The sequence below is a fragment of the Panthera uncia genome, assembly GCF_023721935.1.
Source record: "Panthera uncia isolate 11264 chromosome B2 unlocalized genomic scaffold, Puncia_PCG_1.0 HiC_scaffold_24, whole genome shotgun sequence".
In the NCBI taxonomy this organism is placed as follows: Eukaryota; Metazoa; Chordata; class Mammalia; order Carnivora; family Felidae; genus Panthera; species Panthera uncia.
In genome coordinates, this window is record NW_026057580.1 from 63,859,665 (window position 1) to 64,003,843 (window position 144,179).

Consider the following 144,179-nt stretch of genomic DNA (forward strand, 5'->3'; position numbering starts at 1 on the left):
GCTGATGTCCCTCTCAGGAAATGAATGAGTCGATAACCTCTGACACCAGTGACCAGTCCAGTGAACCCTACCTTAATTCCACTAATACTGGAGGCCGCCAATCAGGCAAGACTGTGAATCTCATAACCCTACCATTCAGTGTAGTTCAGTTATGGTATTTCACACTTTTAGTATATATTTATATATTGATAGTTTTGAGTTACATCAAATTTAAGCATAAACAAGAACTCAGAATCCACCTATATGTTGTTTCTGATTTTCTAATTAAACTATTTTCTAATTAAAAATAAACAACAGATAAAATATTGTTTACCATAAATGTGTGTTGGTGACAAAACCAAACTATACTGCTGTGAATTTTATAATTACTTTCATATAAATAATAACACCTCCCTTCAATTTACATGAGTACTTTTTTAGATTATTTTTCTGTTACCAGATGTTGATTTTTAAAAGTAATTCTTTTGTTCAAAATATAACAAAACATAACTTATTTTAAATTTTATCTATTTCCTATTATGTGAAATGTTTCCCCTGAAATGCCATCATTAAAGTTACTTCATTATAGGTCAGTGTAATCAGTTGATTTCTACTATTAAAATAGTGCCTAAAAATGTTTTGTTAGCAAATAATTTTTTTTGAGAGCTTGGAGCTTTTGTTACTCTTGCAAAATCATTTGGATTTTTACAGTTTTGCTTTCTTCCCCAACCAACTGGAAGGTGGTTATTCTCCCCAAAGTAAATAAAATGAGAAAGCTTTGCCTCCTTTTCTGAGAAACAACAAAAGAAATAAACACGAAAAATCTTTCCAAATTGATCAATCTTGATTGATGCCTTTTACCACAAACAGCTGAAAAGAACATATTTACACACACCCGTTTATTTGTTCTGCACTAATTAGAATTTATATTTAGTTGTTTACTATGGGGAGGAGGTGTAAAGATAGGTGCATTCTGTGGATTTTCAAAGCTTTTAGATTCAGAATCCCCACATGTTAGTTTGTGTGAAACAGTATTAGAGTTAGAGGAGTGTGGGCATGTTTGGAGATCTGGGAGGGGGATTGCGGGTAAGGTGGGGGAGGGTCAACCCGGTAGCTTTGCCGAAGGGAAGTGGTATCTGTACAGTTTCTCCGTAAACTGCTTGTTTAAGAAAATGGGGGGTGGGGTGGGGGAAAGAGTGGTGGTGCATTTTAATGTTTCAGAGACGGGGTATGTTTTGTATTTTAAAGGAAGTAAGGCATTTCTAGTGGATCTATAATATTTACTGTAGTATTCGATGAGGGCGGTGATATTGGCGTCAGCGTCCAGTCATCAACAATCGTTTGAATCAATTTGAAAGGTAAAGGGTAAGCGTTTTGAAACTGGGGCCGGCCAGAGAAGGGATGGAAGGAGCCTAATCCGTTATTAAATTTTCGCTTCTTCGACTCTTCTGTCCATTGGCGGTGGACTTTTTAAATGTCAGGGTCCAATCAGTATGATACGAATTTACCTTTCCTACTCCACTTGTCCCCTTTCTTCTCCCCTCCCCCCCCCCTGCCCCCCTTTTTTCCCCCCCCCCCCCCCCCCTTCTCTGGCTCTGCTGCAGCCTGTGCTGGCGCTCCCCTCCCCCTCCCTGCCCTACGTCGTCTTGCTCTTGGGGAACAATCGCCACTGATTGAGGTTCACTCTATGTTAGGCTGGAAAACTGGGCTGTTATTTAGGAAGTCATTAATCACATCTCCTCCCCCGGAAAGAGATGGCGGAGAAACCTGTGAAGTACAATTCCCCGTTCAAAATGTTCCGAGATGATGAACCAAAACATAAATTGAGTACATGAACGTGCTAGCGATTTTTCCAGCAAGATCTAATTTTAAATCTAAAAAAATTTCGGGGCACGATCAGGGAAATGTGTGCTTTGGTCTTATTGTAGGTGTATGTTACTATTATCTCAAGTTTCATGGAGATGTAATTAGGTTTAATTAGGTCCTTTGTAAATTACACATTTTCCTCTCAGAATTGAGTTAAATATGAATTTCTTTGCCCCAAGCAGGTTGACTGTTACGGAGCAGCTGACTTCTTAGGGGAGAAACAGCGTAACATTGGTTGCTTTATTTAGAGGGCTTTTTCCCCCTAAATGAGATTATTTAGACAGGCTTGTGTGTAAGGCACGCGTGTGCACATATATGACCGTGCCGTTTTTTCTAAATCGACGATTCACAAGGACCCTCCATTGTGTCTAAGTAAAAGCACGAAATCAGCATTCTGATTTATCGCAAAGAAGCGTCCCAAATTGTCTTTAAGATAACATGTTTGAGTTTTTCATGTTCATTCATAAATTATTTTGATGTCAGCATAGATGAAATGGCGATTGGTTATCTCTTCCTCTTGCCAGCCCCTTAAGGATCCGAGGTGAAATTAGTAGCAAGAAAGCATGTAATTGACAAAGTCACGTGGCTCAGGGGGCCAGAAACTGGAGAGAGAAGAGAAAAAAATCAAAAGAGGGAAAGCACATTAGACCATGCGAGCTAAATTTGTGATCGCACAAAATCAAGATGTTAGATTGATTCAGAAGATCACTCCGTTCCAAAGGGAAAGTTTTCATCTCACGAGTTTGGAGCAGAGGGCCCGTGGGGCAACATGGCCGAAGGTTAATTTTCTTTTCTATTGTTTTACTGTGATTTTCTCTCTTCCTTTCTCTCCCCCCCTCCCCCTTTCCCACCCTTCTTTGCCCGTCCTCCGTTCCCCTTTTACCCCAATACTGGGCATTACCCCCACTCCCCATCGCGCAATGGGGCTTTCTGCAACCTATTGTTATAGATCTCCAAAAATGTTTTGTACCGCCCACACTGATTCACAACTTGAAAAGCTTTCAGGGGGCTATTGTTTGAATTGTTTGAGTGTGATTAAGCGCAGTTTCAGTTAGTGAGCCCGAGAAAACTTTTATACACCTGCCCCCTCCCCCATTCCACCCCAACTTTAATTGAAAGTTATTGGGGGGAGGGGAATGCACATTGCAAATAACCCTGGATTCACTGCCGCTGCATGTGTATTAACTAGCTCTAACCATCTTCACGATTTCTCTTTTCTCCTCGTGCCCGCCGGAGAGAATAGTTACGCCGAAATTTTCTTTTTGTAAATGGGACGAGTGTTAAATCAGCAATATGCACGTAAAGTATCGCATGCTGTAATAGTAATATGTGGCCGAAAAAAATGGAGTTAAATGAAAAAGTACACGTATGTACAGAAAAGTGGAAGTTGATGTGATCGATAGAGCAGTGTGGCTCCCTCCTCCCCCGCTTCCCCTTTTAACCCTTTCATTTTAAATATTTTCTGTAGAAGAAAAGAATCAACCTTTATTGGAGTTTCTTTCTGTTTCCTTCCCCCACCCCCCACCCCCAAGCAGTTTTTTTCTCTTTCAACTAACAGTTTGGGAATACAGACTAACTGACTTTTTTTTGTCCTGTTCTACTCAGGCGGGGCAGGCAAAGGTGGTGGTGAAGGGCCCGGGAAGCTGCCGGAGCAGGCAGAGGAGGAATCCCAGGTTTTGCACGGAACTGGCCACTGTAAGTGGTTCAATGTGCGAATGGGATTTGGATTCATCTCCATGATAAACCGAGAGGGAAGCCCCTTGGATATTCCAGTCGATGTGTTTGTGCACCAAGTAAGCCAAACTTTTTCCCCCTCTTCTCCTTTTACCATGTGCAGGATTTGGTCAGTAGTTTTGTCAGTGGTCATACGCTGAAAGACAAAATCTTCCTTGCAGTCAGGAGTTAATCCGGTATGTGTATGGACCCCTTACTGGGTATCTTTTCCTGAACAGAAAATGAAATCTTTGAAATTTCACTGCTTGGCTGCTGGTTGACTTTATTAGCAAGTTCTCCTCTTCATTCGACAGCGAAATTGCTGTAGTGTAGCTTCCGGTGTTATCGGTTACAATATACTTCGTCGTCTGTGCCTAGTGAATGAATGGGGAAATGAATGAAGAAACAGGGATCACTTAAGTTTAAAAAAGCAAACAAACAAACTTTTGCTATTGTAGGACACCTTTTAGACATCTTTAGTCACACCAGCTTCCCCTATTATATTTCTGCCTCCCTGGTAGTCGTTTGTAGGTTTAAATAAAAATAATTTGATTTCACAGTAAAATAAGATAGAACACTATTGGTCTACCATGGATTTGATGAAATGCCCAAGGATAGGTTGGTTGGTAGTCAGACATTTAGAAATGTGCTCCCTTTTAGGGCATAGGTCCAAGGAGACTGTCTCTTTAAGAAACTGAACTCAAAAAAGCATGTGGCCAGCTGTGGCTCTAGCTTGTGTGTCTAAAATGTGCTAGTCTGCCACTTTGGGTAAATTTCCACCATTGCTTATATTGTGTTGTAATTTTTTTAAGATGCTTAAATACCAAACAGAATGTCATTGCTTATCATTTTCAAAAATTTACCCAGAAACAAGTAAATTAATACCTCTTCCATTTTTACTCCTCTCTATTGCTTAATCTCATCTTAGTAAAAAAAAAAAATATATTTATAATTTGCAGGTTTGATTATTGCATTGAAAGAAGTTAATTCTCTGTAATGAATCCTTAGGAGTAAAGGGATTTAAGACCAAAGAGGTTTGTTTTGGCTTGACATTTAAGTATTAAAAATTGAATGAATGGCATTCAGTACCACAGGTTGCCTGACAGATACATGGAGAGAATAGTATACTTGCATGAAAATTATATATTTTATTTGATACTGTATTGCACCTTCCTGGTAATATTTACAACTTCCTTTATCCCCAAGGAATATCCTCTTAAAATTAAGTATATAAACAATAGAAACATATGAAACCATTCTGTTTTGATCTGTTGTCCTGTGGTGGTTGGTAGCTTCCTGACCTTGCTGCGTGGTGTATGTTTTCCTTTCCTAAAGGCCTGGCCATCATTATTGGCTGTTTACATGTGGAAGGATCAGCATAATCTGTGAATTGAAACAGGGTTTAAATATGTAAATAGAAGTCCATAGACAGGCTACTGGATTTTATGCCTCCTACTTTATATTGTAAAATGAACCTACATTTTCAGCTTTTTCCCTCCCTAGACTGAATGACTTGAAATCATTGACAAATTCATTTTCTCTCAGGCTCTGGCTTTCCCCACTTTGAACCTTCTTTAGGTTGTTAAATTGTTCTTTACGATCTCATAAATTTGTTTTATAGATGAATGAAAAAAATAGCCCTTTTCTTCTTTGATCACACCTTGTTATAATTTGGTTTTCTATGTTTTCCTTTTAATACTTTCAAATGCTAGACATTTTATTAACCAATATTAATGTTGAGAACCACAAGACATCCAAATTTAAGGTATTTAAGGATTATATGTTGGTAAACATATGTATGTCCACTGAATTATGAAATACCCTATTGTGGGAAAAGTTTTATTTATAGATTGTAAACAGTTTCTAGAGTACAACTATAGATTATTAACATTCAATTGCTTTAATCCTCTGTTACAAGTCATGTATTTACTTAAAAACGTATTAAAATGGGGAGATAAAATGTATTTTTCAGAAGGATCTATCTAGATACATTCTTGGGAAAAAGTATGTAAAAAAGTTGATAAAACTTAAGTATTAGCATTTTTGTGATGTAAAAAAAGAGCAGTGATGTTCTTTAAATTTGAAATTAGAAAGTGATACTTTAGGGAGTTTTTTTGATGGCTACAGTATTCGTTTTTTGAAATATGTTTCACTTTTTTACTAGGGAAAATTATTGCTTTATTTTTTTCTTCTTGATTTTAGGCTTTGGGAGGAATTTCTGTCTTCTATTGGGACTTACACAAATTTCATATAAATCATATGAATAATTGTTCTGAAAAAGGCAGAATCCTACAGATTGTAGCCAGGCAATTTCAAGTAACAATTAGATGGTCATAAATGATCTGTGCAGGTATCTTGTCAGCATCACTTACACAATCAGGTTGCAATTCAGGACCATTTTACAAGAGTTTTTAAAATACTTTTAAAATCATTCTTTTATTGCCATTTTTACTGTATGAGAATTTTTGAAAGCATACCACATTAATGTATCATTCAAATTAATTTTTTCCCTGTTATGTCTATGTGCTATTTTGTTATAAAAGAATAAGCATTGTAGATAATTAGGAATTTTAAATGTTTAACTGTACAATATCATTATTTTAAATACATGCAATTTCTTTTTGAGTATTCAGAAGTACACGTGTCATTGGATTTTTTTAAGTATTATGAAACATTTTTAATAGTATATATTTGGGGAAATGAAAAAATAATTTTAGTTTAATATAATATTTAAAAATTTATGCCAAGGCTCCCAGGATTTTTTTCTCTTGAAAAGATATTAACTACAGATACTTCAATAATAAATAAATATATAAAAAACATACAATTAAATAGGAATAGCAAAAAAATCCTGACTGCAAAGAACTGCACATCAAAAACAATTTAGTTGCTATGAAATGAAGAGAAGATATACGTATATATTGTTCAGTTGCTATGAAATGAAGATATGCATGTGTACTTTTAAAATAGAGCTGTACATTCTTACATAATTCTACTTACAGTATGTTTGCAAGAATACAGTCAAACTTTCTTCTAGTCTCTGTAATGTCACCAACTTCTCAAAAATAAACATATGACTTAGCTAATGTACCTTCCCTGTCCTTAATTGTTGATAAATGCAGTGAGGACTCTGCTGTTTGAGGATGGTGTGTGACCATTGGTGGTTTAAAATGTCAGTCTTATTTGACTTCCTAATACTGTGATTTAAATGGTCATATGATTATGGATTGGTAATAATTATATGTATTCTGACACATTAATATGGAAACCTGATAGTGTTTAATAATATTTGTAAAAACTTACAAGAATGTGTAAATATTTTGTGAATTTCCTTAGAGCTTATTGCTTTCGAGTTGTTCCTTAAAATATTTAATGTTTAAAATTTGACAGTTTTCATGATGACTTATTTGTAATTAGGGTATATTTGTAGGAATTTCTTAGTTTAGAATCCAGTGCAAAACACAGAGATTAGTCTTTCAATTGAAGTAAGAATATGCATACATGGTTAATACAGATTTGTAAGTCTAGGTTACTAGTAAAGTGATGTCATCAATGTACAGTTAGTGTGTAAGTGTTAATAATTAATAACTTCTATTAGTTTATTATTAACAGTTAAAAAATTGCATCCACAGATTGTGGGATAACATGTTTAAATTACTTGGAAAGTTCTCTTGTAACTTTTTGAAATATTATAAACTTTGATAGGACTTAAATATTTGATAATATTTTATATAAGTCACATGATAATTAAAAGGAGATCCTTTTGGAGAGGGGCAGTGTTACCCAGTAACTACCTGTTGATGTTTATTATCATTTACGTTTTCTTTACATAAATTTTGATACTTATTTCCAAATAAATATTCTCTCTCTCAATGAGATAAACTTTATTTTGTTCAGGGGAGGGATAGAATCCGTTCTCCTTACTGCCCTCTCTTCAGCTCACTTGCATAATATTTTCTTTGTTTGTTAGTTATATATTTGGAATTCTTTGCCATCAATTATGGTATACAGAATTTTTAACATAAATGTATTTCATCTATTTCACTACTTATGTAAGAATTTCTTCTCAAAGGGAGTAATTTCAAAATGACTAATTCACCTACCATTACTTGATAGGCTTAAATACTTATTAATAATTTGGTTGGAATTCTTAATTTACCTTTCAAATATGTTGATATTTTCATCTTATGCTCTTTATTTCTGGTTTGTAGTTTGATCTTAATGGAAAACACAATTGTCCATATTACGGCGATTTTATATATTTTATGTTCCTTTTATTACTTTGTTCAGAAAACATCTCAAAGTAATGGAAACAGAAGAAATAAGAATAATTACTGTAACAGATAAATTTAAAGCATTTTTATTAATAGTATAGGGTATAAAAACATTTGGAGATTAACAGTTTTTAAATATATGAACATTTGAAATATATGCAGTTCAGTTGATGAAGAATAGAGTTCATGTCTCAGTGATTAATTAATTATACAATTTATGAAAACATTTACTCCAGTGTGTTCATGTTTAAGGATTTTTCGTAGTATTTCATCACCAACTTATTAGTCATCTTTGTTTTTATCGTAGTTTGGCATGAAAACATTTTTCACATGTAGAATAGATGTGATTATTATTATTCTCGGGACTCTTGAAAATGTCAGTTTCAAAAATTATTTAGACAAAATAAAATCCTGGAAATTAAAAAAATATCATATAACAGAGCTCATTTGTTAGCGAGTTATGTATAATTTCATATTTGAAAATGGTTCCTAATGCTACCAGGTTTTCAAGATGATTTGCCCAATTTGGAAGAATCCCAAATGAAATAAAGCTATTTAATCATAAAATCATATTTGAAGTCATTTAAATCCAAATTTTATGACTTTTATTGTCTTTACAGATATTGGATACTTCTGATTTTCAAATGCTGGTCCATTTTCAAGACCCTTTTTTGTTTACTTCTAAAAAGATACTTTTATTCTAATTCAGTTTAAACATGAAGTATGAATTGGGAACATTTAAGACAGTCTTCATGTTAAATAGTATTGATGAATATCAACTATACTTCAATAAAAATGAGTAAAGATCATTGTTGTCTTAGATATTTTCCTCATTTTTGATTCTTCTTTTTTAAAAGACTTCACAAAAAATGAAGGCAATAAATCAAAGGATTGTTTTTTAAACAAATACGTAAGAGAGAAACAACTTACTTGTGGCATGACAACTTTAACCTACCTTTAACTGATCTTAGAATGCTTGGTTTTCATAAAAAGTTAACAACTTCTTTTTTGCCTGCATTCAACATGGTAGATAAAAAGTGAGTTTATTGTTGTAAATTTTGTTGTTTTGGGGCAGCAAGGAACCCTTATTATTTAAATTTGCCAGAATTCTTTCTGTTCAGAAATTACATAGATACTGCAGATGGTTTTTTTGTTTATCTTAACTGAGTAGTTCTTTTGGTATTGTGATTAACCTAAAAGTTTGGAGTTAAAAATATGGTGTGCTGTGTTTTTATTTCTAATCCAAGTATAACCTAAGCAAATAAAGTGAGGATATTTCTGATTAGTTAAACTGGAAATGTATTACTTTAAGGTATGATATTCTTTGGACTTGATTTGGAACTACATGTGAAATAAAATACTTTCTTATTATCAGTTCTTTATATCTTGAGATATTTCTCACTGAATTTTAAGTAACAAGAAATTCAGTATATAGTTCAGTATATAGTTATTATAGGTTATGGCATTGTAACATAAACAGTCCATAGAAACATAAATGGTTTACATTTTTCTCTAAAATAATTTGATTATAACATCTTCTGATATTGAAAAGTTCACAGTAATATATTTAAGAAAGTACATTGCGGATCAGTAAGGTACATTTAAAAATTGTCTTTTAATGAGTGCTTCTATTAAAAGAGTAATGAAAATATTTGTTATATTGCATTTTGATACATCAAGATTAATCTTACTTTCCATCTAGCAACAAATTGGAAAATTATCTGAAGATTACAGCCTCCTGCCCAGTATCTAAATATTTGACTGTTTGGAGATGCTGTCTAGCATAAGACTCATAGATTTAGTCTTATCTTTCTTTCCACAATCAGTGGCAAATTGGAGTAATTAATACCTAACTTTTCAGGATGTTGTGAAGTATAGAGATACTGTCATATAATTTGCCTGGCAAGTGTGTTTAACAAACTAAACTGTAAACAAGTCCTTGTCACAACAAAATCACAGATAGGTTATTTTCAGTGGCATATATTCATAGTAGAAAATTAAGTTGGTACCTTCTTTTATGTGCTCTCTTTAAAATTGGGCAAAATGTGTTGTATAATGTTAATAGCTTAATCTCCATTGCAGTGAACTACAAAGCATTTTATTATAATTTTATGGCATAAAATATTGTGTAATATTGTTGAAAATACCAGGATATAAATTGAGATGTGGGAATGACTTGGTTACATAGATTGTTTTAATAGTTTTATCATGAGATTTTTACCTGAGTATTTAGTTGTACATATCCAGTTGTGTATTCTTCAGTGTAAGCTGAGGGAAAAAATACTGTTTTAAGTAGACCTGCTGCAATAATTTAATACTTTTTGCTCTAATACTAATTATTTAGTCCTTGTGAGGTACTGTACAGTGGCAGAGCTTCTAGTCAAAAAGATCACTGTTGAAATCCCAGTTTATTGTTTGTAGGGAAAGTGAGTAACCTTGTCAGTGTCTCAGGGTCCTGTAAAGGGAGGGGACAAAGCGGTGACCACTTTAGTATAGGGTTATTATGAGGATTAAATGTTATTACACATGTAGAGCATTTAACACTGAGCCTGGCAGAGAGTAAAGGCTCAGTGATGTTTGTTGTACATAGTTAGCATTTCTAAGAAGAGGTAGTGTGGTAGAGTAAGGGATAAAGCATCAGAAACGAAGGTTTAGATCTGGCTCTGCCACTTGGTGGTTTTCTTACTTCTGACTAGTCACTTCCTCTGAGCTTCAGTGTTCCCATGGGTGAAATGTGTTCAATAATATTTTTTCTCCCTATTTTTGTGGGTTAGGGTAAGGGTTCATTGAGGTAGTACACATGAAAATAATTTAAGAATTGTAACAGTAGCGGGTTTTCGTTTTAATCTTTATTTTGAGCACTGCATTTTTACTTATACCCTCATCACAAAAATTATCAGAATTTTTGAAAGGTAATAAGCTCATGTCATTTATTTTTTTGCCTTGTCTGCTTATTGAAGTATAATATATAGAATAAAATTCACCAAATTTAAGTATACAGTTAGATGAGTTTTGACAAATTATGTAACCACCACCACAGTCATTTCATCACCCCAAAAAGTTCCCTTGTGTCCATTTGTAGTCACCCTGGAAGACAAGAGGTTCAGTTATTCTATATGATTATTGATAGGTCATAGTAACTGGTTAACTCACCTGGCTCTTTTTGTTACCTTAGACCTAAGCTACAATTCAGTTATCAAATACAGTCTGAACTTATCTGAATTATGCAAATTACCTTTCTACTAGTAGTTTCTGTGTTTGTGAAAGTGAGATTAATTAGTATGCATTTCACTGATCTTCAGTCTTAATTTCATTTATCCTTGTGGTACTTTTTTATGCAGCAGAAACTCATTGTTTACCTAAAGAGCATAATTAGGTTTATTGATACTCATATTTCTTTTCAGAAATTTAATGAATTTATATCTCAACTGAGTAAACATTCTTAGAGGTGTAAATTGACAAGATGGTTTATTGTATAAAAGTACAGACTTGTAAGAAAACGGTTACTCTAGAAAGTTCCTGGCTCGATGTCTATTCAGCTACTTTGTTATCGATCACATAGTAGGTGTAAAGCACTGTTGGATGATAGATTTGCGAGTTCTGCTCTCCAGGGGCACCTGGGTGGCTCAGTCAGTTAAACTTCCAACTCTTGATTTTGGTTCAGGTCATGACCTCACAGTTTCTAGAGTTGGAGCCCCACGCTGGGGCTCTGCACTGACAGTGTGGATCTTCCTTGGGACTCTGACTCTCCCTCTCTCTCTGCCCTTCCCATGCTCACACTGTCTCTGTCTCTCAAAATAAATAAATAAACTTAAAAAAAAAAAAAGAGTTCTGCTCTCCAGTTTGCTATATATTCTTTTTATTTTCTTCTTCGCAGAATCTTTAATATGATCTTTCCAATTCTCATTCTTTTTATATGAGGTACAAAAGCAGTGGATCATTTTTTTCCATTGACTATTCACTTTCTTTTTATAAATCTAGTTACACAATGTCTGTCCATTTAATTTGGGGGAAAACTCTGATAAAACAATAAATGTTACTTTTCAGATTTTGAGCTAAATACAGCGATTTTTCATGTCTTAAAATACATAGTTTTCAGATTTCATATGTAAAAACTATCTTTACCAATGCTTAGAATCATTTCATTGTGCTTTTAATAATACACTTAACTTTTACCAGCTGCTTTACCCTTTTGTTATAACAGTCTACTTTTTTTTTTTAAAAAGCCCACTTTCATTTATTACTTTGTTAATCTTAAAGTTGTCATTTATTTCAAAGTCTTTTAAGTGTAATTTGCTAATAACCTTAAGATTTTTATTAAGTTTTATTGTGCTATGTATGTAAAATTCAAATTAATTTTACTCCGGCCACGATTTCTTCATGACTGTTTATTTCCTTAAGCTTTGTGAACAGTTGCGTAGGCCATTAATGATAGTAGCTAGAATGTTCCCAGATACTATATGCTTAAATTCTGTTATCTTAACATTTTCTTCATTCAGTTGAATTCTTTATCCTTAGTTCAGTCTGTAACAGAAGTCTGACAACACAGGTTGTATCTATTGCTTTAAATACTTAGTGAATCAGTGATATATTGTGGAGCTTGGAATGAATTCTATCAACTGTTTTTCCAAAGTAGGATTCTAATAATACATCAATTTGCTTATAGTATGGAAACGCTTATATTTGGAGACTAATTCCACCTTCAACAACATCCTTAAATAGATTAAATGACATTAGAAACACATACCTAACACAGTTCTATGTAAGCCATACATTTACAAAGATAAATGAATAAATTTTTTCAATTTTAACAAGTGAAAAAAAAAACCTTCTCTTTTTAGGACTGGTTAAACTATGAGTCAGAAATTTAATCAGAGTATTGAGTTCATTTATTTAACTCTCTAATTAAAATTTTTAGTTGAATACTAAATCTAAGGACAGTTGGACTTGCACGTTTGTCCCTTTCACTGTTTCCTCCCCCATGCCATTGAAGGATTTTGAATGGTGAGGAATTTGCGCCCTTTGGCTCAGGTTGCAGACCCACTTGATCAAGCCAGAGAAGCTGGGGTCAGAACTATTCATTGCTTATCTTTTCCTTGGGCCACTTGTAAATCCTGCCTTTCTGCTCTGTAAAAAATCTCTTTCTATCAGACTTATAATAAAGCCTGGAGTTTAAAAATGGGCATAATAGTTGATGCTTGATTGTGACTCTACGTGGGTTGATTTCACTAATTTAGAAGTTTTTCACTGCATTGCAGCTTATTTGGTGTGTATAATGTTATTTAAATATATGTTCTTTCATAAGATATTGTAAAAGCACGCCGTCAGGAACGAGTGTGATGATATGATATTCCATCAGGTTGAGATTTTATGCCTTTGAAATGTAGTGATTATCTTTAAGTAAATTGAATTAGTTAATTTCAATCAGATCTATTAAAAAAAATCCCAAAATATTTATTTTGTTTTCATGTGCCTAATTTCTAGCATTTATACTGACATTTAAAACTTGCTCGAATCAACTATAGTACAAGTTTGTTAACTTTATCAATAATGGTGTGAAGACTTTAAATATAGAGTCAGGTTTAAACAAACACAAAACACTTTGTTCTTATCTCAGCATCCCTTAAAAGTATACAGCTCTAGTTCAGGACCTCAGGACCACCCATCACCCTGGACATTGGATACTCCTATTTATTCAAGAAGCTTGCGAAGTATCTGTGTGCCAGTGGGGGGATGGTGTGTGTATCTGTGTAGGGAATCACAGTTAGGTGATTTTACCCCAACAAAAGCAGCAACATTGTTTATAAACTGAATTATGTCCCTGTAGAATTTTCTAGTTGTGGAAACTAAGTTACATTAAGTGCCTGTTATTTTCTGTAAGCTTTGGTTGCAATTTTCACATTTTTGATGCTTTCAGAAGGTTAAAGTGGGCCCCCATTAAGATTAACCTCAATCCATTACAGCTTTTTGGCTTGCAGGCCCCACCCATTGGCCTTGGATAGCTAATACCAAGCTTTTGTTTCTTCCTGTAGAAAGGAAAGGAAAGAAAACTGTTCTTTCTCTTTCATTGTGTAAGTCATGTGACTTCCCTTTTGGTTAGTTACAGATAGGATGGAAGTGAATCTCAAAATGAATAAGATATCAAAAGTTTTATGTTTGGATGAAATATTTGTTGAAATATTATTGAATTCATGTGTTTTATGCATTAAAATATTTGTTTTTGAACAGCTATACCTCATTTGACGTTCATGCTGCTGTTTTTTTTAGGAAGCCAAAAAAAGATATTAAATAGATTTTTAAAATAATACTCATCTTTTTATCTACATTGTGGTAGTTTCTTAGTGTACTTATTTTTCTGTTATCTTTTGGCATCATTTGGGGTTTCTGAATTGTAGCTTATCCTCAGAACTCACAGTGTAAAGAAAACAGGGGTGGTGTTTGGGATGATTTATCAAGGAAAAATTGCTGGTAGGAAAAGAAGAAAGAAATGTGTTATAGGACTGCATGTAAATGTAAGAAGAAATGAATTGTATATATTTTCTCTTGTTCCTCTTCCATTTAATCTCTTGCTAATAATAAGCAGTATAGCTGGCTGTTTGGGAGAAAATGCTATCGAGCTCTTAGGCTATTAATATCAACAGACAAATGTTTTACTATGAAGTTAGATAATATGAGGATAAATGTTGACATTTAGTTCTAATTTGGTGATTTAGTCATGATGTTATGATTTAGTATGGAACATTAAATAGTTAATCTTTAAAGTTATTTTTGTTTGTCCTTAAACTTTTTAAATATTTAAATTATCTTTTAGTAAATAGTATAGCTGCCACCAAATAATAAGTAAAATGTTGGAGACAATGGTAGTTTTAAGAGTATCATCTCAAAGATTTTTAAAATATAGTGTTCTTTGGCACATATTTCTAAGCACGTTAATACTTTTAAAAGACTTTTGAGAAGAATACTATTTTAAAATCTAGGATGTGTTTTTATTTAAAATATTTTATTTCAATAAAATGTTCCAGACTGTCCTTCCATAAAAAAAGCATTGTTTCTTACATTTTTATAGTGTCATAGATCTTAAAGGACAGTGATATTTAATCCAATGATTCTGTTATCAATCCAGGATGACTTGGTTAATTAGATTTGAAAATATGAAAAATTTGTAGAGATATAGAAAATCCTCTTAAGTTTCTATTAATAATGGTAGGTTATCAGCTTTTCAATAACAGGGATCTGGTATGAAGTCTGTAATTAATGTGTTGGTCCATGCTTTAGTGACATTAAAATTTATAGCAAGTGATTTATTTTGCATGTGTTTTGCAATTGAATATTTCAGTTTCTGCCTAATTAATTCATGTAAATATTTATTGACATTTTATTTAATGTTTCAACTGTCACTACAATTTTGCTTTGGGGAAAAGTTTAGGGTGCCTTTCTATCTGTGATCTTCCCTCATTTACATTTGGGTAGCAAGCTATTCATAAAACACCAAGGCTATTATTAAGTGTTTAAATCTAGTATTGATATTTATTGTTGAAATAATCCATTTAGTGTCTTAGTGACACTGTAAGTTTAAAATAAAAAATAAACAAAACCTATGTTTAAAAAATTGCTACTGGGGTTTTTTTTTTGTGTGTACTACATGCTTCCCCCTCCCCAAACAAAATTTGGTATTAGAAGGCAAAAAGTTGAGCATTTTCCTTTTATAACTTTCTGGGTTTTTTTCTGCAATAATTTTTTTTTAACTTGTACAGAGAAAAGTAACTTTTAAAATGATTTTATATGGCGTTAAGTGACTTCATGTTTGTTCAAAATAAAGCTCATTTGTGGGATTAATGCCATTTGGGGTATTGTTACTTGTTTTCATGTGGGTTACTGTGACCATATGATTCTGGATTTTCTTTCTCTGAAAATAAACTTCATAGGGCCAAGTAAATATGGGCATTTGTTTCAGTACATATTCTTTATCTTAGTGTTGGGTATTTATTTTTGGAAAGACATTTAGATTTTTTTAAATGTTAACAAATGATGTTTGGGAAATGGTCTTGTTAGGTATTGACCACTTTTCCATCCTTTCTGCCTTCACTTTTAAAAGTATCTGGTCACTATTAAACCATTAATCTGTATAAAAGTAATTCAGAATTTCTCGTGATATTTAGTGTTTGATATATATTCAATTACCCAAATTTACAGAATCCAAATGATTTTTGGAAAATCTCATAAAACATAGGAAAATGTTTTCAGAGTGAGATTTTAGTACAATAGAGTTCATTATTTTGACTTATTTTTAAAAATTTTAGCTGTAAATTGAGAAAAGAAATTACTGAAGTTATTAAAGCACTGTGTTGTTCCCAAATTATTCTCTGCCCTAACACATCATTTGATCTGCCACTAGGAATTATGAAGGCCCTAAGTGGACTCTCTTTAGTCTCCTTCCCTTGTTTTTCCCCCCTCCCCCTCCTCTCGCCTATTCGGGAAGGAAGCCTGAGGCCCTAGCTCTTAGAGATACCAGGAAAAAGCAATCACTCAGCACAAAGTGTCTGTCTTTAGCAGAAGTATCATCCCTTGGAGAGGAGAATGGTTGAGAAAAGGTTAATTATAGATAATAAGAGGTTTTTCAAATTTATTCCAAGTCAATTTAAAATTTGGTTTTGGTACAGATGGATATTACTGTAGTTACTCAAAAGGAAGTCTACTTTGTCTGTTTAGGCATTAGCAAAGTCTAACCTAGTCCACTTTTCTGTCTTTAGCCTTGGTTAAATCCTTTATACTTTATCCAGTGGCTATTGCCAGTAATTTTCCTAACACTGAGGAGGATGGGTTATAAACAAAAGCAATGGATGGTTAGGCAATATTAACATTTCTAAACAGTTAATGATATTTGTAGTATTTTCCTAAATTTCCAAAGAAAGTGTACATGAAATGTTTTACTCTACGTCACTTGTCATCTGAAGATAATATTTTTTGTGTGTAACATACTTTTGCCTAGAGGAAGACTTTTGAATCCACAAACTGAATCATAAAATAAGCTAACAGTGAAAATAAATTGATACTGACAGATCTAGAAGTGTTGTAATTATTTCCTTAGGTTGTTCACAAAACTCTTTTTTTCCCAAGGGGAGTAAAAAATGCAGTCAGTGGGGTAAACACTATAAACTGTAAGATTGCTGAAGGGCCCAAGTTTCTTCCATTGTACTATAGGTATTTCTGCTAGCACGTCTCCATCTTACAGGGTAATCCCTTACTTAGCTCCACATGCATTTAAGTCTCTTCTCCTTGTTGACCCTGGTTTGAAAAACTTAAGCAGAATGGTAATGGAATCTCACAATTAGCCTAATGAGGATTTTAGAAGTCATAATTTAGGGATCCCTGGCTGACTCAATCAGAGGAGCCTGCAACTCTGAATCTCGGGGCCATGAGTTCGAGCCCCGCATTGGGTGTAGACATTGCTGAAATAAATAAGTACGTAAAAAAAAACCAACTCGGGGCGCCTGGGTGGCGCAGTCGGTTAAGCGTCCGACTTCAGCCAGGTCACGATCTCGCGGTCCGTGAGTTCGAGCCCCGCGTCAGGCTCTGGGCTGATGGCTCGGAGCCTGGAGCCTGTTTCCGATTCTGTGTTTCCCTCTCTCTCTGCCCCTCCCCCGTTCATGCTCTGTCTCTCTCTGTCCCAAAAATAAATTAAAAACGTTGAAAAAAAAAAAATTTAAAAAAAACCAACTCATAATTTGTATCAATAGACAATAAAAGTAAATATTACATAATACATAGTTTTTAAGGAATGAACCAAAGATAATTTGAAAATTTTAAATATTATGTACTTAAAGTGCAAATACAAAAATATAATAGCAAGTTATGTAAGGTAATATAAAAATGGTAACTTTAAGCAATCTTTTGGATAGAATAACTTTAAAAATACAGTTAGAATGCACTTACATATTTCTTTCCATTGGTCTAACCCTTCTCCAGATAAACAGACATTTATGTTTGTTTTGTTTTGTTTTTTAGCTGCTTGATATTACTGATAAATTCCCACTACCATATGCCTGGGGATAGACTACACCATTTGCCACCATTTGATCCTATGTCCCAGTCATCCCAAACCACTGGTATGCACCAGTGCTCCCCTCAACCCAGGCTTCTGTTCTGTCAACACAAGAATACTATAGCAATGCTGGTAATCATACCTCAGTAACAATGGCACAGAATGGTAACAGTAGTTATCATGTAACTTGTATAGAGTGCTTGCATGTGCCAAGTACTGTACTAAGCATTTTGTATCCATTAAATTTTGACTCTGAAAAAAGAGTTACTATTAATTGTCTCATTTTTACAGATGAAGAAATGATCTTAGAATGGCAGATAGCCTAATTTCATGCAGTTGAACCAGCAGTATGATTCCTAGAGCAGTGCTCTTAAATCTCTGGGTTCCAACAACATTTTGTGTCTGCTTAAATTTTATATTAATGTGCTTTTTTTTATTTATTTAAAAAAAAATTTTTTTTTTCAACGTTTTTTATTTATTTTTGGGACAGAGAGAGACAGAGCATGAACGGGGGAGGGGCAGAGAGAGAGGGAGACACAGAATCGGAAACAGGCTCCAGGCTCCGAGCCATCAGCCCAGAGCCTGACGCGGGGCTCGAACTCACGGACCGCAAGATCGTGACCTGGCTGAAGTCGGACGCTTAACCGACTGCGCCACCCAGGCGCCCCTGTGCTTTTTTTTAAAAAGTTTATTCATTTTTTGAAAGAGAGAGAGCAAGCAGGAGAGGGCAGAGAGAGAGAAAGAGAGAGAGAGAGACAGAAAATCCCAAGCAGGCTCCACGCCATCAGCACAGAGCCCAAGGTGGAGCTCAAACTCATGAACTGTGAGATCATGACCTCAGCCAGTGTGTGATCAGGCAGTTGTCCTTCCCCGGTCAGAGCTGTTTGTGAATTTCTTTAAAGTCCTCATTCTCTGAAGCTTCATTGGCTGTTTGTTTTCTGAATAAACTTTAGACTTTTTAGCCAGGCCTCCAAGGTCTTCATGATCTGATTGATTCTACTTACAAATTTTTCTAATCATACTTCTTATTTAAATTGTCTGATTTGCCAGTTAGAATCTGTCACTGTAAACATACCCTGCATTTCTTTATCTTTTCCCCTTTGCGCAGATAATACTGTCTTTTCCCTAAATTCCTCCTGCATTTGCTTTAGGAAAGCCTGACCATCTTTCAGATTCCAGCCCCAGATTCAGGTCCTTCTGTCCTGAGGCCTTTCCTTATTCTAGCTAGTATTGCTGAGTTCCTTATAAACTCCAAAACTCTTTATAAATAATGGGGTCACTTGCACTGATGATCTTCTGTTATATATTCTCCTACTAAATTGTAAGTTCTAAGTGTTCTAAGTGGAATTGTTTTACCAAATTTTGTATTCCCTACAATACATAGGTGCATGCTTTTCATATAATTATTACTCAAAAAAATTTCTTGAGTAATGAAAACACATTACATTAGGGACATCTTCCTCCCGTCTTCCATTGGATAAGAAGATATGGTTTATTAAAAAAAAAAAAAAAAGTGGTTTGGCTTATAGGGAACTAGCTGAATTCATATTGTCTGAAAGAGATATGCAAGCTCACCTCATTTGAAAGAAAACCTAGTGTTCAATTTATTGTCAGTTTGCTTTTTATGTCACTCATGTGTTGGTTCTATGCTGAGTTATATATGGTAAATGCAGAACACTTTTGGGTTTCGCCATTCCAGCCTTTAGCAGAAAAGATGGTGGCTTCTGTGCTATATTTATTACCATAGTTTATTGCTAAGTCTATAAAGTGTGTGCAGTTTATTGGAGGGGAAGGACTAACCTAATTCTCTTCTTAAGTCCAGAGAACACTGACTTGGATATTCAATAAATGTTTTAAGTGGCAATATCATTAGGGAGATGAAATGATACGAAATGCAAATCGTGGAGACCTTGGAGTGACATAGACCTGGGTTTGAATCCCAGCTCCCGTTCTGGCCAGCTGTTTGAATTTTCTCACATTACCTTACCTCAGATTTCCTATCTATAAAAATCAGGTAGCAGTACTAATTTTATAGCGTTGCAAGACTCTGAGTTAGTGTATTCTAAGTGTCTAGTCTCATGCCTGAAAGGAGAATAATCGGTATCCTGACTGTTCTCTTTTTGTCTTTGTTTCTTAACTTTTTATTTGTTGGTGTGTTTTTTTAACTTATAAAATTGTGTGTGTATGTATATATATATGTGTGTATATATATGCACATATATATATACATATATATACATACACACACATACATACATATATATATATACACACACACGTATATGTATATATATATTCTGATATAATGCAGAAAAGGATATCTAGTATAAAGGGATGGCAGGGCCCAAACTTAGCAAATAAATGAGACTAACCACACACTATGAAACTTAATGGAGAAAAGTATAGTTATCTATATCTTAGTTAATAACAGAAGTAAAAAGTATAATGAATGCAAGTCAGTTCCTCAAGTGCAGGATGGGGCTAATCTCTCTTGCTATCTGCTTGTGTGAAAAAGATCTATGGTTTTTGTTGTGGAAACGGTTGGTTGCATAGCCAGCAGCAGTTCCTTCCTTTCTTCTGAATCTTTTGTTCACATATTCACCTCTATCTTTCTGTGTCCCTGGGAAAGATGACTCCATCTCTAAGGTAGCTCTTATCAGTCTAAGCACTTGGCATCCTCCTCTAAACTGTTTCAAGTCCAGGAGCAGAGATGAGACCTAACTTGGCTTCTTCAGTCAGGAGAGGAGCAGTTACTTACATTTTACAATTAAAAGACTTACTGTTCTTTTATTTCTATGACTCTGCCTTCTCTCTGCCTCTGTTCTTTTCCCTTGTGTGGAACTTGACCCGTTCCATTTCCTTTTATAGGTACTGAGTTCCGATCTGGAGGACATGCCTCTCACCCTTTCCCATCTCCCACTTTCCACCAAATTGGGTTACTCAGATATGAGAATTTGGTGTCATTTCTAACTCATGATTCTTCTTTATCCTTCATGTCCAGTCAGTAATTTTTAAAATAATCTTAAAATGCCACACAACTTCCTGTCATCTATATTTGAGATCTCGATCAGAGTCTTGATAAGGCTGCTCTTGTGTTCCTACCTAGAAGAACATGGACCTGAACATTAGGCAAATCAGATAAAGAAGCGTTGGCATTAAAGGCAGGCATCTGAAATGACTTGATGTTAGGATCTTCCACTGGTGAGCTTCTGCAGGTAGATCAGTCCTCAAAGGGAATCTAGTGGTAGGCAGTCTAATCAAGACTTAGCTCCATCAGTTTATTCAACAAAATTATTGAATACCTCATATGTGAGCTACAGCAGTGAGCAAACCAAAATGAAAATACCTGCCCTGACACCAGCTCCCACTCCCCCCTCTCTTTTCTATCTTCTATCTCACTGTAAAAAATAGGAACACAGACTAACCACATCAGGTACAAAATCCAGCATCTTCAACTTTTAAAAAATCTCACGGTAATATTTAGACTCTGGAAATCAATTTCAGGAAAACTGGAACATAAGGAAAAAAGTAAAAGAATGTGTTTTGTTTGGGGGGAAAGAGAAAAGAAAATCAATGAGATAAGTCTAAGTCTGAATTCTAGAACATTCTAAAAATTATATTCTGGGGTACATATAGTGGTATTTTTGAGGAGATACAGAGGTTAATGATCCATAGCAGAATTTCTCAACCTCGACACATTGGGTCAGGTTGGACCTTTTGGACCAGATAATTCTTTGCTGTGAGGGGCTATCCTATGCTCTGTAGGACAGGTAGCAATATCCTTGACCTCAACCCACTAGATGCCAGCAGCACACTTCCCCAGTAGCGACAACCAGAAATGTGTACAACATTGCTGCATGGCCCCTGGAGGGCAAAATTACCCCATTTAACGACCTCTAATTTAACAACTTTGATAAGTGCTTTATCAAATATATAGTGCTTCATAATTAATATCTTACCATCTTTTCTTAAACAGAAATATAGTCCAAAATTATTTTAGAAAGCCTGGACGTTTGGGATGAGAAATTACCACCAAGTTCATATTTAAGTAACATAATGGACTAAAAGCTAATTTTGAAACATTTTAACCTTTTAAGTTTTAGAATGTTAATGTATTGCATTGTTCTGATTATTGATGTAGTACATATTGAGTATAGGAAATTTAGAAAAAGAAGAATATAAAGACAGTAATAAAAGTCACTTATTTCTGCTTAACTTTTAGTTTTTTAACTTTAATTCTTTTTTACTCTTTTTTCCCCTTTTTGTACCTTAAATTCTAGTTTTGAATCATTTACTTTTTTATGCTCTTTGTCTAAAAGTTTTTTTCAAAAAGGGAAAATAATTTTCAATTCCCTTTGTCAAATTATTGCCAGTTATAAATTAGAGGAGTTTAAAACTAATAATAGGAAAAATAGGGATTTACAAATTAATTTGGAAATTGAGAAAAGAAAGTATAAACCTATAACACTATGCATTTGAGTGACAGATTCTAAATAATATTTATTGATGAAGTGTAAATTTTTGGAAATAAGAGTAAACCTAACAATTTACATTATTTCTTACTTTTTTTTTTTATTTTTTTATTTTTTTTTTATTTTTTAATATATGAAATTTACTGTCAAATTGGTTTCCATACAACACCCAGTGCTCATCCCAAACATTATTTCTTACTTTAATTCACTCATAATTTCACAAATCTGAATATGTGATTTTTAAAATTTTTTAAAATTTAAATCCTTTGGAAAGTTTTGTCATTTGGGAAAAGTTAGGGAAAACAATAACAATTACATTAATATGTTTTCCTTTTTTTTCTTAATTAAAAAAATATTTATTCATGAGCGAGCGAGCGAGAGAGGCAGAGCACAAGCAGGGGACAGGCAGAGAGAGAGGGAGATACATAATCTGAAACAGGCTCCAGGCTCTGAGCTGTCAGCACAGAGCCCGACCTGGGGCTTGAACTCATGAACCATGAGATCATGACCTGAGCTGAAATTGGATGCTTAACTGACTGAGCCACCCAGGCACCCTTGTTTTTATTTTCTTGTGCAAAATATAGAAAGGATTGGTAGGTGTTTTTATTTCGTTTAACATTTTAGGTCATCATTAAATCTTCAGCTAGTTTTTCAGTTTTATAGGCAAATTAATATTTTTTTTTACCTGATATGGAATTTAGTTCTGCTAACTATATTTAGAGATGATCTTTACTTCTAAAATATATTACTTAAAATTACTTATAGTTGTATTAAATTTAATAAAATGCCATGAAATAATTGTTACTATAATTTATAGATTTATGCAAGTTTTGATGAGTCTGTATGTATGAGCAGAGCATATCAACTGTCTTGTCTGTGCCATTTGCAGTTGAGAGAAGGTGAAGTTTTATTTCTTTCAAAAAGGAAGATGTTTGGCCACATAGCAAGGAGGGAAAGCATTCTGGGCAGGGAAAATGCAGGTGTTAAATGGGAGAAACAGCCCTTTGAGTTTAAAAATTTCATATGGCAGGGAGTTCCCAGGAGCCCCCCTCAACCTTAAATTCCCAAATTGGTTTCAGAGATGCACGAATGTGTATATTCCTTTTTATGCACAGGTCATATGCTGACCTAAATTTAAGTGGCAAGTATGCTTTAGGTTCTTTCTTTCTTTATAGAAAATAAAAAACCTTTCTTAAAGGAAAAATTTTCATTTAATACGAAAGGAAACGGCCTTTATACCCCCTTTAAATGTTTTCTCAAGAGTGATTGACTCATTATCTGGTCATCTGCGTGCTTACTAGTTGTCACCCATGTGTGTTCTCTCTACACAGAAAGTAATTTCCTGTACTCAAGTACAGACTTGAGTGAGTCTATACTCAAGACTGCACTAACCTTTTGTATCATGTCCACTTAAACTGTTGACCATCCTACTCATTTTCTCAACACAGCCACAACGAACAGACATCCCTAATCTGATATGCATTGTAGTCCTGCCATATATTAAAAGGTATACCTGTTGCTATCATTTTCTGTTACATATTCCATGTTACAGATTTTCTCTTGTCTCCTGGGTGCTTAGCCCATTCTTAAGATAATGCTAATTAGAATTGAGGTTGGACACCACAAGAGGTTCTGAAACATCTTATTTTAGCTAGCAGAAATACAGCATCACAAAGGATGCAGACATATCCTTCCACACTATAAACTCACCTCTGCCTGTTTCCTTTGTGTTATTTTTTATCTTTTCTAAAACACTGCTATTTTTAAGATCTTGCACTCATTTTGCTCCTCTTTCCACTGTATGTGTGTGTATTTTTTTTCTTCTCTTTTTCAACTTCCACCCCCACTCTCTCTTCCCAGTGTAAAGAGCTTCTGTAGGAAATTGACAATCAGTGTCTTTCTGCTTCAGAGTCTTTAACAAGTGGAGCTGGCTGTTAAGAGAAATTGACCAGGTTCCTGTGATCCTTGTCTGTTTCTCTGATTAATCCATTTTTCTTTACTGGAGAAGCTGCTTTTAACAAAAGAAAAAGAGCTTGAAATTTCAATCGTTTGCCCATTGCTGCCTAGCTTACATATGCTCTTCTTTCTCTGTCACTTTGTTTTTGTTATAAACTCTTAATTCTTGGCTTTCAGTTACCTCATTTGTAATGGACAATGAAGAGCTAATTTCACATAGTTCATATATCCTCAATAATCCTTACTAATTCCAATATGTGCACAATTTAATTTATAAAGCTGGTTCCTATTCAAAAGACAATAACTACAAATCTTATGAGTGCATTTCTTTCCTAGCTCTTGTTGACTTTCCTACAAAAACCAATGCCAAGCAATTCCAAAATGCTTAAAAGGAAATCATGCTATCATAGAATGAAATACAGTGAAATCCAGAAAAAACAGGGAGAGTGACTATAATGCTCTTTTAATAGGGATATTTCTTTAAGCATGTCAAGTACTATTATATTAAGAAACAGAATTAAAAGAATGTGTCTTCAAGTCATGGACAAGTTTGAGCAGCCAAGTTAGCCTGAAAATAAGGTTATAAGATCTAATGAGAAAATTAACAAAGTGGACAAAATGTATTTGGAATATCCCTTAGGTATTATGTGAAGGTGTTTGCACATAGTGATACTAGATAATAGGATTATCATAGGAAGGAGTTAATTTGAATGGCCTTAGGTTCACTGGTGAGATTGAATGATGGCTAATGCCCCAAAGCATATTTTGCAAATAAGTTGTTCGATGGTGTATTAGTAAGTGTTCCTTGAACAGAAAAAAAAAGTCCTTCAGTAAGTTTGAAACATTCTTGATTATACGAATACAGCCTGTTTCTTCATTTAAGATATGATTTTCAATGCCTTATTATACAGTAGTATGCCATCAGTCTCATGGGACGTGGTTCCATGGGGACAAGCTCTGAGAAACTCTTGGCTGATGGCCAGCAATCTGTGTATTGATCAATATTAACATCTTTACTCTTTAGCTCATAATTTATCATTATGTTAAAAGAGATTAAAGATCTTTTAAACATCTGCTAAACATTTTTAGTAATATATTTTTATTTTATAAAACCAAAGACAAATAATATTCAAGACATCTAGTAAAGCAGGAGGTGGGTGGTTGTGGTTCATCATTATATAAAAAATAACAGATGAGTTATAATCAGGGAAGTATTTAGAAAACATCAACCACGCATCTGGGCAATTTAGAGGAAGCGGAAGATAGCTCAAAATTGGTAAATGGTGGTTGTGGTGGTATTGGGAAGCTGAAATTTGGCCAGGGTAGATTCTGTGTCAGATGGAAAAGAAAGAAATTAGTGATACACAGTAGCCTTTTAGGGGGCAGCTTCTGGGAATAGCCTCTGGCCTCTGGTATGTGGCTGGGTTTTTTTTGTTGTTTGTTTTTGTTTTCTTGTTTTTTCTTGTTTTTTGTTTTTGTTGTGTTTGAGTAGCAGCCGAGTTTGCTTGCAGGTAGCTTACCCCAGTTACCCAGCAGGACAATGTCAAGTGTAATTTCCTGGCAAATGTTGGAGGCCTAGAGTGGTGGTTACAAGCTTTTTTTTTTTTTTTTTTTTAATTTTTAAAATTTCTGATATGCTGCAGATATTTTCCTCAGGTTACATACTTGTTGTGGTCCAGTAACGAATAGCTTACGGACAGTACTGCTCTTTTGACCACACCAACACTGTTATTAGATTATCACCACTTTTACCCTGCTCTCAACTTGAAAATGTCTCACTGCTTACAACTACCTAAAATTCTTCCTACTGAGGACGTAGTCTTTTATTCTACAAGTAGAGAAAAAAGTTATTTAAAAGTATAAATGCTGTTCCTGTATCAGTGATTGTAATTTTGGTAATTTGTGGACCAGCAAACATTTCAAAAAATGTGGGTGATTTGGTAAATGTTCAGTGATTAGCTTTCTAAAAATCATCCTGTGTGTGTTATGCATTTTACTGACATAAAGGATTTAGATAACAATTTATGAATGATAACACATATACAATGTTCTTTATTATAAATTCCATGCAGTCACTTGTTTCTCACAGAATGCTTTTATTGATTATTTTTCCAGAACTCTTATGTGTGTAGACAAACTCTGATTGCAATTGATGAACAAGTGTAGTTTTTATATGAATGTTAAAGGAGTAACAACACACAAGTTAAACGACAAAGGTGTATGTCAGAACTATTATAAGCGACTTCTTTGCTGAATTGTATTACAGTTTTTGAACACCGTTAAGAGATCTCCTCAGTTTTTATGATATTTACAATGAAACAGCTATAGACCTAATATACTGTTACGTTTTATCTGCATTTATTAACAGTTTCTTCATCACTTTCCTAAGTACCTAGACAGTCAATGAAATAAAAAATAAATCTCTGGTTTGTAGCGTTTGCCGATTTCCGTGGTGTAATTACTTACACCGTGGCTAGTTTCAAGCTATCAGTGTGATGTCAGTGAGTGTGAAGTTAGGAAGAAATGTACACTGACACACCATTATGGAGTAATTCCACTGTGCAGATTGAATAAATGTAAATAACCTCAGGGTAATATAAAATGTGGCAAAATATTTAGGAAGTAATGAGTTTTCAGTTTGTTACTATTTTCATATAATTGTATATTTTTACAATTTAAATTTTTTAATGTTTATTTTTGAGAGAGTGCAAGCAGGGAGGGGCAGAGAGAGAGGAGGAGGGAGGATCTCAAGTGGGCACTGCACAGACAACAGCAAGCCCAATACCAGGCTTGAACTCACAGTGAGAGCACCACCTGAGCCAAAGTCAGATACTCAACCAACTGAGCCACCCAGGTGCCCCTACAACTTAATATTTAATAATGGCTGTTTTTAACAGCTATCTCCTGGAATTCTTAACAAATTTAACAGTCTGTTCTCTTGGGCTGTACAAGCCAGCCTCAGCACACTGCTGTGTTGCCCGTTTTGCCATGGAAAGACATTTATTTGTAATTACTAATCATCTGTGTTATCTATTTAAAGAACAGACTCTTTTTTTAAGTTTATTTATTTTGTGTGAGAGAGAGAGGAGGAGGAGGGCGAGAGCACAAACAGGGGAGGGGTAGAGAGGGACGTAGAGAGGGAATCCCAAGCAGGCTTCTTGCTGTCAGCGCAGAACCCGAAGTGAGGCTCCATCTCGTGAACCATGAGATCATGACCTGAGCTGAAATCAAGGGTCAGACACTTAACCAACTGACCCATTCAGGTGCCCCAATGGGATGTCATCTATCTCTGAATAAAAAAACCCCTAAGGAAGACAACTTTCAAGCAATACCATTGTTCTTATTTTTTACATTTCTGTAATGTAGTGTTTTATAAAATGTCATTTGAGTTCCTACACATCGGTTTGGACACCACTGTCCTCTGAGTAGTGTAGTAACATGCAAATGAAACTAATTTTCATTTAGTGAATAAGTACCAGTGATCACTAGGATACTTTTGTGTTTTGTAGAAATAGTAGGTTAGTGTTAGTCTTGAGGACTTTATTTTTATTTTTAAAATTTTTAACGTTCATTTATTTTTGAGAGAAAGAGACAGAGCATGAGGAGGAGAGGGACAGAGAGAGAGGGAGACACAGAATCAGAAGCAGGCTCCAGGCTCTGAGCTGTCAGCACCAAGCCCAATGCAGGGTTTCAACCCACAAACTGCAAGATCATGACCTGAGCTGAAGTTGGTCACTCAACCGACTTCAGAGCCACCCAGGCACCCCTGTATTTAATTCTTAAATCCAAGTAGTAATTAGTAAAATAAACTAAAGAGACAACTTATTTTGAACATTACCTAAATGTTGGTTAAGAAGATAAGTGCAAAGATACCTAAACATTACCTAAAAATGAAATACCTAATACAAATGTACAAATGTAAAGCCTTCTGCCAGAACAGTCCAACTAATGTTTACTCAAGAAGAGGGAGTTTCATCAAGGTAGAGGGAAAAGCTTGAAACTCAGTAAATAAAAATTCTTTATTGAAAAACCTGGCTTATGAAGGAAACAGTTAAACAAAAATTTATGGCAAAATTGACTGCGTCCTTGATAATGCAAATATGAACAAAAATGTATGAAAATCGGCCTATGGTTGAATTATGGTATGGCCATTCAATGGAACCATTCATCTAATACTTACTGGACATCTACTATGTGCCAGACATTTTGCTTAGCGCTAAATAGAATAATAGCCATAAAAAAGTCCTTTGAAGCATAACTAATGACATCATTATGGGATGTTAAGTGCTATAAAACTTAATTTATTAAATATGATACTAGTTTCGTTACTGATACGGTAAGTTTTAATTTTTTCTGTTTTTTTCTTAATCATGATTAGAAAAAAGCTGAACACCTTCCTTTCTTAGCTACTCCCAATATTTACACTGTAGTGATCTATAAAACATTGCTGAGTTAATTTCACAGTGTTACATGTATGTTATGACTTGACATGTATTTATAAATTATATTGACAATATTTTTAATATGTTAAACTGCTGTAGGTTATAATGGTGTAATCTATAGCATAGAATATTTTTCTGATGCTCAGGTTACATGATACTATGTTTTTTCTAAATTATTCAGAGAACAACTCTTTGAAAAAAAAATGAAAGGAGGAAAATGTCCTTTTATTCAGAAGTGAGAGCAAAATTACATATTGTGGTTGTTTTGGAGAGAGTAAAGGCCTGTTATTTAGGTGGAAGAAGTGGAGGGCACAGGAAAGGCACGTCACACTTAGCAAGTGTCTAATAAGGGTCAGATACTGTATAACACAAGTTTGTTATTCTGTTTCACTTCATCTTTATGTTCATCTGGATTAGATATTATTTCATTTTAAAATGACAAGATTGGGGGCATCTGGGTGGCTCAGTCGTTGGGCATCCAACTTCGGCTCAGGTCATCATCTAACAGTTCATGAGTTTGAGCCCCACGTCAGGCTCTGTGCTGACAGCTCAGAGCCTGGAGCCTGCTTCGGATTGTGCGTCTCCCTCTCTCTCTGTGCCTCCCCCTCTCACATTGTCTCTCAAAAATAAATAAATATTTTTATTTTTATTTTTTTTATTTATTTTTTTTAACATTTATTTATTTTTGAGACAGAGAGAGACAGAGCATGAGAGAGAGAGGGAGACACAGAATCAGAAGCAGGCTCCAGGCTCTGAGCCATCAGCCCAGAGCCCGACGCGGGGCTCGAACTCATGGACTGTGAGATCGTGACCTGAGCTGAAGTCGGACGCTCAACCGACTGAGCCACCCAGGCGCCCCTAAATAAATATTTTTAAAAAATTAAAATGAGAAGATTGAAGCTCAGAAGGTTAAATAAATTTGACCGAAGTCAGAACTAGTAATTGCCAGAGCTCGTATTCTCATCTGTGATAGCAGAGCCTTTCCAATTGAATTTTTATTTAAAAAAAAAAAATTTTTTTTAACGTTTATTTATTTTTGAGACAGAGAAAGACAGAGCATGAACGGGGGAGGGTCAGAGAGAGGGAGACACAGAATCCAAAACAGGCTCCAGGCTCTGAGCTGTCAGCACAGAGCCCGACGCAGGGCTTGAACTCACGGACTGCGAGATCATGACCTGAGCCAAAGTCAGCCGCTTAACCGACTGAGCCACCCAGGCGCCCCTCCAATTGAATTTTTAGTGGGTGAAGGGAAGTTTAATTGTATGCTTTTAATAGTTGTATAGTTTCAATGGTAGTACTTAAAAGGTCTTTTTTATAACCAAAGTACCTACCCACCCAACATCTGAGGTTGGTATAATAGTGGGAGTAGAAAAGGAAAAGAACTTTACAAAATAACATAGACTTATAATCAAAGAAGATCAACAACTCATTAAGGTGCTAAAACTAGATGTTTTAGAGTATGCATTGTGTTGTGTTTCTACAAAGAAATATTTAGTGCTATGCTGTCCAGTATGGTAACTACTCATAAAGTATAGCTCTTTAAATTAATTAAAATTGAAAATGTAGTTTCTCTACTACAATAGACATATTGCAAATGCTCAGTAGCTACATGTGGTTGGACGCTATCTTAATTGAGCAGTATAGATATAGAACATTTCCATTATCATGGAAGGTCTGTTGGACAGTGCTAACTTAGTTTCTTCATTTTTATTTTATAAGAAATAATTTCAGTTTGGTAGTTGTGAGCTTAATTTTTACTTTAAGAAATTTTTACCTGAGGTCGCCTGGCTGGCTCAGTCAGAAGAGTGTACAACTCTTGATCTCAGGATCATGAGTTTGAACCATACATTGTGTAGAAATTACTAAAAAATAAATAAATAAACTTTAAAAAATATAAAATTTTACCTTTCTAATGAGTGTAGTCACACTATAGTTTCCCCATTTATATGGATTAAAAGTAAATTAGGAATTAATTAAAACATTGTTTATTATTTTTACTACTTCAAACTTGATTTTTGCAGTTAATATTTTAAGATTATGTTATTGTATATAGGTGCAATTTCCATATTCATATATGGATATTCATGTATCCATAATGATGTCGTGTGACATTCCATTATATGAGTATGCTGTATTCTTTTTTTTTTTTTAATGTTTATTTATTTTTGAGAGAGAGAGAGACACAGTGTGAGCCAGGGAGGGGCAGAGAGAGACGGAGACACAGAATCTGAAGGAGGCTCCAGGCTCCGAGCTGTCAGCACAGAGCCCGACGTGGGGCTCTAACCCACGAACCCTGAGATAATGACCTGAGCCGAAGTCAGATGCTCAACCGACTGAGCCACCCAGGCACCCCTGAATATGCTGTATTCTATTATTAATTAATTTTTCTTTCTTTCTTTTTTTTTCAAATGTTTATTTTTGAGAGAGAGCATGAGCGGGGGAGGGGCAAAGAGAGAGGAAACAGGATCTGAAGTGCACTCTGGGCTGACAGCAAAGAGCCTGATGTGGGACTCAAACTCATAAACCGAGAGATCATGACTGAGCCAAAGTTGGATGTTGAACCAACTGAGCCACCCCGGTGCCCCAGTCAAGTGATTTTTCAATGTGTTTGCTATTGTAAACAATGTTGCACTGACTTCTCTTACAAGATTTTAAAGTACACATATGCAAGAGTTTTTCTAGAGGACATAAGCTAGAAATAGAATTTTTGAGTCAGAAGACATGTACTTTCAACTTTAAGAAATGCTAAGTTATTTTCTACACTGGTTATATCAGTTTGTATGTACTCTGAGATTATAAAGCCGTGTTTTTTTGTTTTGTTTTTAAAGCTTTAACGTATTTTCTTCCAGTTTAAGTCCCTGATTTTATGTGTTTACATTAGCATTATGAAGACTACTTTTACTATTGAGTAAGTAGTCATTGTTTAAGTTGTTTATATCAGGATTTAAAAGGTAGGATCTTAAATCTTATTTCTTGTGAGCATTAGCATAAATAGCAATTCTGAAAGCAATAAACTGATCAGTTTGAAAAGTTACTCTTTCTTGTAGGATTTTACAAAGAAGTTTTTGTCATTAAAAACTATACCCGTGCTTAACAGAACACTTTTTGTTTTTAACCTTACTTTTAGGTGAAGATTGGTGGCAAAATAAAATTTTTCTTTTGCTGTGAATTAGCAAATCAGTTATTTAACTTGTTTACTTAGTTCTGTTTTGTGCCAGGCATAGTGTTAGTTACTTTGGATACAGAGTTGTATGATGTCATGGGCTGTGTCTTCAAGGACCTTGCAGCTCAGAATAGGAGAAAAAATTTAAATACAGAAGTATATTAAAATGATGTAGATGCTGTCAGGGAATCTTGTACATTGGAATCAGGAGAATATGCTTGACTTGTCAAAGTGTTAGAAATATTTTATATGAGGTGAATATTAAGCTGAGCCTAATGAGAGAAGAGTGTTTGTCAGACATCTAGAGGAAGTGATTCTCAACAGAGGGAGCATTATACCCAAAGCCTGGCATTTTTTAAGACACTTCAGATCATTGAGTATGACTGAAGGGTGAGGTGGGGGAGAGGCTGAAGGTTTGGCCTTGAACATAGTGATGATGGGGAGCCACTGAAGAATTTTAATGGATTTTAAGTCATTGAAGGATTTAAAGCAGGGAACTAACTTGAGCAGATTTTTTACTCTAGATGGTTTCTGCTGCAGTGTTATATTGAGGATGTATTTGACACAGGTGAAAGAACAGCAGTTCTGGAGAGGTGAGGAGGGTCTTCACTAAGATAATAATACTAGATATAAACTGGAAGATGAGAGATGTTAAGAAAAACATCAGAAATGTTCAAAACTTGGTAAACTGTTAGTTGTGGAAGATGAGAGGAGGAAGTATGTGAATTGCTACTAGATTTCTAACCTGGGTGCTTGAGTGGTTGGGAGAGACACAAGGATGGAAGTTATAGCAAGAGAAGGACTGTTGAGTTTTGGGGGGCAAGATACTGAGTTTTGTTTTAGAAAGGGGGAACGTGAGGGCCCTGTGACCATCCAGTTCGATATTCATGTGAGTTTTAGAAGTCTGGATTATAGTTATAGACTTAGATAGAAGTCATCAGATGTATGTGGTTGTGAAAGTGAGGTTGGAGACCATCATAAAGAAGGAAATAAGGGGGCACCTGGGTGGCTCAGTCAGTTAAGTGTCCTACTTCAGCTCAGGTCACGATCTCATGATTCGTGGGTTCAAGCCCCACATCGGGCTCTGTGCTGACAGCTCAGAGCCTGGAGCCTACTTCAAATTCTGTTTCCCTCTTTCTCTGCCCCTCCCCTGCTCACACTCTGTCTTTCAACATAAATAAACATTAAAAAAATATCAGGGTGCCTGGGTGGCTCAGTTGGTTAAGACTCTGAGTTCGGCTCAGGTAATTATCTCACAGTTTGTGAGTTTGAGCCCCGCATTGGGCTCTGTGCTGGCAGCTCAGAGCCTGGAGCCTGCTTCAGATTCTCTGTCTCTCTCACTCTCTGTCTCTGCCCCTCCCCTGCTCACACTCTTGTCTCACCCTCTCTCTCAAAAATAAAAATAAAACATTAAAAAAAAATGTTAAAAAAAGAAGGAAATAAGTGTTGAAAAAGATCCAGGAACAGAATTTGGAAAATACTAGTAAATAAAAGGAATTAGTGACAATCTGCAGCCTTCTTTATAGTGATAAAAAGATATAAATATTTGGATCCACAGGAACTTACCATTTTTTTATTATTGAAGTAGATTTGACAAAAGTGTTTTATTAGTTTCAGTTGTACAATAAAATGATTCAAAAATCTTATACATTATTCAGTGCTCATCACAATGACTGTACTCTTAAGGAACTTACCTTTTTTATGAAATTAAGGAGTAAATGTATATATACTTGTGATGGAAAAATTAACTTACTAACATTAAGTTATTAAGTTAATTAACATAAGTTAAATGCATGAAATGTAATATGAACTGTAGGAGTATATGCTTAAGCTAAAAATAGCTTGGTGTTAGATCATAAAAAGAGACTTTTTAGATACGTGTTTTGAGGGGCGCCTGGGTAGCTCGGTCGGTTCAGCATCTAACTCTTGATCTCAGCTCAGGTCATGATCTCAAGGTTTGTTGGTTTGAGCCCCATGTTGGGCTCTGGGCTGGTAGCACCAAGCCTGCTTGGGATTTTGTCTCTCTCTCTCTTTCTCAAAATAAATTAATATACCTTTAAAAAAAGATATGTGTTTTGAATAAGATTGAAATAAAAATGAAACCACTGTAAGAGCTAATAGTACTATTAATAATAAACATATGTACAAAATGGCATCAGGAACATACCTGAACCAAACAAAATTGGGTTTATTAACTTTTGGCACTGGGGACATGGCACATGTGGAACCTTGAAGCATCTCAGTGAGAATGTGTTAGGACTTCCAGGACTTGGGTTTATGTTAAATGATTTGGGGAAGGTCACAAAAGCAGGGGCTTGCGCTATCAAAAAGCAGGAGTAATTCTGTGATTGGGTATCTCAATAATTCTTATCTAGAAGGCAGGAAGAACATAGTGGGGCTAAAACTAGAATTGGTAAGGAAGTAAACGTATTAGCCAGAAAAGGGGAGTATTTGACCATTTCTTGGTTTGGGCAGTGCTGTTTTTGTCTCTGTTCAGATAAAGTCAGAGTGGCCTTGTATGATGTTGGGTTCTCTGAAATTGTTTATGTTCCAAATATAAGTTATGTTATGAACACCCTGGCATAGCTCTGAGTGCCAAGTCAACTCCCAGCAACAGAATACCTGACTGATAGTGAGGGACCAACCCCTGGTTGTCAGGAGCTACTTTTCACTTTTCGTAGTCTGTAACAGCAGTAAGAGAATTCAGCGAAGCCTTCGTGGCAGAGACAACTGTTGGGTGTTGTTAGGAGGTGACCTAGTAAGTTTGTAGTTGGGATACAATAAGGAAGGTAATTAAGGGAGCTTGGGAAGGGTGGAAACGTAAAGAGAGACAAACCTGGTGAATGGTTTCTACATGATCAACTTTGCATATAGTTTAGGTAGATTCCTGACCCAGATTATGGTATGATGAAATTAGTGTTTGTAGACAATACAATCGCCTTTTAAAATTATTAAATATCTAAAAATGATTTTTTTAATTCTTAAATTTTTTTTAAATTTTAATTAAGCTCAGCGCCTAACATGGGTCTCAAACTCCTGACCATAAGATTAAAATTCATGTGTTCTACCACCTGAACCATCCAGCCACCTCTCTAAAAATGGTTTTATTGTATTTTATTTTTAATGATTATTTATTTATTTTGAGAGAGAGAAAGAGCTCAAGCAGGGGAGGGGGAGAGGGAGAGGGAGAGGGAGAGAGAGAATCCCAAGTAGGCTCTGCACTGTCAGCACAGAGCCTAATGCGGGGCTGGAACCCACAAACCATGAGATCATGACCTGAGCCGAAACCAAGAGTCAGATGCTTGACTGACGGAGCCACTCAGGCACCCCGAAAAATAATTTTAATGAACATTTTAACTTGCCTATAACTCAGAATAACTATTTTCCTTAAAAGTACTTGTCCATATACTTTTTACATTGTTATAATTACTTTTTTTTATATTCTGAACTTAAAAAAATATTTTCTTAATATACCATCATACACTTTAGTCTGTGTTTTTACCTTGTTTGAAGAGGATCATTTCAATAGTCTTTGAGGCCATCCATTTTCTCAGAAAGGGAAAAGCAGTAATATATATAGGAAATAACAGACATTTGGGAGAAAAAGTTAACAAGCATCTGTTACTGATGAAAATGAGTAAAGGAAGAGAAGAATAAAAAATTTTGAATCCCTGAAACTGACAAAATCAAACTATATCTATGTGCATAGGTTCTCAGTTGGATGATGTATTATAATAAAATAACAAAAGTTTGTAACGCCCACCAACACTATTTCTACAAGATATCCTGAAAGTTGCAAAATATACCTGATTGTTAAAATGACAAGGTATTTTTAGGTTGAAAGTTTTGACATGTGTTGACAGTGCTAGAAAATGAGGCATGCCTGGCTGGCTCAGTCACTAGAGCATGCAACTCTTGATCTTGGGGTTGTAATTTTGAGCCCCATGTTGGGTGTAGAGATTACTTAAAAAGAAAATCTTAGAAGAGTTAAAAAAAAAAAAAAAGAAGAGAATGAGGGTAGAATTTGCTAGTGGTAAGATGTTCATGCTCATACGGAAATCAGAATTTATAATCTGGATACGGCTGGCTTCACATCCTCTAAAAATTAGTCTGAATTAGAGAAGGCTGATACTTCTGGGTTTAAGATGCCTGGCATCCCCATTAGTGCTGGTGTTGCATCAGAAGGACCACTAGCCTTTCATCCTTAATTTATTCCCTTGTGCCTATTTGATAAGGTTGTCTTCTTTAAATGCTTTTGAAAATACTGTCTTATTTATACACCATAATAAACTAAGAAGAGAAAGGTTCTATTATTGGAGAAGCCTGATGGTTGAAAGATTTTTTAAACCTTTTATACTGTAAAATTTAAGTATCTTTATTATCCACTAAATTTGTTTAACCACATATAGAATAGTTTTAGGTATAATTTATAATATAAGTCAAATCATACTATAACAGAATATTAAAATTAATATAACTAATTCATAGCCTGTGATTTTAAGAAATGTTTCATGTTATAAAACTCCATAAAAAAAAACACCTAGAAATGCTTGAAGTTCATTGCAGTGGACTTTAAACTAACATATAATTGAAATCCTAAGAGTACTTTTCAGTCTTAAAGCATAAAGTGCAGCTAAAAAAGAGATGTAAAATTCATCAACATTTTATCATTTTATTTAGATTTTTCGATGTTAAATTTTAACCGGGAACATAATTAATAATGAACATAAACCCAAATAATTTATCTTAAGATGCTTTACTTTTTCTAAATTTATTGTGAGCATAATAGCTTAATTAACTTAAAATATAGATAATAATAAAGTTATTATTTGTGACTTAAAAATTTTTGACCTTCACCATTTACATTTTACTGCTTTTTTCTATCCAGACTTACACCAGCTGTGTCATGTTTCAACTACATGTATAAAAAATTAATTTGTTCTTGCTTGTTCATTTCCTCTTAGAATCCAATATCATTAATCATTACTGATGTTGACACTTAAAGTCAATTTTATATATAGATTACCTATTACTTATAAAAGTAATGATGGTTATTTAATGAGTGAAATCTTTTATTCCAAATATATTTTAATTTTATGAAGTACAGTTTATTTACTACACATCAGAGTTTCAGATATTTAAGTAAAGTGAGTATAGTATGTATAAATTAAATATGTACAGATGTTTTCATATTAACTATTTGTATCATTAATCAGGCTTAAATCACTTATAAAAACTTGTTAGGAAATTGGAAGGCATAGTGCAAAGTAAGAAAATTATTTAAAATGCATAGACAAAAGGTTAATGTCCTTGCAGCATAAAGATGTCTTGTGAATTAGTAAGAAAAACAAGCATCTTTGTTGAAAATGGGCAAAGGACAGGAACATAGAAATTCACAAAATTATAAATACAGAAATTAAAGAAATAGAACTTTAAAGCAGTTTAAAGCAAGTTATTATTAATATTATTTTAATAATAATACCTGATGTTGTGGAAGTTGCAGAGAAATAGTCTCCGCTGGCAGAGATATATACTGATACAAGTTTCTACAATATAATTTGGCAATACACGTCAAAAGCCTGTAAATAGAGATGGATACACACAAAGATTTTTATCATAGCACTTTTTGTAAAACCAAACAATTGGAAACAACTAAATGTTTATCATTAAGTGATTAGTTAAATTATAAACATCCATGTAGTGTTGCCAATTTTTTTTAAGTGATGTTTTTAAACTTAGATTGTTAAACTGTATTCAGAAGTATCCTTGATTTCCTTGGAATTTCTTTGAGGACCACTGGGAGAGGAGGAGGCTGAGCATAGCTCCATTCTGCTCAACCAGAGCAGCTTTGTATCGTTTTTTTAATATAGAAGTTTCAAATGAGAGTTTGCCTGGAGAAAAGGGTAGGAGGTGGTACAGTTGGCTGCTAAAAACAGCCTTAACGTGTTCAGTACAATGGCAAACAGTGCAATGGCAGTTATCTTGCCAAATGAAAAATAGTAGAGTATAAAATAATGGGTATAGTTGGGTCCCAATGTTTAAGAAAAATTATATCTCCATCATCTATGCATATGTGAAAAATGGAAGTTTATGATAATAATTGCAGCAAAATTGTAAAAAAAAAAATAGCAACAGTGATAGTTTTCAGGTGATTTTTACCCTCGGTTTTGTTTTGTTTTTTCTTTATTTTTATTTTAGAACAAGATTATGAGGAGCAGGGGAAAGGGACAGAGGGAGAGAGAGAAAGAGAGAGAATCCTAAGCAGGTTTTCCTCCTAAGCAGGCCCCCCACTCAAGGTGGAGCCCGACTTGGGGCTCAATTCCACAACCCTGGGATCTTGACCTGAGCCAAAATCAAGAGTCGACCGCTCAAAGGATTGAGCCAGCCAGGCGCCTCTGCTTTGTTTTGTTTTTTAACTTCCTGTATTTCTTTTTTTTTTTTTTTTTATGTTTATTTTGAGAAAGAGAGAGTGTGTGCAAGTGTACGGGAGCAAAGGAGAGGCAAAGAGAGAGAAGGAGAAAGAGAGAATACCAAACAGGCTCTGCACTGTCAGCACAGAGCTTGACACAGGGCTCCGTCTCACAAACCTGGGCCGAAATCAAGAGTCAGACACTTAAGCAGCTGAACCACCCCAGCGCCCCTTATTTTCTTTTTAAAACATATTTGCAACAAGTAGTTGTTATTATAAGTTAAATTGTGATTCAGGATCCCAGGGTGGGGATCATCAGGTACCCTGGGAGAAGGGTGGAGGACAAGGAGAGATGGGGTAGAGCCAGTTCACACCTTCCTAGCAAGTGTGCCTTCTGCTGAGAGGTCATCCTAGGCTGACACCTAGAATATGGGGCAGAGGGACTTGCATACATGGTGGTACCATTCACACATGGAGACATCACCCCCTTTAGCAACCATTGTATTTTCACAGTGGTGGAAGTCCACAAAGTTCTGCCAGCAGTTCCTGGTCTGGTTCTGGTTGGGGAGGCACCTGTCTAAAAGGGTCAGTCTGGTACTTCTTGATGTCTTCTGCCATGGTGCTGACTCCTGGAGACACCACTGAAACAGCTCACAGCTCAATATCTACCCTCTGTTTTGCTTATTTGTATTTCATAAAATGTACAGGTGCTGTGTGTGATGAGGTAGGAGAAAAGCAATAGTCACTACTTATAAATATTTTTATTTTATTTTTTAAAGTTTATTTTGAGAGAGAAAAAACGTGAGTGGGAAAGGGATAGAGAGAGAGAGAGGGAGAGGGAGAGAGAGAGAGAATCCCAAGCAGGCTCCATGCTACCAGCACAGAGCCCCATGTGGGGCTCAGACTCCAAACCGTGAGATCATGACCTGAGTTGAAGTCAGACGCTTAACCAACTGAGCCACCCAGGTGCCCCATAAATACTTTTAAAATGCTATCACAGGGGCGCCTGGGTGGCTCAGTTGGTTAAGCATCCGACTTCGGCTCAGGTCACCATCTCACGCTCCGTGAGTTCGAGCCCTGCGTCAGGCTCTGGGCTGATGGCTTGGAGCCTGGAGCCTGCTAACGATTCTGTGTCTTCCTCTCTCTCTGCCCCTCCCCCGTTCATGCTCTGTCTCTCTCTGTCTCAAAAATAAAACGTTAAAAAAAAAAAATGCTATCACATTTACATGCAAAGTCCCCTTTTAATGTTGGTGTGGTCTAAGATTTACTACATGCCAACTGCTGTTCTAAGCAGTTGACGTACATTAACTCATCTGATTATTAAAACAACCCTATTTAGGTATTATTAATATATACGGAGAGCTTAAATAATGTGACCAAAGTCATGTTGCTGATTCAGTCTACCTTGATGTATGTATCACCTCTTGTTTTCAAAAAATTCCATCTTATTAAACCCCAGCTCATATTACTAATTACCATAGATTTCAGAAATAGTTTATAAGTGGTAGATGTAACAACATACGTAGGTATATTGACATGTTTGTATATATTTTGCATTTTGTTGGTATTTCCAGTTTTTTTTTTTTATCTCATCTTATTAGTAGCCTTTGACTTGCTGTTACTTCACTCATTGCCACCATCATATGCAGACAGGAAACAAGAGGATCTTCTAAGTTGATCAGATGCTCATCCTTATTAAAACATTTTAAAAACCTGTCTGTGGTAGCCCTGGTCCTGAGTTACTGTGTTTGTTTTTAAGCAAGCTGAGCCCCACGCACATAAGATTATGTATAGTATCTACGTGCTCTGCCTCTGGAAAACATATAAGTCATTTGCCCTTGGAACATACACAAATCACAGGTTTTTATACTTGAGGATGGTGTTTCTTTTGGTATTATTTCCTGGTCCAGACTTCCCACTGTCAGCAAGATTTATGCTTGACTTATTTATGGTAGTAACTGATGTGTTGAGCTATCCACATATTCTCTTATCTGTGACCCTATGGGCCTTCACAGAGGTAGGTGGAAAAGCTGGGAGGAAACTGAGTGCATTTAGAAACCAATAATCCCGGGGCGCCTGGGTGGCGCAGTCGGTTAAGCGTCCGACTTCAGCCAGGTCACGATCTCGCGGTCCGTGAGTTCGAGCCCCGCGTCGGGCTCTGGGCTGATGGCTCGGAGCCTGGAGCCTGTTTCCGATTCTGTGTCTCCCTCTCTCTCTGCCCCTCCCCCGTTCATGCTCTGTCTCTCTCTGTCCCAAAAATAAATAAAAAACGTTGAAAAAAAAAAATTTGAAAAAAAAAAAAAAAAAAAGAAACCAATAATCCCTATATATGTGCTTTTTTTCAACAGCAGATAGTTCATTTACAAAATATATTGGTTAGGTTTGATCAGTGTCAGAAAAAAATTTTTCAGGACTCTAAGAGAAAAGGGACATGTGAAAGAGAAAGGAAGAATTATTAACAAGGGCAATGAAATATGCTGAACAAATGGATGGAGAATACAGGAGAAAATAAGTATAAGGAAGTATACTAATGAAAATATAGAAATTAAAACAGCATTACTGAAAGATGATGGCCTAATGACCTAATTAGGGAAATACTATAATATCCCTATGAATAAAATTATCCCCTTTCCACATTTTTTATATTAAAATAATCCATATCCCTAACTGGAAGACAGTTTTTTAGACAAGTATTTAAATATTAGAATATCTATATATAGCACATAAATCCATATGTTGTCATAAATTAATGAAACCCTTTCCTAAAACTACATGTGTTTCTTTTCTTTTTGGTTATTTGGTACAATTTGTAGTAATGTAAAAATTATTATATTTTATAATAATAAGTGTAGGTGGGACTTTGCCTTACATGTATCCAGTGATTTATCCAGTGAAAGAATTAGAGCTGAGTTGTGGAACTTGTTTCATGCCTGGAAAGATTCCCTGGGGCTTTGTGACCCTTCTGTGATCATTGGAGCAGGCTGGGCACTTGAAGAGATTCTCTGATTTTTTTTTTTTAGAGGAGAAGGGTTTGTTCATTCTTTGCCCAATCTTGCACTAGCCATGAAGGTTTTCTCCCCTGGCATATAATATCCTGCTCTCTAATACATAGATTGGAAGATGAAGGTGGTCATGGAGTTAAAAAAAACATTTCAAAATAATGTGATATGTCGGAGTCATTACTCTGTGCTAGTTATTTTACATTAATATGACTGAACGGTAGAGAGATGTAATCTATTTCCACACCTTCTTTGCAAAGTACTTCTCAGATCTTTATGATATAACTCTAAGACTGTGTATCCAAGATGGTAGTCACTAGCCTGTGTGGCTATTGAAATTTAAATTAATAAAAATTAAATAAAATATTTTGTTCCTCAGTTGCACTAACAGTAATGTAAGTGCTCATTATTTGCATGTGGCTACTTAGTAGCTACCATTGTAGACAGTTCGAATGTAGAACATTTCTATCATTGCATAAAATTCTGTTGTTCTGTACTCCTCTAGAGGAGATATATATGTCTTTTGAGGAGGTCATTGATGTTTTATCCATGTCTTTTAAAGTGTAAGTTTATTGAAGAGAAAGAACTGTGTTTTTTTCAAGTTGGTCAGAGGTTGTTCTTACAACTTTGACAATATGTTACAATGACAGTAGATTTGCAAGTTAGCTAACTTTACTATGAGGAAAGCTTCATTCAGGTTAATCAGTAATAGAGATTTACTGTCTTAATCTGTAAAATACTTTTAAGTTGGGCTTCTGGGAAATAGCATTATGTAGTGAAAAAGAACACTCACTTTCAATATAAGAAACATGATCTTGTCCCAGCTTTGCCACTAACTAGTTGTAAGACTATTTTCCCTCCCAGACTTATTTATTTTATAACTGGAAATATATTTTACAACTGCAAATTTTATAACTGGAAATTTATAACTGGAAATACTTTTTTTTTTAATTGAGCTCTGTGCCCCGTGTGGGGCTTGAACTCATGACCCCGAAATCAAGAGTTGCGTGTTCTATCAACTGAGCCATCCAGATGCCCCTGGAAATACCTTTTGATCCCCTTCATTCATTTCACCCATCCCTACCCCTGCCTTTGGGAACTATTAGTCTGTTCTCTGTATCTGTGAGCTTAGAGTTTTGTTTGTGTTTAAGATTCCATAGATAAGTGAGATTATATTTGTCTTTTATTATCTGACTTCTTTTACTTAGCATAATGCCCTCAGGGTCCATCCATGTTGTTGCAAATGGTAAAATTTCATTCTTTTTTTATAGTTCAGTAATACTCCATTGTGTGTGTACACATTTTCTTTAAACATTCATTTGTCAGTCTTAGTTTGTTTCCATATCTTGGCTGTTGTAAATAATGTTGCAGTAAACATGAGGGTGCGTATATATTTTCAGATTAGTGTTTTCATTTTTTCTGATAAATACCCAGAAGTAGAATTTCTGGATCATATGGTAGATGTATTTCAAAATTTTTGAGGAACCTCCATACTATTTTCCATAGTGGTTGTACCTATTTACATTCTCCCTAACAGTGTGTATAAGGGTTCCCTTTTTTCCACATTCTCACCAAAACTTGTTATCTCTTATCTTTTTGATACAGCCATTTCTGACAGATGTGAGGTGATACTTCATTGTTGTATTGATTTGCATTTCCCTGATGATAGGTGATGTTGAGCATCTTTTCACGTATCTGTTGGCCATCTGTATGTCTTCTTGGAAAAATGTCTATTCAGGTCCTCTGTCCATTTTTTAATCAGATTGTTTTTTGCAGTTGAGTTGTGTGAATTCTTTGTATACTTTGGATATTACCCCCTTATCAGATACATGATTTGTAAATGTTTCCTCCCATTGAGTAGATTGCCATTTCATTTTGTTGAAATGGCTTTTTGTTTGTTTGCTTGCTTGTGGTGTTTTTTGCTGTGCAGAAGCTTTTTAGTTTGATGTAGTTTCATTTGTTCATTTTTACTTTGGTGGTCTTAAGACTTTGGGCATTTAATTATCCAAAGTTTATGTGGGATTCAATTTCTTCATCTCTAAGTTGCAGATTTAAATAAAACCTTTTTAAAAGTCTCTTGTTGTAATAGTTAATTATGAGTACTTTGTTTTCTCAGATACAACTTTTATAAAAGACCTATGGTTTTGAATGGAAGAGATAAAGAAAAGGAAAAAAAGCATGATGAAGCTGCTAAGAGAGTCCTGCCCTTATTCAGAATTATTTTAAGACAGAGCATTTAGCTGTAGATATCACTAAACCTCTACCCAGGAATATGAGAAAGATTCTGTTGGTCTTAAGTTGTAATAGCCTATCATAAATATTGCTTTCATCATGTTCATTCCATCTGCATAAAAATCATGATTAGCTTTGGAGTCACACAGATCTGAATTTAGGTAACATTTCTCCGATCACTAGTTGGGTGGCATTGAGTGAGTTATGTAACCTGTCTGCCATAGTTTCCTATTGGATGGATGAAATGATGTGTTATTATGATCTTTTAAGAGCTTGCAGCCAATTCAGAGGGATAGACACCTTATTACAGTCATGGGTGGGAAAGTTTATTATAGACATATACCACATATCATAAAAACAGAAAAGGACATTATTTAACTGAGACCTGGCCATGGTAGAGAAGGTAGAGAAGAGAGTAGTAGAAGGGTGTTCTAGGGGGAGTAGTATGCACAGAGACCACCTAGTATTTGAGGTCTACAGCTAAAGCACAGAGAAGGAGTAGAAGAGGATGGTAAGAATTAAGCCTGGGAATATAGGCAAGGCCAGCAAATGAAGGATTCAGAGTTTAAACTTCATGCTGAGCACTGTGGGATCACATTGAAACTTTGAAGCCTGTATTTATGAGAAGGGTAATATGAACATATGGGGAGAGAAGGAGCAAATCTACTTTCGGATGTTCACTGTAGTGGGAATGTGGAGAATTGATTAAAAGCAAAGAGACCCATAGGAAGCTATTTTTTTCCAGTTTAGGTGAGAAACGATGAAGAATTGTATTAGGAAAATGGAAGGAAGGGAACAGATTCTATGCGTGTTAAGGAAGTAAAGTCAGTATTAATTGGTTACTGGTTGATGTGGGTTTGAGGAAGATGGAGGTTTCTGTCTTACGTAACAGAATGGATGATGGTGACTTTTCATTGGGTAAGGAATACATTAGGAAGAACTGACTAGTGAGATAATATACTGTATTTAAGGGGCTACACCCCTAAGCCAAACTGCCTGGTTTTAAGTCCTGGCTTTCCCATTTACTAGCTTTGTGGCCATGGATGTGTTACTTAGTCTCTTGTGTTTTCATTTCTTTTATTAGCTTCGTTAAAAAATTGCTATTGAAGTATAGCTGACATGCATTGTTGTATTTCAAGTATACAAATAGTGATTCAACAATTTAAAAACATTTTTTTTCATGTTTATTTATTTTTGACAGAGACAGAGCATGAGCAGGGAAGGGGCAGAGAGAGAGGGAGACACAGAATCTGAAGTGGGCTCCAGGCTCCGAGCTGTCAGCACAGAGCCTGACGCGGGGCTCAAACTCACAGACTGAGAGATCATGACCTGAGCCGAAGTCAGATGCTCAACCGACTGAGCCACCCAGGCGCCCCTCAACAATTTTTTTAATGTTTACTTATTTTGAGAGAGAGAGAGAAAGTACAAGTGGGGGAGGGGCAGAGAGAGAGGGAGACACAGAATCCCAAGCAGGCTGCACATTCTGCACAGAGCCCGGCACAACGCTCTATCTTACAACCCTGGGATCATGACCTGAGCCAAAATCAAGAGTCCGACGCTTAACCAAATGAGCCACCCAGGTGCCCTGTGTTTTGACAATTCCATACATAATTCAGTGCTCACCACAGTAAATATAGTCACCATACAACATTATTATAATATTATTGACTATATTCTCTGTACTGTACTTTTCATCTCTGTGACTTATTTATTGAATAACTAGAAGTTGGTATCTTTAACCCCCTTCACCTACTTCATTAGTTTCACTTACACATGAGTTAATGGGTGTAAAATGCTTAGAATAACTTCTGGCATGTAAGCACTGTATGTGTTTACTGTTAGTAGTAGAAGATATGGCTTAGTTCGCTTTTAGACATAATGAAGAAGAGTTGTATATGAAAATATGTAGGATGCAGTTAGATATATGAGACTAGAGCCCAGTAGAGAAGTCTGAGCTGGAGATAACATAAGGGAAGTTATATAAGTAGTAGTTGAAACTAAGGGAATATACAAAATATCCCAGGGAAAACAGGTGCAGTGAAAAGGCCAAAATGGGACATTATGGAACATCAGTAATTTAAAAAATAAGGAAGACGAGCTTATGGATGTAACTGAGTGGGGAGTGAATAGAGGCATAAAGAAGAATATTAGGCTTAGGGTCCCAGATGCCAAGAGCAGTGTGGGAGTGTTTAATGTCAAGTGTTATAAAGCTGATAAATATGATAAGATTGAAGAGTCCACTGGATTTGCACCAAAGAAGGTCAAAGGGTGACCTTAGAACACTTCTTTAAAATTTGGTACGAAGGTCACTTTACCAAGGACTAAGGAATAAATGGATCAGGAGGCAATAGAAATAGTGAGTTTAGATCTCTCTCTCTCTCTCTCTCTCTCTCTCTCTCTCTCTCTTTCTTTGATTCTGTTTTTTAAGTTTAGTTTTATTAAAGTAATAGTTTAAAAAAACCAAATAGTTCCATAAGGCTTAGAAGGAAAAAAAGAAAAGCAAACCTGTGCCCCTTTCTTCCTATCTCTTTCTTTTTTATATTTGGAAGCCAAAATAATTTACTGCTGCATTTCATAAACTACTAGGTATTTGCCCAAAGAATACAAAAATACTAATTCAAAAGCATACACGTACCCTGATGTTTATAGTAATATTATCTACAACAGCCAAACAATGGAAACAACCCAAGTGTCCATCGACTAATGAATGTGTAAAGGGGATATGGTTTATATATACAGTGTAATATTACTGAGCTGTAAAAAAGAATGAAATCTTGCCATTTGCAACAACATGGATGGAGCAAGAGTATTATGATAAGTGAAATAAGTCAGTCAGAAAGACAGATACTGTATGATTTCATTCATGTGTAGAATTTAAACAAAGCAAATGGGAAAAGGGAAAAAAGAGAGAAAGAGGCAAACCAAGAAACAGATTCTTAACTAATAGAGAACAAATGGATGATTATCAGGGGGGAGGCTGGTGGGGGGGGGTTAAATAGGTGATGGGGATTAAGGAGTGTATCTATTGTGATGAGCACAGGGTGATGTATGGAAGTCTTCAATTACTATAGTATTCCCCTGAAACCAATATAACACTGTATGTTAACTAACTGGAATTAAAATAAAAAACTTTAAGGGCACCTGGGTGGCTCAGTCAGTTAGGTGTCTAACTCTTGATTTTGGCTCAGATCATGATCTCACAGTTCCTGGAATCAAGCCCCGAGTCGGGCTGCTTGGGTTTCTCTCTCTCCTTCCCTTTCTGCCCCTCCCTTACTCATTCCCGCTCTCTCTCTCGCTCTCTCTCTCAAAATAAAATTTAAAAAACTTTAAAAACTAAAAAAAAAATAAGATAAAAATTTGTATCTTTTACATCACCTCTTTCCTTTTTTCTTCTTTTTTTAAATTTAAATTTTAGTTGACATACAGTACAATATTGGTTTCAGGAGTAGAATTCAGTGATTCAATCACTTACAGACAACACCCAGTGCTCACAAGTGCCCTCCTTAGTACCCATCACCCATCTAGCCTATCTCCCACCCACCTCCCTCCGTCAATCCATAGTTTGCTTTCTTTTTTTTATTATTACTTAATTTTTTTTAATGTTTGTTTATTTTTGAGAAAGACAGAGACAGGTTAGGGGCAGACAAAGAGGGAGACACAGAATCTGAAGCAGGCTCCAGGCTCTGAGCTGTCAGCACAGAACCCAACGTGGGGCTCGAACTTTCGAGCTGTGAGATGATGACCTGAGCTGACGTCAGATGCTCAACCGACTGAGCCACCCAGGCACCTCTAGTTTGCTTTCTATCAAGAGTCTCTTGTGGTTTGTTTCCCCCTCTCTCTTCCCTTATTCTTAAAAAGAAAGTTCACAATTTTTGGTTAAATTAATATTTGGTACTTTATTGTAGCTACATATATGTTTACAGAGGAATGACAGTATATTGTGATTTCTTTAATTTTTTTTAAAACAGCTTTTATAGTTGATAATTGCCTTTTATTTCTTTATTTTTTGCTTAATTTTCTATGTACATATTATTAACATGTCTCCAGAATTTCAGCAGAACTGGAAGGTTCCTCAGTAGCTTCAAACATCCCAGAACATCTGCCAAATTCTTTTTTTTTTTCCCCCTTGATGGATCTCTCCTGGAGCTTACCATGGTCTTGGTCTAGTGTAAACTTCTGTTGTTCTGTACTGGCCTGCTGGAGAACTGTTGTACCCATGCATTCCTTTACTCTCATCTTGGGAATTTTCTTTGCTTCTTTACTATTTCTGGATCTCATATCTTCATCTTTCTTGGTTCTCCCTGTTTTGATGGAGTACCTTCTTAAATGCTTCTTATAAATGCTTCTTAAGAAAAGGGGTACTAAGGAGGTAAAGTTTTCAAGACTCTGGGATAGTTTGGCTAGATATAGAATTCATATAGAAATGCTTTTTCAGGGGCACCTGGGTGGCTCAGTCAGTTAGGTGTCCGACTTCGGCTCAGGTCATGATCTCCAGTTCGTGGGTTTGAGCCCCGCGTTGGGCTCTGTGCTCACAGCTTGGAGCCTGGAGCCTGCTTTGGGTTCTGTGTCTCCCTCTTTCTCTGTGCCTGCCCTGCTCACACTCTGTCTCTCTCTCAAAAATAAATATTAAAAAAAAAAACTGGAAAAAAAAAAGAAATGCTCTTTCATCAGATTTGAAAATATTTTTTTTCTATTATCTTCCAGTGTTCATTGTTCCTGTTGAAAAGTCAGATTCTGTCTTGATTCTTACTTCTTTTTATAAGAGTCCGCCTGTTTTTCTTTTTCCTCAGAAGCTTTTAGGTAGGTCCCTTTCCCCCACCAAACTTCAGTTGTTCTGAGGCTTTACAGTGATGTGTGATGGTTTTTAAAGTAATTTTTTAAATGAGTTGATCTTTTCAATGTGAAAATTTGTGTCCTCTTCTTGGAACTGTTCTCAATAAAGATAGTCTTCTCCTTTCTTAATTCTTTCTTTCTTTAACTCCTACTAGTGGATGCTGTATTTTATTTTAAGCCTTCCACTTTTATTATTACCATTTTTGCCTTTGTGCTCTTTTTGGAATTTGCAATCAATTTTCTAACACTCCTATTGAATTTTTTCTAATACTGTATTCAATTTTGAAGAGCTCTTTCTTGTTTTCAGGAGAATCCAAAGTGGTTTTATGGATGCAGTACAATCTTTTATGTATCGGAGGATGTTAATTGCAGTTTCTAATGATTTCTTCTCTCTACATCATCTTATTGCCTCAAAGCTCTTTTTTGTTTGCTTGTTTTGGCTCTTTTCTTCAGTGTGGAAGTTTCTGGTGATTTTTGGCTGCCCATTTTTAAGAGAGACTGAGATGTTTTGTTATGTGACAGTTTTACTAAATAGGGTTTGCCATCCAGCATAATTTTCCTTCCACATACCAACCTGTAAGAAAATGCCAGATATTTTAAGTGTTGGGTATGGCCACAACTCACTTCTAGATTCTTTTTGTGTGTTCCACCCAGGACATTTTAGGTTCTGTTTTGGCAAAAACAATCTGAAATTTTCAGCAGGAAAATTTTTCAGCAGGGAAAGTTTTCTCTCTCTCAGACTACATGTACAATGTGGTCCACAGTGCCTTCTGCTCATGATCCTCATATCAGGACTCAGACAAATGGAGGCTCCCTTATGGAACTTGCTTGTGGAATTGTTGAGGCAGGAAAAGAGAATAGGGCAGATTGTGTACTATCTCTAAAAGCTTCTACAAAAAAGGGTCCATGCCATTGATACTCACATTTCGTTTGCCAAAGCAAGTCACGTGGCCATGCCTAATTTAAAATGCAGAGTAAAGTGCAGGCCTACCATTTGCCTTGGAGGAGAGGGAAACCAGAATATTTGTAGCATCTGTAATGGTGACCACAGTGGCATTCCACTTATGCATGTTCTATAATTCCTTTATCCTCTTGCTATTTTATAATATTTGTATCTTCCAAGAATGAGATGTCTAAGTGCCCTTACAGCTTCAACACCTATGGCTGTATGACCTAAACACTGCCACTCACCCCTCACAAGTTGTTGAAAAATACTATGTTCGATAAACATAGTGAAAATAAAAACAATATTCCATAAAAGATGGGAGCTGGTTTTATCCATAGCAGTTTCTTTTTTACAAAAAGGCTCAATAGCTTGACAGAATTCTAAGACATTTTTGTTTCTGTGTTGAATCACTGGCAACATTTAAAAAGTACTTGCATACTTGAATTTATAAATGTCTAATTGGGAGGTTTTAGATGGCCAGATACCTCAGCTCTCTTAAATGGTATTCTTGGTTGAAAATGAACATGCATAGTTTTAAATATATCTTAAAAGTTTTTTTAAGTTATTCTATGTTGTCATTAAAAAAATACTTCAAAAAGTCAGTACCCTTTTGTCAGATAAAATTTCAGTTACACTTACAGGTGCCTGGGTGGCTCAGTTGGTTAAGTGGCCAACTCTTGATTTGGGCTTAGGTCTTGATTTCACAGTTGTGAGATGGGGCCACATGTTGGGTTCCACACTTAGCATGGAGCCCGCTTGGGATTCTCTCTCTCTCTCTCTCTCTCTCTCTCTCTCTTTCTGTCTGTGTGTCTGTCTCTCTCTCTCTCCCTCTCCCGCTCACGTGCTCTGTCTCCCAAATAAAATAAAATAATTCAGTTTCATTTATTTTATTTTGTGCTTTATGTTCATTAGTTTTAGTTTTATTGTTGACATTAATTTTGTAAGCCTAATAACACTATAAAAACTGTGTTGCTAAATCTAAACTTCTTCTCTATCCATACCTCTTTTCCTTCATATTCAATTTAGTAGGTTAATTTAATTTAACTTTTTAGAGTTTATTTATTTTGAGAGAACAAGCAAGTGGGGGAGTGGCAGGGAGAGACGGAGAGAGAGAATCCCAAGCAGGCTCTGTGCTGTGAGCACAGAGGTGGATGCAGGGCTAGAATTGATGAACCACGAGATCTATGACCTTAGTCGAACTCAGACCTTCACTGACTGAGCCACCCAGGCAACCCTAGTAGGTTAATTTTAAATGATATAATTTTATATTCCTACCCACTAAGTAAATTTTAATTTTAATTCTTTGTATTTGAAAATGACATTGACTCATGTCAGCAATCATGCAGATACCTTGCTTAATTTCATTATTTGAAATACATGAATGTTTGAAACATTTTTTTAAAATTTACTTATTTGTTTTGGGAGGGGGGCAGAAAGAGAAGGAGAGAGAGAAAATCCCAAACAGGCTCCACGCTGTCAGTGCAGAACCCACTGGGGGGCTTGAACTCACAGAACTGTGGGATCATGACCTGAGCCAAAACCAGGAGTCAGGCGCTTAGCCGACCTAGCCACCCACGAGCCCCTGAAACATTTTTATTTTCAAAAAGAACCACAACAGGAAGTAATGCCATAGTATTTGCTTGCTTTTGTATGATGATTTTATGCAGAAGTTTTGGGCTACATAGTAGAAACAAGTGAAGAATTCATTATTGTTAGTATAATGGAACTTGTTTTACCCTGAATTTAATGACTCAGCACACTGTCTAAACTGTCCTGCTTTTAGTCAAGAAATGGAAAAGTCTAGGGGCGCCTGGGTGGCTCAGTCAGTTAAGCGACTGACTTCGGCTCAGGTCATCATCTTGTGGTCTGTGAGTTCGAGCCCCATGTCGGGCTCTTTGCTGACAGCTCAGAGTCTGGAGCCTGCTTTGAATTCTGTATCTCCCTCTCTCTCTCTGCCCCTCACCTGCTCATGCTCTGTCTCTCTGTCTCTCTCTCAAAAATAAACAAACATTGAAAAAAATTAAAAAAAATAAAATAGTGAATGGAAAACTCTAGCTTTAGAGGTAGTTGTTTTCATTTCATACATCTACTGATAATTCAGTGAATGATTCTCAAAGTATTATAACAAAGCATATTATGTGTTCACTTGTTATTAAAGAACTGATAATTATATTATGTGCCTGGGTCTTGCCACATTTGTGTATGTCACATGTGCCCTAGTAGTAATTGCCCTTGTTTGATTTTTTTTTTGTAAGTGGCCATGAGCAAGCCTGAATCTTTAATGAAAGAGCAATACAGAATTGTAGTATTGTACTGTAAATCAAAAGCACAGATTTTATTTTATTTTTTTTTTTATGAGTTTCACTACTTTATTTTTATTTTTTTATTTTATTTTTTTTTATTTTTTAATATATGAAATTTACTGTCAAATTGGTTTCCATACAACACCCAGTGCTCATCCCAAAAGGTGCCCTCCTCAATACCCATCACCCACCCTGCCCTCCCTCCCACCCCCCATCAACCCTCAATTTGTTCTCAGTTTTTAACAGTCTCTTATGCTTTGGCTCTCTCCCACTCTAACCTCTTTTTTTTTTTTTTTTTCCTTCCCCTCCCCCATGGGTTTCTGTTATGTTTCTCAGGATCCACATAAGAGTGAAACCATATGGTATCTGTCTTTCTCTGTATGGCTTATTTCACTTAGCATCACACTCTCCAGTTCCATCCATGTTGCTACAAAAGGCCATATTTCATTTTTTCTCATTGCCACGTAGTATTCCATTGTGTATATAAACCACAATTTCTTTATCCATTCATCAGTTGATGGACATTTAGGCTCTTTCCATAATTTGGCTATTGTTGAGAGTGCCGAAAAGCACAGATTTTAATACACACACTGAAAGATACCTGTAGAAATTTCTGAAACCTGCACGTCCACACGTAGGGTAACATGTTAGGGTTTCTGCTGACTTACTTTGCAGTATAATATACGTGTTTTATATTACAGATTTTAAGGTACTTTAAAAATATTCTTAAAATAGAAATTTGGATAAATTTCAGAATCCTTGAAGCATTTCTCTGAACTCCAGAGTTCTTTAAATTTGTAAAAAAAAAAAAAAAAAATCTAGTTTAAACATTACTCTTTTGTAGGGCTTCAGATGGGGGCAAGCAGCTTTAGTTGTGGAAAGCTGAGGTTTTGGTGATTTTTTTTTTCATTGGATAAAATCAAAAAGATAAGCTTGGAATCTTTATTATATGTGCGGTATGAGAGGTTCCTAATTGTTTGCTCATTTCTAAAAGGGAAAGTGGGCACACTTCCCATTAGTTCATGTTCCCTGGACTTATCCACATCACCAATCATTACAACAAAGGTGAATATCATTCTGTTCTCAAAGCTAAATCAGTCCCAAGCAGAAGGTAGAAATTGCCTGGGAGGAAAGGATCAAGTATAACTCTTCAGAAAATACTCTTAAAAGGAGAGCAGGATCTGAATATCAATTGTTGCTTTAGTTTCATGATCTCTGCTCCCATATGTTCTCTAAATCACCTGCCTGCTGCCTAATTCAAGCATCGTCCCAGCAGTCCAGAGTATACAGTCTGAAATTAATTCTGCAGATTCTCTTTGTAGATGAATATAAGAACTTTATTCATTTTTCTTAATTCTATTCATGTTCATTTATTACTTCTTATTCAACTCTCTCTGTCTTTCTGTCTGCTCCTCCACCATTCACCTTTTCCCTCCTTTCCAATTATATAAGTAATATAAAATGTCTGATTGTAAGTCACTAGCACATTTAATTTTTTGAGATTTGTTGGTAATGTCCAATATAGTACCATATACACATTGGTCTTTACTAGATAGATACTTTTATAAATAATGATAACTTCAATTTCAGTTTGTTACTTTTTTAAAAAATGTAAGTATGCTAAGATATCTCTTACCCATAGTGTCTCTCTGTCAAAGATATATTTTTACAATATTTTTAAATGAAAAATTTGAAACATATAAAGAAGTTGATAGAATTTTAACAGTGAACACCATTATATTCAATATCTAGATTGTATAATAATTTTCCTATGCTTGTTTTTTCACATTACTTTGCCCGGTTCTCTCTCTGTGGATCCATTAATCCATTTTTTTGATGCATTTCAAAAGAAGTTACAGATATCAATACACTCCCTCCTTAAATCCTTCAGCATGCATATCATTAACTAGAATTCAATATCTTTTTTTGAGGTAAAATTGATAGATGATGAAATGCACAAATTGTAAGTGCACCTTTCAGTAACTTTAACGATGTCTCCACTTTTGTAATCTGAACCACTCTCAAGACCTTGAATATTATCATTCCAGTAAGATTCCTGCATGTCTCGCCTCAGTCTACACACCTACCCCCACGCAACAACTATTCTAATGTTTTTCCTACCATAGGTTAGATTGGTGTGTTCTAGAAATTCAAACAAATGGAATACACGGTCTGTACTCTTTTTGTATAAAGCTGCTTTCACTCAGTATTGTTGGAAGACAATTTTCCCTAATTCTCTCAGATTGCTGCATGTCTTGTGAGTGAGGCAATGGCTCTCCTTTGTTCTGGGCTACCTTTTCAAGGATGTTTGTATAGCAAACAACCCTGGAACACAGAGATAGTGTTTCCTTGCAGAGTAAAGGGCAAGCATACTTACTGCCCATTATGAAAAATTCAGCTTCCCTAAGGTCAGTGTTCCTCTCTTGTAATGCAACACACTGTGTGTAGGTTTCATTTGACCTTATTCCTATCACCCTGTGGGAATAAGGGCTTGTGGAACCAGCACAAAAAATGCTGATTACCTGTTTCTACTACTGCTCTGAATAATAAACATCCTTTGTCTCTGAGTTTGTAGTACTGTGCTTTCTACCAAAGTCCAGAGGATACTGACTCCAATGCAAATTTGTGGATTTTTTTTCTCATACCACCAAACAATTCTCCGATACCAGCTAAGTATTCTACAGTTCCACTCATTTCTGACACTATCTGCCTGGAATTATTATCAGATCCCACAGGTTAAGGGCTTAGTACAAGACTGCTCCCCACCACCCCGCTTCACACATCAGTTGTAAGTCCCACCTTGTCACATGTGCTTCTGACCTAATGGCTATAGATTCGAGGTTCCAACAACCTTCTCCATGGGTTTGAGTAATTTGCTAGAGCTACAGAACACAGAGAAACATTTTGTTTACTAGGTCACTGCTTTATTATAAAAGGATATAACCTAGGAACAGCCAGGTGGAAGAGATGCATAAGGCAAGATATGTGGGAAGGGCACAGAGCTCCCATGCCCTTCGAGGCACGTGATTCTGCAGTATCTCCACATGTTTACCAACTTAGAAGCTCTCCAAACCTCACCTTTTTGGTTTTTATGGAAGTTTCATTACAAAACCTACATTGACTTACAAAACTTAGATTGAAGATTGGCAATTAAACTCAATCTCTAGGGGTGCGTCAGTGGCTCAGTCGGTTAAGTGTCTGACTCTGGCTCAGGTTGTGATCTCGCGGTTCATGAGTTTGAGCCCCGTGTCGGCCTCTGTGCTGACAGCTCAGGGCCTGGAGCCTACTTTGGATTCTGTCTCCCTCCTCTTGGAGCTGGGGTTGGGGTGGGGGTTGAGACCCATTATCAACATCCTCTGGTAGAGTGGTATATTTGTTGCAATCAATGAACCGATAATCCATCATAATTACCCCAAAGTCCTTTGTTTATATTAGGGTTCACTCTTGGTGTTCTGTGGGTTTGGTCAAATGTGTAATGGCCTCTATCCATTGTTATGGTATCATGTGGACTATTTTCACTGCCCTAAAATTCCTACGTGTTCTACCTATTTCTCTCTCTTCACCCTCTGCTCCACCCAATCCCTGGAAACCACTGATCTCTTTACTGTCTCCATAGTTTTAACTTTTATACAAAGTCATATAATTGGAATCATACAATATATAGTATAACTAGAGGTAAGATTATGGACGGTCTCAGTCTACAGTCTGGGAGAGGTAGAATTTTGAGACAGGAGACTAATAGGCTAAGATTTATTCTGAGAGAATATGTAGATATGGAAGATGTTATGGAATAAGGAGGAGACTTGATGCTGAAATGCCAATGAAGAAACAATTACAATTACCCAGGTAGGAGATAGTCAATTATTTGTCTATTATTATGAGTCTAAATTGCCTTATATACTAATTTTGGGAAGGAGTAATGTAAGATAGACTTAAAAAAGTTATTCTTTAAGAATATCATGAAGAATAGCCAGAACTTAGTGGTCTACTAGAGTAGAATTTTACTGTAAATTTGGAGAAACAATTCACTTATAAATGATACCTATCAAAAATTGTAGTAATAGAAGGTGAAATACACCCACATACTAAGAACTGTGAGGAAATAAGTGATAGAATTTATATTACATCAACAAAACATGAGCATACGATAGCTCTAGTTAAAACTGCTGTCCCTTTATTCTCTTAATTGCTATAGTTGACCTGTGTATGCTCCACTTCATCTGATTTGATAATCTGGACTTTCTTGACTGGGGAGTGAAAAAGGAAATGAAATCAAAAGAACTATTTATAATTAGTGAGGAGAAAGCTTGGGGGGGGGGGAAGATTTGAAAATACTAAATAAAGCTTTAAAAACAGTAAATTTTTTTTTTGTTATTTTAAGGAGTGTAGGAAGTTGTGAGTTTTCCCCCTTAACTTCTGCATGACATCAGACAGCAATAAAGGTGATGCCAAATTGCAGACTTCCACATGAAGGAATTTGAAGCATCAGATGACTGGTTAAAAACCGTGTTTTCATGTGTCCTATCACTTTCACCATGAATAATCTCCCTTTGCCTTGAATTTTGAAGTGTTGTTTTTATTTGTTCCATGTAATTGTTTGGTTGTATGTAATTATTTAGCTGCCTTTAGAGTCATGGACTCAGGAGGGGTAAAGACTTTCTGGTCCGGTATTTCCCTAAGTGTGCTTGTCAACTGTAGTCATAAAGAAACGGCTCTGAGATCAATTCAGTCAGGAAATTGCTGGGTTAAATAAACAGAGTCAAACGAAATTTTTATTTAGGGAGTGGAGAGGAGGGGTATGAATCTCGGAGACTTTAATATATGCTAATGTGATTCATCTAAGGAGAAACAAGGTAGAGCATTTTACAAACTTATTTGACCACAAAATCCTTTTTTCATGGAGTCTTTCTTGGAACCATTCATTGTTCCTTAGGATACACGTGGGGAAACTCAAATCCCTTAAATTTACAGATAAACAGAAAAGAGATGAAATGGCTCTTTCAAAGCTGTGTAGCTGTTTACTTAAAGAAATGGACTTGACCCAAGGGCTCCCATCATATTTAGTTTTGCTTCCTTTTGCCCCCAAATTCATAAAAGTCTTTGAAAACTACATGATATTCCAAATTAGACCCATAAAATACACACAAAAGCATTTGAAAACATAAAACTAATGATTTAATTATTTTTAGTTATTTTGAATTGGCACATTGACTTTGATGAAAAGAGATCGAAAAAGCCAATTAATATTTGTAACCAAGGTTACACTTTTGCAATCGGGAAACTTTTTCCCCTCCACAAAAATCCACTATATTTCAAACTGTAAAAATCTATTTCCTTTCAAATTATAAAAAACAAAAACGTACAATAATGTGTATACCAACAAGCTTTCCCACTTTCCAAAAAAAAAGAACTGAAGAAAAGAACCTCCTCTCTATATAAATAAACATGTATGTTTTAAAAACTTCTTTACGTAGGTGGTATTATGGTATTCTTTCGTAACTGGAGCCTGTTCCTCCCACTGCCATTCACCCATTTTCCCCCAGCCATCAGTTCTATGTATTTATGAATCTGTTTCTGCTTTATTTGTTTGGTTTTTTAGATTGCACATATAAGTGAAATTATACAGTTTTGTCTTTTCTGTCTGACTTACTTCACTTAGGATAATACCCTCTAGGTCCATCCATGTTGCAGATGGCGAGACATGTAGATCTTTTCATGGCTCAATAATATTATATAGCTGCACTCTAATCTGTAAGATTGGTTTCCCATTGGTGGACATTAGGGTAGTTGTAATTTTTTTTTAACAGACAGTGCTGCAGTGAATTTTGATATAGGTCTTCTTCTTTTGTTTTTGAACCTTTGTGTGTGAGTATGTCTGTAGGAGAGTCCTTGAAGTGGAATTGCTGGGTCAAAGAATATGCACATTAAAATTTTTGTAAGTATCACCAAATTGCCTTAAAAAATGGTCTTAGTTTATCTCCCATTGCCGGCATTGCAACAGGAAACCTTAAAATGGTGTAACTTTTATTGAACTTAAAAAAAGATTTCATACTTTGTAATGGCTAATAGTGAATATCTTGCTCTGTGAATTTGAAAATCATAGAGAAAATATATAAAACATTGATAATCATGATCTCTCTTTCTCTCTGTCTCCCTCCCCTGCTCTTTACAGAGCAAATTATTCATGGAAGGATTTAGAAGCCTAAAAGAAGGAGAACCAGTGGAATTCACATTTAAAAAATCTTCCAAAGGCCTTGAATCAATACGGGTAACTGGACCTGGTGGGAGCCCTTGTTTAGGAAGCGAAAGAAGACCCAAAGGGAAGACACTACAAAAAAGAAAACCAAAGGGAGATAGGTAATCATTTTACTTTGTTAGTTTATGAGTTTATTGTATTTGCAAAAAAATTCTGAAAATTTATTTGTATTTTCTATGTTATTGGGCTTTATATATTCTAACCAAAGTAAATAAAATGCTATTATTGTGTAGTTGAATAAACTCTATCAGGAATATAGGCTACCTTGCAATTTGAACTCTCTGTGTGCACTATTTCCACCAGACTGTTCTGAGATCACAAAGGAGGAGTCAAGGTTCCCAACAGATAGTGTTGTCCCTCGGTACATCGTAACACCTCACCTGTTTTCTCAAAGGAAAATACATTTATTGTTTCATCTGTTTTTAAGAGACAACTCATATATAAAAAAACTTAAAAAAATTGTAAAGAAATCAGGAAAAAAGTCATTTGAAATCCTAACCAGAGGTGGGAATCCTAATATATATGCAGTATTTTTGAAACTTGCATTTTTTAAATCACTTAACAGTATATCATGTAGCATTTCCTATCAGTCATAAATACCTGCATAAATTCCCACTGTGTGAATGTACCAGAATTTATTTATTTATTATTATTTATGTATTTATTTTTAATGTTGGTTTATTTTTGAGAGAGAGAGAGAGAGAGAAAGAGAGTGTGAGTGGGGGAGGGGCAAAGAGAAAGGGGGGACACAGAATTCCAAGCAGGCTCCAGGCCCCTTGCTGTTAGCACAGAGCCTGACGTGGGGCTCGAACCCACAAACTGTGAGATCATGACCTTAGCCGAAGTCAGATGCTTAACCAAGTGAGCCACCCAGGCGCCCCATAATTTATTTATTTTTTGAATGTACCAGAATTTATAAGCATCTGACTTCAGCTTAGGTCATGATCTCACAGCAGGTGAGTTCGAGCCCTACATTGGGCTCTGTGCTGACAGATCAGAGCCTGGAGCCTGTTTCCAATTCCGTGTCTCCTCTGTCTGCCCCTCTCCTGCTTGCACTCTGTCTCTGTCTCTCAAAAATAAATATACATTAAAAAAAATTGAAAGAAATGAATGTACCAGAGTTTAAACAAGGCTAATAAACTAATTTGTTAAATTTAAGCTGTTTTGAATGGTTTGACCTCATCAGTAGCATTACAGTGGGAATCCTTATATGTACATTTTTGAAAAATTGTCTGATTATTTCCTTAGGATAAATACCTAATAGTGAAAAAATTGGATCAAAAACAGTGCATTTGAAAATTTTTGATATCTAGGGGTGCCTGGGTGGCTTAGTTGGTTGAGTGTCTCTTGATTTTGGCTCAGGTCATGACCTCATGGTGTGTGAGAATTTGTCCCAAGTTGGCTGTGTGCTGACAGCAGGGAGCCTGTTTGGGATTCTCTCTTTCCCTCTCTTGCTTGTACTCTCTCTCTTTCCCTCCCCCACTCGTGTGTGCTCTCTCTCTCAAAATAAATAAATAAACATTAAAGATTTTTTTTATTATCTATTTCCAGGTTGCTCTCCAGAAATGATTAGGGCCAACATACAACCCCTTCAAAAATGAGACTGCTCGGGGTGCCTGGGTGGCTCAGTCAGTTATGCATCTGACTCTTGATATCAGCTCAGGTCATGGTCATGGTTCATGGGATGGAGCCCTGTGTCAGGCTATGCACTGACAGTGTGGAGCCTGCTTGGGATTCTCTCTTTCACCCTTTCTCTACCACTTGCCCACGCTTGGGCTCTCTCTCTCTCTCTCAAAATAAATAAATAAACATTAAAAAAAATGAGACTACTCATTGAATGATGTCATTTTATTTTATTTTAAGATTTTATTATTTTTGAAGTAAACTCTATACACAATGTGGGCTCAAACTCCCAACCCTGAAATAAAGAGTCACATGCCTTACCAATTGAGCCAGCCAGGTGCCCCTGAATGATGTCATTTAAAAAATATTTTCCAATGGTTTAGGTTAAGAGGTAACAGCTCATTTTTTTTCTTTGCATCCTTTGATTATATTAGAGGTTAAATATATTTTTATTTTTTCAGTTTTTACTTCTATGAATTATATGTTTCGTGTCCTTTTCTCATGTTCCTATTGAGGTGTTTATTTGCTCTTATTGATTTGAAAGTTCGCTTTTTAGGAAAGAACTCAATTTTCTTCTTTCCTACTATGACAAACCCAGTTCTTCCCTACTATGTTTTTCTCTTGTGTGTCTCCTTTACTTTTACACGGCATTCCATTTCTGACATCAAGTGTGTGGCGATTTTACCACCACACCTAACAGTTCTCCACAACACCAGCTGGGTGTCCTACAGTTTAACTCAATTCTGACACATCTACCAGGAGATAGAGTCAGATCCCAGGTTAAGGGCTAAGTCCCGCAAGACTATATCCCTCCACACACTTCAGATGTCATTCCAAGAAGTGGGTCTGGAGGTTACCCACAACTTCTGTTTGGCTGTAAATCAGAGGTACTCACAACTCCCTCCTCAGGTTTGATTAATTTGCTAGAGTGGCTCACAGATCTGAGGGAAACACTTACATTTACCAGTTTATTAAAGGATATGATAAAGGATACAGAATAACAGCCAGATGAAGAAAACATAGATTGAGGTCTGGGAGGTCCCGAGTACAGGAGCTTCTGTCTAGGTAGAGTTGGGGTGCGTCACCCTTCCGTTGTGAATGTGTTGGTCCATCTGGAAGCTCTCTGAACTCCTCACTACTGGGATTTTATGGAGAATTCCTCACATAGGCATGATTAATCATTAACTTCATTTTCAGCCTTTCTCCCTTCTTAAGAGAATGGAGAGCAGGGCTGAAAAATCCAAGCTTCCAATCATGGTTTGGTCTTTCTGGTGACCAGCTCTCATCCAGAAGCCACCCAGAGTTGCCTCATTAGAATAAGATACACCCCGGTCACCCAAGGAAATTATAAGAGTTTTAGGAGTCCCGTGTCAGGAACAGGGGTCAAAGACTCCTGTTAAAATAAGAGATGGTCCTATGTTAGAACAAAGGAGATGTTAGAACAAGAGATGATTCTAGTGGTCTTCTCACTTAGGAAATGATAAACATTTTAAGAGTTCCTGCTAGGAACCAGCTAAAGAGACCAATATGTATTTTCAATTTTCTCACATTCTCTTTGTATATCTGTGATGTTAACTGTTTTTGCAAACAGATAAATATCTTTTCAGCTTGTGAAATATAATTTAGATTTAATTATAGTAACTTTTAAAAACTTTTGTATACAGACAAGTCTGTCACTGTGCCCTTGATGCTGTCCGACTTGATTGCTATTTGCCTTTACAAATTACAAAATTAATAATATACTATATCTATCTATATTTTCTTATATAATTTTTATTAATTTATCTTTTACATTTAACTATTTCTTCTCTTTGTGTATAATTTGTTTTTGAAGAGGACTATTAGGATCTAGCTTTCCTTTTCTCCAAGTTCATAGCTAGTTATCTCAATAGCACTTATTATTGCCTGTCCATATTTTACCCTGGTTTGAAAAGCCATCAGTAAGAGAATAAATTCAGTTTTCATCTGCATTTTTAGGAGCTTATTTTTTATATATATAAAAAAAAGTCCATGAAAATGTGTATACTGGTACACTTACCTGTTAGTTTTTCTGCCCCTGAAGAGAGAGATAGTATATATATATACACACATACAAGTCAAGTAAAGAAAAATAAAACAAAGTCCTTTATTTTTCCATGTCTTCTTTACATTTATTTTTTATTTTTTAAATGTTTATTTTTGAGAGTGAGAGAGAGAGAGAGAGAGAGAGAGAGCGTGAGCAGAGAGAGAGGGAGACACAGAACCCCAAGCAGGCTCCATACCCTGAGCTGTCAGCACAGAGCCTGACACAGGGCTCGAACCCATGAACCGTGAGATGATGACCTAAGCCAAAGTCGAATGCGTAACCAACTGAGCCACCCAGGCACCCCTTATCATGTCTTTTAGATAAAAAGTTTAACTATAGTTCTGGAATGTTTTACACATGTGCTAGATTGGACTCAGGAAGAGAGGGAGAGTAGTAGAGGTCAAGACTAGAGAAGGAAGATAGCAGGAGATTCCTGTAAGACTGTCAACCATTGTAAGGACTTTGATTTGAAGGAAAATGGGAAATCATTGGAAAACTTCCAAGTTGAAAAGTAACATGAGCTGATTTATCTCCTTAAAAGTGTCATTCTGGCCGTTGTGATGACAGCACAAAGTGGAGGGGCAAGGATGGAAGCTGTGAGATCACTAAGGAGGCAGTTCCATTTATGCAGAAAAGACATAATGGTGGTTCAGATTGGGATGGTAGTAGTAGAGGTGGGGACAAAAACCCTGACATTGTGAACGTACAGACAGACAACAGGATTCACTGTGGTTCAGAGGTGGACCGTGAGACAAAGTAAAACATTCGGGATGACTCCAAGATTTGTTTGGCCTAAGCAACCAGAAGGATGGAGGGACCATTTATTTACCAAGAGGGAGAAGACTAGGGAAGGAGCACGAAATCAGAAGTATGATCTCAGATATATTTCGTTAGAGATTTATTGTAGACATCCAAGTGGAAATCATACATTAAGCAGGTAGATGCATGAGTTTGGAGTTCCAGGGCTACAGATAAAAACTTGGCAATATTCAGCAAATCGACAATATTTGCAGCCTTAAGACTGAATGAGATCACCATCAGAGTGAGCCCTAGGGCACTCCAGCATTTAGGGATCAGGAATTGTAGGAGGAATAGCAAAGGGCACTAAGTTAGAAGGAGGGAAATAGGAAGAAAACCAAGAGAGGGTTTTATCTCAGAAGTCAGGGAAAGGTATTTCAAAAAATGCAGTGTGTGAAATGGTGCTGACATGAAATGATTAAGATGTCCACCCAGACTTTTTCTTTTTGTGATTAATCAGCAATTTGTGGTGAGATACTTTTAGGCCATGTAAATATCCCATTCTTTATCAAACTTTCCATTTTTCATTTATTATTTCAATATGGATCATGAATTTCTGGGTTTTTTTTTTTTCAATAAATTGTGTTATGTATTTTAATGCTCAAATTTCCCAGATTCTCTCACTAGGAGCCCCTTCCAGCTGGTTTCTGTGTCCTTTTGACACATCCTATCATTTTTTGAGTATTTCTTACTTATTGGCATAAAATACTTTCAACTCCTAGCCTACAGAGTATTTAAAATAAAGGTATTAAATAATTGCTTTGGTTTGCTGAAGTACTAGAAAGCCAGAATTCCAGTTAATTTCTGTTTTTTTTAAGTATTTTGAGAGAGAGAGAAATCATGAGTTCCGGAGGGACAGAGAGAGAGGGAGAGAGAGAGAATCCCAAGCAGTCACCACACTGTGAGTGCAGAGCCTGATGTGGGGCTCAAACTCATGAACCATGAGATCATGACCTGAGCTGAAGTCGTTCGCTTAACCGAAAGAGCCACCCAGGTGTCCCCAGTAAATTTCTATTTTAAAAAGTAAGCATTGGTATATTTCTGGGTTTTTTGTTTGGCTGAAGAGTTGTTTTTATTTTATTTTTAAGATTGTGATATAGTAAAATTAACTTTTTTCTTTTGATGTATACTTCTGTGAATTTTCACACGTGTTCATGTAGCTACCATCATAGTCTGGATTCACAACATTTCCTCAGAATTTCCCTTTGTCTTTTTTAACTGTGTCTTTTGTAGTCACTCCTCCACCTAAAACTCTTGGCAACCACTGACCTATTCTCTGTCACTATAGTTTTGCCTTCCATGAATAGAAGTGGAATTGTACCTCCCCTCCCCCAGTTTGATTGAGATATAATTGACATACAACATTGTATTAGCTTAAGGTGTTCAATATAATGATTTCATATATGTAAATGATTACCACACTAAGTTTAAATTAATACCCATCACTTCACATAATTAGAATTTTTTTCTTGTGATAAGATTTTCAACATTACTCTTAGCAACTTTCAAATACATGATACGTGTTATTAACTTTAGACCATGTGCTGTACATGAAACCTTAGAACTTATTTGTCTTACAACTAGAAGTCTGTACCTTTTGATCACGTTAACATATTCCCCCCAGCTCCCAACCCCCACCTCTGACAATCTCTCTGTTTCTGTATGTTTGGTTTCTTTAGATTCTAAGATAAGTAAGATGATATGGTATTTATCTTTCTCTAGCTGACTTATTTCACCTAGCAAATGCTTTCAGGATCCATTCAAGTTGTCCCAAATGACTGGATTTCCATCTTTTTATGGCTGATTAATATTTGTGTGTGTGTATCTCACAGTTTCATTATCTATTTGTCAGTAGATTCTTAGGTTGTTTCTGTGTCTCAGCTATTTATTGTAAATAATGCTGCAGAGTACATGGTGGGGGGTAGATATCTCTTCAAGATAATGATTTAATTTCCTTTGGATATATACCCAGATGTGGAATTGCTGGATCATATGGTAATTCTATTTTTAAATTTTTGAGAAATCTCCATATTGTTTTCCATTTTGCCTGAAATGATTTACATTCCCACCAACAGTGGGACAGTTGGGTGCAGAGAACCAGGAGGAAGAAGATAGCAATGTAAACTTCCCAAATACTTAAAAAGCTGTTCAAAAGGAACTGTGATAAATATAGGACAACACAATGCAAGTGAAAATAAGGAGCAGCAGTGATAAAGGTCTGCTGTAGATGTGGTCTCCCTTCCCTTCTGTCAACAGTGCACAAGCATTCCCTTTTCTCCACATCTTCAGCAATGCGTGTTATTTCTTGTCTTTTTATAATAGCCATTCTAACAGATGTGAAGTGATATCTTACTGTGCTTTTGATTTGAATTTCCCTGATGTTTAGTGATGTTGAGCACCTTTTCATGTACCTGTTGTCCATCATATAGTTTTCTTTGGGAAAATATCTATTCAGTTCCTCTGCCTATTTTTAATCAGACTATTTGTTTGCTAATGAGTTGTATGAGTTCTTTATATACTTTGAATATTAAATTAACCCTTCATCAGATATATGATTTGCAAATATTTTCTCCCATTTTATAGGTTGCCTTTTCATTTTGTTAATGGTTTCTTTTGCTGTGTAGAAGTGTTTTATTTGGATTTAGTTTCACTTGTTTGTTTTGCTCTTTTGGTCAAACCCAAAAAATCATTGCCAAGACTGATGTCAGGAAGCTCACACCTTATGTTTTCTTTGAAGAGTTTTGTGCTTTCAGGTCTCCCCATTCAAGTGTTGAATCTATTTTGAGTTAGTTTTTACATATGGTGTAAGATAGCGGTCCAGTTTTGGTTTTTTTGCATGTAACTGCCCAGTTTTCCCAACACCATTTACTGAAGAGACTGTCCTTTCTCACTGTATATATTCTTGGCTCCTTTGTCATAATTTTCCATATACATGTGGGTTGATTTCTGATCTTTCTGTTCTGTTTCATTGACCTATGGGTCTGTTTTGATGCCAGTACCATATTGTTTGATTACTACTCTTTGTTAATACAGTTTGAAATCAGAGAGTGTGATGCCATCAGCTTTGTTATTCCTTCAGGTTGCTTTGGCTATTCAGTGTCTTTTGTGGTTCCATTCAAATTTTAGGTTAGTATGTACTATGCCAGTGAAAAATGCCATTGGAATTTGATAGGGATTCCACTGAATCTGTAGATCACTTTGAGTGGTATGAACGTTTTAACAATATTAATTCTTCCGGTCCGTGAGCACAGAAAGCTTTTCATTTATTTGTGTTTCCTCACATTTTTCCATTAATTTCTTGTAGTTTCAGTGTATAGATCCTTCACCTTCCTGGTTAAGGTATTTCATTATCACCTCCTAAATATTTTATTCTTTTTGATGCAATGTAAATGAGACTGTTTTCTTAATTTCTCTTTCTGATAGTTTACTGTTAGTGTATAAGAACCCAACTGATATTTGTATATTGATTTTGTATTTTGCAACTCTACTGAATTCATTTATTAGTGGTAACTATGTTTTCGTAGGATCTTTTTAGGCTGAATTGTGTGTGTGTGTGTGTGTGTGTGTGTGTGTGTGTATGCGCGTATCATGTCATCTACAAATGGAGATACTTCTTCCTTTCCAATTTGAAAGCCTTTTAGTTATTTTTTTTCTTGTGTAACTGCTTTGGTTAGGGCTTCTATTACTATGTTGAATAAAAGTGGCAAGAGTGGGCATCGTTGTATTATTTCTGATCTCAGAGGAAAAACTTACAGCTTTTCACCATTCTATAATTAATGCTAAGCTGTGGGCTTGTCATTTGTGGCCCTTAGTATATTGGTGTGTTTCCCCTATACCCACTTTTTTGAAAGTTCACATTATGAATGGATGTTGAATTGTGTCACATGTTTCTTCTGCATCTATTCAGATGGTCATATGATGTTTGTCCTCCATTTTGTTAATGTGATATACTTATTGATTTGTGGATTTGAACATCCTTGTAATTCTGGAATAAATCCCAGTTGAAGTGAATATGATCCTTTTAATGTATTGTTGAATTCAGTTTTTTAATATTTTGTTGAGGACTTTGCATTTATGTTCCTCAAGGATATTGACCTATCATTTTCTTACAGGATTCTTGTCTAGTTTCAGTATCAGGGTAATGCTGGCCTGATAAAATGAGTTTAGAAGTATTTCCTTCTCTTCTGTATTTTAAGTGTTTGAGATGGATTGGTATTAAGTCTTCTTTAATTGTTTGGTACAATTACCAGTGAAACTATGTAGTCCTCAACTTTTCTTTGTTAGGAGATTTTGTATTACTCTTTAGTAGTAATTCGTGTACTCAGATTCTCTGTTTCTTCATAATTCAGTCTTGGTAGGTTGTGTGTTTCTAGGAATGCATCCATTTCTTCTAGGTTGTCCAATATGTTGATGTATAATTGTTCATAGTAGTCTTTTTTGAGCCTTTGTATTTCTGCGGTATCAGCTATAATGTCTCCTCTTTAATTTGTAATTTCGTTTATTTGAGCCCTCTCTTTTTTCCATAGTAAGTCTAGCTAAAGGTTTTTCTGTTTTATCTTTCCAAAGAACTGGCTCTTGGTTTCACTGATCTTTCTGTTGTCTTTTTGCTTTCTATTTCATTTATTTACACTCTGATCTAAGAAACTGCCCATTTTTTTTTTTTTCAGGGTGGTTGTACTCTTTGGAATTCCCACCAACGATAATATGAATAATAGGAGTTCCAACTACTCTACATCTTTGTCAGCATTTAGTATTGTCAGAATTAAAAAATTTAACCATTCTAAAAGATGCATAGCAACATCTTATCATGCTTTTAACTTTCATTTCCCTAAATACTTCTGATACTGACATTTTTAAATATTTTTGTGTCTCTTTATATCTTCTTTGGTGAAGTGACTGTTCATACCTTTTGCCCATTTTTACTGGATTGTTTTCTTGTTGCATTTTGAGAGTTCTTTGTATAAATTGTGGATACTAGTCCTTTGTCAGATATATAACTCACAGATTTTTTTTTTCTGAGTTTTTGGCTTATTTTTCCAATGTCTTAAATATCTGTCACAGAGCTCAAGTTTTACATTTTGATAATAACAGTTATAATCTCTTATTTTATGTCATGTTTATTTGATGTTATGTTTAAGAAATTATTGCATAATCCTAGGTCACAAAGATTTTTTTCTCCATGTTTTTTTCTTGTAGTTTTATATAGTTTAATGTTTTATATTTACATATCAATCTATGTAGAATTAATTTTTGTATGGGTTTGAGGTTTAGACCCAGGCTCATTTTTTGTGTATGAATAATATGAATTGTTCAAACACCATCTGTTCAGAAAAATATCTTTTTTCTCTTGGAATGTTTTTAAATTAAATTACAAAGTTTAATCTAATTTCTGTCCTTTCAGGTTGAAAAATTACAACTCTATAAAGTTTTTATTACATGGATTTAATATATTTAACAAATTCAAAATTGGGTTCCATCACTCAAAAGAAAGTATTTGTTCAATTTTAATATATATATATATATATATATATATATATTATAGAACCATATTTGTGAGGATTTATGTCTTTGTGGCAAGAAACATAAAATAATTTTAAGGATTTTGTCTTAATTTTACATAAACTATTTATAAAAGAAAGTGGGATTTTTTTTTCATTCTGTCTTAAAATTCTGCTGAATTTAGCATACAGTTACCAGTGTTCAGTTCAGTAGCAGTGTGTTATCTTGTCTTATTTTAAGTCCTCCACATTTAAATGTTTTTTAAAAAATTCACATGAAATAATTTCTGATTTATTTTTGCTGTTTATTTTTTAGTGTATATTATCAAAAGAGGAGAGATTTAATGACCCCTAAAAAGCTCTCTTTAGAATGAAATGAAGGTGGTTAATATAAAATTTTAAAACTCCATTTTTCTTCTCAAAATCTGGTAACTCTTTATTTTTTATAAGACCACAATTTACTTTGAAGTAAAAGAAGTGACTTCTAACAGAATGAAATTGGGGGGGAAGATAATAGAAGGATTATTTTATTTACCACTGTTTGTTTTTAGTATTTATATGGAATAATCATGTCAAACTATAATATACAATTAAATATTTCATGTGATAAAATTTTAGTTTATATTAACAAATGATTAGTGTATTAGTAAATTACAAATATTAGTAAAAATGATGTGGACTGAAACAGATGGTCTGGAAATTTTTTTATAAAGTTGAAATGATCTTAGTCACTTACATAATTAAGGAATAAAAATACATTTAAGTTTTAAAAACATTTGAAGTGCATATACATACATGGTAGATATATATATTGGATGTATACATATAGCTTCATTTTTTTATTGTTTATGGTTTCTGTTTTTACCTCCTTTTTCATTCTAAGTTTTTTCTAGGGTAGTGACTATTTTCTTTGTTCTCCTTAACCTTCCACATCTTTGACCCAGCCACACAGTCCAAGAAGTGCTGTTCATAATAATGCAGTTCTTTTCAACAATGTTGACCTGAAAATTTTAAAATAACAGAAAATAATGCCAATGTTCTATTGTTTTCATTCCACTTCAAGCAATATTTTATATGCATCACTGCATTGACACTTGATTAAGCTTTTTTATTTTCTACATGAGTTGAAGTTTTAATATATTTTGTTTAGAAAGAAGGTTAATTGTTGTGATGTTCAGTATTACTGCTTTTGGCACGGAAGTGTGGGAAATTCCTTTCATTTGATCATATTAAAAAGACTTGTTAACTTATCATTTTTAAGATGCTCTCCATGTAGACTTAAAAACTGATTATGAAATTTGACATTTCTTTATAGTCCAGTATTAGAATGGCACATTATGATGCATTTACCATTTATGGTCAGAAAGACCAAGTGAATATAAACAGAAACTCATTATATATATCTAATTTATTCTCAGCTTGGAAGAGCTAACTTGCTTTAAAAAAATAATAAAAGTGAAAATATATGATAGTAAAGTTATTTTTACAGGGCCAGAATTTTTTAGTTTTAAATTCCTTAAATTTGCAAAAAGGTTTTGGAAACCATAAGATTTTTTTTTTTTTTTACTCTACTGAGGCTTTTCTCATTGAAGGACTGTATATTTTCATTTGTTTATTAAAAAGAAAAAATATTTAATACCCTCATTCACCTTTAGAGCAAGTGAGCTCAAAACTAACCCTCTTCTACCCTTCCCCCATCCACCTCAGCAGTATAATGTCTTCCTCTCATTATCTTTGTGGTATAACTTAAAGTTTTTCAGGTACTTTATAGTTAGGAATTATAGTGCTGTGTTTTTATTCATTTGGAAATCTACATACCTAGCATCCCTGAAAATAATAAATCTGCTTAAGTTTATGATGCCATTTTATTAAGGGTATCTGTTTTGCATTAAAAGTTCTTCAGTGATTTTTTTCATACTTATTATATCCCAGAATTTGCTCCCAAAAGAAAAAGGAAAATGCCCTTTAGATGCTGGAGATGTTTGAAAACTATAAATCAACAAATTCCAATAAATAACTGTTTCACCCTGATACTTGTGTGATTAGATTTAGGAATTTGCTGTTTAGTAGGTTCCTATTGTGGAAGAGAAATCTCTCAGGCATGAATTGATAGTCCAGATCCTTTGAGGTCTGTCTATTCTGACCTATGACCCCTATTCTTACAAGGTCAACATCTGAGGGCAGGAGATTAAGGCAGTTTAAAGACTGGAATGGTAAATGGAATGGAAAAATTAGCCAGCACATTTTGGGTGCAAAACATCAAAGTCATCAAATAGTTTGCTTATTTTAAACCTGGCTTATGGGCGTAACAAGCTAATTTTACTGTTTTTTGTTGGAATCAGAAAATTTTAATAGCCATAATTGAAGATTCTATTTATACAATAAATTTAACTGTATAGTACAAATTAAGTTCACCACGCTTTACCTACCTCAAAATATCCAAAAATACAAAAATAATTTGTCAGTTTCAATACATTTTAGTCTTGTGTCTGTCCAGTTTGGATACTTAATTAAATTCAAATTGTAATAACGTTTACTTTAGTTTTTACTCTGAAATAATTTTAGTTTATCACCAATGTTGAATAAAATACATGTGCACCTATGTTGGCTGATAATTTCAAAGTGACTGAGGATTTAGTTGTGATTTATACTATTGACTTTTAAGAAAAATCTATTTTTAAAAGGTAAAGGTAGAAAATAGAAGAAAGTAAATTGATTACACAGAAACAGTTTCTCCTTTGTCTTTCTTAGACTTTGCTCTTTTATATTTCACTTTTCCCTCTTAAATGTTTCTTTAATTGTATGTGTTTCACTGTAATTTCAAAATGTAGACTTTAAATTTTAGTTCCTATGTTTTGGTCCCTTGTAAGAAATTCTCCACCACCCTTTATTTCACATTTTTTTTTTGTATCCTGGACAGCTGTGGATTTGTATCTTCTGCTTCCTACTAATGACTGGAAAGGGCTGGAGCTGAATAACTGAACTGTTGCATCGAAGTTGCCATTGGTAAAACCAATGGAATACCTGAGTTTCCTTAATTCTTTAGCATTTTTTATTCTACCCCAAATTTTCTTATTGTAGACTTAATTTTAGGTTAGTTTCTCAAGTCCTTTCTTCTTGTGATCGTTTTGCCAGAGATCTCTTAATGAGGCAATTATAGTTGTTTCCTTCATTCACATTATCTTAGCAGATGCTCTCCCTGCTGTGACCTCTGTTCAGACTGGGCAGACAATATGCCATTCTCATCACCCTGCACAAGACATTGTGTGGGGCTGAGCTTCATTTGGTGCTGCATAGGTCTCCCAAGATGTCTGATGAGAATGGTCAGAATCTAAGTGGCAGATAATCACAATTTTAGGTCGATTTTCTGATTGCTGTTTTATTTTCAGCAAAATGAACAGTAAATGATGCAGAAAAGGGTATTCATTCCAGAAGCAACTTAAACAATATTTTAAGTAGGAATTGTGGGTTTAACAAGTAACTTTATATAACTTTGCTCCTTTAGACTGTGGTCTTGGTGAAGTGAGATCAAATATTCATAGTATGGTTTCAATACAAAGAGTTACAAGAATTGCCTAATATTTCAAAATTTGGAGATCCTTTCAAAAAGGAAATTAATTTAGCCTTTACTACTAACTGTATATTTTTAATGAACATATGACATTGTTCAGAATAACACTTTTAAACTTAAAACATAAGTCCTCATGTTTATATCTGCTGTGGTGTCCACTCTGTTTCTGTGTGAACCCAATAAGGACTAATTAAGATGAAGACTAATCAACAAAAAAATTTCCATCCTTTACACTTGCTAAATCCCTCTACTTGAAATACTAGTGTTAAGCCTCAAGCCTAAGTAACAATCCAGGTAATTACAAAATTGTTAGCAGCCTTGAGCTAGCTTTTCTTTATTCTCCATTAATAAGGAAGTATAAGTCAAATTTCGTTCTGCTAAGTTTGAAGAGCCTATGCAAGGTTCTTTCAAATTTATACTGGAATTTTAATTGTTTGAAATTTGGTTGAGATAAACAGATCAAGAGTTATAACTTGAATTGTATTCATACTCCAATGAGATTTTCTTTTGTTGGTGTAAATAGGATTACCTTATTTATATAATAATTTATAATATGTACATTTTAATCTGCTTGCACTTATCAGTAAAAAGTAGTAATTTAGTAAGTCAGGTTCTAATTTAGAAAAATCAGATTCATAATTGGTTTTATATAAAGTAATACTTTTAATAGATACATTTTCACATGATGAAGGACCATTTTTAATGTGTAAGGCCTTTGGATATAAGCAGAGAATAAATATTAAATTTAGAAAATGTTTTGTAAAGGTAAAAAGCTCTTGTGATCATCTTCTCTTAAAAGAAAATCTCAATTCAAATAACCCAGAATTTTGGCCTCTAAAATTTTTCTTTAAATTTAGTCTTGTCTATTGTATGATTATTTTACATATGAATTAATAAGGAACAAAATCAAGTGTTTTCCTTCCTTTTGGGAAAGAAAGAGTTATCTAAGAGTTGACTCTTAGAGGCGATAGAAAATGTTCAGAATCCCTAGAAATGCTAAAAAGTTTATTTAGCCCTTCCATGAAGGCTACAAATATTATTTATAATTTTTATAATTATTTTTAAAACTCTCAGTTTTTCAAGGATCACATATTATGGACAACTGTTTCCTAGCTCTACTCATGAATTGGGAAAGCAGGATATAGTCACAGAGGAGCCTAATTGCTGAATGCCAAATTTGAACCTGGTCTGTTTAAATTTGAACCTGGGCCTGCCTCCTCATTAGCCATTCTACATGGTCACAAATAAAAACTTATATGGATAGCAGTTTTTTAACAGGACCATTGTATGAAACTGCTATTAAGTCACTTCCTGCTTTTTCCTATTTGGCTGACTCAGGACTATATTCCCTGATCTGAGCATTTGCTTTTAGTCCCCTCAGTTTTAGTAGCCCGTTTAGAGTCCCCTCTTGGGTTTATTATTGAAAGTACTGGAGGTACTACCAATGCAATAAGAAAAGGAAACAAAACTGAATATCTAAGGATTGAAAAAGAAGAAATGCAATGCTTTGTTATATACAACAGTAGGGTTTTATATCCATAATTATCTACAGATAAGTTAGTGGAATAGTTGGAATAAATGAATACTTGTAATAAACAAATTTGACAATATTGCTAGTTACAAGTTCAGTACAAGAAAACTGAACTAAGAACAACTGAATATCAAGATTGCAAAAACAATTCTGTACCCCAGAAACTTACTATAATTCCAGAAAAGGTTTATTTTACAACTGGAACATTAACCATATTATACTATACTAAGGAATAAATCTAACACAATATGGCAGACTTCTATGAAGAAAATGATAAACTTATACTGAGAGATGTAAAAGCAGACCCAAATAAATGGAGAAAGGTATTTTGTTAATGAATGGAAAGGCTCAACATTTTAAAGAAGGTAATTCACCATAAAGTAATCTACAAATTCAATGTAATTCCATTCAGAATTCCAATAAGCTTGATTCCAAAACTGATTTGGAAGTTGAATAGGGCCAATATAGCCACATAGTTTTGTAGATGAGAACCAAAGTGTGAGGGCTCTTTCTACCAGATATCAATGTTTGTTATATAGCAACCAGGTAAGTATATGGTAATTAAGTGAAGCAATGGCCCAGTGAAAGACAAAGAGACCTTTGATATATGGCAGAGATGGCATTTCAGATCTTAGAAAATAATAAAAGTATTAGAAATGGTGCTGGGATTGTATCAGTCCATAGAGAAAAAGTAAAAATGGACCCCTACCTCATACCATGTTTAAAGACCTAAAAGTATAAAACAAAACTTTACAACTTTATTAGAAGGAAATATAGGAGAATATCATTGTGACCTTGGGTTTGGAAAAAAAAATGTACAGAAAGCACAGACCATAAGAGAAGATTAAATTAACTATTTCAGAATTTAAAACTTCTACCTGGCAAAGGTTTCATTCAGGAAGATAGAACTCTAAGTCTTATGGAAATTGGGGATTTAGATCTTAAACAAATATGGGAGTTGCTAGGGAAGGGAAGAGTGAGTCCGTCGATTAGAGAAATAGTCATAGTCACTAACCACTCTTCACAAACCCTGGAGTAGACCGACAAATCAGACCTTGTAGGGAATTCCAAAAAGCCAAGCACATCTGGTATTGCAGGGGACCTGAGAAGAGGGAGCCTCTGAGGAGATCTGTGGAAACTGCTGCCTCTGTAGTTAGAACCTCTCTGGGTTTACAGATGATGGTGGCAGGCAGCTTGCCCCTACAGGGCCAACATCAGGAAAAGAAGCTGGGCATAGAACACCAGAGAGAATGAGCTGGGACCCACTGGGCAGATCTATGTCTGTCTGTTAACCGTGTCTAACCACAGTGACCCTCCAAGAATAATGGCTTCTGTTTCATTTCAGCCTTCCACATTTTGTACAAGTTTCTCTTTTTGGCTAACTCTAACCCAGAACCATCTAGAGAAAGAGCCATGACCAAATTGACATACAATAGCCCAGCACCACAATATAAACAAAGTTAGAAAATAGATATAGAGTGGGGAAAGATATTTGCAATGCATGTAGTTGATAAAGAATTAATATCCAAAATATATAAAAGACTACAAATAAAAAAAAGTAAAAACTCAATAGGAAATGAGCAAGTAAACAATAATTTATGAAACTAAAATATTCAGTAGACCAATAAGATGCTTAGCATTACTAATTTAAATGGGATACCTCTTCGCTTCCTCTAAATTAGCAGAAATTTCAAAGTCTGACATTATTATGAAGAATGTTATACAGTACTGGTCAGGACTCTTACTTGATACAACACGTTAAATTTTTTAAATATTTATTTATTTATTTTATTCTTATTTTATTACATTTATTTTTGAGAGACAGAGCACAAGTTGGGGAGGGGCCAAGAGAGAAGGAGACACAGAATCCGAAGCAGGCTCCAGGCTCTGAGCTGTCAGCACAGGGCCTGACGCAGGGCTCCAACCCACAAACCATGAGATCATGACCTGAGCCAAAGTCGGACACTTAACCGACTGAGCCACCCACGCGTCCCATGTTTATTTATTTTTTAGAGAAAGAGTGTGAGCAGGGTAGGAGCAGAGAGAGAGGGAGACACAGAATCCAAAACAGGCTCCAGGCTCTGAGCTGTCAGCACAGAGCCCGACGTGAAGATTGAACCTGCAAACTGCGAGATCATGACCCAAATCAAAGTTAGACACTTAATTGACTAAGCCACCCAGGTGCCCCAATTGATAACAACAGTTTAGAGAGCAAACTGGCAATATCTGGTAGAATCAAAATTGTTTATATCCTTTGATTCCACTTCTAGGTGGATTTCCGAGAATAGTGTTTTTTACTATTACTATAATAGTTTTTACTAGTGGGTTGGGGCCCACTAGTAGTTTTTGATATTAATTTGGTGGGTTATACCAGCATTATTATTTTTAATGAAATATTATAGAATAAAAATCAGAGTGCATTGCATGTAGTAAAGGTAATTGTTGTTTCATAAACTTTTGGGTCATACTGTGCACGTTTGTGTGTGAGTATTGAATCGTAATGCAGAATGTTTTCTCAGTGTGGGTCATGGTCACATGCACACAAAGAATTTTACAGAAATGTTTATTGGAGCATCATTTGTAATAGCTAAAAAACTGGAAACAATCTAAATGTCTATTAACAAGAGAATGTTTAAATTATAGCATATTAGGTGATACTGAGTTAAAATAAACAAATTTGAATTACCTTTATCAATCTGGATAACTTTCTTTTTAAAAGGCCTACTATACTGTTGAATAATAAAGCAAGTTGCAGAGTGATTTATGCAATATTTCATCTTTACTGATTTTTAAAAAGTATCAGGTGAGGGGCACCTAGGTGGCTCAGTTGGTTGAGTGTCCAACTTCAGGGTCTCATCATGATCTCACCGTTCATCAGTTAGAGTCCCGCGTCAGGTTCTGTGCTGACAGCTCGAAGCCTGGAGCCTGCTTTGGATTCTGTGTCTCCCTCTCTCTCTGCCCCTCGCCCCCCCCCCCCCAGCTCATTCTCTCTCTCTCTCGCTCTCTGTCTCTCGCTCTCTGTCTCTCTTTCTCTTTCTCTCAAAAATGAATAAATGTTAAAGAAAATTTTAAAAACTATCAAGTATATTATATATTATCTAAGGATCTTTATGTATGATAAAAATATAAAAACATGATAAACGCTTGTTCACAATAGTGCTTACTCTGGGGAGGCAGAGAAGAGAATAGGATTGGAGGAGCGTGTAAGCTGTGTTGAACCTTTTTTTTTTTTTAAGCTATTTTCTGTCCTTCAGCAAGATTCTATACCTTCCTTTTGATGTTTATTCTTTAGTATTATAATTTTTGGTGCTAATGAATTTTTTTTCTCTAGTTTTAATTAGTTCTTGCTAGTATAGAGAAAAGTTATGGGTATTGGGGATAGACTGCTTTGACTCTTCTAAAATATTTATACCTATTATTTCATTTTCTTCTCTTAGACATTGGACTAGAATTTCCTAGAAAATGTTGAATAGCGCTGGTGTCAGAAAACATCCTGTCTTCTAATTTAATGAAAATGACTTTAACATTTCAAATTTAATGTGTTTGCTATTGCTTTTCAGTGAATAATCATCATGTTTAATTGCTTCCTTTTTCTTTTTCTCAGTTATTGCAAATGGCTACTGGACTGTATCAAAAGTTTTCAGCATCTATTGACATAACTTGTATTTTTGACTTTATTTTATTGATAAAATGAATTACATCTGTAGATGTTATGAAGTTGAGCCATTCTCATATGCCTGGGGGTGGGCAAAACCCTTCTTAGTCATGGTATGCTCTAATGTATCTAGTTTCATAACTTTATTGGCCAGACTCTTTAATGTGTTTTCTTCTTCATGTTTTATTAGCATGGTTATTCTAGCTTTATGTATTACGGAGTTTTCTGTCTCTATGTTGTAGAGTAATTTAATAAAGACAACAATTAAAATAATAAGCTCCAAAGTGGAAAGTGTAGACTCCAAGGTAGATAAGACAGTAGATCAGTTTCTTCATACATGGAAAAAATATCACAACTTGTTTTTATATTTATTTACTTTATACTTTTTGTCATATAATGTACACTAGTGCACATCAAATTTATAAATGCAAATAAACATATTAGGATGAGGGTTTAAAAATATTTTACTGGTAAGTATACATGGTCAGAATTATTTGGAACCCACAGCTTTGCAAAGTGATAATGGAACTAGGCTACAGACCATTTAAGCCCTTGTCGTTTTGTACATTTCCAGAGCCTTATCTTATCTATTAGGTTTTTCTGCTTTCTGTTGAGTCATATTTGATATATTTTTCTGGGAAATTATTTACTTCATTAGGTTTCTCATTTATTGCCATGAAGTTGCAATAAGATTCTCATATTCTTTTAGTTTCTTCCATATATGCAAGTGAACCTTAATAATCTCTAGCATTTTACATTTTTATTTCCTCTTTCTTCCTATTTACGTTTCTCATAGGTTAGCCTTTTCAAATAATTAGCTTTTATTGTATCTTTGTTTTCTGCTGCTTGTGTTGTTCTATTTTTATACTTTCAGATCTTACTGTATAAAATCTTCTATCTTTGTTAATTTGCTTCTATTTTTCTATTTTCTAAAGTTGAGTATTTAGCCTATTTTCAGTCTTTGTTCTTATAAATAATGGTTTTAGACCTTTTCCTTTAAGAAAAACTTAACCGTGTTGTTGCACAGGTTTTGGTATAAATTTCTAATTATTTTCATTATTTTCTAGATAATTTAAACTTCCAGTTTAAATTTTCACTTTGCTTCAAGGGTTATTGTTTTTCATCTGACTGGAGATAATAGTGGTCACTAATCTTTCAGGTGTAAGTAATATGAACCAACTCATAATGGCTTAAGGCAATTATTCTCCAGCGTGGTCCCTGGAGCAGTGTCAGCATCACAGGGAATCTTGTTCAGAATGCAAATTCTTAGGCCTCATCCAGACTTATCCCAGGATAGGGATCCCAGCAATTTTGTTTTTTGTTTTGTTTTGTTTTGTTTTGTTTTGTTTTGTACAAACCCACCAGATAATTTTGTTGGACTCTGAAGTTTGAGAACCACTGGCTTAAGGAGGAGAAAAGGAAATTTACTGACTCACTAATTTATAATTCCAGGAATTAGAATAGTTACAGATATATCTAGATTTTAGTGCTCAATCCAAGTGCCAAGGGGGATAGAATTGCGAGCAATTCTAACAAAGGTTTAGGATTGATTTTATTGATCTAAACTAGAATGGAACTCTTTGATTTGCTAGGCCTGAGTCATTTGCCCACCCCTTGAGCTGAGGGGTGAGGTGAACCCTATCCAAATGACAAAGGTTAAAAATAGGTGAAAGAATACTTTTGGAAGAAAATCGAGGTGTTATTATGAAAAAGAGAGATTGGATGAGGTCAGGCAAAGACCATTTTTGTTCATAAAACAGTGCTGCACCAAAAGAGCCAGTATGCAAACTCTGTTTTCCAGCAACATAAGGAACTTGTTGTTTTTTTTTACATTATGTAATGTAAATCAACTTGTTCCTTCACTGAGAAAGTCTTGCTACAAAAACAATGTCACCTGTACTAAATATTCATTTCGTTATCTTCCATTACTTGTTTACATGTTTCTTCTTTTTTTTTTTTAAGTTTATTTATTTTGAGAGAATGAGAGAGAGCACGAACGGGGGAGGGACAGAGAGTGAGAATCCAAAACAGACTTTGTGCTGACAGCAGAGAGTCCAATATGGGGCTCAAATCCACAAACCGTGAGATCAGGACCAGAACCTGGTCCTGACTGCTTAACTGACTGAGCCACCCTGGTGCCCCTATGTGTTTCTTATTTACTTGCCTCCTTTTCTCCTTCTGGAACTCCTGTTATTCAAGTGTGCTTCGAAATTGATCTTTGTTTCCTCTATCAACAGCTCCCATCTCTCCTGTAAGATTGTTCTTCTTGAACTTCCAGAATATTGAGTTCTCAGGTGTGACTATCTCCCATCGCTGTTTTTTCTATTCAGGTTTAAAATTTGAAATCCTGTTTTTAGTTCCAGAGAGCTTTTTGTTTCCTGTTCTAATATAATTGGTTTATGTTAAAATTCTCTTCAGAGAATATCAGTGGGAGCCACATTTTCCAAAAGTGCATCTTTCTTCCTTAAGTTACATTGTCCTTATGAGTTACTGGTGTGTGTGTGTGTGTGTGTGTGTGTGTGTGTGTGTGTGTTTCTCTCCAATCATGGTTTTTCTTCACTTAGCAAGAATACAGACCTGGGTTTTAGTGTTTCTTGGGCAGAGGCAAATCTATGAACTGTGGAAGGTATAGTTTCTGCTCTTCTGAGCTGGCAGTAAACGAACTTATCAAACCATGACTCTTCTGCTAAGGGAGATAGGAGGATGGAGGGATGGATGGCCAAGGAAAGAATCTCTCTGTATCTTCCTCGGTTCACTGAAGAATATATTTCATTTACCAAAGGAACAAAAAAATGAAAGGACTTAAGGATAAAGCTTAATAAGAGATATACATTACCTAAATGGAGAAAATGAAAACTATACATTGTTGATAGAAAAGTTAAGTAAATCTAAATACATGTATGAAGTCTGTTCTGAGGTATGTTATCTGTGTGTGTGTTTGAAAATGGGATTTCTGTTACTTTTATAATCTTACTTTAAATAGGATTGATTTTATATAGTTTTTTAAATAGCCACCTTACTAACTTCTTTTGTTAATTTTAATTTTTAATGCATTTATGGTTTCCAAGGTGTAAAGTATTTTCACCTACAAATAATTTTACTTCATGTATGATAATTTTAGGCATATCCAGTTTTATTGTTATTTTCATTTGGTGAGTTCTTTCATTTTGTTTCTGCCTTTGTTTCTTACACTTCTGGTGATCTTATAAATATTGATCTATGTGGGTTTTTTTTTTCTGGCTTATTTCTTTTAACTCCTAAATCCGTCTGAAATTTAATTTATAACTTTTTATAACATGAAGCTTTATTCTGAATTTTCTCATATGCTGTCTCTTATTTGAGCTCTTTCCAATGATTTGTGAAGTCTCTTTTCTTATATAGTGATCTCTTCTATATAATAATTCTAGTATGTATGTTTCAGGACTCTCTAATTATGCATAGTTTGTCCTGCCTCTTCTTCCACCAGTTGTTTTAATTTTTATATGTTTGTAATACATTTTTGTACCTAGAAAGCAAATCTCCCTTTACTACCATTTTAAAATATTCTTGTAGCTACACTCACTTATTTTTCTGGATGAATTTAAAAATCACTTTGTCAGGTCTTCTCATCAATATCAAAAGAATTCCATTGGTATTTTGATAGAAATTCAAGTTATTTTATTCATGGAATTTCTATGGTACAGTAATCCCAGTTTTATAGTTGATAAATCTGAGTACAGTACTATAGGTAGAAATTTATGAAGCCATAAATCTAATCATATTTGTAAGCTATTACTTCATATAGCATGATCTATTTTTTCATGCTCTTAAGAGTTGAATTAATGTAGTCATTGCAAATTATTTTAACAACAACAGTTTTTAGTTTCTATCCTTATTTATTAAAGAATTTATCTCTGGTATTTAATATCTTATAAGTAGGTAATAAGCAAAATTTAGATCTATGATATATTAGAAAAGTATTGTCAAGGAAGGGAAAAATAATGCTACAGGTATATGTATTTTGAATAGTCTAAAAGTTAGACTCATAAGAGTAGTAACAGAAAAAGCAAATAAATAATCTCATCACAGACTGAGAATTATAGGAATACCTGAAGGAACTGTTTGTCTATTCTGTGTATATTTTATATCGGTGGGCCTATTTAATTCTCAAAAACTCTAAATGAGCTTTTTAAAAATTATATTTTCTTTAAAAATTAAAAAAACTGTTATGTCTGCATGCACTTGGACAAGGCTAAAAAACTACCCATTTTTGGGCTCAGGAAGGAAGTGTCTGATGTTCTGTAGTGCATGGCCAGGCTGCTTTTGAAAGTCCAGTTGGTGGAGTGCTGAGCAAAAGCTGGCCAGAACTCAGAACTATAAACCTGATCGTGTCTTTTTTGTCAAATGAGCAATATATGATGTACAATCTAATGCCACTTTTAAAATATATATGTGTATATGTGTGTGTATACATGTATATTTTTCTGTTTTCTGAAATGGCGTTTTTATAGTTAGTAATTTTAATTGATATTAACTGAAGTGTTTTAAAATTACTTTATATTTTATATTGTCAGGCCAGTTATAGACCTCATTAATTTTCTTAATTTTTTTCTTGTTTAAGTCACATCACCAAAATACCTAAGCAATGTTGATTTTGGCACTTCATTTTATTAGGAAATTAAAGGCATGCTATAAAATATTTAAGACTATTTTACAAATGATGCTGTAAAAGGTATATGAGGCTCACTGAGGCTAAGTAAATATACCTAAGAGAAAATCAAGCGTAGTTGTATTGGAAAGTTGCTGAGAGAGTAAATCTTAAAAGTTCTTAGCACAAGAAAAAAGCTCTGAAACTATGTATGGTGACAAATGTTAACTAGACTTGTAGTGATCATTTTGCAATATATACACAAATATTGAATCATTATTTTGTATGCTTGAAGCTAATATTATGTATGTCAATTATACCTCAATTAAAAAAAAAAAAAGGAAAAGTGCATTTATTAACAAATAAAAGAAATAGGTTTCCAGAGGACACCAAGTCGTAATTGAATTGTTAAGGAATGTTGTGTTCTAGCTCTGTTCCGTTCTCCCAAAGGAGTTTTTTAAAGTTTCAAAGAAGTATTTGTATTAAAAAACAAAACAAAACAAAACAGTAGGCCATGAGACCTATGATCTGAGGTTTTTCTTGACATGTGAAATCCATGAGGACAGGATCTCTTCCTTATTTATCATTGTATATCTAGCTCCAAACACCTAGTGTGGTACATAATAAGTCCTCAGTAAATTTTCCTTGAATGAAGTAGCTGTGACCTTGGGCAATTATCTTTCCCTGTGCCTCAGTTTTCTCATCTGTACAATCATTAATTCCACCAACTTTTGTTGCTTACCCATTGTGTGCCAAACACTGTTCCAGGCAATGAGCATATAGCAGAAAATGAGACCTATAAGGATTTTGCCATTCTGGAGCAAACATTTTAGAGCATGAGCCAGAAAGACAAACATACACAAATAAATGCATAATGTAAAGTCAGGTAGTAGTAACTGCTGTGAAGAAAAATATAGCAGGGTGAGGTGCCAGAGGTTAACTATAGGACCACTTAGGTCAAGTGGTCAGGAAATGCCTGTGGAGTTGCCATCTGAGCAGAGACCTGAATAAAGAGATAGAGCAAGCTTTGTATAGTTCTGGAGAATGATTTCTATTCAAAAGGATGGACCTATGTATGCAAAGACTCTAAGGCAGTAATGAATTTAGCTTGTTTGGAGGGGCTGTAGGCTGGTAGGTATGGAATTAAGCAACTAATGGGAGAAGTGCAAGATGAGGGTTGAGAAATTGTCAGGGGCTGGATTGTATGTAGCCATAGAGGCCATGTTCTTTATGAGGTTTGAAAAACACACCTTGGTGAGGAAAGAGCAGAAGCAGAAAGACCAGTTCGGAGGCTGTTACAATAATGCAGACAGGTGAGAGGTGATAATGGCTGGGACAGGGAGGTGGACTTGGGAAGAAGTTGTTGATTCAAGACATAATTTGAATGGGCCAACAAGAACTTCTGTTTGACTGGCTTTCTAGCCTGAGGGAAAGAAAAGGATTAGGGTGACTCCCAATTTCCGGTGTGAGCAGTTGGGTACAGTTTACTGAGGTGAGGTTGGGGGTAGGCAAAGTTGGAGAGTCAGGAGCACTGTTTTGGACATACTACTTTTGAGCTGTCTCTAGAGCAGAGATGTCAAATGCGTATTTGTTTTTGGTACCCAAATGGGTATTTGAAGTTTAAAGTAATGGTAGGGACTAGAAATCTAAATTTGGGAGCTATCAATGTACTGACAATATTAAAGGCCATGGGGATAGATGAGAGCACTTTGAGGACAGAAAAATTTAGAAGATTAAAAGGTACAGCAAGGAAAGAGTGGGTAGAAGGGAGGAAAATGAGGAGAGTGATTCCTTGAAAGCCTTGTCTGAAAGATAGAGTGATTAACTGTGTTGACTACACTGCTGAGAAGACCAGATAAAAAAAAGCAGCCATTTGGTTTGGCAGGATTGAGTGGTGACTTTAATAAAGGGGTGTTTCTAGTGCTTATAGGCGAGAGAGTAAGCTTAGATGACTACTTCCTTATTTAGCAAGAAAAGTGACTTTAATATTCATTTTTTTTATATTCTATGCAGTCTTTTATTCTTAATTTGAGGGGAAAAGGAGAGATTGAAATCAAAACAAAGTATTATCATTTAAAAGGTCACTGGATTAGATGACTTTTCCAAATCCATCTTTCAGGTTTTTGGTGTTAATATTTAAATTTTCTCAAATCATGTATGTAGTATACATAATACTTCATTTAAAAAATAGTAGCTCAGGGCACCTGGATGGTTCAGTCAGTTGGGCTTCTGACTTCAGCTGAGGTCATGATCTCACGGTTCGTGAGTTCAAGCCCTGTATTAGGCTCTTTGTTGACATCTCAGAGCCTGAAGCCTGCTTTGGATTCTATGTCTCCCTCTCTCTCTGCCTCTCCTCCCCCCCTCAAAAATAAACAAACATTAAAAAACATAAAAAATAAAAAATAGTAGCTCTGTTTTGTATGCTCACAATACCCAGCCATCTTAAGTTAGCATATATTCCTATTTAGCGTGTATTCTTATTTATAAACACATTCCTTTCTCTAACCCCCAGTTTGTATGCAGCTAGCTGATTACAAATGTATATTCTTTTTACATGAAGGATGGCATTCTATAACATACTCTTTTGTCCTTGCTTCTTTTTCAGTTTGTTTTTTTAAACAAACTTTTCCAGGCAATACATAAACATTATATAAAACCTAGAGATATACACAAGGTGAAAAAGGGAAAAGATCATACTCTTATCAGAGTACCAACATGAAAACTTTCATATGTAGTTTTCTATCTGTGTGTGTGTTTGCATAAGTATGTGTTTGCCAAAATGTACAGTTCTTTTATAAAAAAAAAACTTTTTTTTATTTGGTGTAATAACTTAAATATTTTTAGTACTACTTCTGCCTTTGATTCTTTTCCATCAAACCATAATACATAGAATACTGGAAGGCCTAGGAACCTCATGCAAATGTGTAGGCTATGCTTCAAAAAGTTTTTGCTTCTTAACTTTATAAATTAGTAGTGGTAGTAGTATCCATCATTGTTGCTTACATGCTTACCAGACTGTATATTCACTACTCTTCCATCTCTGATCTTCATCCTGCAATCATTTTCTTTTTCCCCAATATATATCTTCTCAAATTTTCTGTAAAAACATGTGTTTGTGGCAAATTCTATTGTTTTTATCTGAATAACTCTTGACTCTACTCTTGTTCCAAAAAGCTAGTTTCACAGGATATGCATTTCTAGTTAACAGATATTTTCTCTTAAGTATTTCAAGATATTATTATGATCCTTGGCTTCCAGTTTAAGATCCTTGTTTGCAGTTTAATATGTATGCCATCAGTTTAATTCTTTTTTTCTTTTCAAGTGATTTTTTCTATCTAGCTCCTTGTAAAATCTTTTTGTCCATTTTTATTTATCCTTCTTGGTATATATAATAACCCCTCTCTATATGTATGTTCAAGTTTTTTTATCCCTTCTTGAAAATTTTCAGCTATCATCTCTTCAAATAATGTCTCTCTTTTATTTTCTCTAGTCTCTTTCTCTCTGTTTCTCTCTTTCTCTCTCTTTGGTTCTCTCTCTCTCTTTCTCTCTCTCTCTCACAGCCACACATACATATATGTATATGATGTATGTTGGACATTCTTGCTGTATAGTAATACAGCAACCTTTTTAACCTTTCATGTTTTTAATCTTATCAGTCTATTCTATTTCATGTAATTTCTTTAGATTTATTTTCCAGTTTACTAATCCTACCTTTAGCTGTATCTAAGTTGCTATTTAGTAATTCCACTGAGTTTTAAATCCCAACAATATCATTTTAATATCTAATAGTTGTATGGAATTTCATATTTTCAAATGTGCCTCAGTATTTTGCTGGTCTCTGGTTGGTTATTCATTTTTTTTTCCTTCATCTTTTATCTCTGTAAAACCTTTGTCTCTGTTTTATGGTTTGTTTTTGAATATCAAATAAAGGTTTTGGAAGTCTGAATCCATAGTTTGTTGTTTCTGCTGATCCTTACCTCATGGTAGTTTATTTCTTAGTGTCTTGTGATCTTTGATTATGAGCTTATACATATTTGATTATAGTCTATGGAAATAGTGCTGTTCTAAATTGAGAAAACTTTCCTTTTGAAGGAATTGCCTGGAACCGGGGGTTTCCATAGCACTAATATCAAGGATCCCTGTAACTAATATGAAGGATCTCTGACTTGATGTGGAAGTGAGTTTAGATGCTGCTGCCACCATGACACAGTCTAGTCACTTGTTACAGTACTAATATTGCCATTCACCATTGGGACACCCCTGCCTCTCCTGTTTCTTCTTGTTCACTGCTCCTTCCTCTAATTTTGTCTCTAGGTTTATTTGAGGGGCTAATGCCCTTATTTTTTGCAACCCAGCAATGCGTGAAAATATATGTTTTAGGTACCTGGTGTTCTTTAGGTGCCTGATTGGTCATACTGTTGTAAGCAGAAGTTCCTACCTAATGTTCTCTTCAGCTACTTCTGGCCTGCTTTTTAAGTTATTGAGTTTTTAGTTTCGATTACTTATTTCTTCTAATTCTAGGTATTTTATTAATTTTTTAAAAAAAATCTGCTTGGTGATGTCTTAGAGTCTTTGTCTCCTGACCATATTTTCAAGCCCTTGTTGCTATTTCTTTAAATCAATGTTTCTCAACCAGCATGGTACCATCAGAAAGAAGGTGTTTGGAAATTTGTGGGGGAGATTTTGGTCATTTCCCCTACAAATGATGATCAGTGTTAGGAAAGGATAGTTACTGTTGTGTAGGAATGCTAGATAATTTCAGTGTATGACACAGTATCACAAAACTCACACATTGTCCTGTCTACATTTTAACTTTTGAATATTCATGGCAGCACTCATATTGGTGAAAAACTTGTTTAGAAATATCTGAGCATCAAACTATATTCTATTTTACATTTAAGTACAAATACTTTTTGGTCTGTTCTAATATACATACTAAATTTTTTCTCCAAAATTGTTTACCATTCAGAAAATCATGTCACTAATAGCTATGCCACTGTTAGTATTTAAGTGACCAATATAGCACATCAGTAGCAGTGTGCATTTGTAGTTGGCATATGTAAATATGTTGCAGAGCAGATTTGAGACTTCTTTTAACAGATTTACATGCAAATATTGTCAAGTTAGCATATACCATGAGCAAGACCTGTTTTAAAATACTCCATATTACTAAAAATACTTCATATTATTGCCATTTTACATGTTTTTATTTTATAATTGAAGTAATTTTTACATAATGAAATGCACATCAGAAATGTATAATTTTATGAGTTTTGATAAAATATACATCCATATAACAAATACAACCATCAGTATATAGAATATTTTTATCCTTCCATGAAGTACTGTGTTCCTCTTTCCAGTAAGTCTATGCTTTCTATATGTAACTACTCTTGATTTCTGTCCCCATTGATTGCTTTTGCTTGAACCTAACCTACATTGAATTAATAATGCAATATAGTTTTATGTCTTGTTTTATAAAACATTTGATTATGAGATTAATGTAGTGTATATTATTAAGTCATATTAATTTTAGTTAGAATATAGTTTTTATATGAATTTACCACAATTTATATATTCCTTTACCTGTTGATAGACATTTGGCTCATTAACTGTTTATTGTTATGAGTTAAGGGGCCATTAACATTCTTATAAAAGTCTTTATGGACATGTATTTTTATTTCTCTTGAGTAATTACATAAAAATGGAATTGCTGAATGTTAGAGTAGTTTTTGAAATTTTGTAAGAAACAACCAGTTGTTTTAAAACAAATGTTTATGAGTACAGTTTGTTCCACATCCTTTTTAGTATTTAAAATTTCAGTGTTTTTAGTCTTCCTACTTATTTTTATAGCAAGTAGTATCTCGTTTTGGTTTTAATTTTCATTCCCATAATAATGAATGAACATTTTTTCATGCACTTTAAGCCATTTGTATTTCTTCTTTTGCCTGTTTGTTTTTTAAATTGAGTAGCTGTTTTATTTTTTATTTTATTTAATTTTAATTTAATTTAATTTTATTTATTTATTTTTGGCAACTTTCAAATTAAGGCTTTAGTTGAGAGAAATAATACAGACAGAAATAAAGGGGCTGGGTAGAATCAGTTCAAACAATATGTATTTATGCATGTACTTTTTTTTTCAGTTTTTATCTGTGACTATCTTAATTTCTACTTCATCTTTTTCTTTCATTGAGTAGCTGTTTTATGACTGAATTATGAGAATTCTTTATTCTAGATACAATTTCATTGACAGATAACATACTGAGAATATTTTCTCTGAGCTTTATCTTTTTCCTCTTCATACCAGTCTTTTGATGAGCAAAAGCTTTTTAATTTTAGTATAGTCTAATTTCTCAATTTTTTGATGGTGCTTGGTATATTCTAAGAAATGTTTGCCTACTTCAAGGTTATGAAGATTCTCGTATCATCTTTTAAAAGTTCTGTAGTTTTACTTTTTATGTTTACAACTGTGCTTATAAATTAATTTATTTTGGTATGTGGTATTAAGTAGAGGATGAGGTTTATTTTTCCTCCATAAGTTTATCTAATTTTTCCAGTGCCTTTTTGATGAAGTCTTTCTTTGTTTCATTCATTTGCCTTGGCATCTTTGTTGAAAGTCAGTTGGCCATATAAGGTGGCATGTTTATGGATTCTTTCTCTTATATTTAAATACCTTGTCTCTCATAACACCAGTACCACACTGTCTTATTTATTGTGTCTCAGCTGGGGGTGATATTGCACTATAGGGGTATTTGGCAATGTCTGGAGACATCTTTGGTTGTTACAACTGATGGAGGGGTATTGCTACCAGCATCTAGCAAGTAGAGACTAGAGATATTGCTAAAAATCTTATAATGCAGGTGGCAGCCTCTACAAGAATTATCGAGCCTAAAATGTCATAGTGCAGAGATTGAAAAACCCTACTGTAGCTTTACATTAAGTCTTGAAATCGTGTAATATCAGTCCTCCAACTGATTCAAAATTGCCTTGGATATTCAAGTTCCTTTGCATTTTTATATAAATTATAAATGAACTTGTCAACTGGAGATTTGATTGGGGTTGCATTTAACCTATAGAATAATTTGGTGAGAATTTCCTTCTTAACGATTTTGAGTCTTCATATTTGTTAACCTGATATGTAACTATTTATTTAGGTTTTTTCTTTTTCTTGGCAATATTTTGTCGTTTTTAGTATAAAAAGTCTTCCGTACCTTTTAAAAATGTGTTCTTGAGTATTTATTTGGATGCTATAATATATAATCTTTTTTTTTTTCTTAATCTTGAGAGAGAGTATGCACCGAGGATGTGAGAGTGGGAGAGGGGCCAAGGGAAGGGGGCAGAAGGAGAGGGGCAGATGGAGAGGGAGAGAGAGAATCTTAAGCAGGCTCACATGAAGCCCACCTCAGGGCTGCAGGGCTCGATCTCACGACTGGGAGATCATGACCTGAACTGAAATCAAGAGTTGGATGCTTAACCCACTGAGCCACCCAGGTGCCCCTGTATATAATCTTTTAAAATTTTGTTGATTGTTTGCTGCTAGTATATAAAATATAGTTGATTTCTTGACTACTATATTTACCTGTTAATTCTATTATCTTCTGTAGATCCTTTATGACTTTACATGTTAAAAATCATGTTTGAAAATAAAGATAGTTTTCCTTCTCCTTTTCCATCTTTATGTCTTTTATTTCTTTCCTTTCTTTATTGTTTTGGCCTGCACTGGCTAGGGACCTCAGTAACATATTATTTAGAAATGGTAGGGGCGCCTGGGTGGCGCAGTCGGTTAAGTGTCCGACTTCAGCCAGGTCACGATCTTGCGGTCCGTGAGTTCGAGCCCCGCGTCAGGCTCTGGGCTGATGGCTCGGAGCCTGGAGCCTGTTTCCGATTCTGTGTCTCCCTCTCTCTCTGCCCCTCCCCCGTTCATGCTCTGTCTCTCTCTGTCCCAAAAATAAATAAAAAACGTTGAAAAAAAAATTAAAAAAAAAAAAAAAAAAGAAAGAAATGGTAAGAGGGGATATCCTTGCCTCCACAGTCTTTAGGGGAAGGTAATCAGTATTTCACTATTTTTATGATGGTAGTCCTTTGTCAGGTTAAGGAAGTTTTCTTCTATTTCTAATTTCTGAGAGTTTACAATCATGAATGAGTGTTGGATTTTGTCAAATGCTTTTCTCTGGAGATACTGAAAGGACCAGATGATTTTATCTCCTTTTATTCTATTAATATGGTGAATTAATTGACTTTTCTGGTGGTAATACCAACCATTATGTATTTATGGGATAAACACCAGTTGGTAATAATACATAATTCTTTTTTTATATTGCTGGAATCTTTTTGCAAATATTTTACTAATGATTTGCGTGTTCGTGTTCATGCAGGATACTGGTGCATAGTTTTATTTTCTTATATTTGTCAAGTTTTGGTATTAGATTATTTAGATCTTATTAATAATTTCTGTCTTCATACTGACAAAGGTTTTGTAAGATTGTATCATTTGTTTAACTTTTTTTTTCTTTAAATGTTGGATAGAATTTACCAGTGAAAGCACTGGGCTTGAAGCTTTCTTTGTCATTTTTTTTTTTTTTTTTTTTTACAAATTCAGTTTCTTTAATAGATGAAAGGTATTATAGACATCTCCAGGGAAACAGAACCAGTGTAATCTATACTAAAATTTAAGGGTACGTGGGTGGCTTCATCAGTTACGTTTTTTATTTTGGCTCAAGTCATGATGTCATGGTTTGTGAGATTAAGCCCCGAGTCTGGCTCTGCACAGACATCAAGGAACATGCTTAGAATTCTTTCTCTCTCTGTGCCCCTCCCCTACTCACCCTAGCACATATTGTATACAGTATAGTATATTATGTTATAGTGTATACACTACATATGTGCTATATATATTATTATGTAATTGCCTTATGCTGTTGTGGAGATGGCAAGTTCAGATTTGCAGGGCAGGCCAGGAGGCTGGAGACTTGGGGAAGAGTTGATGTTGTAGCTTAAATCCAAAGGCAGTCTGCAGGCAGAATTCTTTTCCTCAGGAACCTCAGTCTTTTTCCCTTAAGACCTTCAACTGATTGGATCAGTCCCATCCACATTATGAAGGACAATCTGCTTTACACAAAGTCTCTTGAACTAAATGTTAGTCACATCTAAAAATGGCCTTCACAGAAACATCTAGACTGCTGTTTGACTAAGAACTGGATACCATGTCCTAGCCAGGTTGACACATAACATTAACCATCTTAGAAGGCAATTCAAGGGTGCTTAGGTAGCTCACTCGGTTAAGCATCCCACTCTTGATTTTGGCTTAGGTCATGATCTAACAGTTTGTGGGTTCAAGCCCTGCATGAGACTCTATGCTGACAGTGAGGAGCCTGCTTGGGATTCTCTCTCTTCCTCTCTGTCTCTCTCTGCCCCTCCCTCACTTGCTATCTCTTGCTCTCAAAATAAATAAACATTTTAAAAAATAAAAAGGCAATTCAGGTTTTGTTTTCTTATGTTGTGTTTTTTCAAAGAATCGTCCTTTTTTATCTAAGTTGTGAAATGTTTTTTGCATAAAATTATTTATTTATAATATTAGTTTATATCCTTTTAATATCTGTAAGACACATAGTAATTTTCCTTCTTTCATCCCTGATATTGATAATTTGTTTCTTGGTCAGTCTTATTAGGAGTTCATTAATTTTATTTATCTTTTTAAATTAACTTTTGGCTTTGTTGTTTCTGTATTGTTTGTTTTCTATGTCATTGATATCTACTCAGTTATTTAATTCATATGACTTACTTTAGGTTTATTTTGCTCTTTTTCTAGAAAGCTTCTTAAGGTAAAAATTTAGATTATTGACTTTTTAAACTTTTCTAATTTAAACATTGAAAGCCTTAAACTTCCCTCTGGGTGCTGCTTTAACTGCATTGCAGAAATTTCAACGTATTTTGTTTTCAATTCATTCCTGTTATGATTTCTTCTTTGATCTGTGTTATTTAAAAATGTGTCATATAATATCTAAAATATTTTGGATTTTCTGTATGTCTTATTTATTTCTAAATTTAATTACATTGAAACCAGAAAACATATTTTATAGAATTTCAGTATTTGAAATTCACGGAGACTTCTTTTATGTGCATTATGCTATTGTGGACAATGTTCACTGTGCACTTGAAAACAGTGCATATTCTGTATATATTGAGTGCACTCATCTATAATGTCTTTTAGTAATAGTGTTGCTGAAATCTTCTATAGGTTTACTGATATGTGTGTCTACATGTTGTATCAATTACTGAGAAAGGGATGTTAAAATCCAACTGTAATTGTGAGTTTCTCTCTTTCCTTTGAGTTCTGACAGTATTTGCTTCCTGTTCTGAAACTCTGTTGGTTAGCAGATAAGTTGCATTCACAGTGGGAATATTATGCTTCCTGATGGATTGACCCTCCATGTTTACAAAATTTCCCACTTCTTCTATATATATTTCATCTTGAAGTATCTTTTGTCTGATACTAATATAGCAGCACCAACTTTCTTATGATTATCATGTGCAGGGAGTACTTTATGTTTCCTTGTAATTCCAACATATTTATGACTCTATATATAGTGTGTCTCCTATAGTCAGGATATAATTAGATCTTTTTTTTTTTTTAATCAAACCTGACAATCTCTACTTTTTAATTGGGGAACTGAGTCTATTTGTATTTAATTATTGATACATTTAGATACAGAGCCTACCACTTTGCTATTTGTTTTCTGTTTTTCTCATTCCCCCCCCCCCATTCTTTGTTTTCTGCCTTCTTATTGGTTAATGATGTTTCATGTGCTATAAAATGTAAGAACCTAACAAAAGTATAATTTCATTTACCCCAGGGTCATCTTTTGTCACTATTGCATTGTACATTTACTTCAACATAACTTACAGATCCCACGAGTTAGTGTTATTAATTTTGCTTCACCTTGGTATGTATCTTAGAAGTAGTTAAGAGTGGAAAATAGCATTTTATGTTGACGTACATATCACCCATGTCTAGTCCTCTTTACTTCTTTTTGTAGATGGAAGTTTCTGTGTGGTAACATTTCCCTTGAGCCTGAAGAAATTTTGTTTTTATAGCATTTCTTCTTGTGGAAGGCTGCTGGCCACGGGTTCTCTCAGATATCTTTATTTCACCCTCATTTTTGGAAGGCGGATGTGAGATCACCACTGTACCACCAGTGTGCTATCTTACCCACATTTTTGATGGATATTTTTGATAGGTTCAGAATTTTCAATTGAAAGGGGTATTTTTGTTTAGTTTTTGTTTGTTTGTTTGTTTGTTTGTTTTTACTACTTTGAAGATGTTGTTCATTTATCACCTGGCCTCCATTATTTCTGAGAAGACATTAAATGTCATTAATTTCTTTGTTCCATGTTGTATATTTTTACCCCATCATCTCTTCTCCTTCTGAGACTCTAATTCATTTTTAACACACCATTTCCTATCACCCCACCGTCACAGAGGCTCTGTTCATATTTTTTTCCTTTATTTTGTCTGTAATCAGTTTGAATTATGTTTTTTGTAATCTGTCTTTAAATTTATGGACTCTTGTTCTGCAGTTTCCATGATGCTGTTATCTAATCAGTGCAATTTTCATTTTAGATATAGCTTTCTGTTCTAGAATTTTCAGTTGGCTTATTTTTATAGTGTTTAGTTTTTCCTGCCAAGATTCCCCATTTTTCATTCATCATGTCCTTCTCTTTTATGTAGTTGAACATATTTATCATAGCTGTTTTGAACTCTTCTATTTCTAACATTTGGATCTTTTCAGGGTTTTTTCTGTTGAAGACTACTTTTTTCCTTGAACGTGGGTTGTGTTTTCCTGTTTTTTTACATGTGTAATAAGTTTTTGTACTGTATGCAGAGTATTGGGGCTGATAAGTTGTAGGGAGTCTGGGTTATTATCTACTTTACAATGCATTGAGTGTTATCTGGCAGGCAGTTGAATTACTGGTAGATATTTATTCTTCCAGCCTTGTTTTTATTCTAGGTTAGTGTAAATCCATTTTGATTTAAGGTTCAGCCCTTCCTCTAGGGCATGGTCCTTAATTTCTAGGGCATGAGCTTATTGGGTTCTCAACTGAATGCCCAAGGTGCTGGGTTTAGAGTCCAGCATGGCCTCTCCACTTTAGTGGGTAGAACTCTGTAACTGTCAGTACCATGCGACCTTGGGTAGACAACAAACAACAGCCTCTGTCTGCTATGCTTTGTGGTCTCACTCTGTGTATGGCAGTAGGAGGTGCTTTTTTACATAGCCCTCTTCTGCCTAGAAGTCTGTGCCATGAATTCCAACTGCTTCATAAACCATGAGCTCAGATCTATATCTCTTGGGCTCACCGACACCACCATGCTGTGCTTAGGTTCCATCTCCTTGACCCTTTGTCCTGAAAGCCTACACAGGCCGAAAGTGGGTCAGACATGGCACTTACTTTAAATGTTTTCCTTCTGTAAAACATCACAGTTTTCCACTGACTGTTGTCCCATCCACTGCCTGCCTCATATATCTTTTCCAGTTTAATGGTTGCTTACTGAAGAGCAAGTCTAGTAACGATAAGTCTGTCATGGTCAGAAGCATACTAAACCTATGTATTCTTAATTTTTTTATATAATATGGAGGTGAAATATCTATATTGAAAAATTACAGGGTCACCTGGGTAGCTCAGTCAGTTAAGCATCTGACTCTTGATTTTGGCTCAGGTCATGTTCTCACAGTCATGAGATTGAGCCCCATGTGAGGCTCCGTGCTGAGCATGGAGCCTGCTTAGGATTCCCCCCCTCCCGCCCCTCCCTCACTCATGCTCTCTCTGAAAATAAATGAATAAATATTGTTAAAAAAACAAAAATTGCAGGTAGAAATTATTTATTTGTGGGTTACAAGTTGTTTTTTCAGCCTTACTGTGACACTGTTTCCAGAAACGATTGCTTCATAATGTCTTTTTTATATTTTGTTTTCCAATCTCATCAGCTATTTTTCTCATCACCTATTAAAAGATATGGTCTCCAAAGTTTTTTGTATGTATGTATGTATATGTATTTATTTATTTATTTTGAGAGAGAGTATGAGCAACTGAGGGACAGAGAGAGAATCCCAAACAGGTTCCATGCTGTCAGTGCATACAGGGGCTCAATCTCATGAGCTGTGAAATCATGACCTGAGCTGAAACCAAGAGTCGACGCTCAACTGACTGAGCCACCCAGGTGCCCCTCCATGGTCTTTTTTTATATGCTTGATAATTCCATTTATATCTCAGCCTGTGGTAAAAATAAAAGGTACATGGTATGTTTTCTACCGTACATCACTCCCATCTACTATGTTACAACATGGGAAATTAATAAGACACTACACTTATAAGTGAGGTCTGGATCATTTGAAGAATGTTGTATTTTCTCATTTTTAGATGGTCAGTGTTTATGTTTTGACGTATTATGCTACTTTAATTAAGGTGCCTTTCCTTTTTCTTAGTGTGTGTTGGTATACTCACACTAATTTTTATTCTAGTATTTCATTGTACCTCTTCTTTTTTATTGTCATGTATTTGTATGGAATGGCTTTTCTTACATCCAAATTTATTTACTATAGACAATTGCAAGCAGTGTCTTCCAGTGTGGTTTGGTTTCTGCATTTTTTGTTAAAATATGTTATTTTAATAGATATAAAATATTAATAAATTATTATATACATTATAATATGTATTATATTATTACAAGTAGATGGTGGTGATAAATATTATAATAAATATTTATTAATATAATAAAATATTATTTTACTATAAATTACTTTTTTATATATTATAAAGAATATATATTATATATGCATTCATGTGTGTATATGTAGATTATATTATTTTAAATTTCTTTCAGCATACAAGTAGGACATTAAAAATATTTATTATAAAATGTAGACGTGGCCTGAATGTTAAGAACCATTGCTTTAAACATATCAAAACTTATTTATTTTACAGTCTGAATCTGATCAACCCAATTTCTGAAGTCTTTGGGTCTGACTCTACTGTCTGTAGTTCATGGTGCCCTATTTTCTTTTGTCTTTTTTTTTTTTAATTTTTTTCTTTAACGTTTACTTATTTTTGAGAGACAGAGCACAAGCAGGAGAGGGGCAGAGAGTGAGGGAGACACAGAATCTGAAGCAGGCTCCAGAGTCCAAGCTGTCAGCACAGAGCCTGATACTGGGTTCAAAGATACAAACTGCAAGATCATGACCTGTGCCAAAGCTGGATGCTCAACTGACTGAGCCACCCAGGCGCCCCTCTTTTGTCTTTTACAATTTTTTTAACCAGTCATATTTCATGGACTTTTTAAAATTTTTTTTTAATGTTTATTTATTATTGAGAGAGAGAGAGACAGAGCATGAGCAGGGGAGGGGCAGAGAGAGAGGGAGACACAGAATCGGAAGCAGGCTCCAGGCTCCGAGATGTCAGCACAGAGCCCGAGCCCGGGGCTCGAACTCACAAACTGAAATCATGACCTGAGCCGAAATCGGCCGTTCAACTAACTGAGCCACCCAGGCGCCCCTCATGGACTTTTATATGTAAGAATTCTTTTGCTCCTGGCTTGGAAGTTGCATTTTTTCTAGAGATTTTTTTGTTTGCTTTCTCATGTTCCTGGAGGCACTGTTACAACTGGGAACCATTTTATAATAAATTCTCAGTGTATGCTATATGCCCACTTGAACTGTGACACTATATACAGTCTGGGTTATAGTTATCAGTTCTCAAGGGAGATTTGTTTTCTCTTCCTCTCAGCACCATGTTGGGGGTAGAAAAGTTTCCATGCCATCCCCGTCTTCTGGGCAAGTTTATTTTCATTTATCTTTACACTGTGAGTGCAATTTGGGGGGTTACCAGCTCTGTGGGACAAGATCCTCCAATAAGACTCCCAGTGTCCAGACAGGTCCTAGACTTTGTTTCCTGACCCCTGTGCTCCCTCTGACCACCTCCTTACAGGGTCAAAGCTTAAGGTTGACAGTGTTCTCTGGTGCCTCCAGGGTGAGAGTCTGTTTCAGTGCTCCACTTACTGCCCTAGTTTCCTGCTTTCACTTCATTTTTTATTTCTAAGCATTCCTTACTTTGTTGCCTGATCAGTAATGCATTTCAAAAGATGTTTTAAAAATACTTTATCTAGTATTTTTAGTTGTTTTCAATGGTATGGTCAGAGTATATTTATATGCTACTTTGAAAGGCATATAACTCATTGATTTTTTTCTTTTGTATGATTGAATTTTTATTTTTTGTTTTTGCTAATTTTGAGTATTGGAAAATGTTTGTCAGTTTTCTTTCTATATTTGTGAATTTCCTGTTTGTGTCTTTTGAGTGCTTTTCTATTGGACTCTGGTGATTTTCAAAAGAATATGACATGTACAGCTTTGGAAAGGGCTTTCTGAGGAAGTGAATCTCCTCAGAAGACCTATTTCCTAAGATATGCATGTTGGACTTTGAGGAAGTTAAGTTTGATACTGACACTGCAGTTCAGTTACATTCCTTAATTCTTTTGTATGCAATGTATGTTTTACCTGAGGCTTCTTAATACCTCCGGCTTGCTAAATCCATCAACCTATTTTAATACATCTTATTTGATCACTGTCAGACACTTTCTCCAATACCAAATTACAAAATGCATCATCTTTTTTTTTTTTAAGTTTAAAAAAAAATGTATTCTTGAGAGAGAGAGAGAGCAAGAGAGCACACATGAGCATGGGAGGGGCAGAGAAAGGGAGAGAAAATCCCAAGCAGGCTCCACACTGTCAGTGCAGAGCCAACACAGGGCTCAAAGTCACAACTGTGAGATCATGATCTGAGACAAAATCAAGAGCTGGAAGCTCAACCGACTGAGCCACCCAGGTGCCCCCCATCTTCTTTTTTAACTAGGGCAATGCCTCTTTTCTTGCTTTCCTACTACCTCTCTGACCATTCCTTCTTAGATGCCTGACTGTTTCTTCCACCTGAACGTTATTAAATAGAAGCATTTCTGAAAACTTTGTCTGCCTTCCTCTCTCACTCTTCACAGTGTGTTGGCTGACCTTCACCTCCTGGCTTTAACAACTGTCCTTTCAGTCATGCCTTTCAGATCTGTGCCTTCCAAGTTCCAGACTAGTGTCTCCAAAGATGTGCATCAGAGAATAGTTAACTTTTAGTTTTCTCCATTAACTACTTCTTTGAAAACTCCCTAAATAGTGATTACTCACACTTAGCCAGAAAGTAAAAAAGACCTTTCAGAAGATGACTAGATAAAGGGAAATTGAGTTGATTTTGGTGATTTTTGCCCAGTAGATGTGGCTTCTGCCATAGGGTTATGTGATAGCTCAGTGAGTGCCTGTTACTCTGTAATATTGCCTAGAGTCCATGACAATAATATTCAGTACAAAAAGTATGTTACGTGAGAATTCATGCTTTTATTTCTTACATTAATCACAAAACACCTCTCTCACTTTAATGATACTGGCCTTTTGGTACTAAATATTCTACTTTTCACCCTCGGGCTCCAACAGCCTATAATAGTTTCCCTTTTCACTGCTTTTATTCTTCTATTACACATTTAAAAAAAAATAATATAGCATGGGGCACCTGGGTGGCTCAGTCAGTTGAGCATCTGACTCTTGATTTCGGCTCGGGTCATGATCACAGAGCCGTGGGTTTGAGCCCTGTGTCCGTCTCTGTCCTGAATGTGGAGCCTGCTTAAGATTCTTTCTCCCTCTCTCTCTCTGCCCCTTTCCCCTGCTGGCACACCCTCTCTCTAAAAATAATAATTAAAAAAATTATACAGGGTGACTGATTTTATAATTTTTTTTTCATTTATATTAATTGAGGTAACACTAATATGGTTATCACTGGTTGGTGACTGAGTAGGCCAAGTGCACTGATGGATATACCTGAGGTATCAGCGTGACCAATGTTTGTTGTGGCATAAAGACGGAGACCTGGGGCCTATCTCCAAATGGATAAGAAGTTGAGGAAACTGTTCATAGGGTTTAAGAGAGTAAGCTTTATGTTTCCATTTTACTTTTAAAGGACAAAAAGACAGTGAAGATTTTATTTATTTTTATTTGTTTATTTATTTATTTTGAGAGAGTATGCACGAGGGCGTGTGAGCAGGGAAGGGGCTGAGTGAGAGGGAGAGAAAGGATCCCAAGCAGGCTCCGTGCTGTCGGGGCAGAGCCTGATGTGGGAGCTCCATTCCATCAACCGTGAGAACATGACCTGAGCTGAAATCAAGAGTTGACCGCTAAACTGACTGAGCCACCCAGGCACTCCAAGACATTGAAGATTTTAATAATTTCCCTTAAAAAATGTTTGTTTATTTATTTTTGAGAAAGAGCATTCGTGCACACACCCCGGTGAGGGGCAGAGAGGGGGCGACAGAGAATCCTAAGCAGGCTTCATGCAGTCAGCACAGAGCCTGATGTGGGGCTTGAACCCACAAACCATGAGATCATGACCTGAGCCGAAGTCTGATGCTTAACTGACTGAGCCGAATGAGCTACCTTTTCCTTTTTTTGAACCAGTGAAGTAATGTAATAGTAATCACTATAAATGCAGTGATGAATGATCGAACTTATAGGAAAATCCATCAATATTGGAAGAGACCAGAAAGTAGGGTCAAAATGGCCTTGAGGAGATGAGTTGAGTTTTAGATTACAGGAAGACAACAAGTGGGAATAATTTGTGGGTGATCAGCATTCAGAAAATAACTTGTTAAGGGAAATGGATCAGATTTTCAAAGGAGAGAGGGTAGACAAGCTTGGTGAATCCAGGAAGTTACTGAGAATAAGATAGGAAAATAATGTCAAAAAACTAGGGGTAAAACAACAAAATAGAGTATCCTGAAAGCCAGATGAAAGAATAGTTTATAGAATATAGGAATAGTGAGCAAATTCCCCATACATGAAACTGTATGATACACAGATTAACATATTTATATAATTTTCTTTTTTTATAAAGTTTTCTGATAAGAGATTATTAAAACAAAGATATGATTTTTAAGGACTCCAAAATATAATGCAGAAAAATGCTGAACATTTTTAAGTGACCTACATACAGGAAAACATGTGTGGCATCTGCAACAAAGTAAATGAATTTACGAGTATTTCATCAAAATGCAAGAGTAGGAGATGGTAAAGAAAATCCCAGTGAAACAAGGAGTGTTAAATATAACTTAATTATAGAGCATGTATAAATATGCAAAATACCATTACTAGGCTGTTTACTTTATTGTCTTTACCATTTTTGAAAAGCAAAAAGTACCTTAAGCTTTTCCTGTTACTTATTTTTGCTCTTCCTCCTCCGCCCCCTAATTCATGAGAACTTCAGCTCTTTTACCATTAATTATCTTACCATGAGTGGGGTGGAAGTGCTTTGGATATAGAATATCCAAGATTAGGGAAAGAGATTGTACCTACTATTTATATAGAGCTTTGTAGTTTGCAGAGTATCTTAAAATATTTATTTCATTCAAGACCAGAGGCAATCACATGAAGTAAGTGGGAATTATTATCATCTTCAAAAAGGATTCCTGGATGATGAAACTTATTTACGGATGAGGAAACTCAGAGAGATTAAGTGATTTATCATGGATCACTGCAGTTGTAGGCTGAAATCTTGGGCTCTCCATTATTAGGTTTGTGGTCATGAGCAATGTATGTATCAACTTCAAAACTCAATTTTTTCACCTATAAGATGACAGGGTTTTAAAATAGTAAATTATAAAATATATTTAATATTCTCAATAATCTTGGTTTCCATTTTATTTTCCAAGTTACCCAACTTGCTTTCCTAAACGTATCTTCTAGTTATCCACTTCTGTCTTCTTACTCATGCCACATATATTCTGGCATGTTTTTCTTTCATCTGTATAAACGTTACTCATTTTCAATAAATTTTACCTAGCTTGTTTAGCCAGACCAACTTCTTTATAAAACCATTCCTATTCTCAAAGACTGTGATTATATCTTCTCTTGAAAAGATATAACACTTTCTCTTACACCATTTATCAAATTCTACATGTTATTAGACATCAGCACACCAGGAAGAATAGCCATTACCATTTACCATCTGAGTCCAAGAAGCCCTTTTAAAAACACATTTTGAAGTCATTTTACAAATAATTTACAGATACAAAAGTAAAGGGATGTTGTGAAAAACAGCAGTATTAAAAATTACAGGAAAACCCTTTATTTCATTTTTTTTTTTGGTGTGAAGATATACATATCCAAAATAGGCAATTTCCTTTTAATACAAGTAATTGCTAATGGATAAGCCTGGAACACACTCATCTTATAAATATTGATCCAGACTTCAAATGTATTTCTAAGAGATTCCAGCTTTATATTACCTCTGGTTCTTGCACTTATATCATCAAAATGCAATGCTTGAAAACTTTCCTGGCTCCTAGTTTTGTTGAAGAGAGGATGGTCGTTTTCTTCAGACTGTAATAGCAAAACATCTTCATTTTAGATATTGATTAGAATGATCAATCTTTTTTCATTTCTATGCTATTTATCTCCTTTCAGTCAGTGCCTTCAGCATTTGCCCACTTATGAACCATAGCAAGTAAATTTCCTAGTACAGACTTGATAAGAGGTGAAAGAATACTTTTAACAGAAATTTCTGGTCAAAAAAATTTTGCAGGATGACACCCTCCTCCCTGTAGAATGACTAACTGAACAACAAATTTTATTGTTGTCCATGGAAATATACTGTTCACTCAGCTCTTCTTCAATTTGAGAAAATATACATAGGGTATTAGTGTGTATAATAGCTCATAATCTGAGGTTTAGTTTATATAGTTAATTTCACCTTCATTATTCGTCTGGAGTACTGCTGTCTGGTTTTTGGTGTTTTTGTTTTTGGTTTGTGTGTGTGTGTGTGTGTGTGTGTGTGTGTGTGTGTTCTTACTCGTCTAACAGTTGTAAAATATCTTTTGTCATTTTCTTCTCTTTGCCATTATGGACAGAAAATGAAAAATTCTGAATTCTCAACAGTGTTCAGTGAAAGGTTAAAAAGAAAAAGACTACAAAAATTCTGTCTTCTGAGTTTGGGCAATGCAGTAAGAAAGCTGAAAGATGATGAAATACTGATGATTTATTTCAATATTTTATCATCCTTCTGGATGTATTATATACATTATTTAAAGAATTTTTTCAGTGAAAGCCTTAAATTCAAAATGGTTATTTCCCAGTTATCAGATAATTGTTAAGTTGCATAATTAATAGAATATTATGGAGGCAGTGCAGAATCAGTTAAACTGATTAAGTTCTGTGCAAACAGTTTTGAGGCAGTGAAGTGATGATATATATAATCTTGATTCCAGATGAACATGTCGTTTAATTGATACTAGGTTTATGAAATTAGAGAAGATTGGGGCTATTGAGTCTGGATTTCAGAAGTCCTCTGTCCCCCCCCCCCTTCCCCCCCCCCCCCCATTATCTGAGTTCCTTCTGGTCTCAGTTGCCTCTCCTCCCAGCTTGGACCAGCTCATTTCAATGATGCTTATATGAGCAAACTAAGTCCCCATCCTCCTCCTATCTTTTACCAGCATCCACCTTACCAATAGCAACTCTAGATAAATTTGGGTCTCTTCAGACTCCCATTGCCTGCTCACTACCAGGCTGGTGAATATTCCTTGCTGAAAGTTATAAAACCAGGCTGAGTTGCTCATTATAGGGTAGAGAGATTCCAAGATCTTTGTTCAAATTGGGAGAGAATCGAGAGAATTCAAATACTAACACCATCTTGCAAGGGAGATAGAAAGTTAGTTAGTATTAGAGCTAAGAAGAAGAGCCAAAGATTCCTGACCTTTGTTTCAGTGTTTTCCACCATAGTGAGTTGAAAAGTCAGCAAGCTGAGGGGGAAATTATATAAAATATGAGATAAGAGAAAAAGCATTAAGGTGGCATGAAGGCCTGTATGGGAAATATTTTTTCTCCCCACCTGCCAGCTTTACTGTGGTCTAATTAACAGATAAAATTATAAAATATTTACAGTACATCATGATGATTTGATATACGTATACATTGTGGAAGGGTTCTACCTGTTTAGTTAACTACCACATTCATCACCTCACATATTTATCTTGCTTTTTCTTTTTTTGGCAAGGACATTTAAGTTCTACTCTCTTAGGAAATTTCAGTTATACAATACAGTGTTATCAACTATAGTCACCATATTATCCATGAGGTCCTCGGACCCTATTCATCTTATAGCTGAAAGTTTGTACACTTTTACCACATTTTCCCCACTTCTCCCTACCCCCAGCCTCAGCAACCACTTTCCTATTCTCTGTTTCTAGGAGTTTGACTTTTTTAATTCCACATAAGTGAGATGATACAATATTTGTCTTTCTGTGTCTCTGTGTGTGTGTGTGTGTGTGTGTGTGTGTGTGTATACACACACACACCACATTTTGTTTATCCATCCACCAGTGAACGTTTAGTTCATTCCTATGTCTTGGCTATTGTGAATAATCTTCAGTGAACATGGGGGTGCAGATGTCTCTTTGAGATAGTGATTTCATTTCCATTGGGTATATACCCAGAAGTGGAATTACTGGATCATACGGTAGTTCTGTTTTTAATTTTTTTGAGGAATCTCCATGCCGTGTTCCACAGTGGCTGCACCAGTTTACATCCCCCTCCCCAGCAGTGCACAAGGATTTCCTTTCCTCCACATTCTTGCTAATACTTGCTTTATCCTGTATCTTTTTGGTACAGCCATTCTAACAGGTGCGAGGTGATAACTCATTGTTGTTTTGATTTGGATTTCCCTGATAATTAGCAATGTGGAGCACCTTTTCAGGTACATGTTTCCCATTTATATGTATTCTTTGGGAAAATTTAAATTTTTGTAGTACTTTAAGCTTCTTTTTAGCAAAGTTGAAATTCCCGGAATTATGAAAGAGCAAAATGTTCCAAGGTATAGGAAAAATAAGATCACTGAAAATAAACACAACAACTAATATTGGACTCAGTAACCCTGAGGACTAAAGTTAGTTGTGTGTTTATTTTCTCTCTTTTCTAGGTCTTAGGTGCTTAATGAGTAAAGTCAAAATGATGTCGTAATGATCTTTGCATCTCAACCAGTGGCTTCTGTGGTTGTGTGTTTACTGTATAAGAATTAAAGGATAATTTTCAAAAATGGTAATATCACGACTCTGATACAGATATAAAATGAACAAGGGTTAAAGATTTTGTTTAATTCAATTAAATGAGGAAAACAGGCAATTGTAATAACCTCTTCAAAGGAGAATCTAAAGAACAGAACAGCGATGTGAGGCTCGAGTTCACCCTTTGCGCGGGGCTCGAGATCATGACCTGAGAGATCATGACCTGAGCCAAAGTCAGATGCTTAACCCAATGAGCCACCCAGGCACCCCGACAGCCATTTCTTTTATAACCATGGCTATGTGTTCCCAGGGTCACAGACTTTAAATGTTCCATAGAGAAACAAGATTCCTTAAGGGATCAGTGACCAGAGAAAAGATCTTATAGATGCCCTAGCAGCTTGACCATCAAGCTTTAGTCATGTAAACAGCTGGGTAACATGAAGAATGCTGCAACCAGTAAGGAGGAAAAAAGAAGTCGCCATGAGGCCAAGGATACCTTACATGGCTTTACATTAAGTTTTAATTTTCAGGATGAGACTTCTACAGAGAGGATGTAATATCACCGTTTTTGGAGGTTATCTAAACAGTAGCAATTTTCCTTATTCAGTTTTCACCTACCTACCTACATGGTGAACACTTGAAGAACTGCTGGTCCTTTGCAAAGGCAATAAAAGGTAGATAGTCACAGGAAAACCAATTGGGCTGGAGGGGAAGTGGACAGAGAGCATCTACTTCGCATCTGTACCTCATCATTTTCCTCAGCAGTAGCTGGTGCTGGAACAGGAGATCAAACTTATTGATCATTAGAAGCCTTTCATTGGTGATTTCAGAAGAATAGTTTTAACTCTTGATTCCCAAGTAGTTATAGAGATGGACATAGTTTAGCACAGTCTACTTTTGCCTCCTGCACATGAATTAATCCTGAGGATACATTTTGGACAGATCACACCAAGCAGCGTGCTCTAGAACAACAGGCCCTAAATAAATACGTTTAATGCTACCCATATAAACATTGTCAAAATGGGAAGTTTACATGTAGTTCTTACTAATTCAGTAATATAGCAGTAACTCATTGTTAATGTTAATTTATTAATACAACAATTGGAAAGTGTTTAAACTCTCTTATCTTCCTAGAAACTCAAATACATAGATACTTGCACCAAAACAAACAAATAAACATCGATACTTACACCAAAGGTAACTCAGTCTCAGAAACTTCAAAGCTTTCAGTAACCCATTTGGCTACATAATAAAAACTCACTTGACTAAAACTAAGCATTTTCTAATCTAGCCCTCTTATTGCCTCCAGCTTGCAAACACCCAGCATAAATCTGAAACTATTATGTAACCTTCTCCTGTGTAGTTCATCACTCATGTCACTGAAATTGATTCTTGACCTTTGTACATCTCTCTTTCCTTTGAAATTTCTCATGCTGTCTCTTCCTTCTATATTTTAACAGAGAGAACTTTGACAAAACATGAGCTAGTCACTTTTATTTTGTAGTCTTTGTTTATATACCTTAAGGTATTTTTATTGTGTATTTGAATTCTTTTGTGTATTGTTTTGACATTTACATCCATTTCTCTAGATAACAAATTACTGCTTCCCATATCAAGTAATCATGATGAAGCTACTCTTAGAATTGCTTGTGCTTCTGGCAACATGTTTAATAGTAAAAAAAAAAAAAAATCAACATACACATAAAGAGAAAGGTATCACTTCAGAATGACTTGTAAAATAACATCAGCATAAAAATAAGGCTGGTTTACAGAGCCAAAGAAAGAAATCATGCTATGTGCAAGAAAAAAACATTTATAAAAGTTGACACAAAAACAGTGGTGGAATTGTATTTGTCCAGGCTGAACTCATGCTTATTTACAGCACATGTCACACCTCTGATGCTAGTGATGTGAAATCGTCTAGTGAAAAGCAAGCAGCCCTGAGATTTTAACTTTTCAGGAAGACTGCTGTAATAGATAAATGAACCAACATTTTCAGATTGCATATTATAACCTGGTTCTCCCATCTAAGCAGACACCCAGTTTTGACCATTTCTGGTTAAATATTGAATGTCTTTCTTTCCTTTATATATGATACCAGCAGTAACCTAAACATGCTCCATACCTAAAGGTTACTGTGACCAAATATGGTAGATAAACTGACGTTGGTTCTAACAAGGATGAATTTAATCTGTCGTTTGGAGAGTTAACAACGCTGCCACTGTAGAACTGCTTGTGGCATGTGCACGTGTGTGAGTGTGTGAGTGTGTGTGTGAGAGAGCAAGAGAGAGAAAGATTGTGAGAGACAGAGAGATAGAGAGAGGTCCTGAGCAGGACACTCTCCTTACTTGGGTTGGATCATAAAAGCAGTGTTTGCAGAATGTCCACTGCATGTGAGGATTGGGTCCTATTTCATAACAGACTGCTTTTACTCCCAAGAAATTGGAAAGCATTAAGTTATCTGTGTTTAAGTACATCTTTCTCCTTGTTTTTTCAACTTTTCCATTAGCCAGAACAGATTACCTGTCTGGAATGTTGTTTGTTACCCACAAGAGAGATAGCGTTTGTATTTCAAATACAGATTTAACATATGACCTGGAATTCATTATTATGCTCCTTCTCAAGCTATGGTACAAAGTAGCAGACTCTGAACAAATGATTATTGTTCTGTGGGATTGCCACAAAATCTACCAAGTACTTCTGCACATAATGGAATGAAATACCAAAATGTCTGGCTTATAATTATACCTGATTGAAGCGCCCTTACATGAAAAAAGGCTTCCTTTGTGCCTATTTCTCCTATGATTTCCTTCCCGTTCCATGTCCTTCTCTCTCTTAAAACTGCTACGTGTTCTGTCCCTACTTTGCTTGAAACCCATTCATCACATACCTGCCCCCCACATTTTCCATCTTACCGTTTTCATAAGATGATGAAAGGTTGGCAAATAGAGCTACTACTATATTTTAGCTGGTTTTCAAGGTACTTTGGTGCATTTTTGGCTGGCATTATGATGTAGACAACAGACCATGGCATTAATCAGAGTGAGTGTCCCAAAACTAACAAACATGGCAGCCAGTCTGAAAAGCAGTCGGAAGACATCAAACAGCATAAAATATGTAAATATATAAATCTTACCGTTCAGCTATTTATATACATTTCACTACTATCTAGTACAGAGTTGTGCTGCTTTTTTTTCTATGTTGGAAGTGATTTCCTCCCAAATGATGAAGGTATGTTTTTATTTTCTTCTTGTTTCCAGTGTTAGTCTTGAAACTAAAGATCATCCAGTTTTCATTACTGTTGATGAAATTTTCTTTAATAAAACATTGTTATAATCTTATCCCTAGTTCTCTGAGATATAATTGAAATTTCTTTTTTTAATTTGTTGCCCTGGGAAATTTGTCTCCTTTTCATTCTGGAAACTTATATTCTTTAGTCTGGATTTCCTTTTTAATATTATTTTTCTGATATTTTTCTCCTGCACATAACAGATAGTCTTAAGTGCTTTCTTTGTTTTTCATTTCAATTTATGAAAATGATTACATAGGTATCACAAACAGTTGAACTCACTAAATAGGCAAGGTATCTAGATAATTTCCCATCATAGAACCAGGTGATAAAAGAGGATAGAACAGTAGTTGGTAAGTAAAAACTATCCTCTGAACTCAGTGCAAACCCCAGATCAGTTTAGTTAAATGTTCTGGAAACTGAGGTTCCGAGGATGCCTAGAGTATTTATTTCTACCGCCAGCAGTTTTTTTATTTTAGTTTATATTTTGTAGTAATCTGTACACCCAACGTGGGCTCAAACTCAACCCTGAGATCAGGAGACATGCTTTTCCAACTGAGCCAGCCTGGCACCCCTCCACTGGCAGAAGTTTTAGAGTTTTGAATTCCAATTAGTTCTGTGCCACAGCAGACTCACTCTTACTCTCACTAAAAGCAGGCAACATAGAGCCATCCAGACACCTGCCATTTACTGTGCACCAGAAAGAACTGAATGGCAATTACACTAAATTTTGCTTTTTAAAAATAATACTAAAAACCCAGTTTTCTTTCAGCCATCTATCACTTGAAAAGATTTCAAAAAGTACCAAAGCCAGGGCCTCCATCCTCAGATATTATAATTTAATTGGTCTGGAGTAGTGCCTGGGCATAAATATTTTTTTAAAAGCTTCTGAGATGGTTCTAGGACTGCTGGTATACAAGTTCACTGTTGGATGATGAGCATTAATAATGAAGGTCAAATTACAAAATGGAGATGGAAGTTTATAATTGCTCTTTTTCTAATTACACAAATAATATATAAATTCTTTCTCATTGTTTAAAAAAGAAACTGTATGGGGCGCCTGGGTGGCTCGGTCGGTTAAGCGTCCGACTTCGGCTCAGGTCATGATCTCACGGTCCATGAGTTCGATCCCCGCGTCGGGCTCTGTGCTGACAGTTCAGAGCCTGGAGCCTGTTTCAGATTCTGTGTCTCCCTCTCTCTCTACCCCTCCCATGTTCATGCTCTGTCTTTCTTTGTCTCAAAAATAAATAAACGTTTAAAAACATTTAAAAAAAAAAGAAACTGTATGAAAATTAATATAAAAATGAAAGTCCCCCTTCACGTTAACTCTCTTCTCCTCAGATGTAACCCCTGTTAATTTATGGTTTATCCTTCTAGTAGTTTTTCCATGCATTTAAAAAAATGCATACAATTACTTATAACCATATACAGTGTTTTTGAAGCATAAGTAGGATTATACTATATTTGTGTGTTATCTTGTGGTGCTATTCTTACTTAATTTATCTTGAGATATTTCCATGTGAATACATACAGATCTACTTCAGTTAGAAATAATATTGTTTTACTTCATTTCTTTTAATAGCTGTGGTGTTTCTCAGTGTATGTGGGTTCTAATTTCTTTTTATTTTCACATATTTACAGCTCAGTGGTAGAGAGCATTGACTATAGCAGACTACCTGGTTTTGACTATAAGCATTTATTATTATTGTTAGTATTATTATCATTTAATTTTTCTATTTTTTACCTATATGGGCAGCACTATATTAGAATACATTTCTTTTTCTGTAATGTTTATTTATTTTTGAGACAGCACAAGTGGGGGAGGGGCCAAGAAAGGAGGACAGAGGATCCAAAGCAGGCTGTGCACTGGCAGGCTGACAGCAGCAAACCCAATGTGGGACTCGAACTCACGAACTGCAAGATCATGACCTGAGCCGAAGTTGGGCACTCAACAGACTGAGCCCCCCCAGATGACCCTACAATATATTTCCAATACAGTAAAATATTTCTATAAGCAAATTTTTAAAGAGTTAGCACTGTTGGGTGAGAGGGTATGTGCATTAACATTTGAAATGTACTGTCAGTCAAATTGCTCTCCAAAAGAGGCCCTCTCAATTTACATTCACTGCAACCAATAGAATCTCATTCCAGTATTTATTTCAAGGCCTAAACAAATCATTCACGTTGTAATATGACTTCATGGGATAAGTAAAATGTCAGGGTCTTTATTTTGACTGGATTTTTTTTGAGTTGGTTTGATAGCTCTGATTATAACAGGTCATCCTGAAGTTCTGACTTCACAGCCTTAAACCTATGTTTAAAGAAAATGGAAAAATTATTTATTAATTTGTTAGATAAAACTTTTCAACCTATGCAGTACAAGAGGCATAGAAATAAAACTGGGCATTGGCATTGAAGAGTTTGGATTGGATTAGCTCCAACCTTCATTGTATAGGTGGGACCATTCAAAGAAGGATGTTCATATCCCCCCCATCATAGAGATAGAGCAGTAACCTAAATCTCAAGAAATAATCTACTTCAAATCTGTGTGTGTGTGTGTGTGTGTGTGCGCGCGCACATCTATACAATGTAGATGTTGTAGTACCTCATAGGGTTTGGGGGAGGATTAAATTATATAATACATTTGAAACCTGTTGCACAGTGTCTCTGGAACATAGTAAGATTTTAGTGAATTGAACCTCATTATTACTTCTGTTGTTGTTTTAATTCTGTTAACAGTATGTTCAATCCTACTCTGTATAGATCATTTTATTTTTAGCACGAGTTAGAGGTACCTGGGTGGCTCAGTCGGTTAAGTGCCAGACTTCGGCTCAGATCATGATCTCACAGTTTGTGAGTTCAGGCTCCGCATCCGGCTCTGTGCTGACAGCTCGGAGCCTGAAGCCTGCTTCAGATTCTGTGTGTGTGTCTCTCTCTCTGCCCCTCCCTTACTTGCACTCTGTCTCTCTTTCTCAAAAATAAATAAACATTTAAAAAAAATTAAAAAAAAGAAATGCTTATTTTTAGCATGAATTAAGGTAATTTAGGGGGATACTGGCTTCTGTATTTCAGAAGATACAAATAATTTTTTTTTCTGGTGTTAAATATGTATTTGTTCCAGAAGAATCTTTTTAAAAATCACAAATCACCACTAACCACTACTTTTAAAAATCTCAATGTTTTTGCCCACTGTACTTAAGAAAAATATATAAAAATTAACCTTACTAAAATGTTTTATTGCTTAATTGGCTTATAGTCTTAGTCTAGATATAAGAATGAAATACAAAGAAACAGATTCATGTAAAGAACAGATGCTTTAATAGAGGTCAGAAAATGTATGCTCTATAGAAAGGCCTTTCTGACTCTGTGATTCATCAAATTTTCTAACTCTCCTCTTGGTATGTTGGGGCAGATCCTGTGAAGTGAATAAACTATACCCAGTATAAGTTAAGAATGTGTGGACGCCTGTATCAAAACAAATTGGGCCTTCTGGAAGAAATCTGTATCTCTTACCCTCAGGAGATACAGGGTGGGCAGATTGCTTCCAACAAAAGCTACATGCCTTTTCTTTAGCTCTCTTGAGTTCTTTGATGGCATTTCTCCTATCCACCTCCCTCCTACTGTCAGACTGGTATTGAGCAATGCCAGGTGTTTGGGTTGGTCAGCACACAGTTGGATTAGGTATCAAGTATTCAGTCGTATTAATATAGAAAACTGTAGACTTGAATGTCATTGGTATCATTTTCGGATTTTAGTTGGACTGTATCAGGATAAACAGTGACAAGCAATCTCTTCAAAGAGTCAGTTATCCTTTCTGCCAGTTAGTTTCTGGAATTCTTTCTAATCTGTGACTTCTCTGGTCTCCCATTTGGAAATTGTATTGATCGTTTTCCACATAATTCTTTTCCAGGGATTTGTATGTCCTCTTTTCTGCGTTCACCCCTTCTTCCTGCCCTATACCTTGCACTTCTTTTTCCACTCTATTCTCTCTCCTTGATACCACTGTACTTACTGTTGTTCAGTATTTGTTCCTGAGAAGCTTACAGATCACTGTATCCTTATCTTTAATGCCCCTTCCAACCCCCCAAAATGTAGATTTATTTTTCCATTAAATTCTGTTAGTTAGTTAGTTAGTTTATTTAGGAGGAGAGAGCAGGGAAGGGGCAGAGAGAGAGGGAGAGCGAGAATCCCAAGCAGGCTTTGCACTGTCAGCACAGAGCCTGATGCAGGTCTTGATCTCAAACCATGAGATCATGACCTGCACCAGAATCAAGAGTCAGACACTTAACCGACTGAACCACCCAGGCATCCCTCCATATAAAGTCTTATTGAATTAGCACTTTGAAATACTTAGAAGTGCCGAAGTTATATTTTTCAAATTACACTTTTAGGCAAAGCTGGCTCTCTGTGTATGGTGTCACCCCTCTGCCCAACTTTTTATCACTTTTGGGATCCAGGGGAAACATACGATTGGTGAATTATTTCATCTAAGTCATTGAGGTATCATTTAAAAATTAATGTCTATATTCTAATCTACTAGTTTTCAGTCGGGTTCAGTTCTATAACCATTGTTACCATTATCATTTGAAAATATAATTAAGTTATTCTGTGGTTAGATCCCAAAAATGAGAATTTTTCTAAGGGTCATAGCAGATCTAAATTCTGATTTCAGGGGCGCCTGGGTGGCTCAGTTGGTTAAATGTCTGACTTCGGCTCAGGTCATGATCTTGTGGTTCATGAGTTCAAGCCCCACATCGGGCTCTGTGCTGACGGCTCAGAGCCTGGAGCCTGCTTCGGATTCTGTGTCTCCCTCTGTCTCTGCCCCTTCCCCGCTTGTACTCTCTCAAAAATAAGCAAAACATTTAAAAAAAATAAATAAATTCTGATTTCAGAATCAGAATTCTAATTTTTATTTTGAAATCCTCAGTACTTTGCATATGTTTTGATTAACTTATTAACTAATGTAGTTTTTTGAGCTTACTTTATTAAGATCCACCTAATTACTTATTCCATAATGTAATAAAATATTTGTAAAGCCCTAAAGGATTTCCTTTTATTTATTTTGCCATTGTAGGTGCTTCTATCCTACTATATCTATTGTTGGCATTCTCGTTTCATTTAAAAATTTTAATCTTATTTTGATAGTCTTTTAAAAAATTGGCTTCAATACAGAGAAAGACAGATACCATATGGTTTCACTCTTATGTGGATCCTGAGAAACTTAACATAAACCCATGGGGGAGGGGAAGAAAAAAAAAAAAAAAGAGGTTAGAGTGGGAGAGAGCCAAAGCATAAGAGACTGTTAAAAACTGAGAACAAACTGAGGGTTGATGGGGGGTGGGAGGGAGGGGAGGGTGGGTGATGGGTATTGAGGAGGGCACCTTTTGGGATGAGCACTGGGTGTTGTATGGAAACCAATTTGACAATAAATTTCATATATTGAAAAAAAAATTGGCTTCAATTTGATTGTTATTTTCCATCTTAAAAAGCATCTTAAGTAAGAGGTAATATTTGTAGAATGTGCTAGCTCAGTAGAATTAAAGTATTTATAATTTTATAAGAACTTGATAAAGTTTTAAGACTAATCTGAACATTTTTATTTTACTTTATGTTTAATATGTGAGAAAATGCCCAATGTGCCATTGGTTCATAGTTTTATAAAATACTTAACCATGAATGATTTTACTTTTTATGGTTGGCTATCAGAATGTATAATGAAATGTGATTATAGTTTTCTTCATATATAGTCTTTTGCTTGTGGATCTAGGTCTTTATATTAAGCATGTAGCCATACAAGGGCACACATGCCATTTTCATTCTCACATCAAATGTAAAATTCATTCAAACTAACAAAAGCAAGCTGATTTGGAGAGGTGTGGACAGTGAACAAAGGAGACAAGTACCATGTAGAGCTTGTATGGAGAGTGTGGTGTGGTATCATTTGTGTGCTAAAAGGTAGCTGAACATTTCCATTTTGGTGTCAGTCCCTTGGGAAGGACGGGGTTTCATAATGGGGTGTGATCTGCCCTCTTAGTAAGAGTGATTGACATTGAATGATTAAATAGAAGAGGAGAATAAATACCACTCCTCCCCTTTTAAGACTAAGCACATATACACTGAATGCAAATCTTCAGTGTAGAAGACAGTCTGGCCTAATGATAGCACATACTGAAAAGCTAGGAGAGTGAATTAACTGAGCAGATCAAAATGCAAGGAAACCCAAATTATATAGTATCCTTAAAAATAACTTTTAAAACCTGAAGGTAATGGTAAATGCACATACAGAATATGATGGAAGACCCCATTTGTAAAAGTGGAATCCTGACATTAGCTCTTGGTAAATGCATGGGCAGAATGGTTCCCTGAATTGGATAACACAGTGCATACCACAGTGACTGATGAAATTGATGTGTCCGCAGGAAAGCATGTTCTATTACTGAAGGCTTTAACTTATTTTCTCCTCTTCCACAATGAGTTCCTGAGTGGATGTTATTCTCAGGGAAGTGCATTTAATTCAAAAGAAGATATTTAATAGAAGGGCAGATTTAATTTAGTTTAAGAATTCACTTATCCGTAGAAAAGAGAACTCTGTGGGAAAACATTATTATAAGTGATATGGTTATATATTTCAAAGATACCATTTTTAGTGTGTTATTTGGGGGACCTGAACTTCAGTCATTCATGGGTAATATAATTATTCTTCTTTAATTTTTCCATTATCTCTTAGAACACATGGCTAAAACAATTTGCATCTGGATCATAATATATGTTTTATTAATTTATTATATTAAGGTGTATAATTGCACAAGAAATAATCAGAAAAAGTGGTTTCTTGGTTCTTCCCTTAAATTTTTGAAAATATGATGCACTCCTTTTCCCTGGGATAAATACTTGTTAATTATTGCAAAGAATAAAAGCCCATCTTGTGAATCCATTATTCTAAAATCTGAAAGGTAATATTGGTAACTGAAGAAATAGGCCATAGTTATCCTAGTATTTGCCAGGTAAAAAACTAACCAAACAAAAAACACCCTCTGTGACTTGTCTCAGAAAATAGAATACTAGTGCTCAGTAGGTTAGTAGTAGCTTAGTTTGTCTTTGAAATATATGGTAGTATAAGTTGTTAAGCTTGCTCTCCTTTTGTTCCCCCCCCCCACAATGTAATCAATTATAATTATTTTATTGTCAGTATAGTCTTAAGTTCATGCTCACAGTTACCACTTATTTGCTATCTTTTTAAAAAATATTGTGACCTATTGTTTGTGCTTCATATTAAGAATTATGGGGTCATAAATGTATTTAAAAATAAATTTAAAATAGAAAGCTCTTAAAACATTTCATTTGGAGACAAAACAAGTAAATTCTATACTCAACAAGTGGATTAAAAACCTTTATAAATGTACAATATTATGTTCTTTATATTTTTTGAATGTAAAATATTCAAAGAAAATCTGACGAAAGCTGAGCAAATATATATCTCAGCTTTTAATTTTTTTTAATGTTTATTTATTTTTGAGAGAGAGACAATCTAAGTGTTTAGAAGCTTTCTTCTATAGCTTCTTCTGATTCAGATACTTACTATATTGCTCTAATATCACTTCATAATTTGCTAGATATCACTCACCATAGACATCTGACTTCTTATATATCAGATTTCACCACATTACTTAATATGTACAAAGGAAAAAATTCTTCCAGTTCAGCTGGTTTCCACAGTCAACATAATTAAACACCCAAAGAAATGTTAAACTAACAAAATTTAATCTGGTCTATAATTTTCTCAATTGCTGAGTGCATTGCAGTGCATATTATTATGTTAACAGCTTTATTTTTTAATGGACTTCTTTTTAAAGCTAGCTGGTCATTTTTTGTTGACCATTGGCTGCCCTCTAGTGGACTACAACTGTTCTTTTAAAATGACCTCTCAAACCTAAAAAAAAAAAAAAAGTCATTTCTATATGGAAGTGTGACTAGTCTTTCATGTTTTAGTACTCTTGTTTTTCATTGACTATTATGCTTAGCACAATTAGCTTTATAACTTTGTTAGAGCATTTTGCCAAAGACAGTCTTGAAAGCAACTGGCATTAAAAATAGCCATTCCATACTCATTAAACATGTTAAAAGAGGCTGATCTCATTGATAGTGTATTTTGGCATTTTTAAAAACTGTACAATGTGTTTTATGGCCCGTGCTCCCTGCTTCTAAGACGTTTTCCTTGTTCTTGTTGCAGATGCTACAACTGTGGCGGCCTTGATCATCATGCTAAGGAATGTAGTCTACCTCCTCAGCCAAAGAAGTGCCATTACTGTCAGAGCATCGCGCACATGGTGGCCAACTGCCCACATAAAACTGTTGCGCAGCCGCCTGCCAGTTCTCAGGGAAGACAGGAAGCAGAATCACAGCCATGCACTTCGACTTTTCCTCGAGAGCTGGGGGGAGGGCATGGCTGCACGTCACCGCCGTTTCCTCAGGAGGCGAGGTTCGAGATAGCAGAATGGCCAGGCAGGTCATCTCAAGAAACTTCCCTGGCGAAGTCCTCTGCAGTGCCGGAAGAACCAAGCAAAAAGGGGCCTTCCGTTCAAAAAAGAAAAAAGACATAACCCTCCTTCTGAAATGTTACCGATTTCTTTCCCCAGTTGGGAAGTCTACCTCATGCAAGTACAGGGGAACAGTATTTCACAGCAGCAGCTGATTTGGGATTTTTAACTACTGTTGAGGAACTGTGAATTTTTTTAAACAGACAAATCACTCTAAGCAAATTACATTTGAGCAGGGTGTCATGTTTTATGTGACTCAGAGAATGAAATACTATGTATATCTATATGTGCATGTGTGAGAGGGAGAGAGCCTGAGTCCGTGTGTGTGTGTGTGTAGGAGGATTTTCTATAGGAATGTAGACATATATATAAAGCGGGTTCGTCTTTATATATGTGTGTATAGAGATACAAGCACACACCCTCCCTCACAGAATTGGACATCCCCAAGAATTGCAAACCCATATGAAGCATTTTAGATGGTTTCAGAGATAATCCCTGGAGATTTTTCTTCAAATACCACTCCCTTTATATTACATGAAAATAAACACATGACTGTTACCTTTTGTGTGAACCAAAGGCTACTTCAGATCTCAGAGCTGCCAATCATATGGTACTAAAGGTTTTAAGTCATCAGTTCTCCCAAGTATGGGATTGCCTCTCTTTCCCGATGTCTATAGAGGGTCTCCCCTACCCCAACGCCCTTTGAAGGCAGTACCTTAACTCCATATGCCTCCGACTGCCATAAGCTCTTTTGAATCTGGGATCCATAACTCCAGAAAAGATAATGAATGTGTAATTACTGTGCCGATATTTCGATGTTTTTAATTCACGTGTTTTGACTGTAAATTAGATGCCTACTAAGAAAAATGAAGGGGGAGGGCAATGTACAAATGTAGTGACTTGATTGTTTTCCATGATGTTTTGATACCAGCTCATTATCATCTTTCACATGTTGTGAAGTTTTTAAGGGATTGTGGCAACAGCAGCTTCCCTTGACGGAGTCAGTCCGAACCATCGCGCCGAACAGGGGGGCCTCCTCGTTTACTACTGAAGACCTTGGAGGAAAACTCCAGTCGTGCGGTGTTGGTGTGGTTTTTTTTTGTTTTTTTTTTGTTTTGTTTTGTTTTTTTTTTTGGTGGCTTTTTTTATTCCCCCTAGAGAGTTATCTAACTTGTCTCTAAAACCAGACAGCACAGGTAAGAATAAAATCCTGGGGTTGAGAACGAAAAGTAAGTGGATGTTCACAATTGCCCACTACGGTTGCCCTACAGCAGCGTGGGGTGGCAGGCAACTAGACTGGCGTTCCTGGGGCCGAGTGTGGAGCCTCTCCTAGGGAGAGCTGGAAGGATTTTCACACGGTGGCATTGATTTTACGGAGGTTCCCTCCATTGCTCATGCTGGAGTCACCTGCACGGCGGGTTCAGGGCGGACATTCAGGAATGGGGATAGAGACGCTTCTCAGGTTGGTCCCCAGTTAGGTTATTAATAAACTGGCTGGGGACCAGTCCTAGTATCAGTCCCTTTAGGTTTCAGTCATTAAAAAAATGTTGGTGTCCTCCTGGTTCTCTATGTTATGGCTAACTTTCTGAAACATCTCCAAGAAGGTACCAATTCATTATAATGCTTTAACATGGGCAATAAACAACGTTTTGTGTGAGCCTGTTGGTGTAAGCTCAGATAATCAAAAAAAGAGAATAGCATGAGTCCATTGAGACCTGTTCTGCTGAGCAGCTCTGCCCCCTCCCCAACCTGTCCTGGCCTGGGGGACGTAGGCATTTCCTGCTGCTTCAGCAAGCCAGCATCAGGAGAAAATGCCACAGGCTGGGTTGACGGTCCTTTATAGCTCAGCTTGAATTCCGTGACAGTGTTTGTGAGATTCTCCGTGGTTTATATGTCCGTGTGCTGTGATGCAAAGCTTACCTTTGACGATATTGAATGTGGTATATAGCTGTAGAGAAGTACTTCCTTGCCTTATGTGAGGATTGTAAGCTTATTTAAATTATGTAGACAAATCAAAGTGGCATTGCTTAATTTTTAGCAGGCATAATAAGCAGGTTAACAGGAAGAATGCAAAACATGATAAGTCACTTTGAAAATTCAAACCAAAGTTCCTTGACCTTATAGAAATAGGAAATTATGGACTTGAGAATTGGACATTCCCTGTTTACATATGAAAAGTTCAGAGCTGAGATCAAGATTTAAAAAAAGAAGCATTTTATAACTGGACCTTATGGGTGCAATTTAAAGTCATTTTAAGCATCTTACCAGACTGAACTAAGAGCACATACCAAACCTATCTTATGGTTAAAAGCTGGGGTTTATTTTTTATATAAAAATATTATCACTATTACATAACATACTCAGGACAAAGAACTTTGCTCAGGGAACATACCATATAATGTTGTTGTTGTTTCTTTACAGAATGGTCTACAGTCCTGCTTACTCAAAACAAACCAAATAACTTAGACCTTTATATAAGTATTATGTACTGATGCTAGTAATAACTACCTCTGAGTTTGACATAGATCAGAATTTTCAAATATCAGATATCAGCTTTCCTATTTTTATTTCCCATGCTCTAAAGCAGAATTCCAAACTCCTTGCATATGTGAATATCACTGATGTGAGCACAGTGTCCATTCACATGGGTGAAATACTCTGTTTACAGCAAAAGGCTACCTCATAGTTGATGCATAGCACACCTTTATGCTGCTCCAGCCTTACAGTGGCTGATAATTCTCTGGTACAGAACCTTTTAATCTGTGTTATAGATAGCAATTCACAACTACATGTTTCTGACAAACACTTGTGAATAATGAAGCATCTCATTTAGTTATTAGCAACGTCTCCGGGCATTTCCTTAAAGTTATCATGTATTTAATTTAAAGACTTATGGGCACCCTTCCACTTAAGCAAAAATACAGAAAACACAGAAGCAATCTTGGACATAGCTGCTTTGCCCAGAGGTCAGGGTGGGAAGGGGTAGCAGGAGGAGAGGTTGGTGTATGAGTGTATTCATGCTGGGCAAAAGTGTAAAGGATGCCAATCTCCATTTTTGTGTCTGTGCTGCCCTAAGGCCAAGCTTATTTCAGCATTACTGCCCTAGGCACATAACAAACTAGCACTGGCTTGCCAAGGAGTGAACATAGAGTAAACGTGCAATGCCATTTCTAGCTACTGAGGAGAAGGGTCTGTGTGAAGCATCAGTTTACAGGGGTTACTAGTAGGTTGAGCAGGAGGACTGTAACTTAGTTGCCCCTTGACCTCACCCCCATGTCAACACAATTGTAATTCCTAAGAAAGATGCACTTACCAGTCTCTTAGCCCTGGGAGCTATTCATTGCTACATGGCAGATTATAGTAGAAACCTTTTTATACTTGCATTTCTAGTCTTTACTGGAAGACTTTGGATGTATTTTTACAACTGAAAAATTTTAAAAGATTTTTACCTGCTTATAACTTGGAAGTCTGGTGTGCAATGTAGGGAAAAAGATCAAGAGACATCAAAGTATTTAACATCGTTCCATCTACAAACATAGGATTTTTAATGCCAATATTTTGAAATATTCTGGCTCAGTTTTGTTTTGCACCAGTGTGGCCCCAAGTTACTGCTAGTTGTATTTAGTTTGTGAATAGAAGCCCATAAGTGTTAATAGACTTTGTAACATTCACTGTAAGATGAATTATACAGGACATGGGAAATCTCATTAAGTCTTAAAGTTAATTTAAATTAATTTATCTGTTTTCTCTAAGAAATGTTTATCATAAAATATATATGTGTATTTCCCCTTTGGTTATACAGTTTGGGAAAGTGTGTACAAGTGCAGCTGACTTTAATTTCCTAGATGTCCTAATGAGATTTATTTGTTTTAGAAAAGAACAACTCGTGAAGAGCGTCAAGTTCTGTCTTAACATAGCTGTCAGCAGCCTCTTTTAAGATGTGGTGGTTGTGTGATCTGTGTCATAGATGTCCAGTTAGAGTGTGAGAGGTTGACCTATGAATCGTTTTTAAATTTTATATTTGGAACAAAGCTGCGAAGTTATGGTAAAGTACTGTACTGTGAGAAACTATTACGCTATTTCATACATCTGTGGCTTAACACTTGTGAGTGTCACCAGCTTGAAAATGATGGTGTTGACTACCTCTTGAATTACTTAGTGTCTGTCAACCACTGGCACCCACCACCAAGCTGGCTTTAATTAGTATGTGTTGCTTTTTGGTATTAACAACTCTAACCATCCTAGAGACCAAAGTGAACACTGATTCCTGTATGTCTTTAATATGGTGTTTTACCTAGTGTTTTTAACTTATCATGTGTAGTATTTAGATTACCTCATTGTCCATTTTGGCTCATGTTGTTTACAAGTGAAAATAACAAACACTTGAACTATGTGTGTTTAAAGGACAAAAAAGGAGTAGATGTTTGGAATGGCATTTCACTCATGTAATCATCTTGATGGACTAGAATACTGTTTGCCTTTCTACAGACCACGGACTTTATATTCTCATTTCATGCCTGATGTCTTATTCTGTCAATTATGGATATTTTAAGGTTTAAAAATTACTTGATTAAAAAATAAAACATATAACATTGGCATTTATGATGAGTTTGGGAGATTTTTCATGATTTGTATGATCATTCAATTGAATGGATAAAAGACCAGTTAACTAGTGTTTACACCAACCTGAACATAAATAGCTTTAACTTATCTTCAGATATCAGTGATTATAGAAATGGAACTTATGACAATACAGGTGGTGAATAAATTCAGTCTAAACGAATGAAGAGAGGTAGGTCCTGTCATCATAAGGAATCCTCCTGTGTTAGCGAACATGGGTGATGCAGGCTTGTGAGTCAAGATACATACTTCATGTGGTCATGAAAAGTGGTCTAAAAAACAAAAATGCTCAAACCCTTGGAGAAACCATTTTAGAATTTTTCCTCAATAAGTTTAAAGTATTTGAAGAAGACAATCAAAGCCAGGTTATACCAGGGCCAAGTATCTAAAATGTGAATGCAGATTATCAAACTGTGTATATAGTATTGGCACATTATGAAAACAATTTGATAAAACTATTGTGTTCTATAAATTGACCCCGTCTGACAATTAAACTCATTTTCATTTCCGTTCTACACCTGGATGCTTCACTTTTTCTTTCTTTGTGTGTGTGGGGGGCGGGTGGGGGGGGTCCTACTATGACTGTTTCTCCCCCCTACGGTAATAAAACACATAATTTACCATCTTAATCATTTTTTTTAAACATTTATTATCAAGAGACAGAGAGAGACAGAGCAGGAGCATGAGAGGGGCAGAGAGAGGGGGAGACACAGAATCTGAAGCAGGCTCCAGACTGAGCTGTCAGCACAGAGCCCGATGCAGGGTTCGAACCCACAAACCACAAGATCATTGGCCAGAGCCAAAGTCAGACGCTTAACCTACTGAGCCACCCAGGCACCCCCCATCTTAACCATTTTTAAATATCCAGTTCAGCAGTGTTATTTCACCTTGTTGGTGCAGCAGTGATTTCAGGATGTGAGGGTCTCTATCATGAATGTTCATGAGAGAGTGATTGTATAAATGTGTCATTGGTAATTATTTACCTTCATGGGTAATTCTTATTTACAAGTGAATCTTTGCTACAAAAGTAGAGTTGTACTTTACCATAAAGAATATGGAGAGCCTTGAAAGATAATTAAAATAGTACATAATCCCATCACCTGGAAATAACCATTAATATTTTTTCTTAATTTTCTTCTGATTTCTTTCCAATAAAAAATACAGAGGTTTTTAAATAAAATTAGGAAATAAATAATGAGGAACTTTACACTTTTACATCATTAATGTGTAACTTTACACATGAACATCGTTAAATGTGTTATATCAAAAATTGTTCTAAAACAATGTGTTTTCTGATCGTTAATTGCATGTGTAGTTTGAGGGAGTGAGATCCAGGGGGAGCAAGAAGGAGGGGCCCGGTTTGGGTGGTGAAGGAAGAGAGTCCAACACAGAAGAAACAGCATAAACAGAAGACTGGAGTCAAGACGAAGCAGTTCATGTTCAGTCAACCAGTAAAGAGATGAATGTGGTGGGACGAATTATTAAAAAAAGAAAAAAAAACAAAACAATTTTATGAATGCATTAGAGGTCAACCAAAGCATCCAGGAAACTTTCAGACATCCAACTTTGAAAGAAAGGAAAAGCACAGGAGGTGAGTACCCCATTTACCCTCAGCTTTTCCCCACAGGGCACCTCCAGCTACCTGAGGTGCCACAGAATGATAAAAACTCAAAAGGAAGTGGCCGTCTTTCTGAGGAAACAAATTTAGGACTGTCAAAACAGAAAAATTCAGAGACAAATCCCAGAGAGGAGGGATCACAAAGAAGTGATCTTTCTATAGAGTCTTTTCAAGTCATTGAGTAAAAAAGACTCCACAGAAAACCACAGCTGAGATCAAGGCCACAACTAAGAGGAGGCAAGAGGCGCCCAGAGTAAAATTTAAAGAGGTGCTTATGATAGAGTGGTACCTAGCCCTAAGCACTTCCCTTGTCTCACCTTAGTCCAGCCCCTGGCTGGGAGGCTAATGAAGTTAAAGTTGTTCTCACCAACTAGTGCTAGAGAAAGAGAGCTTGAATTTCAAGCCTCGGAGTTAAATGGGCTTTGGTAAACACCTAGGCTTGGTGTCCGGATTTCAGAAGGGCTAACCCCTAGGAATAATGGTCATGTCCTAAGAGTACAGTTCCTACACTAGGGAAAGGGCAAAATTGAAGTAGACCAGCCCTAACAAAGCCTAAAATTAACCCTGCATGGACCAAGGTGACAGTTGGTACGTTACCTACCTACCAAAAGAAAACAACCCTCCTTGGAAGAAGATAGCATCCAGAGCCTCTACAGATTTTCATCTAGAAAGTCTAACTTTCAATTAAAAAGTATGAAGCATGCAAATAAACAGGACCATTTGCCTAGAAACAGGAAAAAAACAGACATCAAAACACACAGGTAATTTGGCGACTGCAAGTATACAGGGACTTTAAAAATAACTGGTAAATAAATAGAGAAGATAAAAAGTCAAACAGATTTTAGAACCAAAAATTATAGTAACTGAAAATAAGAATTCAACAGATGGGTGTAACAACAAGTTGAAAGCAACAGGACAAACGATTGAAGACAAGTCAATAGAAAGTATCCAGATTTATGAACAGAGAAATTGTAATGGGGCAATATAGGTGAAACCCAATTACAGTGTTCTTTAAAAAAATAGCAACACAGTTGATACCATTTCTTTTAAATGGAAATGAAGAGGACAATAAATGCAATGCAGCAACTAGGAAAGGTAAAAATTAAGAATTTTTCAAGATAGGGGCGCCTGCCTGGGTGGCTTGGTTGAGTGTCCCACTTTGGCTAACGTCGTGATCTCGTGGTTCATGAGTTGGAGCCCCACATTGGGCTCTCTGCTGTCAGTATGGAGCCCGCTTCAGATCCTCTGTCCCCTCTCTCTCTCTGCCCCACCCCTGCCTGTGCTCTCTTTCTCAAAAATAAAAACAAATATCTAACAAAGAATTTTTCAAGATAAAAAATAGCCTTTTTTGTTTACTGTCTTATTTTTTAATGGGGAAATTGACAATATAGCAGAAATAATGAATGTGGAAAATCTACAGGTATTTACAAAATTATTACAAAGTTGTTTCCTTAACAAAATTATTACAATGTTACACAGCCTTGCCTCCCAACTTTCTCACTAAAATGGTAGCTAGAAGCCCTGTTGGACTTATGCTCTTTGTTTTTATCCTTGAAGGTGGATATCTTTCACACCTCATTGTGGGTTTGAAACCTAGTGAATCTGATAATAAAACAGAGAGGCTGAAAGACAAGATAGACTGATTCTAATACCAAGGAAAAGCAGCTCTTTGCCTTCATACCTTAATAGCATCTTCTCATGATCTGTCATTTACCCTTAAGGATACCAAGTGCACATTTGAAGGCAGAGGGAATCCCATGAGGAGAGAGATGGAAGCTTCTAGAAGATAGCCTAAGAATGGAACTACTTTCATGAAGGAACATGGGGGACAGGAGCTCTCACCACTTCTTTTGGTTGCCATTTTGGAGGGCTCTAGATTTTAGGGAGGGGGGAGCACAAAGATAATTTTGGTATGACAATAGAGCTCCCTAGACCATCATTGAGAAGCTTGGGCTTCAGGCGATCTGAATATTTATAAATGCTTAGAAACACATGAGCACTTCACGCTGGAGCACCCACATGCTGGTTTGGAGAAGCCTGGTTCACTACATTTGTCCTCTCCAGGAAGTTACTGGGGAAAAGAATATAGTGCTTCACTGATAGATAGGAGACTGACAAAATACAGGGAGTCCAGTATGCTTCCTTTTCTTTTTTGTAATAAAGAACCAATGTAAGGTCCATTCAGAACAATAGAAGGTCCCAGAATCAATCGTAGGCTTTCCTTATGCATACACAGAATTCTACATTTGTACTACCTACCCATTTTTGCATCTTATACAAGCTGTTCCTATTACAGTCTATCATTTTGTGATAGATTCTGGTCCTGTTTTCTTGTTATTTTCATGAAATTGATTTTTTTTCCTCTCAAAAACTATGGGTTCTCTTGTCTGCTTTACTTACTAGAAACAACTGAAATTTAAACGAAAACCTTTTCCTGCTATTCCTACAATTTCTGTCATCTTCAATTTAGAAATTAGCATATGTTACCCTTTATAATCCCCCCCACCCACCCAACACACACACACACACACACACACACACTTTCTGAAGTGGTTTCAAGTCTCTGGAAAATAGTCAATATTTCTGAGGTTGTGTGTTTCTTAAAACAAAATATCCACTTTAAAATTTCTTATCTGGGATACATGTGTGTACTTGGTTTCTAAAATTAATCAACGTTTTTGGGGGCACCTGGATGGCTCATTTGGTTGAGTGCCTTGATTTCAGCTCTGGTCATGATCCCAGGGTTGTACCAACTCCAGCCTTGGGGGTTTTGCTAAGACCCTAAATGACATAATTAATTTTGCTCTTTTGTCAAGAAAACTGGACTCCCACCTAAGTATGATGGCAGCCGCAATGCTGCAAAGCCAGTAAAAGCAAAGACAGCTTAAGGATCAAACCATGTTTACATTTGAATTAGTTCAAATAGATGTATTATTGATATGTGGTCTTTCTAATCATGTTTTCTTCTAGAAGTGTGCCCTCACTATTAGCATGTCAGATAGTTCAAGTTCTATTTATCACTTGTTTCACTTAGATAACCATGTCCCATATTCAGGTCGTGGCAGTGATCTCTACATTGGCTCTTCAAATTCTCTTATTTCTTCATGAAAATAATTCTGTACAAATAATTTACATCAGCTAGCCCAGATATAAATTTAGCTACTCCTGTGGTAAAGTTGCTTTTGCCACTCACCCAAAGCAATCCATTTAAAACAACATAATCTAATTGTGATCATAATATACTTTCTCAAGGTAGAATATTTGGAAAATACAAAGGAGGGGCTGAAATATGAGGAACTGTTGAAGCATTCTGGAGGTGTCCCACAGGCCTCTCTGTTCCCCTATGTTGGCATTTTCTTTTTGTTTATAAATACTGTACAACATTTATAAACTGATGAGACATATCAGATTGCTGGGGAAAATTTAACATAGAACCAAGTGGTTGGAAGACACCCCAGAATATCACTTGGCCCCATATTCTGTCCTCATCTAAAATTACAACAGATTATCCCAAGTAGTTTATTCCCAAAATCTGCCTAAGATTCCACATACTCCATTAGATCCCATCACAGTGTCTAATGTTCCCACACAAACCCAACCCTACCCAAAAACAAAACAAAACAAGCAATAATAAACTGTGGGCCAAGATCTAATTATTTAAGAAATCTCATTTCAAAGTGCAATGTTAACAACCTACAGTGTGGGGCACCTAGGTGGCTCGGTCAATTAAGCGTTTGACTCTTGATTTCCACTCATGTCATGATCTCACCGTTCATGAGATCCATGTCAATGCGTCAGGCTCTGCGTTGACAGCATGGAACCTGCTTGGGATTCTCTCTCTCCCTCTCTCTCTGCCCCTCCTTCAGTCGCTCACTCTTTCTCAAAATAAATAATAATAAATAAACATTCAAAAAAACCCCTATAGTGCTTCTTCTTCTTCTTCTTCTCCTCCTCCTTCTTTTTTAGAGACAGAGAAAATGCGAGCTGGAGAGAAGAGCAGAAAGAGAGAGAGAAAGAATCTCAAGCAGGCTCCATGTTGAATGTGGACTCGAGGCTCTCAATCTCACAACTGTGGGATCATGACCTGAGCCAAAATCAAGAGTCTGATGTTCAAGTGACTGAGCTACCCAGATGCCCCATGCAGTGCTTCTTCTTAATTAAAAATTATTTTTTAATGAAGCACTATCCCAACTAAAATTTTCACTAGGGTGTAAAAGATAACCCACATAACTCAGCACAATCTAAACAGCATGTCCTAATGTAGTCCATGGTACAATGGGTCTGTGGAAGTGTAAAGGATGAAAGTCGAACTTTAAGAAACCACAGAACTGGGGCGCCTGGGTGGCTCAGTCGGTTGGGCGTCTGACTTCGGCTCAGGTCACGATCTCGTGGTCCGTGAGTTCGAGCCCCGCGTCAGGCTCTGGGCTGATGGCTCAGAGCCTGGAGCCTGCTTCCAATTCTGTGTCTGCCTCTCTCTCTGCCCCTCCCCCATTCATGCTCTGTCTCTCTCTGTCCCAAAAATAGATAAACGTGAAAAAAAAATTAAAAAAAAAAAAAAAAAAGAAACCACAGAACTGTATGTAGTTCAATGATTCTGTGATTAAAGACCAACTATGATGCATGTCAGTTGCTTCACACTACCACCAGAGGGCACTCTTAACTAGTTTTCTGAAACAGTTTTACATTGCTTCATAGCAATTACTGGATTTCTCAATATTTCATATGATTGATAAACTTACCTAGGAAAATTTCTCCTAGGAAAAATATGCAGTTATAAGCAATGAACTTATGGGCTTTTATGCAGAAGACAAAGCCTGCCAATGTAGAGTTCATGATGATGAAGGTATATTGATACTGGTAACTTGTCTAGGACAAAATCTTTTAAGCATTTCTAGGCCCTTTTGTCATAAGAAATTTCAAAACTGTAAGCACCCATACTGCATTAAAAATACATGCTATATTACTAACCCATAAGTTCCTCACCCACCTTCCAAGCTATAAGAAATACAAGACTCCTAAAATTTTTAGTTAGGATTTTATTCCTTAAAACTTGGATGTTGTTCTTCTGAGACATTTTAACAGGTCTGTTCCCCCATTATCTGAGAAGAAACTTATCTTGTTAAAATGCTCACATGATCACACTCAGGTGTTCTGGGTTTTGGATTTGAATATTTGCACCTAGAAGCAAGGACAAATTAGATACAAGTTCCAAGAGAATTTCCAGGTATATTTTAGTGAAGAGATATTTCCTCTTAAGCTTCCACGTACGTGTCACTGGTTAATATAATAATAGCTTGCATTTTTATAGTGCTTTATAGTTTCCACAGTGCTTTAAGTATTGGGTTCTGACAAAGCCATTCTAAGGTAAAGATTGCAGATATTAATATTCCTATATTGCAAAGGAGTAAATGCTCAGATCACATGATCAGGCTTGGAGCTAGAAGAAACACCTCAGAATTCAAAGCGTTCTCTCATCCTGCACATCAGAACCAGGCAGGAAGCTTCCTTGTGACTCTGTTATTATTCAGGAAGCTACAGGGAGCCAAAGAAAGTGACTAAGGGAGCTTAAAGGATCAAAATCACACAACAACAGTATTCAAAGGGTACAAAGTGCCAGTTATAAAATAAATAAGTCCTGAAGGTGTAATGTACAACATGGTGAGTGTAGTTAATGGTATGTGCTGTATATTTGTAAGTTGTTAATAGGGTCAATCTTTTTTTTTAAGTGTATTTATTTATTTATTTTGAGAGAGAGGGAGAGGGGTCAGGGGCAGAGAGAGAGGAAGAGAATCCCAAGCAGGCCTGCACTGTCATTTTATACCCTGATGTGGGGCTCAAACCCATGAACCACGAGATCATGACCTGAACAAAAGTCAGCCCCTTAACTGACTGAGCCACCCAGGTACTCTTAAGAGGGTCAGTCTTAAAAGGTCTCATTATAAGAAAATAAATGTGTAGCTGTGTGTGGCAAAAAAAAGAATGAGTGTTTTAAAAATGAAGGTTGAGGGGCGCCTGGGTGGCACAGTCGGTTAAGCGTCCGACTTCAGCCAGGTCACGATCTCGCGGTCCGTGAGTTCGAGCCCCACGTCAGGCTCTGGGCTGATGGCTCAGAGCCTGGAGCCTGTTTCAGATTCTGTGTCTCCCTCTCTCTGTGCCCCTCTCCCGTTCATGCTCTGTCTCTCTCTGTCCCAAAAATAAATAAAAAACGTTGAAAAAAAAATTAAAAATAAATAAATAAATAAATAAAATAAAATAAAATAAAAATGAAGGTTGATATACACGGAAAAAATAAAACGACCCACCATCCAAACTGCCTACATTTGCTTTGGTCTGAATGTCTCCATCTATGCCACCCACATCTACCATTCATTCCTGAAACCACAAACTAGCCACTGCTACTCCTTTATGTTTGCTAAAGCAGAAAGCCAGACCAGGAAAGCGTTTGCCTACAATATCTGGACCAGCCTGCAGCTGTACCCAAATCACCTGCGACGCCTGGACCTTCCTCCAAACTGGAGATTCTCCCATTTACTACCCACTGAGTCATCTGCAGAGCTTTTGAGAATGCCCAGAGGAATTACATCAGAATCTCCAATGCCAATGTGCAGCAGGGTTAAGAACCACTATTCTGGGTATACTGAGTACCTAAGAGCTCCTGGAGTATTCAAACTGGTTCCCTAAGTGATTTTTTAAATAAAAGCTTGAAAACTATTGGCCTAGAGGGGGGAAAAAACAGGTTGTGTTTTACTGGAAGCCATTGGGTCGTGAATGAGAATACTTGGAGTTTAGTTTTTCTTGGGCTCAATTTTCCTAGGCATAGTCTCCTTATCTGCTAATAAAAGATTTGTACTAGTTAAGGGGACATCTAAGTGTGGTTGTCATAATGGCAGCATCCACACCATCGGGGAACTTGCTAGAAATGTAGCCTTCTGGGCCCTTCCCTAGATGGGAGCCAAACACTGGTTTGATTGGTGGGGCCTTTAAGGAGACTCCGGATGGCTCTGATGCCCGCTCAAGTGTGAGAACTTCTGGTCTAGTTGAAATGTACATACTCTATCTGCTCTGAAATTCTACAGTTCTGTCCCCTTTGGGGGAAAATCTCGATCACCACCATCCGAGAAGGGCTAAGAAGGGGTTTTTCAGCAAGCTGCCAGCTTTGATAAGAACTTTCAAGAACCCCTTTCAATAGTATAAAAGAAAACATTAAATGCTTGCTGATGAAAGGGCCCAACACAGTTGTGGGCACGGATAATGCTACCATGATTTCAAACCAACACAGCATTTGTGAATGACAGGGCAGGGATGGGACTGCCCTGGATAGGAAGGACACCCAGACGGTCAGGCTGCTGCTGAGACGTTGCCTAACCCCCCAAATCATCCCAACCAGAAAAAGAGTCCTAACTCAGCTGGATGATGCAGGACACATGTAACAAGGAGATACCATGTCAGCCTTTAAGGAGGACACACACTTGAAATTATGGACAACAGAGCTAGAAGAGTCCTCACCTGGTTTAACCTCATTTTACAGATGAAACTGAGATCCAAATAGGTGACGTGACCTGCCCAATGTCCTAGCAATCAAACGGCAACAGGAATAGAAGTCTCCTGAGCATTTGAGTACTCTTCCTTCTCTCTCTCTGGGGTCTAGATAAACTTCTTTCCACTCTTCCTATTGTCAAAACTTGGCCATACTGTGTTTCACGCATATCCATCCCACCTGCTCACAGTTCTTCAATGGTCACCATGGAGAGACGAGCAAGATTATTAGTTCAAAATAATGTGTTAAGTGGGGGTGTCTGGGTGACTCAGTCAGTTAAGCGTCTCATTCAGCTCAGGTCATGATCTCATGGTTCGTGAGTTTGAGCCCCACATTGGGTTCCGTGCTGACAGCACATGAGCTTGTGTGGGATTCTCTCTCCTTCTGTCTCTGCCCCTCCCCTGCTCATGCTCTCCCCTCTCACTCTCTCTCTCTCTCTTTCTCAAGTAATAAAATAAACTTAAAAAAGTAACATGGTAAGCGTGGACACAGCTCAACATATTCTTCCTTCTCTTGGAGTAGAACCTCATGGAGAGCACCATTTAACCTCACACTGGTGTCTTCCACCTACAAGCCACCATAGAGAGGTGCCTACAACCTTCTTCCCCTGCCTACTGCTTTCTAGGGCTACTTTCTCAAGTCCGGATGGACTCTTCTCTTGCCCCAGCCAAATGTGTCCAGGAAGACTGCAGCCTGTGAATGCTGGGCTCTCGGACGTTCATTATTTCTGCTGTAAGCAGAAGGGGCCGTGGTAACTGTTCTCTGCCCTGCTTGTCCCTCAGGTCCTGCTGGCACTGACCCCTGGCTCTGTGGTTGCCAAGATTCCAGAAACCTTAAGGATTAGACTTGATAACAAAAGGAAAGAAGGAAAAGGGAGGAGAACATTTACTGAGCACCAACTACCTGCTGGGGAAAGGTCTAGTGTACATGTGAAGACAGGGCAGACTTAAGCTTGACAACTTGCCTAAGATCACATGGTCAGAGACAATGTTCAGAACTGCTTCTGTCTGACTTCAAATCCACGTCCAAGGAGAAAGCGCACGACTCGGGCCAGTGCTTTCGAGCTCCTTTGAGCTAAGAGGGAGGTTGAGGTGACAACAGAGATAAGAAATCTGTTTGGCATAACATGTAACTAACACCCACATTTTCACGTAAAGGATAGATTTTTTCCTTAGGATAGATTATTTTGAAGGTCAATATCGGTTTTTTTAAATTAATTAATTTTATTTTTAATTTTTTTACATGTATTTGTTTTTGATAGAGAGAGAGAGAGAGAGAGAGAGAGAAAACACAAGTGGGGGAGGGGCAGAGACAGAAGAAGACACAGAATCCGAAGCAGGCTCCAGGCTCTGAGCTGTCAGCACAGAGCCTGACAAGGGGTCAAGCCCATGAACCGTGAGATCATGACCTAAGCCGAAGTCTGTGCTTAACCGAATGAGCCACCCAGGTGCCCCCAGCTTATAATTTTTCTTAAAAAAATATGCTTCCTGTATAATGTACAAAAAAATGTAAAGTATTATAATTATTCTTACCAACAAAACATATCAGTACTAATAAGGAGAAGCATTAAAAGAGATCAGATGAGAATAACAAAAATAGTGAGAAGCACATTGAAAAAGTTTAGCTAGGGGCCCAAGGTAACAGAAGCCATTTTAAGAGAAATGAATTCAGAGCAGATGAATATCTGGTAATTCTGTTTTATGTGCAGTGTGGCTGGCCCTTTGGAGATTTGAGCCTGAGGTTTGTCCCCTGCCTGAGCTCCTTCAAAGGCACTGTGTTCCCCCCAGTCAGCCTCTGCAAAAATGACATATTTATATGTAACTACTAATAGACGCGAGTCGGTCTATAAGTTTTCATCATCTGTGGGTGGATAACAGGAAGTAAATGGCTATAATCATTTTTGCCTCAAGGCTGCCTTCCTTATAAGAACCGTTTTATAGTTGTGGGACTTCCATTTATCAGATGTGAGGTAGCATAGCTTGGTTCAAATCACATTTTGTTCTGTTGGCCTGTCATGCAAGGAGTCAGCATAAAATCCCAAGCCACAGTGTTTCTTCTCCGGAGAAGGCCTTGGAGCTAGCCCAGCGATGCAAGTCCTACAGTGTAACATGCAGCCAAGACAAGCAAACAGGGGAAGAAGCATAGAAAGCCTTAGCTAAAAGCCAAAGGAGGGGAATTTTCTCATGACAGGAGGAAGGAGGAGGCCAGGACAGCTTTCAAGTCAGTAGGGATACCTTCGTCCCTAGTAAACAGCAAGGAAAGATTAATGTAGTGTCTAATCTCCAAGACCCAGGGGGGCAGTGACCAGGAGGACACCGATCTAGGCAATGTCGGCACTGTGAAAATGGCCCCAAAGTGGAATGAGAACAAGGCCTAGGAGTAGAGGCCTTGGAAAGACCTTACTTTTCCCAGTTGTCAGGTGGAGCTAGGAACGTGCCCAGGGCAAGCACATGTCCTTGGATCCTGCCTGCTCCCATGTCAGCTGTGGAGCCTTTCTATGGAGAGTGACTATCCCCAGGGCACTGCCCACGCAGGAATGGTGGTCATTTCAGGCGGACGAGCCAGTGTGTGCTGAGCTCGAAGAAGGGTGCAGAGTCACCAGCCTGGCTAGTGTGCAGGGGAGGAGGGATTGGACCTGGGAGGGCTTGGTGGCCCCACTAGGAATGCAGGTTTTTCTCTGCACACAAGGAGGCTCCATAAGAAAGTGCCCGTTTCTGTTTGCAAATTTTCAAGTTACTCTGATGGTTAACACAAAGATTGGCAAAAGCGAGGCCCCAGTCAGAGAAAGACATTGGGGCTCTAATGCAGGAGCCAGGGGACAGCTACAGAGGCCAGGTGTGGAGGCGCTCAGAGGATGGTGATGCTTGTTATTGTATTTAAACATAATAATAGGGGTGCCTGGGTGGCTCAGTCAGTTGAGCGTCTGACGTCGGCTCAGGTCATGATCTCGCGGTCTGTGAGTTTGAGCCCCATGTCAGGCCCTGTGCTGACAGCTCAGAGCCTGGAGCCTGCTTGGGATTCTGTGTCTCCCTTTCTTTCTGCCCCTTCCCCCCTCACACTCTGTCTCTCTCAAAAATAAACATTAAAAAATTAAAAAATAAAAATAAAAACCTCATTACATGTTATTATAAACATTTTTCTTGAAAAAAAGCTATTTTACACAACAAAGCAAAACAAAAAAAAAACAAGAAGAGCATTGTTTTACACTTTTGCAAATCTCTTTTTCTTTTTAATTTTTTTTTAACGTTTTATTTATTTTTGAGACAGAGAGAGACAGAGCATGAACGGGGGAGGGCCAGAGAGGAGGGAGACACAGAATCTGAAACAGGCTCCAGGCTCTGAGCTGTCAGCACAGAGCTCGATGCGGACTCGAACTCACGGACCGCGAGATCATAACCTGGGCCGAAGTCGGCTGCTTAACCGACTGAGCCACCCAGGCGCCCCTTTTTCTTTTCTTTCTTTCTTTCTTTCTTTTTTTTTTTTTTTTTTACACTTTTGCAAATCTCTTGAAAGTCTGACTTAATGGAACACAGAACTGGATTTTCACACCTACTTTTGCGTCATTTTGCTTCCTTACATGAAGACAGTCTGGCCTCATGGAGGAGTATTTTAATATCCTTTAGAGATACTTGTGGATATTCTTGATACTCAACAAGTGATCGTTTTTAAAAAATATTTATGTATTGGGGCGCCTGGGTGGCGCAGTCGGTTGAGCGTCCGACTTCACCCAGGTCACGATCTCGCGGTCCGTGAGTTCGAGCCCCGCGTCAGGCTCTGGGCTGATGGCTCGGAGCCTGGAGCCTGTTTCCGATTCTGTGTCTCCCTCTCTCTCTGACCCTCCCCCGTTCATGCTCTGTCTCTCTCTGTCCCAAAAATAAATAAAAAACGTTGAAAAAAAAATTTATGTATTTTTGAGAGAAAGGGAGAGCACAAGGGAGGGAGGGACAGAGAAGGGGGAGGGACAGAGGATCTGAAGTGGGCCCTGCACCAACAGCTTCAGTGCTGATGGCAGCAAGCCCACTGCAGGGCTCGAACTTGTGAACTGTGACATTCACGACCTGAGCCCAGGTCAGATGTTCAACCGACTGAGCCACCTAAGCACCCCAAAAAGTGACAGTTTCTTAAAGGTTAGTTGTAATACAGAATCTGAAACCGTACCAACGACCCCTTTCTGCTGTTACAGTGGTTGAGATTGCACTTGGAATGGATCTTATCTCTACACGATATTTTGCAACATCCTGCATGGTCACTTAGAAAATATTGGTTTAAGGGCACCTGGGTGGCTGAGTTGGTTAAGTGCTTCACTTTGGCTCAGGTCGTGAGATCACGGTTTGTGAGTTCGAGCCCTGCATCAGGCTCTCTGCAGTCAGCATGGAGCCCGCTTTGGATTATCTGTCTCCCTCTCTCTTTCTCTGCGCCGCCCCCTTGCTCTCGCTCTCTTTCTCAAAAATAAACATTAAGAAGAAAAAGAAAATACTGGCTTAGTGAATTACACAGATTTCTAAATATTAATACATCTTTTCAAAATAGAAGATCAAAAAGTCCCATTCATCACACACACACACACACACACACACACACCCCTTATCAGAAAAATCTTTATGTATTGGGAAGCTGTCAATCTCACCGTGCTATCTTCGATTCAGAAATCTGTGTCTCCAGCCCAGACCCCTCCACTGAGTTCCAGACTGACTTAACCAACTACCTACTTGCTGAGCCCCCTCAAACTCAGCATGACAAAAGTATACTTAGTCCTTCTCTCAAATCCAGTGCCATGCTATGTCCCTAGACAGGAAATCACAGTAGCAACTGGAGGCATAGATCTTTGAGAAGCCCTCTCCCTCACCACATCTGCTCCCACAAATCCATACCTAAGTCCTGTCAAGTTTACCTCATGATGCGCTATAGCCACATCTGTCCACAGGAAACCCCTAAGTGGACACAGATGGAAACTCTTAGGTACCATATCACAGATTTAGGAAAGGGAAAGTTGCCCCAAACTTAGCTCAGCAGAAGTTCGGGGCTCGGCACCTGACTTTAGGTTTAGGTGACATGGCTTACTGAGCAGCAGAATCATTCATTCCTTTTATGGCAGTATAAGATGCCCCTTCCATTTGGATCTGGTCTTGGGGCTGATCAGGACAAGTTTTTGGGTGCCAAGGACCTACTACGAAGGGCCAAGAGATGGGCTCTCAAATTCCCATTCCAATTCCTAGGACAGACGAGGGAAGAAAATGTAGGTTCCTTCAAGAATAGGAGAACTGGTGGGGCACGTGGGTGGTTCAGTCAGTTAAGCATCCAACTTCTCCTCAGATCATGATCTCACAGTTCGTGAGTTTGAGTCCTTTGTTGGGCTCTGTGCTGACAGCTGGGAGCCTGGAGCCTGCTTCAGAATATGTGTCTCCCTCTCTCTCTGTCCCTCCCCCAATCATGCTCTGTCTCTCTCTCTCTCTCTCTCTCTCTCTCTCTCTCAAAAATAAATAAATATTAAAGTAATAACAGTAAAAAAACAGAATAAGAAGACTGGTCTCTCTTGCCCACCACACAATAGATCCAGGGGTGATTTTCTGCCTTCTTCATGTGACTCCTTCTGTTGTTAAACCTTATGAAACTAGAAGAGAATGTTGAAATAAAGGGGAGGAAAATGTTGAAATCTATATCCCTATAGCGAAACTCTGAAGGCTTTCAATTGCTGCATCTAGTCAACACTGTCATGCCGCCTCTTTTTGTGGCCAAAGGGAGCCAAGATGGCAAAGCTCTGAAATTAAGTGGAACTGACCCAAGACCACCCCCTTTGTACATCTGCTCAGATTCCTAAACCAGAGCAAATCCCACGACCTGAAGGTAACTGAACCAATCCTCGCCCGTAGGCATGGAGTCAGAGCAAACCAGCTATATGTAAGAGGAATGAAATAAAAAACATGCATATTTTCTAAGTAAGAAATTTATTTGATCAAATGACAGTATATGAAGATATTTCAAACCAGAAGGCTCTATTCGGACAAAATGTAAATTGATTATAAAGTAAATGGCATCAATGTAAATGGCACCTAAAAACAGAAAGAGCGAGTTTCCTATAAACGTGTCTGTATAAAGTATTAATAAAATCCTCGTGTACTTTAAAACTAGGTTGCAAGTATAACAGAATAACCTGTAAATAGTACTTAAAAGCAGGTTTTTAAAAGGACACTATATCGTCACACGCAAGGTATTTGGGGCTTCTATGAGAATCGAAGAAAGGCTGTCAGTGAGAAAACAGCCGTGACCACACTGCAACCTTGAGTTCCCTACACAGTATTCTATCCTTTCAGGTCCTTGGGAATTTGAATTGAACAGGTGAGAATTTCTAATCACTCTGGTTGGGGATCATGAGAAACAGAAATTGGGAAACCAGGGTTGGAAAAAAGGAAGGGAAGGGAAACCGAGGCATGGCAAGGTCAGAGGTTTTTGGAGAGAGGCTTTAGAAATGTCCAAAGAAATGGATAAAAGAAATAAATAACTGTGACCCCTTGAGGCTGCACTGTGGGGTCTGCAGGGAGGAGGGCACCGGGCAGGACGTGGGCATGCAGGGACTGACCTGCGTGCCGAGTGCTTGCTGGGCACTACCACACATGCACCAGCATCACAGTCTTCCCTGGAGGCTGGAGTCATTGCCTGGGTGCACCAGGGACAAGGCAGAATGTGTAGGTTACAACTCTCCCCGAAGACTTTTTCTGGCATCCAAGAAGCCCCGTCTTTGGGCCCATGACAGGACCCAGAAGGTAGGAATTAGCAGTTCCGAGTTATAAAATCAGAAAAGCTTCAGACGTGTGGAAGGAGAGCCAAACATGAAGAAGTTGGCATCTGCCAGTGCGTGCGAATTAGCAGCAAAGCACAAAGGTGTCCAATGACAAAAGGACAATTGAACTAGAGGGAGAAGTGGAAAAGATCTCAGAAAGCAACAGTTGGTAACTGACCATTATATAGCACCCGTTATTACTAATTTAAGATACATAAACATCATTGAGTTTCTATCTAGTATCTCTGCTATTATTTTATAAATAGAAATATGAGGGCTTTCAAAACATTACAAATGACACATATATTCTGGTATAAATGTTACACTCCTGATTCATACAGTGGACTCAATGCTACAATTAAACATAGTAGATTTGGGGTTATATATAGAACAATTTTTGCAGATCATTTTCTGAACCTTGGTCACACAGCTAAATGGACACCAAAAAACACAGGAAGCATCTTAGTGGTGGTTTTGGCAGCAAACATGTTTTTTTTGTCTATGTATTTATGCCTTATACAAAGATATGCTTGTTCACTTGTACAAATGAATTCAAAGTCACCCATAGGAGATCTTACACTTAAAACTGTTCTGTTTTCTTATCTTGCTTCTTTGCTATCAAGTCTATGTGGGAGGGCTCCTCAGTGGCTTGCGTCTCCTTTTCCCCAAGTCTCACTGTCTTGAGAGGTGTGTATTTAAAAGCAGTTTCATGTTTCCCATTCAGGCTAAGTGGCCCTTTTCAGATTCCTAAGCTTGAGATTACAATCTTTGTTTTCAATAACACGGATGTGTGTGCACGCGCCCACACGGATTTTAATAAAAACAGCGAATGAATTCACATCATCTAATTTTTTCAGTGTGCCTTTAAAAATGTTTGTTCCCAGCTTCACAGAAAAAAACCTCTAAACACATGCAGGTTGATCATGAGAGACGACCCTTTCCAATGTCTGAGCTTGACCAAGTGAGATATACCTGAAGATGGGTCAGGCTAGGGAAACCCCAAGGTTCTGTGAATCCACAAGAACATTAAAAACACGGCCTCAGCAGAATCTAAAATTACTTTCTATTCAGGGAAGGATGTAATTTCTAATTACTCTATAGAGTGATTTTGTAAATGAGTCTTAGGCGTGTATAAACTAAATGGTCTACATGACCTTACTCTAACAGTTAGAGGAAAGCAGTTCTAACGCCATTACATTATAGTTATCCACACATGTGATCTCGGGCACAGCAAAAAGACTTCACCCGAATGAATCTTTACAATCTTAAAGCCAAGGCTAAGTCATTCATCTGTGCTTCTGTTCCCCAAAATAAATTCATAATGTAGAAAACTGACGAGGCCACTCTAATAGGAAAGTGAAATCAGCCTTTCTACTGTGATGTTAATGAATCAACATTTGATAAAGACGTTAGGAGCCAAATTCCCAGTCTGTGGAAATCTTCTTAGTGAGTGGCCGAGCATGTAAATTTAAATCCAGTGAAATTACTAAAATAATTAGCCTCAAAAAAATGGATTTAGGAAAATGAGGTGACCCCAGACTAGCTTATCTACCTTCTCTAACAGAAATCACCTCTTGGCAAGAGATGTTGTTTTTGGCTCAGCTCACTTGAAAATAATTTCATTTGCAATTTTTCTTAGCTATTTAATATAACAGGGGACTGACTCAAGTTGGTTCTGGTGGATAAAATAAAATCAACATGATGTATGACATAGCATAGCCAATCAATGGGCTTCACCCAACTGAGTGCCACAGTCACACTGCCCTGTTTGACCGACGATTTCAGCAAACTTCTTATCTCCCACCATAAATGCCACTGTTTCCTGAAACATGATTCTAGTAGAAAAGAGAGATCTGGAATCAAAGCCCTCACTGCAACATCTAGGTTGGGTGCCCATCACCTGACTGATGGGGAACTGTCTGCCCCCAAAGCTGTGTTCACATTTGGAACCCTGGCACTGGGTATCTGGCAAACATTTTAAAAAGACATCGATTGCTCTGGAGGAACAGTCTGAAACCTCAGAATACCGACCAAAGAATAAAAATTGCTCCTTCAATCACCTCACTCTGTAACATTTGCTTGGCCACTTGACTCCCTACCCCGAGAAAAGCATATTCCCCACACCAGCGTGTGTGGGACAAGATGGCCCCAAATCACAGGTAAGTCGAGTTTGGCCATAGGTCAAACTGAGCTCAGAATCCTTCCATCTGCTATCTTTCCAGCTTTGGGTTTCAGACCCGATTATAAATAGCATGATATAAGGGTAATGTGCAAAGTCTGAAGAGTTTTGTTCATTATGAAGCTATCTACACAATGCTCAAATAAGTAAGGGGATCTAGTGGAGTGATGTGTCTGACTTGGGAGGGGGAAAAACAAAAACGAAACACATAAAAAACGCCAGTCAAATCACATCTTTCTTTAAAAATTTCCAGCTAAAAAATCAATTAAACAAGGCCTGAGAATCCCTGCTTTCTAATGCCATCTCAACCTCAGTTTCAAAATTATACTTTCGTTAAAACTATCAAATAGACAACCCCATTGCCACAGTGGAGAAAAAAATGTGAGGAAAATGAACCACAACTTGGAGAAAGTAAGTGAAAAGGCATTTGCATTGACAGAGTGCTAAGTCAGAACAATAATATATCTAGAAAATACTGTGAAAATATATATCTCAAAATAGAACTAGGTTTAGTCAGAAGGCTCAGTAAAACAACTGCTTAAAAAGCTGATCAATAAAAGGAGAGCGAAAATAACCTTTGCAGGTTTTGACCTTTCCTTACTTTCCTACGCACAGACCACCAGTGCTCAAGCAGAGTGATCAATGAGTCATGAAGAAGTGCTGGTATTTTTCAGGATCTCTTCAAGACAGTTTCCATCTTGGTAACTTGGCCCCGCTGTCTGATCAAGGCAACTGATGGATTTTGAATGTATTTGGAGACGCGGGCTCAAAGACCTCATCGTCATCTTCCACCCCTTCTTCTATTGGTTTCATCTTGGCAGAGCCCCGCTGGTGTGGGGATGGCACATCTGTCAAAGACACAGAAAGAAAAACCACTTAATGGACAGCCTGCCCTGATGTTGGTGTGATGTGTCAGTTATTATCTCCAAATGGAAAGTAAAATTTCTGGGAATCTATAGTTGGCACCGGGAATGCAACTTCTCTACAGATTGTATTTGCGATTCAATATTTCAATACAACAACGAGGTCAAGCAACGATTCTCAGTCATGAGAACACACGTGGAATGGATTCCACTATACATGCTTGGATGATATGAGCTTCTCAAACACACACAGTTTCCAGTGGGCTGCCCTAATGTCTGATTAGGACTCAGAATGCATGTTTCTGCATTAATATCACACATGGTGACTTGAGTTCCTCAAAAGCTGATATAACTCCTAATTTCCATAAAGAATAGTTCCATCCTGAAGCTATGGAAGCTAACACCATCTAGAGCACCACCTAAAACAACAGTTCTTGCTACCACCTGCCCAGTCACTTCCCGGACTGATATGGGAGAGGGAGAGGAGGAAAGTAGATGAGAGGAGAGGGTGACAGGGACAGGGGAAGCAGGTAGAAGAAAATACAATCTCAAGTAGCAGATGGGGCAGGGGCATCCCTAAAGCCTTGTAGGATGCCCTTACATCAAAGGAGCTAAGTAACAAATGACTCAGGAGTGCCTAGGTGGCTCAGTCGGTTAAGCATCCGACTTCAGCTCCCGTGGTGATCTCGAGGTCCATGAGTTCGAGCCCTGAGCCCAGTTCTGTGCTGACAACTCAAAGCCTGGAGCCTGTTTCAGATTCTTTCTCTCTCTGTCTGCCCCTCCCCAACTCACGACCTGTCTCTTTCTCTCTCAAAATAAATATATATATAAAAAACAATAGTCAGTCCCTCATTTGTCCATGCATTTGTCAAATGTTCATTGAGCATTTACCACATAAGACACACCATGATTGATGCAGAAAAAAATACGGTTTCAGAGTAAGAGTAGAAGTTACTACAAATAGGTACATAGACTTATCAAGGTGCTTAATGAACAACTCCCAGGACAGCATAAACTCCCTTCCACACAGTTTCCAAATTCAATGTCAGGATTTGTTGTGTCAGGGTCTCATCGGCCCCACCCACACTCGTGTGGCCCTCTTGCTGTCCTCTAACAGGATGGAACGGATGGAACGGATGGAACGGATGGAACGGTATTCTGTCAATTAAACAATGCTGAACTCTGGCGGGCTGTGAGGTTGATAATGGAAGAACAATGGGTGAAACCTGACTTTCCAAATAGCTGGTATAGAGCAAGGGAGGATAATGGAAACTTGCTAAAACAGGAAGAACTGCTGTAAGAAATTTATCAAGATCAGCTGTTAATCCCTGGCAAGAGTCAGCAGCAGACAGCAGGGCTGAGGAGGAGGGGCAAGGCCAGCAGAGCCACACAGCACAGGGGCAGGCAGCATACATAGTGGTCAAGGCCCAAGGATAAGAAAACACATCTGGGTTCAAAGCTCTGCTCTGCTCCTTCCTAGATGTGTGACCTGCACTCCATTACTAAGCCTCTCTAGGCCTCAGTTTCCATTATCCGTAGAAGGGGATATTCCCAGGACCTGCCTCATGGCGTTGTCGGGGGATGAAACAAAATAATCATGTGATGTGCTCAGCACGGTGCTGGGCACACAGAGAATGCCACTGGATGTTTATTATTAACTGCATAGTCCCAGTCATGCACTGGGGAGATGCCACTCCCAACAGCCACATCATCCAACATAAAAAAAGATATTAATTACACTGGGCTGGACTTTGGTTTGGCTAATGTGTTTGTTGGACATACATGGAAACTTCATTTTCAAGCATTTACAGTCAATTAAAATACTAAGTTTTCTGAGCACCTAGCTCAGTCAGTAGAGTGTACGACTCTTGATCTCACGGTTGTGGGTTTGAGCCCCACGTTGGGTGTAGAGATTATTTAAAAATAAAATCTTTAAAAATAATAAAAATACAGAGTCTTTTGAAAGACAACTGCTGACATACACTGTAGAAAATAAGCTTCTATTAAAATGTTCCAGAACACAACTCTGTCATAGAGCAAGCCCGGCAGAATCTCCCAGGCAAGCTCTTTTTATCCTTTTTCATGCAGAGGACAACACAACCACCAAACACGAGCTTTAAATGGCATGTATACTCAGATGGCAATGAATGTCTGAGCTTCAAGTGTGAGCTTGGGCAAGTTACTTCACTTCTTGGTCCCTCAATTTCCCCATCTGTACAATAGGAATAATGCTATTAATCTACTTCATATGGTTGTTAAGAGGACTAAATGGCTTAATATAGTATATTAACTTGTATAGTATATATACAAGTAATAGTAATAGTAATATAGTATTTTAACTTGTATATAACGACTTGTATAGTTCTTACATCAGTGCCTGGGATGTAATAATCACTTTGTCCATTTGTAAGTCAATAAAATGAGTGATTAATATGGTCTTTGGAGGAGAATGGCCTAAGGTAATTAGAAAACTTGCTAAAATTCATTATTGCCTCTAGGAATGGCAAATGAAAAGAAGTGGCTCTTGTACTCAAATAGGGGTTTGTGTTTCTCAATCTAAACTGTCCCGAGGGCAGTAAAATTGTCTTAAAAAAACTGTCCGTGGCCTTCATCATATGTCTAGCTTTAAGTAATGATCAAGCCTCATAAAACATTAGCTTAGGCTGAGTTTCCACAATCAGATAAAAACTCTCAGAGCAGGGGTGCCTGGGTGGCTTAGTTGGTTAAGCATCTAACTCCTGATTTCTGCTCAGATCATGATCTCATGATTCTTGAGTTTGAGCACTGTGATGGGCTCTGTGCTGATAGCACGGAGCTATTTGGGATTCTTTCTCCATCTTTCTCTGCCCCTCCCCCACTCCCAATGTGTCTGTCTCTCCCAAATAAATAAACTTAAGAAAAATTTTAAAAAGATAGAAACCAATACTTCTTTAAAAAAATTTTTTTAAACATTTATTCATTTTTGAGAGACAGAGAGAAAGAGAGCACGAGTGGGGTAGGGGTAGACAGAGAGGGAGACAGTATCTGAAGCAGGCTCCAGGCTCTGAGCCGTCAGCACAGAGCCCAATGCGGGGTTCGAACTCAAAAACACAACATCATGACCTGAGCCCAAGTTGGATGCTCAACCGACTGACCCGCCCAAGTGCCCCATTTAATTAAAACAAAAAAAATTTTTTTAACAAGAAACCAAGACTTCTGATTGGTACTACTCCCATAATAAGGCAGCTTCTTCCTACGGTCTCATTCTTGTCACTCTTTCTCTCTCTCAAAATAAATAAATAAACTTAAAAAACCTCTCAGAACAAACAGCAAGATGGCATATCTAAGAGTATTAACCAAATCAATAATGTAGAGCATGTGAATGTAACTGTATAACACACATAACAGAAACACACCCCGTGTGTTTTGACTGGGGAAGTAGGACTAATTGATCTGGTTTTTAAGCCCATCTATCAAACCAGGGGTGACATTCTATAGCATCCTGTGGCTGCTATCTACATGTGGGCCAAAATGTTCTCTGCCCTCTAAGCTCCATCACCAATCGGTGCATTTTCCTACTGAGAGAGAATAAAGAGGGGACCCAACACAACTGGAAATGACCTGGTGAAAACCTTCTGAGAACTTTCAACTTCTCTGTGAAAGACTTTATTTGGTCCCCACTACATTTGCCTCAGCCAAGGAAGAGCTGGGGTGCTTACTACATAGCATTAAAAAGACAGTAATGCCAGAGTCACCCACAGTCCTGGGGTGACACTGAAATGTGTCCAAGTCGGGCCTCCTTCCCCTTCCAGTCCAAGCTCTGGCAAACTCTCTGCTCCCCAAATCCAACCCACCCTTTCCATGTTCTCCTCTTGCTCTTCTCCCTACCTGGAATGGCCTCTTCACTTCCATCCCTACCTGTCAAATTCCTACCCATCCCTCACCATCAAGGTCAGACCCCACCTCCTTCCTCTGGAGTCTTCTGTAATTCCTTGTGTGGGGAGAGTCTATTATCTAGAGACCCACAGCCCTTCCACATTCTGTATTTCTTTGTGATCACAAGTACGTGCCTCTATCCCTTACTGGAAAACAAGCATGTTGAGGGCTGTAGACGTCTTCCCTCCTGCAGAAGTACCCCACACATAGCCAGGTCCTTGATGATTACTTAGTACAGGAGAATAATTTCTTAGGACGTGAAACTCCACATGGGGCCTTCAGAAGGCTGATCCTGAGGATGAGGGAAAGATACACGGCCATCACCTTTAATGATTGATGGGTCAATTTTCCACTACACCAGTGGGGAACCACCAGCATTCCTCAAGCGCAGACTGGTCTCCTGCTACAGTAAAACCACACTATGAATGACTGTATTCTGTGTCAGGATCCCTGAGGCAAATCATTTTCATATAATTGACTCAACAACAGTGCTTATAGCCCAGGTTATAGCACGTGCTTATAGCATGGGCAACAGTGTATATAGCTTGATTCGACAGTGCTCACAGCACGGGCAAGAGCACCATCCCCTCAGGTAAACATCAATAGGCTTGGTGGTATCATCACCTGCCACAGAGTTTTCATACAATCAGCAAGAAGAGCCCCTGAGTGATGACAAGGCACTAGAGGCTGGGTTAAATGTTAGGGAAATAAAAATGGATCGGTTGGGATCTCTGACTCGATATTATTTTATTTCTCAGGAACTCAGTGCGCTTTTCAGAGCAATTCATGCTCACCACATCCATGCTATTTTTCTACTTTATACTCAAAAGGGAAAGTGAAGACAACCCGGACAGCCCGAGAAAGAAGAGTGGGGAGGCTGCTGTGGATGAACACCTTCCTCACCAGCAAGTGAACCCCTCGGCACAATCAGATTCTGGCAGGATAAACCAGGTGGCCCTAACAGCCCTGCTCACATTCTTTTCACAGACTCTCATTTCAGGCTTGGTGGCTGGGTTGGTGCCCACAAGCCCCTCTGGTCCCAGCACCGACCACGGTGCCCTGGCGCTCTCCTATCACCAGCAGGTGCCTGGGAAGGCAACAGGAATTCAGCCTGCCTTGTAGCTGCTGCAGGCTACCAAGTGCCAGCCGGATGCCTGAACCCTCAATAGGAATCAGGGTCGCAGAGAGAGTGCCCATGCTTTGTCCCAACCCCAGTTAGCCTGAGCCTCCTGTACCACTGAGGGCCAAGGGTGATGTTCACCCGGTCTAACTGCAGATGTGTCACTGTCACGGCCAGGAGAAAGGCAGGCTTTAGGGAGCAAGGAGCTCACCTGCCCTAGACCTGATGCTCTCTGACCTTGGCAGGAGACCTGCTGGTTCAGTGGAAAGACTCAGTCACCATTACTATGCTGCTAGAAAGAATTTCTTAGTCCACTAATAAGTTCAAATCCAATCCGGAGT

The 144,179-nt window shown here is 36.6% G+C and overlaps 2 protein-coding genes across 3 annotated transcripts in view; one reads left to right on the forward strand and one right to left on the reverse strand.

Annotated features, from left to right (window-relative positions):
* Positions 1-2,765: 2,765 nt before the first annotated feature.
* On the forward strand, positions 2,766-115,729 carry LIN28B (lin-28 homolog B). The gene is given in 4 exon segments (XM_049654650.1): positions 2,766-2,899; positions 3,404-3,638; positions 57,802-57,986; positions 114,902-115,729. Coding segments are annotated over 4 exon segments (924 nt in total). The 3' UTR covers positions 115,272-115,729.
* Positions 115,730-134,875: 19,146 nt separating this feature from the next.
* Positions 134,876-144,179, reverse strand: part of BVES (blood vessel epicardial substance) — a 37,468-nt gene continuing 28,164 nt past the window's right edge. For both annotated transcript variants that reach the window (XM_049654072.1, XM_049654071.1), the window contains one exon: positions 134,876-138,788. In XM_049654072.1, the coding sequence (XP_049510029.1) occupies positions 138,664-138,788 (125 nt within the window). In that variant the 3' untranslated portion in view covers positions 134,876-138,663. The remainder of the gene's footprint in view (positions 138,789-144,179) is intronic.